General features: G+C 44.4%; 1 protein-coding gene across 2 annotated transcripts; it reads left to right on the plus strand.

Moving 5' to 3' along the window:
• The first annotated feature begins 30,151 nt into the window (after positions 1-30,151).
• Positions 30,152-95,540, plus strand: LOC128702514 (nucleolar transcription factor 1-B). Of its 2 annotated transcripts, none has more exons than XM_070079944.1 (14): positions 30,152-30,273; positions 39,074-39,166; positions 52,831-52,920; positions 55,530-55,750; positions 64,865-65,039; positions 66,088-66,283; positions 66,847-66,985; positions 68,835-68,965; positions 83,600-83,651; positions 88,252-88,392; positions 89,628-89,719; positions 91,076-91,253; positions 91,554-91,637; positions 94,398-95,540. In XM_070079944.1, exons 2-14 carry the CDS (start codon positions 39,100-39,102, stop codon positions 95,445-95,447), a joined length of 2,616 nt encoding a protein of 871 aa, XP_069936045.1. In that variant the 5' UTR covers positions 30,152-30,273; positions 39,074-39,099; the 3' UTR covers positions 95,448-95,540. The 2 variants fall into 2 exon arrangements, with proteins under 2 accessions (XP_069936045.1, XP_069936046.1); XM_070079945.1 differs by lacking the exon at positions 30,152-30,273 and adding an exon at positions 37,942-38,097.
• Positions 95,541-144,179: the final 48,639 nt, after the last annotated feature.

The following is a 144,179-nucleotide window of genomic DNA, read 5'->3' on the forward strand; positions in this document are numbered from 1 at the left end:
ATCAAGAAGATGTAGTTGAAGAAGAGATGTGTGTAGAGGGTAGCTCCCGCAAGAGATCAGCGGGGGCATCAGACATGGACGAGGTCCTCACACAAGCACAGAGGCCTGGGAAGAAGATTTGGGCAACTGTGGTGGAAACGGCGAGACCGGGAGGAGGGGGGGCAATGGGAAGACCGGAGGGAAGGGACAGGGAGGGGTTGGAGGGCAGGAACGAGGGATTGATAGAGATGGACCGAGACCTATGAAAGGAGGACCAAGTAAGCCTCAGCGGCATAGGGGTAAGCCGCCTTTCTAGTAAAATTCAGGTGTGTAACTTTCAATGTAAACGGTCTTAAAACCGAGGTCAAGAGGGTATGGTTAGAGTGGGTTTTAAGGAGATTTAGTATTGATGTGTGTTTTTTGCAGGAACATAACTATAGGTTAGGATGTGAGTTGTTGTTGAAAGGTTATAGGTTGTTTACAAGTGATGCTTTGAGGTTGAAAGGAGGTGTGGTTGTGGCGGTAAAGGAGACCAGTCCTTTGTGTATCCTGGGTTGGGAGGAGGGGGGGTGGGAGGGTTGTCAGGGTGGATGGGTTTTGGGGGGCCGGGAGGGTTTCTTTTGTAGGTGTGTACATGCCAGCAACTAGTAACTCTAGAGTGAAAGTGGATTTTGTACGCAATGTTTTGGTATATCACTTTAGAGGTTTACCTGCTTTTACAGTGATTGGTGGGGATTGGAATTGCATAATTAGGAATGGTGATGTGGTTCCAAGGGGGGCGGGTTGTGTTTTGGGGTTCTGAGAGATGTTTTGCGATATGTAGGAGTGGTAGATGTGGTGGGGAGTAGGGGATATGGAGTGGAGCACACTTTTATTCATAGGGGATATGAGGCACGGTTAGATAGGATTTATGTTAGGCAGGGAATAGGTGTGGAGAGGGTGAGGACTACAGATGTGGGTTTTTCTGATCTTCGCACTGTTATAGCAGATTTGAGGGTAGATGGTATAGTGAGAGTTCATGCGGGATACTGGAAATTGAATGTGAGGCTACTTAGGGACGAGGGTGACGCTACAGGATTTGAAGATTGGTGGAAATCCTTTTGGGAGACTAGGACTATGGAGATGGATTTGCTGGATTGGTGGAAAATGAGGGCTAAAGTTGGAATCGCGGGTTTTTTTAAAGTACGGGGTAAGGAGATGGCGAGGTGGACCTATGGTCTACAAAATTATCTTGAAGGTCAGTTAAATGACTGTTATGCAGAGGAACGAGTGGGGCGGAGTGAGAACATGGAATGTTTGCGAAATAGGTTGGCAGAAATTCACAATAAAAAGTTTGAGGCAATTAGAGTTAGGGCGGGGTTGGAGGATGTTTTAAGGGGGGATAGGCCATCGGGTTTTGTATTAAGGAAGTTTAAGGAATGGCAGGCGAAAACTACCATGGCGTATATTGAGGCAGGTACAGGGGGGGGTGGTTTTGAGGAGGGTCAAGGCCTATCCACCACGGAAAATATTAGTTTGTATGCCGATTTTTGGTTTAGGGAGAAATGGAGGAGGGTTGGCGGGGGAGTGGGTGGGGGACGTTTTGGGGATGAAGGGTTTAATAGGGTATTAAGTGAGCAGGACAGTGACAGACTCGAGAGTAGTATTAGTGTAGAGGAGGTGGAGGAGGCAGTTTTTGGGCTGTGTCAGGGTAAAACCCCAGGCATAGACGGCATACCAAATGATTTTTATAGGTGTCATTGGGGGAGTGTATGGCATTGTATGGTGGGGGTTTTAAATTGTATATTAAGTAGTGGGAGGATGGAGAAATCGCAAAGAATGGGTGTCACGGTTTTAGTGCCCAAAAAGAAGGAATGCCGGGTTTTGAATGATTATCGTGCGATTACGTTAATGTGCTCGGATTACAAGGTTTTTGCTATGATTTTGGGCAACAGAATGAGGAAAGTGTTGGGTTTAGTGTTACACAGGGGGCAGTTAGGAATTCCAAGGAGAAGGATGAGTGGTGGACATGGGTTTATTAGGGATTTTCTAGAGAGCTGTACGGGAGGGGGAATACTAGGTTTAGATTTGTAGAACGCATACGATCGAGTGGACAGAGATTTCTTAGGGGTTTGCTTAGAGAGGTTGGGGTTTCGGGAGGGGGTAGTGAGGTGGGTGAAAACTCTTATGCTGAGGCGGAGGTGAGAGTACAGGTCAATGGGAGGTTGGGTGAAACTGTAGCAATGGAGAGAGGTTTGAGGCAGGGCTGCCCGCTGTCGCAGCTGCTCTTTGCGTGTGTGCAGAATCCTTTTTATGAGTCTGTTGAGAGGGTGATGGACAAACAGGAGATGGAGGGGGGTGCAAAGGGGGCATCGTAGGGTATGTGGATGATACTACTGTTTTGCTACAGGGCAAGGAAGAGTTAAGGAGGGTGGGTAGAGTGATTCAGATGTTTGGGATGAATACGGGGATGCGGGTTAATACAGTGAAATCAAGGTTACTTGAGGTGGGTAATTGGATAGGGGGGGGCTTGGGGATGGGGTTAGGATGGACAGTGGTTGATAGAATCAGGGTATGTGGGATATGGTATATGGCGGAGGTGCAGGCATGCAGAAGGGTAAACTCGGAGTCTGTCACGGGTAAGGTTTTAGTTAAACTAGGAGGTTTAAGTGCGAGGGACCTAGCTTTACATCAGAGGGTAGTGGTGGTAAATTCACTTGTCTATAGCAAGGTATGGGGGGTGGCAGAGGTTTTTTCCTTAGAGGTACAGGACATTGTGGAAATGCAGAGGAGGGTACTAAAGGGTGGGTGGGGATTTGGGAGGGCATGGTTAAGTAAGGAGGTGGTTATGACGGATGTTCGAAGAGGGGGTTTAGGTTTGTTGCCTTTAGGACTGAGAGTAATGGCTATATATCAAGAGGAGGTTTATTAGGGACGGGGGTGTGAGGGGAGCTAAAGTAGGAAGAGTTATGGAGGAGGCACGTAAATGGTGGAGTGGGAAGGATTTGAGGTTTTGTGAAGATATGTTGAGATTTTTATTGACAGTGCGACAGGTGGATAGCATCAAGGTGAAAAGGTTGGTGAGGGTAGTGAGAGGTCAGGGAATTATGCAAGGGGAAGCCGTGTATCCAACGTATGATTGGGGGGTTATTTGGAAAGATTTTAGTAAGCTTAGGATACCGGCTAGAGTAAGAGAATTAGTATACCTTTTCATCAGGGGTTTTTTGGCCTCCAAGGAGGTGTTACGTTGTATGGGGTTTGTGGAAGAGGCTTTTTGTCAGTTTTGTGGTGATGTTGAAACGGTGTTTCATGTGGTCTTCTTTTGTACCTCCTTGGAGGGGGTAAGATCTTGGATAGGTGGGGTTGTCAGATTGTTGGGGGGGGGTCGTTTGCCTCTTTTAAGGGCTTTATTACTAGATGTAAAGGGAGTGCCTAGGAATGTGGGAAGGGCTATAATGTATATCATAGTTGATTATCTGGATATCTCATGGGGAATGAGGGGATTAAGGGGTGAAACGAGGATTAAAGCGTTGGTGGCTAGATTCTATAAGACGAAGCGTAGGAATATGCTGGTTTATGGGGCGTCCTGGGAAAAAAGTTTCCCGGAAGGTTATAGGAACCTCACTGTGGGTTCCCTTTGTCAGGGTCCCTGAGGATGGACAAAGGGGTGGTCTCCTTATGGGGGGATGTAAAGGGGAAGTGGGGACTTTTTTTGTTTCCCTATGGAGTTTGTGATGTGTAAGAGGAAGGTAGTAACAGTTAGGTATGGATGGTACGCTATGTTTCACGAGAATGTTTGTCATAGTGAGATATAAGTGTATTTTACAAGGTTAAAATTTTTTTAAGCCTGATGGTTATGTTCACTGTGATAAAAAAATTCCTTGATAGCCAGGATACCGAGCTCTTAGGATCTCGGTACAAGTATGTTCTTTTGGGACCGGCAAAATACAGCGGCCCTTATACTTACTAATTGTCTTGAACCATTTTTAACTTCTATTGTCTGCTGGAGGTTCTATGTGGTAAATTTTAAGTGTATGTATAGGTCTTGGTTCTATACCAAAAAAGTCTTGTGGACAAGATTTTCGGCTAACATACATATGTGGAGGTTTAATTTATGTGTAGGGTTTGTGTTTAAACCCTTTTGATGTGCCGAGGTTTTTGTTATAAAGCCTTTTTGGGTTATTTTATTATAGTATGTTACATGTATGTTGTTCTGTTTCTGTACCTGAATTATTGTAATTGAGGGTTTAACATATTAATAATATTTAAATACTGTTTCTCTATTGTTACAACTAACCACACGAGAGTGGATGTGATGTTAACTTGTTTATTGTTTAATTTTGATAATGTGTTTAATCACACGAGAGTGGCTATGATGTTAACTTGTTTATTGGTTAATTTTGATAATGTGTTTAACCACACGAGAGTGGCTATGATGTTAACTTGTTTATTGGTTAATATTGATAATGTGTTTAAGCACATGAGAGTGGCTATGATGTTAACTTGTTTATTGGTTAATATTGATAATGTGTTTAAGCACATGAGAGTGGCTATGATGTTAACTTGTTTATTGGTTAATATTGATAATGTGTTTAAGCACATGAGAGTGGCTATGATGTTAACTTGTTTATTGGTTAATATTGATAATGTGTTTAAGCACATGAGAGTGGCTATGATGTTAACTTGTTTTTTGTTTAATTTTGATAATGTGCTTAACCACAAGAGAGTGGCTATGATGTTAACTTGTTTATTGGTTAATATTGATAATGTGTTTAACCACATGAGAGTGGCTATGATGTTAACTTGTTTATTGGTTAATATTGATAATGTGTTTAACCACACATGAGAATGGCTATGATGTTAACTTGTTTACTGCATAATCTAGGTGAGGCCTTACTAATGATGTATAAAGCTGCAGTATGACCTCTGGACTTCTGTTGCTTACACTTCTTGATATAAATCCCAGTAATCTATTTGCCTTATTACGTACGCTTAGGCATTGCTGCCTTGGTTTAAGGTTGCTGCTTACCATAACCCCCAAGTCCTTTTCGCAATGTGCAAAGAAAGGTATAAAATACCGACAATATGAAAGTTAAGACACATGTGCAACATCTGGATATCTTTATTGTAGTAGACGTTTCGCCATCCAGTGGCTTTATCAATACAGATTCTAGGACATAATAGGAAGACAGTAGAACTATATACAAAAGATGAGGTAATCAGTCCCTCGGCCTTGGAGTTAGTGTTCACAGCATCGTGGTGGAGGAGAGTCTGGAGCAAAGGCAACAAGACTGGCGCTTTTTATAGGCGTCAGTGAATGGGACGGGCAGCAGACGAGGTCAGTCACTGGTAGGCGGGATTCCCCAGTGGAAGTAGGTCCTTCCCAAAGAGATGGGTTAGTTGCAGCAGCCGTGAAGAAGGTCTTGTAGATGTCCTCTGAACCAAGATTCCATGATGTTGCAGTGTCTGACAAGTTGTGCAAAGAAAGGTATAAAATACCGACAATATGAAAGTTAAGACACATGTGCAACATCTGGATATCTACAAGACCTTCTTCACGGCTGCTGCAACTAACCCATCTCTTTGGGAAGGACCTACTTCCACTGGGGAATCCCGCCTACCAGTGACTGACCTCGTCTGCTGCCCGTCCCATTCACTGACGCCTATAAAAAGCGCCAGTCTTCTTGCCTTTGCTCCAGACTCTCCTCCACCACGATGCTGTGAACACTAACTCCAAGGCCGAGGGACTGATTACCTCATCTTTTGTATATAGTTCTACTGTCTTCCTATTATGTCCTAGAATCTGTATTGATAAAGCCACTGGATGGCGAAACGTCTACTACAATAAAGATATCCAGATGTTGCACATGTGTCTTAACTTTCATATTGTCGGTATTTTATACCTTTCTTTGCACAACTTGTCAGACACTGCAACATCATGGAATCTTGGTTCAGAGGACATCTACAAGACCTTCTTCACGGCTGCTGCAACTAACCCATCTCTTTGGGAAGGACCTACTTCCACTGGGGAATCCCGCCTACCAGTGACTGACCTCGTCTGCTGCCCGTCCCATTCACTGACGCCTATAAAAAGCGCCAGTCTTCTTGCCTTTGCTCCAGACTCTCCTCCACCACGATGCTGTGAACACTAACTCCAAGGCCGAGGGACTGATTACCTCATCTTTTGTATATAGTTCTACTGTCTTCCTATTATGTCCTAGAATCTGTATTGATAAAGCCACTGGATGGCGAAACGTCTACTACAATAAAGATATCCAGATGTTGCACATGTGTCTTAACTTTCATTTCCTTTTCGCAATCTGTATGGCTAAGTTCTACATTATTTAACTTATAAGTGCTAGGGTTATGGACACTCCCGAGCTTCAGAACCTTGCATTTATCTACATTGAACTGCATCTGCCACTTTTCTGACCAAGAGTAGAGTTTGTCTAAATCCTCCTGAAGTTCCCTAACATCTACGTTTGAATCAATTATCCTACCTATCTTCGTGTCATCGGCGAATTTGCTCATATCACTAGTAATTCCTTCATCAAGATCATTGATATATATTATAAACAACAACGGGCCCAAGACTGATCCCTGTGGAACGCCACTTGTTACTGATCCCCACTCGGATTTAACCCCATTTATGGACACTCTCTGCTTCCTGTCTGTGAGCCATGATTCGATCCACGAGAGCACCCTTCCCCCAATGCCATGAGCTGCCACTTTCTTTAACAGTCTATGGTGCGGAACTCTATCAAAAGCCTTACTAAAATCTAAGTAAATAATATCAAATTCTTTATTGTGGTCAACAGCCTCAAAAGCTTTACTGAAGAAAGTTAATAAATTAGTTAGACAACACCGGCCTCTTGTGAATCCATGCTGAGTATCCTTAATCAAGCTATGCTTATCGAGATGGCTTCTTATAATCTCAGCTATAATTGACTCTAGTAATTTGCCTACAATTGAGGTCAGGCTTATTGGGCGGTAATTTGACGGTAACGACTTGTCCCCTGTTTTAAAAATAGGAATTACATTAGCCATCTTCCACATATCAGACACTACACCTGTTTGAAGAGATAAATTAAAAATATTAGTTAATGGTTCACAGACTTCCATTTTGCATTCCTTAAGAACCCTTGAAAAAACCTCATCAGGACCAGGTGACTTATTTTGCTTCAGTCGGTCTATCTGCTTCACAACCATTTCACTAGTGACTGTGATGTTACATAATGTATCTTCTTATGATGCACTATAAAAATTAATTACCAGAATATTATTAGTGTCTTCCTGTGTAAAAACCGAGAGAAAATAATTATTTAAAATCGAGCACATTTCATTCTCTTTGTCAGTAAGGTGCCCATAGTTATTTTTAAGGGGACCTATCTTATCTCTGACTTTTGTTCTATAGACCTGGAAAAAACTTTTTGGGTTAGTTTTAGAATCCCTAGCAACTTTAATTTCATAGTCCCTTTTAGCTTTTCTTATCCCCTTTTTAATGTCCCTCTTAATGTCAATATACTGATTCATAAGTTAATCTTAAGTTAATTTTAAGCCAGCCCGTAATGCTATGCATAGTATAAGTGGCTTTGGCATACTGCTCTTATCTGTATTTTTTTTGTACCTCTGTATGTGTGCACAAATTTATAATAAATAAATAAATAAATAAATAAATAAATAAGATGACCCTCGCCTCTTTTGATACGCCTATAAATTCCTTTCTTATGCCCTAGTAGATATTTCAGCCTATTATTCATCCATTTTGGGTCATTTCTATTTGATCTAATTTCCTTATAAGGGATAAACGTTCTTTGAGCAGCATGTATTGTGTTCAGAAAACTGTCATATTGATAGCTCTCTTCGTTACCCCAGTCAACAGATGATAAGTGTTCTCTAAGCCCATCGTAATCTGCTAAGCGAAAATCTGGGACTGTTACTGAGTTATCCCTACTATCATACTTCCATTCAATTCTAAATGTAATTGATTTGTGGTCGCTAGCACCCAGTTCCTCTGAAACTTCTAAATTATTAACAAGGGATTCATTGTTTGCCAGAACTAAGTCAAGCAGGTTATTACCCCTTGTAGGTTCTGTCACAAACTGCTTCAAAAAACAATCCTGAACTACTTCTAAGAAATCGTATGATTCTAAATTCCCAGTCAAGAAATTCCAATCAATATGACTAAAGTTAAAGTCTCCTAGAATTACTACATTATCGTGCCTTGTGGCCCTGACAATTTCCTCCCATAGTAGTCTCCCCTGGTCCCTATCTAAATTTGGGGGACGGTATATCACACCTAAAATTAATTTTTCATGCCCCTCTGAAAATTCTATCCAAACAGACTCTGTATGTGTTACTTCAGACTTAATACCCGTTTTTATGCAACAGTTCAAGCGATCTCGGACATACAATGCCACCCCACCCCCCTTCCCGACACTTCTATCTACTTGGAACAGTTTAAAACCCTGAATGTGACATTCTGCAGGCATGTCCCGACTTTTTGAATTAAACCACGTCTCAGTAATGGCAAATACATCTATGTTACCTGCACTAGCAACTAGTCTCAATTCGTCCATCTTATTCCTAGCACTGCGACTATTTGTATAATAAATATTTAATGACCCTCCTCTCTCTTTACCCTTCCTGCTCCTTTCTGTTATTCCACTAAACCTATTACTGTCCTTGTCAATTAGTGCCACTGGCTTTCCAATATCCACCTCATTTTGCCTATTACTAGTTCTCCTAGTACTCATGTTACTACCCTGCGACTTCACAGTTTTCCCGCAAAAACCCATACCACTAACTATTCCTAGTTTAAAGACCTAACAGCTCCCTCCACTGCAGTTGCCAGTGCTCCCACCCCAGACCTAGATAAGTGAACCCCATCCCTGGCATACATGTCATTTCTGCCATAGAAGAGGTCCCAGTTGTCAATGAATGTTACCGCATTTTCCTTACAGTATTTGTCCAGCCAGCAATTGACACCAATTGCTCTGGACAACCATTCATTTCCAACTCCTCTCCTTGGCAAAATGCCACATATGACAGGTTTCCCACCCTTCCTCCTAATTATCTCTATTGCTGACCTATACCTGCTAATCAGGTCCTCACTCCTACGTCTGCCAACATCGTTGCCTCCGGCACTGAGACAGATAATAGGATTGCTCCCATTACCTCTCATGATGTCATCCAGATGGCTAACAATATCCTTCATCCCAGCCCCAGGAAAACACACTCTCTGCCTCCTACTCCTATCCTTCAAGCAGAATGCCCTATCCATGTACCTAATCTGGCTATCCCCAACAACAACAATGTTTTTACCTTCCTTGGCGTCGTCCGTCGTGATGCTCCGAGTAGTTGACTCACATTCGCCAGGTAGCATTACACCACTTGTAGAATTCGTCAAGACGTTCTCGATGGTCTTCGTTAGGGTTTCTAGGGATGTCATACTCACGTCTGCCAATGCTTCTTTGGTGCTCGTTGTGGCATTCCCAGTAGAACACTCACATTCGTCAGGTAGCACCAAGAATGAGTTGGAAGTTTCCACGGTAGTCTTCTGGTTTCTCGTTGTTTCTGCCTCTCCAACCGTTTTCTTGATCTTCAGCTTGGTTCCATGTTGCCCGGCCACTGACCAAGCTCCCCTCTTAACCTGGGGACTCACAACTGAAGGATTACTACGAATCCTCTTGTTCTCCTCCGTTAATCGCCGTATCTCCATCTTAGCAACTCTGAGCTCTTCTCTCAGCTGCTGGTAAAGTTGCTCAAGAGAGGGCATCCTGGTACAGATTCACAGAGAGCACACAAACAGGTCTTCACGGAGTTAAGTACACGTCACCACTCAAGTACACGTCACCACTTTATTGGTTAATTTTGATAATATGTTTAACCACACGAGAGTGGCTATGATGTTAACTTGTTTATTGGTTAATATTGATAATATGTTCAAGCACATGAGAGTGGCTATAATATTAACTTGTTTAATGTTTAACATTGATAATGTGTTAAACAACATGAGATTGGCAAGGTGTTAACTTTTAATGTTACATATTGTTATCGTGTTTAACCACGTGAGAGTGACTAGGATTTTAACTTGTAGAGGGGCGGGGGGGTTGTGGAGGTGTTGGATGTAGAGGGGCGGGGGGGGGGTTGTGGAGGTGTTGGATGTAGAGGGGCGGGGGGGGTGTGCAGGTGTTGGATGTAGAGGGGCGGGGGGGTTGTGGAGGTGTTGGATGCAGAGGGGCGGGGGGGGTTGTGGAGGTATTGGATGTAGAGGGGCGGGGGGGGGTTGTGGAGGTGTTGGATGTAGAGGAGCGGGGGGGGTTGTGGAGGTGTTGTATGTAGAGGGGCGGGGGTGTTGTGGAGGTGTTGGATGTAGAGGGGCGGGGGGGGGGGTGTGCAGGTGTTGGATGTAGAGGGGCGGGGGGGTTGTGGAGGTGTTGGATGTAGAGGGGCGGGGGGGTTGTGGAGGTGTTGGATGTAGAGGGGCGGGGGGGTTGTGGTGGTGTTGGTTGCAGTGGGGCGGGGGGGGTTGTGGAGGTATTGGATGTAGAGTGGCGGGGGGGTTGTGGAGGTGTTGGATGTAGAGGGGCGGGGGGGGTTGTGGAGGTGTTGGATGTAGAGGGGCGGAGGGGGGTTGTGGAGGTGTTGGATGTAGAGGGGCGGGAGGGGGGGTTGTGGAGGTGTTGGATGTAGAGGGGCGGGGGGTTGTGGAGGTGTTGGATGTAGAGGGGAGGGGGGGTTGTGGAGGTGTTGCATGTAGAGGGGCGGGAGGGGGGGTTGTGGAGGTGTTGGATGTAGAGGGGCGGGGGGTTGTGAAGGTGTTGGATGTAGAGGGGCGGGGGGTTGTGGGGGTGTTAGATGTAGAGGGGCGGGGGGGATTGTGGAGGTGTTGGATGTAGAGGGGCGGGGGGTTGTTTAGGTGTTGGATGTAGAGGGGCGAGGGGGTTGTGGAGGTGTTGGATGTAGAGGGGCGAGGGGGGGTTGTGGTGGTGTTGGATGTAGAGGGGCGAGGGGGGGTTGTGGAGGTGTTGGATGTAGAGGGGCGGGGGGTTGTGGAGGTGTTGGATGTAGAGGGGCGGGGGGGTTGTAAAGGTGTTGGATGTAGAGGGGCGGGGGGGGTTGTGGAGGTGTTGGATGTAGAGGGGCGGGGGGGGTTGTGGAGGTGTTGGATGTAGAGGGGCGAGGGGGGGTTGTGGTGGTGTTGGATGTAGAGGGGCGAGGGGGGGTTGTGGAGGTGTTGGTTGTAGCGGGGCGGGGGGTTGTGGAGGTGTTGGATGTAGAGGGGTGGGGGGGTTGTGGAGGTGTTGGATGTAGAGGGGCAGGAGGGGGAGTTGTGGAGGTGTTGGATATAGAGGGGCGGGAGGGGGGGTTGTGAAGGTGTTGGATGTAGAGGGGCCGCGGGGGGGTTGTGGAGGTGTTGGATGTAGAGGGGCGGGGGGGTTGTGGAGGTGTTGGATGTAGAGGGGCGGGGGAGTTGTGGAGGTGTTGGATGTAGAGGGGCGGGGGGTTGTGGAGGTGCGGGAGGGGGGTAGTGGAGGTGTTGGATGTAGAGGGGCGGGGGGGTTGTGGAGGTGTTGGATGTAGAGGGGCGGGGGTGGTTGTGGAGGTGTTGGATGTAGAGGGGCGGGGGGGTTGTGGAGGTGTTGGATGTAGAGGGGCGGGAGGGGGGTTGTGGAGGTGTTGGATGTAGAGGGGCGGGGGGGCTGTGGAGGTGTGGGATGTAGAGGGGCAGGGGGGGAGGTTTGGAGGTGTTGGATGTAGAGGGGCGGGGGGGGGCTGTGGAGGTGTTGGATGTAGAGGGGCGGGGGGGCTGTGGAGGTGTTGGATGTAGAGGGGCGGGGGTGGTTGTGGAAGTGTTGGATGTAGAGGGGCGGGGGTGGTTGTGGAGGTGTTGGATGTAGAGGGGCGGGGGTGGTTGTGGAAGTGTTGGATGTAGAGGGGCGGGGGTGGTTGTGGAGGTGTTGGATGTAGAGGGGCGGGGGTGGTTGTGGAAGTGTTGGATGTAGAGGGGCGGGGGTGGTTGTGGAGGTGTTGGATGTAGAGGGGCGGGGGTGGTTGTGGAGGTGTTGGATGTAGAGGGGCGGGGGTGGTTGTGGAGGTGTTGGATGTAGAGGGGCGGGGGGGTTGTGGAGGTGTTGGATGTAGAGGGGCGGGAGGGGGGTTGTGGAGGTGTTGGATGTAGAGGGGCGGGGGGGCTGTGGAGGTGTGGGATGTAGAGGGGCAGGGGGGGAGGTTTGGAGGTGTTGGATGTAGAGGGGCGGGGGGGGGCTGTGGAGGTGTTGGATGTAGAGGGGCGGGGGGGCTGTGGAGGTGTTGGATGTAGAGGGGCGGGGGGGTTGTGGAGGTGTTGGATGTAGAGGGGCGGGGGGGCTGTGGAGGTGTTGGATGTAGAGGGGCGGGGGGGTTGTGGAGGTGTTGGATGTAGAGGGGCGGGGGGGGGGTTGTGGAGGTGTTGGATGTAGAGGGGCGGGAGGGGGGGTTGTGGAGGTGTTGGATGTAGAGGGGCGGGGGGCTGTGGAGGTGTTGGATGTAGAGGGGCGGGGGGGGTTTGGAGGTGTTGGATGTAGAGGGGCGGGGGGGGTTGTGGAGGTGTTGCATGTAGAGGGGCGGGGGGGCTGTGGAGGTGTTGGATGTAGAGGGGCGAGGGGGCTGTGCAGGTGTTGGATGTAGAGGGGCGGTGGGGTTGTGGAGGTGTTGGATGTAGAGGGGCGGGGGGGCTGTGCAGGTGTTGGATGTAGAGGGGCGGGGGGGGGTTGTGGAGGTGTTGGATGCAGAGAGGCGGGGGGGGTTGTGGAGGTGTTGGATGTAGAGGGGCGGGAGGGGGGGTGGTGGAGGTGTTGGATGTAGAGGGGCGGGGGGGCTGTGGAGGTGTTGGATGTAGAGGGGCGGGGGGGTTGTGGAGATGTGGGATGTAGAGGGGCGGGGGGTTGTGGAGGTGTTGGATGTAGAGGGGCAGGGGGGGTTGTGAAGGTGTTGGATGTAGAGGGGCCGCGGGGGGGATTGTGGAGGTGTTGGATGTAGAGGGGCGGGGGGTTGTGGAGGTGCGGGAGGAAGGGTTGTGGAGGTGTTGGATGTAGAGGGGCCGCGGGGTGGGTTGTGGAGGTGTTGGATGCAGAGGGGCGGGGGGTTGTGGAGGTGCGGGAGGAAGGGTTGTGGAGGTGTTGGATGCAGAGGGGCGGGGGGGGTTGTGGAGGTGCGGGGGGGTGGTTGTGGAGGTGTTGGATGTAGAGGGGCGGGGGTTGTGGAGGTGCGGATGGGGGGTTGCGGAGGTGTTGGATGTAGAGGGGCGGAGGGGTTGTGGAGGTGTTGGATGTAGAGGGGCGGGATGGGGGGGTTGTGGAGGTATTGGATGTAGAGGGGCGGGGGAGTTGTGGAGGTGTTGGATGTAGAGGGGCGGGGGGTTGTGGAGGTGCGGGAGGGGGGTAGTGGAGGTGTTGGATGTAGAGGGGCGGGGGGGTTGTGGAGGTGTTGGATGTAGAGGGGCGGGGGGGTTGTGGAGGTGTTGGATGTAGAGGGGCGGGGGGGGTGTGCAGGTGTTGGATGTAATGGGGCGGGGGGGGTTGTGGAGGTGTTGGATGTAGAGGGGCGGGGGGGATTGTGGAGGTGTTGGATGTAGAGGGGCGGGGGGGTTGTGGAGGTGTTGGATGTAGAGGGGCGGGAGGGGGGGTTGTGGTGGTGTTGGATGTAGAGGGGCGGGGGGGTTGTGGAGGTGTTGGATGTAGAGGGGCGGGGGGGTTAGAACATAAGAACGAAGGAACACTGCAGAAGGCCTACTGGCCCATGCGAGGCAGGTCCAAGTCTCATACCGGCTTAAGCCAATGCACCCAACCTAGTCTTTAAGGGTGATGGACTGATTACATCGTCTTCACATCTCTACTGTTCCTGCCTACTTTCTGTATTCGACTGAAGAAGCCTACTGTGTAGGCGAAACGTTTCGGAATAAAGTTGTCTAACTGTTGCATATGTGGCTTACCTAACAACCTGTCGGTATTGTATATCATTTTGATGTTCATCTAGTCAGGTCAGGTCACATTGACTTAAGGGAGGAACACGGCAACCGACCTGGTAGCACAAGCTATCAGATCCAACTCACACCCATCCACATCCACTCATGTATTTATCCAACCTATTTTTAAAGCTACACAACGTTCTGGCCTCTATAACTGTACTCGGGAGTTTGTTCCACTCATCCACAACTCTATTACCAAACCAGTACTTTCCTATATCCTTCCTGAATCTGAATTTTTCCAACTTAAAACCATTGCTGCGAATTCCTGTCTAGGCTAGATATTTTCAGCACACTATTTACATCCCCTTTATTTATTCCTGTCTTCCATTTATACACCTCAATCATATCCCCCCTAATTCAACTTTGTCATCCTTTGTCATTCGGAAGTGTCCATAACCCTAGCACTTATAGGTTAGATAATGTAGAACTTAGCCATACAGATTGCGAAAAGGACTTGGGGGTTATGGTAAGCAGCAACCTTAAACCAAGGCAGCAATGCCTAAGCGTACGTAATAAGGCAAATAGATTACTGGGATTTATATCAAGAAGTGTAAGCAACAGAAGTCCAGAGGTCATACTGCAGCTTTATACATCATTAGTAAGGCCTCACCTAGATTATGCAGCTCAGTTCTGGTCTCCATATTACAGAATGGACATAAATTCGTTAGAAAACATTCAGCGTAGGATGACTAAATTAATACATAGCATTAGAAATCTTCCTTATGAAGAAAGATTGAAGACTCTTAAGTTACATTCACTTGTTAGACGAAGAATGAGGGGAGACCTGATCGAAGTGTATAAGTGGAAGATAGGTATTAATAAAGGGGATATTAACAAGGTCTTGAGGATGTCTCTCCAAGAGAGAACCCGCAGTAATGGATTTAAATTAGATAAGTTTAGATTTAGAAAGGACATAGAAAAGTATTGGTTTGGAAATAGGGTAGTTGATGAGTGGAACAGTCTACCTAGTTGGGTTATTGAGGCTAGGACTTTGGGTAGTTTCAAATTTAGGTTGGATAAGTACATGAGTGGGAGGGGTTGGATTTGAGTGGGACTTGCACATTGGAGCTTGTTTCTTGGGTGGCATTGAAAATTGGGTTGGTCAAATGTTTTGTTAGTGGGATGAATTGTAAAGGACCTGCCTAGTATGGGCCAACAGGCCTGCTGCAGTGTTCCTCCCTTCTTATGTTCTTATGTTCTTATGTTCCTTTGTACATTTTCCAGAGAATATGTATCCATTCTGTAATACGGTGACCAAAACTGTGCAGCATAATCTAAATGAGCCCTAACCAAGGATGTATAGAGCTGAAGAACAACCTGAGGACTCCTATTATTTATGCTTCTTGATATGAAGCCAAGGATTCTATTAGCTTTATTGCGAACACTTATGCACTGTTGTCTTTTGAGGGTTGTGGAGGTGTTGGATGTAGAGGGGCGGGGGTGGTTGTGGAAGTGTTGGATGTAGAGGGGCGGGGGTGGTTGTGGAGGTGTTGGATGTAGAGGGGCGGGGGTGGTTGTGGAAGTGTTGGATGTAGAGGGGCGGGGGTGGTTGTGGAGGTGTTGGATGTAGAGGGGCGGGGGTGGTTGTGGAGGTGTTGGATGTAGAGGGGCGGGGGTGGTTGTGGATGTGTTGGATGTAGAGGGGCGGGGGGTTGTGGAGGTGTTGGATGTAGAGGGGCGGGAGGGGGGTTGTGGAGGTGTTGGATGTAGAGGGGCGGGGGGGCTGTGGAGGTGTGGGATGTAGAGGGGCAGGGGGGGAGGTTTGGAGGTGTTGGATGTAGAGGGGCGGGGGGGGCTGTGGAGGTGTTGGATGTAGAGGGGCGGGGGGGCTGTGGAGGTGTTGGATGTAGAGGGGCGGGGGGGTTGTGGAGGTGTTGGATGTAGAGGGGCGGGGGGGCTGTGGAGGTGTTGGATGTAGAGGGGCGGGGGGGTTGTGGAGGTGTTGGATGTAGAGGGGCGGGGGGGGGTTGTGGAGGTGTTGGATGTAGAGGGGCGGGAGGGGGGGTTGTGGAGGTGTTGGATGTAGAGGGGCGGGGGCTGTGGAGGTGTTGGATGTAGAGGGGCGGGGGGGGTTGGAGGTGTTGGATGTAGAGGGGCGGGGGGGGGTTGTGGAGGTGTTGCATGTAGAGGGGCGGGGGGGCTGTGGAGGTGTTGGATGTAGAGGGGCGAGGGGGCTGTGCAGGTGTTGGATGTAGAGGGGCGGGGGGGTTGTGGAGGTGTTGGATGTAGAGGGGCGGGGGGGCTGTGCAGGTGTTGGATGTAGAGGGGCGGGGGGGGGTTGTGGAGGTGTTGGATGCAGAGAGGCGGGGGGGGTTGTGGAGGTGTTGGATGTAGAGGGGCGGGAGGGGGGGTGGTGGAGGTGTTGGATGTAGAGGGGCGGGGGGGCTGTGGAGGTGTTGGATGTAGAGGGGCGGGGGGGTTGTGGAGATGTGGGATGTAGAGGGGCGGGGGGTTGTGGAGGTGTTGGATGTAGAGGGGCAGGGGGGGTTGTGAAGGTGTTGGATGTAGAGGGGCGGGAGGGGGGGTTGTGGAGGTGTTGGATGTAGAGGGGCGGGGGGTTGTGGAGGTGCTGGATGTAGAGGGGCGGGGGGTTGTGGAGGTGTTGGATGTAGAGGGGCGGGGAGGTTGTGGAGGTGTTGGATGTAGAGGGGCAGGGGGTTGTGGAGGTGTTGGATGTAGAGGGGCGGGGGGAGTTGTGGAGGTGTTGGATGTAGAGGGGCGGGGGGGCTGTGGAGGTGTTGGATGTAGAGGGGCGGGAGGGTTGTGGAGGTGTTGGATGTAGAGGGGCAGGGGGGGTTGTGAAGGTGTTGGATGTAGAGGGGCGGGAGGGGGGTTGTGGTGGTGTTGGTTGTAGAGGGGCGGGGGGCTGTGGAGGAGTTGGATGTAGAGGGGCGGGGGGGGGTTGTGGAGGTGTTGGATGTAAAGGGGCGGGGGTTGTGGAGGTGTTGGATGTAGAGGGGCGGGGGGGTTGTGAAGGTGTTGGATGTAGAGGGGCGGGGGGGTTGTGGAGGTGTTGGATGTAGAGGGGCGGGGGGGTTGTGGAGGTGTTGGATGTAGAGGGGCGGGGGGTTGTGGAGGTGTTGGATGTAGAAAGGCGGGGGGGTTGTGGAGGTGTTGGATGTAGAGGGGCGGGGGGTTGTGGAGGTGTTGGATGTAGAAAGGCGGGGGGGTTGTGGAGGTGTTGGATGTAGAGGGGCGGGGGGTTGTGGAGGTGCTGGATGTAGAGGGGCGGGGGGGTTGTGGAGGTGTTGGATGTAGAGGGGCGGGGAGGTTGTGGAGGTGTTGGATGTAGAGGGGCGGGGGGGGTTGTGGAGGTGTTGGATGTAGAGGGGCGGGGGGGTTGTGGAGGTGTTGGATGTAGAGGGGCGGGGGGGTTGTGGAGGTGTTGGATGTAGAGGGGCCGGGGGGGTTGTGGAGGTGTTGGATGTAGAGGGGCGAGGGGGGGTTGTGGAGGTGTTGGATGTAGAGGAACGGGAGGGGGGTTCTGGAGGTGTTGGATGTAGAGGGGCGGGAGGGGGGTTGTGGTGGTGTTGGTTGTAGTGGGGTGGGGGGGTTGTGGAGGTGTTGGATATAGAGGGGCGGGAGGGGGGGTTGTGAAGGTGTTGGATGTAGAGGGGCCGCGGGGGGGATTGTGGAGGTGTTGGATGTAGAGGGGCGGGGGGTTGTGGAGGTGCGGGAGGAAGGGTTGTGGAGGTGTTGGATGTAGAGGGGCCGCGGGGTGGGTTGTGGAGGTGTTGGATGCAGAGGGGCGGGGGGTTGTGGAGGTGCGGGAGGAAGGGTTGTGGAGGTGTTGGATGCAGAGGGGCGGGGGGGGTTGTGGAGGTGCGGGGGGGTGGTTGTGGAGGTGTTGGATGTAGAGGGGCGGGGGTTGTGGAGGTGCGGAAGGGGGGTTGCGGAGGTGTTGGATGTAGAGGGGCGGAGGGGTTGTGGAGGTGTTGGATGTAGAGGGGCGGGATGGGGGGGTTGTGGAGGTATTGGATGTAGAGGGGCGGGGGGGTTGTGGAGGTGTTGGATGTAGAGGGGCGGGAGGGGGGGTTGTGGGGTTGTTGGATGTAGAGAGCCGGGAGGGGTTGTGGAGGTGTTGGATGTAGAGGGGCGGAGGGGGGGTTGTGGAGGTGCGGGAGGGGGGTTGTTGAGGTGTTGGATGTAGAGGGGCAGGGGGGTTGTGGAGGTGTTGGATGTAGAGGGGCGGGAGGGGGGTTGTGGAGGTGTTGGATGTAGAGGGGCGGGAGGGGTTGTGGAGGTGTTGGATGTAGAGGGGCGGAGGGGGGGTTGTGGAGGTGCTGGAGGGGGGTTGTGGAGGTGTTGGATGTAGAGGGGCAGGGGGGTTGTGGAGGTGTTGGATGTAGAGGGGCGGGAGGGGGGTTGTGGAGGTGTTAGATGTAGAGGGGAGGGAGGGGGGTTGTGGAGGTGTTGGATGTAGAGGGGCGGGAGGGGTTGTGGAGGTGTTGGATGTAGAGGGGCGGAGGGGGGGTTGTGGAGGTGCGGGAGGGGGGTTGTGGAGGTGTTGGATGTAGAGGGGCAGGGGGGTTGTGGAGGTGTTGGATGTAGAGGGGCGGGAGGGGGGTTGTGGAGGTGTTAGATGTAGAGGGGAGGGAGGGGGGTTGTGGAGGTGTTGGATGTAGAGGGGCGTGGGGGCTGTGGAGGTATTGGATGAAGAGGGGCGGGGGGGTTGTGGGGGTGTTGGATGTAGAGGGGCGGGAGGGGGGGTTGTGGAGGTGTTGGATGTAGAGGGGCGGGAGGGGGGGTTGTGAAGGTGTTGGATGTAGAGGGCCGCGGGGGGGGTTGTGGAGGTGCTGGGTGTAGAGGGGCGGGGGGGTTGTGGAGATGTTGGATGTAGAGGGGCGGGGTGGTTGTGGAGGTGCGGGAAGGGGGTTGTGGAGGTGTTGGATGTAGAGGGGCGGGGGGGTTGTGGAGGTGCGGGGGGGTTGTGGAGGTGTTGGATGTAGAGGGGCGGGGGGGTTGCGGAGGTGCGGGAAGGGGGTTGCGGAGGTGTTGGATGTAGAGGGGCGGGAGGGGGGGTTGTGGAGGTGTTGGATGTAGAGGGGCGTGGGGTTATGGAGGTGTTGGATGTAGAGGGGCGGGAGGGGGGGTTGTGGAGGTGTTGGATGTAGAGGGGCGGGAGGGGGGGTTGTGGAGGTGTTGGATGTAGAGGGGCGGGAGGGGGGGTTGTGGAGGTGTTGGATGTAGAAGGGCGGGGGGGGTTGTGGAGGTGTTGGATGTAGAGGGGCGGGAGGGGGGGTTGTGGAGGTGTTGGATGTAGAGGGGCGGGAGGGGGGGTTGTGGAGGTGTTGGATGTCGAGGGGCGGGAGGGGGGGTTGTGGAGGTGTTGGATGTAGAGGGGCGGGAGGGGGGGTTGTGGAGGTGTTGGATGTCAGTGTTAGCCTCAGTGTATTATGAAGATCTTGTGATTATGTAACACTGTGTTTCTGGGTAGGTTGTGTTGTGTTTCTGGGTAGGCTGTGTTGTGTTTCTGGGTAGGTTGTGTTGTGTTTCTGGGGAGGCTGTGTTGTGTTTCTGGGTAGGTTGTGTTGTGTTTCTGGGTAGGTTGTGTTGTGTTTCTGGGTAGGCTGTGTTGTGTTTCTGGGTAGGCTGTGTTGTGTTTCTGGGTAGGCTGTGTTGTGTTTCTGGGTAGGTTGTGTTGTGTTTCTGGGTAGGCTGTGTTGTTTTTCTGGGTAGGTTGTCTTGTGTTTCTGGGTAGGTTGTGTTGTGTTTCTGGGTAGGTTGTGTTGTGTTTCTGGGTAGGCTGTGTTGTGTTTCTGGGTAGGTTGTGTTGTGTTTCTGGGTAGGCTGTGTTGTGTTTCTGGGTAGGTTGTGTTGTGTTTCTGGGTAGGCTGTGTTGTTTTTCTGGGTAGGCTGTGTTGTGTTTCTGGGTAGGTTGTGTTGTGTTTCTGGGTAGGTTGTGTTGTGTTTCTGGGTAGGCTGTGTTGTGTTTCTGGGTAGGTTGTGTTGTGTTTCTGGGGAGGCTGTGTTGTGTTTCTGGGTAGGTTGTGTTGTGTTTCTGGGTAGGTTGTGTTGTTTTTCTGGGTAGGTTGTGTTGTGTTTCTGGGTAGGCTGTGTTGTGTTTCTGGGTAGGTTGTGTTGTGTTTCTGGGTAGGTTGTGTTGTGTTTCTGGGTAGGTTGTGTTGTGTTTCTGGGTAGGTTGTGTTGTTTTTCTGGGTAGGTTGTGTTGTGTTTCTGGGTAGGCTGTGTTGTGTTTCTGGGTAGGCTGTGTTGTGTTTCTGGGTAGGTTGTGTTGTGTTTCTGGGTAGGTTGTGTTGTGTTTCTGGGTAGGCTGTGTTGTGTTTCTGGGTAGGCTGTGTTGTGTTTCTGGGTAGGTTGTGTTGTGTTTCTGGGTAGGCTGTGTTGTGTTTCTGGGTAGGTTGTGTTGTGTTTCTGGGTAGGCTGTGTTGTGTTTCTGGGTAGGTTGTGTTGTGTTTCTGGGGAGGCTGTGTTGTGTTTCTGGGTAGGTTGTGTTGTGTTTCTGGGTAGGCTGTGTTGTTTTTCTGGGTAGGTTGTGTTGTGTTTCTGGGTAGGCTGTGTTGTGTTTCTGGGTAGGTTGTGTTGTGTTTCTGGGTAGGTTGTGTTGTGTTTCTGGGTAGGTTGTGTTGTGTTTCTGGGTAGGTTGTGTTGTGTTTCTGGGTAGGTTGTGTTGTGTTTCTGGGTAGGTTGTGTTGTGTTTCTGGGTAGGTTGTGTTGTGTTTCTGGGTAGGCTGTGTTGTGTTTCTGGGTAGGTTGTGTTGTGTTTCTGGGTAGGCTGTGTTGTGTTTCTGGGTAGGTTGTGTTGTGTTTCTGGGTAGGTTGTGTTGTGTTTCTGGGTAGGTTGTGTTGTGTTTCTGGGTAGGCTGTGTTGTGTTTCTGGGTAGGTTGTGTTGTGTTTCTTGGTAGGCTGTGTTGTGTTTCTGGGTAGGCTGTGTTGTGTTTCTGGGTAGGCTGTGTTGTGTTTCTGGGTAGGCTGTGTTGTGTTTCTGGGTAGGCTGTGTTGTGTTTCTGGGTAGGCTGTGTTGTGTTTCTGAGTAGGCTGTGTTGTGTTTCTGGGTAGGCTGTGTTGTGTTTCTGGGTAGGCTGTGTTGTGTTTCTGGGTAGGCTGTGTTGTGTTTCTGGGTAGGCTGTGTTGTGTTTCTGGGTAGGCTGTGTTGTGTTTCTGGGTAGGCTGTGTTGTGTTTCTGGGTAGGCTGTGTTGTGTTTCTGGGTAGGCTGTGTTGTGTTTCTGGGTAGGCTGTGTTGTGTTTCTGGGTAGGCTGTGTTGTGTTTCTGGGTAATCTGTGTTGTGTTTCTGGGTAGGCTGTGTTGTGTTTCTGGGTAGGCTGTGTTGTGTTTCTGGGTAGGCTGTGTTGTGTTTCTGGGAAGGCTGTGTTGTGTTTCTGGGTAGGCTGTGTTGTGTTTCTTGGTAGGCTGTGTTGTGTTTCTGGGTAGGCTGTGTTGTGTTTCTGGGTAGGCTGTGTTTTGTTTCTGGGTAGGCTGTGTTGTGTTTCTGGGTAGGCTGTGTTGTGTTTCTGGGTAGGCTGTGTTGTGTTTCTGGGTAGGCTGTGTTGTGTTTCTGGGTAGGTTGTGTTGTGTTTCTGGGTAGGCTGTGTTGTGTTTCTGGGTAGGCTGTGTTGTGTTTCTGGGTAGGCTGTGTTGTGTTTCTGGGTAGGCTGTGTTGTGTTTTTGGGTAGGCTGTGTTGTGTTTCTGGGTAGGCTGTGTTGTGTTTCTGGGTAGGCTGTGTTGTGTTTCTGGGTAGGCTGTGTTGTGTTTCTGGGTAGGCTGTGTTGTGTTTCTGGGTAGGCTGTGTTGTGTTTCTGGGTAGGCTGTGTTGTGTTTCTGGGTAGATTGTGTTGTGTTTCTGGGTAGGCTGTGTTGTGTTTCTGGGTAGGTTGTGTTGTGTTTCTGGGTAGATTGTGTTGTGTTTCTGGGTAGGCTGTGTTGTCTTTCTGGGTAGGTTGTTTTGTGTTTCTGGGTAGGCTGTGTTGTGTTTCTGGGTAGGCTGTGTTGTGTTTCTGGGTAGGCTGTGTTGTGTTTCTGGGTAGATTGTGTTGTGTTTCTGGGTAGGCTGTGTTGTGTTTCTGGGTAGGTTGTGTTGTGTTTCTGGGTAGGTTGTGTTGTGTTTCTGGGTAGGTTGTGTTGTGTTTCTGGGTAGACTGTGTTGTGTTTCTGGGTAGGCTGTGTTGTGTTTCTGGGTAGGTTGTGTTGTGTTTCTGGGTAGGCTGTGTTGTGTTTCTGGGTAGGCTGTGTTGTGTTTCTGGGTAGATTGTGTTGTGTTTCTGGGTAGGCTGTGTTGTGTTTCTGGGTAGATTGTGTTGTGTTTCCGGGTAGGCTGTGTTGTGTTCTGGGTAGATTGTGTTTTGTTTCTGGGTAGGTTGTGTTGTGTTTCTGGGTAGGCTGTGTTGTGTTTCTGGGTAGATTGTGTTGTGTTTCTGGGTAGGTTGTGTTGTGTTTCTGGGTAGGCTGTGTTGTGTTTCTGGGTAGGCTGTGTTGTGTTTCTGGGTAGGCTGTGTTGTGTTTCTGGGTAGGCTGTGTTGTGTTTCTGGGTAGGCTGTGTTGTGTTTCTGGGTAGATTGTGTTGTGTTTCTGGGTAGGCTGTGTTGTGTTTCTGGGTAGGTTGTGTTGTGTTTCTGGGTAGGTTGTGTTGTGTTTCTGGGTAGGTTGTGTTGTGTTTCTGGGTAGACTGTGTTGTGTTTCTGGGTAGGCTGTGTTGTGTTTCTGGGTAGGTTGTGTTGTGTTTCTGGGTAGGCTGTGTTGTGTTTCTGGGTAGGCTGTGTTGTGTTTCTGGGTAGATTGTGTTGTGTTTCTGGGTAGGCTGTGTTGTGTTTCTGGGTAGATTGTGTTGTGTTTCCGGGTAGGCTGTGTTGTGTTTCTGGGTAGATTGTGTTGTGTTTCTGGGTAGGTTGTGTTGTGTTTCTGGGTAGGCTGTGTTGTGTTTCTGGGTAGATTGTGTTGTGTTTCTGGGTAGGTTGTGTTGTGTTTCTGGGTAGGCTGTGTTGTGTTTCTGGGTAGGCTGTGTTGTGTTTCTGGGTAGGCTGTGTTGTGTTTCTGGGTAGGCTGTGTTGTGTTTCTGGGTAGGCTGTGTTGTGTTTCTGGGTAGATTGTGTTGTGTTTCTGGGTAGGTTGTGTTGTGTTTCTGGGTAGGCTGTGTTGTGTTTCTGGGTAGGCTGTGTTGTGTTTCTGGGTAGGCTGTGTTGTGTTTCTGGGTAGGCTGTGTTGTATTTCTGGGTAGATTGTGTTGTGTTTCTGGGTAGGCTGTGTTGTGTTTCTGGGTAGATTGTGTTGTGTTTCTGGGTAGGCTGTGTTGTGTTTCTGGGTAGGCTGTGTTGTGTTTCTGGGTAGATTGTGTTGTGTTTCCGGGTAGGCTGTGTTGTGTTTCTTTGTAGATTGTGTTGTGTTTCTGGGTAGGTTGTGTTGTGTTTCTGGGTAGGCTGTGTTGTGTTTCTGGGTAGATTGTGTTGTGTTTCTGGGTAGGTTGTGTTGTGTTTCTGGGTAGGCTGTGTTGTGTTTCTGGGTAGGCTGTGTTGTGTTTCTGGGTAGGCTGTGTTGTGTTTCTGGGTAGGCTGTGCTGTGTTTCTGGGTAGGCTGTGTTGTGTTTCTGGGTAGGTTGTGTTGTGTTTCTGGGTAGGTTGTGTTGTGTTTCTGGGTAGGCTGTGTTGTGTTTCTGGGTAGGCTGTGTTGTGTTTCTGGGTAGGCTGTGTTGTGTTTCTGGGTAGGTTGTGTTGTGTTTCTGGGTAGGCTGTGTTGTGTTTCTGGGTAGGTTGTGTTGTGTTTCTGGGTAGGCTGTGTTGTGTTTCTGGGTAGGCTGTGTTGTGTTTCTGGGTAGATTGTGTTGTGTTTCCGGGTAGGCTGTGTTGTGTTTCTGGGTAGATTGTGTTGTGTTTCTGGGTAGGTTGTGTTGTGTTTCTGGGTAGGCTGTGTTGTGTTTCTGGGTAGGTTGTGTTGTGTTTCTGGGTAGGTTGTGTTGTGTTTCTGGGTAGGCTGTGTTGTGTTTCTGGGTAGGCTGTGTTGTGTTTCTGGGTAGGCTGTGTTGTGTTTCTGGGTAGGTTGTGTTGTGTTTCTGGGTAGGTTGTGTTGTGTTTCTGGGTAGGCTGTGTTGTGTTTCTGGGTAGGCTGTGTTGTGTTTCTGGGTAGGCTGTGTTGTGTTTCTGGGTAGGTTGTGTTGTGTTTCTGGGTAGATTGTGTTGTGTTTCCGGGTAGGCTGTGTTGTGTTTCTGGGTAGATTGTGTTGTGTTTCTGGGTAGGTTGTGTTGTGTTTCTGGGTAGGCTGTGTTGTGTTTCTGGGTAGGTTGTGTTGTGTTTCTGGGTAGGTTGTGTTGTGTTTCTGGGTAGGCTGTGTTGTGTTTCTGGGTAGGCTGTGTTGTGTTTCTGGGTAGGCTGTGTTGTGTTTCTGGGTAGGTTGTGTTGTGTTTCTGGGTAGGTTGTGTTGTGTTTCTGGGTAGGCTGTGTTGTGTTTCTGGGTAGGCTGTGTTGTGTTTCTGGGTAGGCTGTGTTGTGTTTCTGGGTAGGTTTTGTTGTGTTTCTGGGTAGGTTGTGTTGTGTTTCTGGGTAGGTTGTGTTGTGTTTCTGGGTAGGCTGTGTTGTGTTTCTGGGTAGGCTGTGTTGTGTTTCTGGGTAGGTTGTGTTGTGTTTCTGGGTAGGTTGTGTTGTGTTTCTGGGTAGGCTGTGTTGTGTTTCTGGGTAGGCTGTGTTGTGTTTCTGGGTAGGCTGTGTTGTGTTTCTGGGTAGGCTGTGTTGTGTTTCTGGGTAGGCTGTGTTGTGTTTCTGGGTAGGCTGTGTTGTGTTTCTGGGTAGGCTGTGTTGTGTTTCTGGGTAGGCTGTGTTGTGTTTCTGGGTAGGCTGTGTTGTGTTTCTGGGTAGGCTGTGTTGTGTTTCTGGGTAGGCTGTGTTGTGTTTCTGGGTAGGCTGTGTTGTGTTTCTGGGTAGGCTGTGTTGTGTTTCTGGGTAGGCTGTGTTGTGTTTCTGGGTAGGCTGTGTTGTGTTTCTGGGTAGGCTGTGTTGTGTTTCTGGGTAGGTTGTGTTGTGTTTCTGGGTAGGTTGTGTTGTGTTTCTGGGTAGGTTGTGTTGTGTTTCTGGGTAGGCTGTGTTGTGTTTCAGGGTAGGCTGTGTTGTGTTTCTGGGTAGGCTGTGTTGTGTTAAGGTAACTTTGTTCACTCAGTGGACCGTTGTAGTACGAGTGTTAAATCTTCTCTCATAACATGTACCATCATGGTATCTTTATATTGCATCTTGTAATACAGTTTTAAATAAAATATAAAAAAAAATGTGACCTGACCTGACTAGGTTGGGGCATTGCCTTAAGCCGGTAGGAGACTTGGACTTGCCTCGCATGGGCCAGTAGGCCTGCTGCAGTGTTCCTTCGTTCTTATGTTCTTCTTCTTATGTTCTTATCCAATACTTTCTTATATCCTCCCTAAATCTGAATTTTTCCAACATAAATCATTACAGTGACTAGATTTTAGATCAGATTTTGCCACCGAAGTTGCTAGTTTATTGTGCCGCCCATATCCATCCTGTGGACGGTAGTTGCTAGTTTATTGTGCCGCCCATATCCATCCTGTGGACGGTAGTTGCTAGTTTATTGTGCCGCCCATATCCATCCTGTGGACGGTAGTTGCTAGTTTATTGTGCCGCCCATATCCATCCTGTGGACGGTAGTTGCTAGTTTATTGTGCACCCCATATCCATCCTGTGGACGATAGCGCGAGAGTATATCCATCCTGTGGACGGTAGTTGCTAGTTTATTGTGCACCCCATATCCATCCTGTGGACGATAGCGCGAGAGTATATCCATCCTGTGGACGGTAGTTGCTAGTTTATTGTGCACCCCATATCCATCCTGTGGACGATAGCGCGAGAGTATATCCATCCTGTGGACGGTAGTTGCTAGTTTATTGTGCACCCCATATCCATCCTGTGGACGGTAGTTGCTAGTTTATTGTGCACCCCATATCCATCCTGTGGACGGTAGTTGCTAGTTTATTGTGCACCCGATATCCATCCTGTGGAGGGTAGCGCCAGAGTATATCCATCCTGTGGACGGTAGCGCCAGAGCATATCCATCCTGTGGACGGTAGTTGCTAGTTTATTGTGCACCCCATATCCATCCTGTGGACGGTAGTGGCTAGTTTATTGTGCACCCCATATCCATCCTGTGGACGGTAGCGCCAGAGCATATCCATCCTGTGAACGGTAGTTGCTAGTTTATTGTGCACCCCATATTCATCATGTGGACGGTAGTTGCTAGTTTATTGTGCACCCCATATTCATCCTGTGGACGGTAGTTGCTAGTTTATTGTGCACCGAATATCCATCCTGTGGACGGTAGTTGCTAGTTTATTGTGCACCCGATATCCATCCTGTGGAGGGTAGCGCCAGAGTATATCCATCCTGTGGACGGTAGCGCCAGAGCATATCCATCCTGTGGACGGTAGTTGCTAGTTTATTGTGCACCCCATATCCATCCTGTGGACGGTAGTGGCTAGTTTATTGTGCACCCCATATCCATCCTGTGGACGGTAGCGCCAGAGTATATCCATCCTGTGGAGGGTAGCGCCAGAGTATATCCATCCTGTGGACGGTAGCGCCAGAGCATATCCATTCTGTGGACGGTAGCGCCAGAGCATATCCATCCTGTGGACGGTAGCGCCAGAGCATATCCATCCTGTGGACGGTAGTTGCTAGTTTATTGTGCACCCCATATTCATCCTGTGGACGGTAGTTGCTAGTTTATTGTGCACCCCATATCCATCCTGTGGACGGTAGTTGCTAGTTTACTGTGCACCCCATATCCATCCTGTGGACGGTAGTTGCTAGTTTATTGTGCACCCCATATCCATCCTGTGGACGGTAGTTGCTAGTTTATTGTGCACCCCATATCCATCCTGTGGACGGTAGTGGCTAGTTTATTGTGCACCCCATATCCATCCTGTGGACGGTAGTTGCTAGTTTATTGTGCACCCCATATCCATCCTGTGGACGGTAGCGCCAGAGCATATCCATCCTGTGGACGGTAGTGCGAGAGCATATCCATCCTGTGGACGGTAGTGGCTAGTTTATTGTGCACCGCATATCCATCCTGTGGACGGTAGCGCAAGAGCATATCCATCCTGTGGACGGTAGTGGCTAGTTTATTGTGCACCCCATATTCATCCTGTGGACGGTAGCGCCAGAGCATATCCATCCTGTGGACGGTAGCGCCAGAGCATATCCATCCTGTGGACGGTAGCGCCAGAGCATATCCATCCTGTGGACGGTAGCGCCAGAGCATATCCATCCTGTGGACGGTAGTTGCTAGTTTATTGTGCACCCCATATTCATCCTGTGGACGGTAGTTGCTAGTTTATTGTGCACCCCATATTCATCCTGTGGACGGTAGTTGCTAGTTTATTGTGCACCCCATATCCATCCTGTGGACCGTAGTTGCTAGTTTACTGTGCACCCCATATCCATCCTGTGGACGGTAGTTGCTAGTTTATTGTGCACCCCATATCCATCCTGTGGACGGTAGTTGCTAGTTTATTGTGCACCCCATATCCATCCTGTGGACGGTAGTGGCTAGTTTATTGTGCACCCCATATCCATCCTGTGGACGGTAGTTGCTAGTTTATTGTGCACCGCATATCCATCCTGTGGACGGTAGCGCAAGAGCATATCCATCCTGTGGACGGTAGCGCCAGAGCATATCCATCCTGTGGACGGTAGCGCCAGAGTATATCCATCCTGTGGACGGTAGCACCAGAGCATATCCATCCTGTGGACGGTAGCACAAGAGCATATCCATCCTGTGGACGGTAGCGCCAGAGTATATCCATCCTGTGGACGGTAGCGCCAGAGCATATCCATCCTGTGGACGGTAGCGCCAGAGCATATCCATCCTGTGGACGGTAGCGCCAGAGCATATCCATCCTGTGGACGGTAGCGCCAGAGCATATCCATCCTGTGGACGGTAGCGCCAGAGCATATCCATCCTGTGGACGGTAGCGCCAGAGCATATCCATCCTGTGGACGGTAGCGCCAGAGCATATCCATCCTGTGGACGGTAGCGCCAGAGCATATCCATCCTGTGGACGGTAGTGCGAGAGCATATCCATCCTGTGGACGGTAGTGCGAGAGCATATCCATCCTGTGGACGGTAGCGCCAGAGCATATCCATCCTGTGGACGGTAGCGCCAGAGTATATCCATCCTGTGGACGGTAGCACCAGAGCATATCCATCCTGTGGACGGTAGCGCCAGAGCATATCCATCCTGTGGACGGTAGCGCCAGAGTATATCCATCCTGTGGACGGTAGCGCCAGAGCATATCCATCCTGTGGACGGTAGCGCCAGGGCATATCCATCCTGTGGACGGTAGCGCCAGAGTATATCCATCCTGTGGACGGTAGCACCAGAGCATATCCATCCTGTGGACGGTAGCGCCAGAGCATATCCATCCTGTGGACGGTAGCGCCAGAGCATATCCATCCTGTGGACGGTAGCACGAGAGCATATGGATACACAAAAGGCCTAGGAACTAGGCCCCAAAGGGTTAACAGGAATACATATGGATTTATATCTACATATCTATAGTTCACTTATCTGTTACAAGCAAATTTAGGAAATTTGCTTAGTATATCTGGTATCTTATTTTCATTAATAAGATATCTTGACATGTCACATAGGTTATTATACTGTCTGTCTCTGTATTCCTCAATAAGTGGACAATTAAGCACATAGTGTTCAAGAGAGTGACCATATGCCTGATCACATAATTTACATTTAGTTTGACCATCATCTGTGTGTCTCCCAAACTGCCAGAAGTACTTGTAACCAAGCCTAAGCCAGGCCACAACATCAATCAGTATGTGTAACCAAGCTTAAGCCAGGCCATTACAACATCAGTCAGTACTTATAACCAAGCCTAAGCCAGGCCACTACAGCATCAGTCAGTACTTGTAACCAAGCCTAAGCCAGGCCACTACAACATCAGTCAGTACTTATAACCAAGCCTAAGCCAGGCCACTACAACATCAGTCAGTACTTATAACCAAGCCTAAGCCAGGCCACTACAGCATCAGTCAGTACTTGTAACCAAGCCTAAGCCAGGCCACTACAACATCAGTCAGTACTTATAACCAAGCCTAAGCCAGGCCACTACAGCATCAGTCAGTACTTATAACCAAGCTTAAGCCAGGCCACTACAGCATCAGTCAGTACTTGTAACCAAGCCTAAGCCAGGCCACTACAGCATCAGTCAGTACTTGTAACCAAGCCTAAGCCAGGCCACTACAACATCAGTCAGTACTTATAACCAAGCCTAAGCCAGGCCACTACAGCATCAGTCAGTACTTATAACCAAGCTTAAGCCAGGCCACTACAGCATCAGTCAGTACTTGTAACCAAGCCTAAGCCAGGCCACTACAACATCAGTCAGTACTTGTAACCAAGCCTAAGCCAGGCCACTACAACATCAGTCAGTACTTGTAACCAAGCCTAAGCCAGGCCACTACAACATCAGTCAGTACTTGTAACCAAGCCTAAGCCATATTATCAGTGGGTTATAGGTCTACTCAGGCTCATCTCCCAGAATTAACAACAAAAATATATATTAACGCCAACATCAACTTGAAAATTGACAAATTTTATAAGATTATTTTATAACTAAAATGATCTTAATTTTATTATGTATAATGTGCTAAAATATAACATTATAAGTTATTTAACTACTTGTTAATTACTGCTAAACCACTACTACCTCTGTTAATATATATAAAAAACAAAGTTTAGAACCAACAATGATATATAAGTCAAGTATTAAGTAGTCACCATCATAATGACTTTTTTCGTACTTACCAAATTAATATTGTAATTACACATTGTAAAATAAACAAGGAAATAAACTCCTTAATTCTTAATTAAGGTCCTTGTAATATCTTCGTAAATTTGGCGGTGAATATATAGAATATATGTAAAATATTGCAAAGTTTTTTATTTTTATTCATATTTTTAAGTTAGTTTATTTTGTTTATTAGTTTTTTTCAAATAATTTAAGTAATACGAGTTGTAAATATTTATAGTTATGGTCGCTCCAGTTCTGCCAACCACGTGGTATGTAGGAACTAATTATGGAAAATATTTCTTGTATTTCCTTTAAATGGATAATTTAAAATAATTTCGGACTTAAAGAAGCAGTATATGGCAGCAAAAATATTTATTATTACTTATTATTGGTTAAATATATTGAATGATAGGTAGTGGAACGATGTATATTGGGTGAGCATGTTGGTAATGATCCGCCGGGCGGGTTGGAAGGGTTGGTAACACTGTTGTGTTGCTTGTGTTAGAGAGAGAGACGTTGTTGACGTTAATTTATGAAGTTGGTAAGTTACTTTATGAAGTTCAGAAGTTGGTAAGTTACTTTATGAAGTTCAGAAGTTGGTAAGTTACTTTATGAAGTTCAGAAGTTGGTAAGTTACTTTATGAAGTTCAGAAGTTGGTAAGTTACTTTATGAAGTTAGGATAGGATTTCGTTCGGATTTTTACCCCCGGAGGGTTAGCCACCCAGGATAACCCAAGAAAGTCTGCGTCATCGAGGACTGTCTAACTTATTTCCATTGTGGTGCTTAATATTGTCCCCCAGGATGCCACCCACACCAGTCCACTAACACCCAGGATGCCACCAACACCTGTCCACTAACACCCAGGATGCCACCCACACCATTCCACTAACACCCAGGATGCCACCAACACCTGTCCACTAACACCCAGGATGCCACCCACACCTGTCCACTAACACCCAGGATGCCACCCACACCAGTCCACTAACACCCAGGATGCCACCCACACCAGTCCACTAACACCCAGGATGCCACCAACACCTGTCCACTAACACCCAGGATGCCACCCACACCAGTCCACTAACACCCAGGATGCCACCCACACCAGTCCACTAACACCCAGGATGCCACCCACACCAGTCCACTAACACCCAGGATGCCACCCACACCAGTCCACTAACACCCAGGATGCCACCCACACCAGTCCACTAACACCCAGGATGCCACCCACACCAGTCCACTAACACCCAGGATGCCACCCACACCTGTCCACTAACACCCAGGATGCCACCCACACCAGTCCACTAACACCCAGGATGCCACCCACACTAGTCCACTAACACCCAGGATGCCACCCACACCAGTCCACTAACACCCAGGATGCCACCCACACCAGTCCACTAACACCCAGGATGCCACCCACACCAGTCCACTAACACCCAGGATGCCACCCACACCAGTCCACTAACACCCAGGATGCCACCCACACCAGTCCACTAACACCCAGGATGCCACCCACACCAGTCCACTAACACCCAGGATGCCACCCACACCAGTCCACTAACACCCAGGATGCCACCCACACCAGTCCACTAACACCCAGGATGCCACCCACACCAGTCCACTAACACCCAGGATGCCACCCACACCAGTCCACCAACACCCAGGATGCCACCCACACCAGTCCACTAACACCCAGGATGCCACCCACACCAGTCCACTAACACCCAGGATGCCACCCACACCAGTCCACTAACACCCAGGATGCCACCCACACCAGTCCACTAACACCCAGGATGCCACCCACACCAGTCCACTAACACCCAGGATGCCACCCACACCAGTCCACTAACACCCAGGATGCCACCCACACCAGTCCACTAACACCCAGGATGCCACCCACACCAGTCCACTAACACCCAGGATGCCACCCACACCAGTCCACTAACACCCAGGATGCCACCCACACCAGTCCACTAACACCCAGGATGCCACCCACACCAGTCCACTAACACCCAGGATGCCACCCACACCAGTCCACTAACACCCAGGATGCCACCCACACCAGTCCACTAACACCCAGGTACCTTCTTAAGAACATAAGAACGAAGGAACACTGCAGAAGGCCTATTGGCCCATGCGAGGCAGGTCCAAGTTTCCTACCGGCTTAAGCCAATGCACCCAACCTAGTCAGGTCAGGTCACATTGACTTAAGGGAGGAACACAGCAACCGACCTGCTAGCACAAGCTATCAGGTCCAACTCACACCCACCCACATCCACTCATGTATTTATCCAACCTATTTATAAAGCTACACAACGTTCTGGCCTCTATAACTGTACTCGGGAGTTTGTTCCACTCATCCACAACTCTATTACCAAACCAGTACTTTCCTATATCCTTCCTGAATCTGAATTTTTCCAACTTAAAACCATTGCTGCGAGTCCTGTCTAGGCTAGACATTTTCAGCACACTATTTACATCCCCTTTATTTATTCCTGTCTTCCATTTATGCACCTCAATCATATCCCCCCTAATTCTACGTCTTTCTAGAGAGTGCAGATTCAGGGCCCTTAGTCTATCCTCATAGGGAAGGTTTCTGATACATGGGATCAACTTTGTCATCCTCCTTTGTACATTTTCCAGAGAATTTATATCCATTCTGTAATACAGTGACCAAAACTGTGCAGCATAATCTAAATGAGGCCTAACCAAGGATGTATAGAGCTGAAGAACAGCCTGAGGACTCCTATTATTTATGCTTCTTGATATGAAGCCAAGGATTCTATTAGCTATATTGCGAACACTTATGCACTGTTGTCTTGGTTTCAGATTACTGCTAACCAGAACTCCTAAATCTTTTTCGCAATCCGTAATATTAAGATCTACATTATTTAGTTTATATGTGGCATGATTATTGTCCTGTCCAACATTTAGAACTTTGCATTTGTCTATATTAAACTGCATCTGCCACTTCTCCGACCACTGCTTCAGTCTATTCAAATCTTCCTGGAGTGCTCGAATGTCCTCGTCAGAATGAATTCGACGGCCTATTTTGGTGTCATCGGCAAACTTGCCGATGTCGCTCTTTATGCCCTCATCTATGTCGTTTATGTAGATTGTGAACAGCAGGGGGCCCAACACTGACCCCTGTGGAACACCGCTCGTGATGCTTCCCCACTCTGATTTCTCCCCATTTATGCAAACTCTCTGCTGCCTATTTGTCAACCATGCCTCTATCCAGGAAAAAATTTCTCCTCCTATTCCATGTGCTTTAATTTTCCTCAATAGTCTCTGATGTGGGACCCTGTCAAAAGCCTTACTGAAGTCCATATACACAATATCATATTCATTACCATGATCTACCTCCTCAAATACCTTAGTGAAAAAAGTTTATAAATTCATAAGGCAGGAACGCCCCTTTGTAAAACCATGCTGAGATTCGTTGATTAATTTATGCTTTTCAAGGTGGCTACGAACTGCCTCGGCAATTATTGATTCCATAAATTTTCCCACTATGGAGGTTAGGCTTATTGGTCTATAGTTCGAAGCTAAGGACCTGTCACCTGTTTTGAAAATAGGTATCACATTTGCCATTTTCCACTTATCTGGCACCATGCCAGTTTGTAGTGATATGTTGAAAAGATTAGCCAAAGGTGTGCTAAGCTCCTCTTTACATTCCTTTAGAACCCTTGCATACAGTTCATCAGGGCCTGGGGATTTGTTAGGTTTTAATTTATCTATTTGCCTAAGGACCATGTCACTTGTGACCCTAATCGTGCACAGTTTATTATCGTCCTGTTCTACATAATTTATCATTACTGGAATATCGCTGGTATCCTCCTGTGTAAAAACTGAAAGGAAGTATGTGTTAAAAATTCTACACATTTCCTTATCACTGTCAGTGAGCTGACCCGAAATGCCTAGCCATGCTAAGCGTTCTAGTGGTACACTCTGTAATCACTATTTTACTACATGTAAACCACACAATAACCAAATTTCTGTAAAATCAACATTGTAATCCTTATAGAGAATAAACTTTGAATTTGAATTGAATTTGAATTTGAGTGGGCCTATCTTGTCCCTGATCTTACTTCTGTATACCTGAAAGAATCCTTTTGGGTTAGTCTTCGATTCTCTTGCAACTTTAACCTCATAATCTCTTTTTGCTTTTCTAATTCCCTTTTTTATTTCTCTCTTTAACTGAATATATCGATTTCTTAATTGCCCCTCTCCTCTTTTGATTTGCCTATATATGCCTCTCTTTTGACCAGTCAGATATTTTAATCTATTGTTCATCCATTCAGAAGTTGGTAAGTTACTTTATGAACTTCAGAAGTTGGTAAGTTACTTTATGAAGTTCAGAAGTTGGTAAGTTACTTTATGAACTTCAGAAGTTGGTAAGTTACTTTATGAAGTTCAGAAGTTGGTAAGTTACTTTATGAACTTCAGAAGTTGGTAAGTTACTTTATGAAGTTCTAACAGTAATGTTAAATTAGTTTGTCAACATTATTAGTCTTCCTCTTAACTGACTTCTTATTTAAACTTTATGTAATAACTAAGAATAATTTACCTTCCTCAGCTTCCTCGGATCAAACTTCACTTTTAGACTCCATGGCGATGTAAGTTTTATTCAGCTACAAATATACATAAATTATCACATGTATGTAGCTTAACTAGGCTAAATCACTAGCAAAAAAGCCACAGTGAATTAAGGTCCCATTGTAGTTGCTAGTGGCCTGGTGGCCCAGTGGCCTGGTGGCCCAGTGGCCTGGTGGCCTGGTGGCCCAGTGGCCATGTGGCGCGGTGGCCCGGTGGCTAAAGCTCCAGCTTCACACACGCAGGACCCGGGTTCGATTCCCGGCGGGTGGAAACATTTCGACACGTTTCCTTACACCTGTTGTCCTGTTCACCTAGCAGCAAGTAGGTACCTGGGTGTTAGTGGACTGGTGTGGGTGGCATCCTGGGTGTTAGTGGACTGGTGTGGGTGGCATCCTGGGTGTTAGTGGACTGGTGTGGGTGGCATCCTGTGTGTTAGTGGACTGGTGTGGGTGGCATCCTGTGTGTTAGTGGACTGGTGTGGGTGGCATCCTGTGTGTTAGTGGACTGGTGTGGGTGGCATCCTGGGTGTTAGTGGACTGGTGTGGGTGGCATCCTGTGTTAGTGGACTGGTGTGGGTGGCATCCTGGGTGTTAGTGGACTGGTGTGGGTGGCATCCTGTGTGTTAGTGGACTGGTGTGGGTGGCATCCTGGGTGTTAGTGGACTGGTGTGGGTGGCATCCTGGATGTTAGTGGACTGGTGTGGGTGGCATCCTGGGTGTTAGTGGACTGGTGTGGGTGGCATCCTGGGTGTTAGTGGACTGGTGTGGGTGGCATCCTGGGTGTTAGTGGACTGGTGTGGGTGGCATCCTGTGTGTTAGTGGACTGGTGTGGGTGGCATCCTGTGTGTTAGTGGACTGGTGTGGGTGGCATCCTGGGTGTTAGTGGACTGGTGTGGGTGGCATCCTGTGTGTTAGTGGACTGGTGTGGGTGGCATCCTGGGTGTTAGTGGACTGGTGTGGGTGGCATCCTGTGTGTTAGTGGACTGGTGTGGGTGGCATCCTGGGTGTTAGTGGACTGGTGTGGGTGGCATCCTGGGTGTTAGTGGACTGGTGTGGGTGGCATCCTGGGTATTAGTGGACTGGTGTGGGTGGCATCCTGGGTGTTAGTGAACTGGTGTGGGTGGCATCCTGTGTGTTAGTGGACTGGTGTGGGTGGCATCCTGGGTGTTAGTGGACTGGTGTGGGTGGCATCCTGGGTGTTAGTGGACTGGTGTGGGTGGCATCCTGGGTGTTAGTGGACTGGTGTGGGTGGCATCCTGGGTGTTAGTGGACTGGTGTGGGTGGCATCCTGGGTGTTAGTGGACTGGTGTGGGTGGCATCCTGGGTGTTAGTGGACTGGTGTGGGTGGCATCCTGGGTGTTAGTGGACTGGTGTGGGTGGCATCCTGGGTGTTAGTGGACTGGTGTGGGTGGCATCCTGGGTGTTAGTGGACTGGTGTGGGTGGCATCCTGGGTGTTAGTGGACTGGTGTGGGTGGCATCCTGGGTGTTAGTGGACTGGTGTGGGTGGCATCCTGGGTGTTAGTGGACTGGTGTGGGTGGCATCCTGGGTGTTAGTGGACTGGTGTGGGTGGCATCCTGGGTGTTAGTGGACTGGTGTGGGTGGCATCCTGGGTGTTAGTGGACTGGTGTGGGTGGCATCCTGTGTGTTAGTGGACTGGTGTGGGTGGCATCCTGGGTGTTAGTGGACTGGTGTGGGTGGCATCCTGGGTGTTAGTGGACTGGTGTGGGTGGCATCCTGGGTGTTAGTGGACTGGTGTGGGTGGCATCCTGGGTGTTAGTGAACTGGTGTGGGTGGCATCCTGTGTGTTAGTGGACTGGTGTGGGTGGCATCCTGGGTGTTAGTGGACTGGTGTGGGTGGCATCCTGGGTGTTAGTGGACTGGTGTGGGTGGCATCCTGGGTGTTAGTGGACTGGTGTGGGTGGCATCCTGGGTGTTAGTGGACTGGTGTGGGTGGCATCCTGGGTGTTAGTGGACTGGTGTGGGTGGCATCCTGGGTGTTAGTGGACTGGTGTGGGTGGCATCCTGGGTGTTAGTGGACTGGTGTGGGTGGCATCCTGGGTGTTAGTGGACTGGTGTGGGTGGATCCTGGGTGTTAGTGGACTGGTGTGGGTGGCATCCTGGGTGTTAGTGGACTGGTGTGGGTGGCATCCTGGGTGTTAGTGGACTGGTGTGGGTGGCATCCTGGGTGTTAGTGGACTGGTGTGGGTGGCATCCTGGGTGTTAGTGGACTGGTGTGGGTGGCATCCTGGGTGTTAGTGGACTGGTGTGGGTGGCATCCTGGGTGTTAGTGGACTGGTGTGGGTGGCATCCTGGGTGTTAGTGGACTGGTGTGGGTGGCATCCTGGGTGTTAGTGGACTGGTGTGGGTGGCATCCCAGTGTTAGTGGACTGGTGTGGGTGGCATCCTGGGTGTTAGTGGACTGGTGTGGGTGGCATCCTGGGTGTTAGTGGACTGGTGTGGGTGGCATCCTGGGTGTTAGTGGACTGGTGTGGGTGGCATCCTGGGTGTTAGTGGACTGGTGTGGGTGGCATCCCAGTGTTAGTGGACTGGTGTGGGTGGCATCCTGGGTGTTAGTGGACTGGTGTGGGTGGCATCCTGGGTGTTAGTGGACTGGTGTGGGTGGCATCCCAGTGTTAGTGGACTGGTGTGGGTGGCATCCCAGTGTTAGTCGACTGGTGTGGGTGGCATCCCAGTGTTAGTGGACTGGTGTGGGTGGCATCCTGGGGGACAAGATTAAGGACCACAATGGAAATAAGTTAGACAGTCCTCGATGACGCACTGACTTTCTTGGGTTATCCTGGGTGGCTAACCCTCCGGGGTTAAAAATCCCAACGAAATCTTATCTTATCTTCATAAGTGCAGTAAGAGGAAGGTGGATGTTGTAGGTGAAACAAATTAACTTAACATTTAGTTGGGATTTTTAACCCTGGAGGGTTAGCCACCAGGCCGCTTACTCTCATACACCAAGGAAATACATCAGCTAGTGTCTTAATGCCAATTTAAAGAATTTTAGACTTGCCATTGTTTGCTTTGCAAAACTTATTATACTTCTATTATACTTATAGTAACTACATAGAAATACTATGTTTTATTTAGGTGAGAAGTGCATTGTCTGAAGGTTTATGTTGCAGTTTGCAGTTGTTTCAACTATATCTGTCCTGGGTACCAGTGAAGGAGTCCTGGGTACCAGTGAAGGAGTCCTGGGTACCAGTGAAGGAGTCCTGGGTACCAGTGAAGGAGTCCTGGGTACCAGTGAAGGAGTCCTGGGTACCAGTGAAGGAGTCCTGGGTACCAGTGAAGGAGTCCTGGGTACCAGTGAAGGAGTCCTGGGTACCAGTGAAGGAGTCCTGGGTACCAGTGAAGGAGTCCTGGGTACCAGTGAAGGAGTCCTGGGTACCAGTGAAGGAGTCCTGGGTACCAGTGAAGGAGTCCTGGGTACCAGTGAAGGAGTCCTGGGTACCAGTGAAGGAGTCCTGGGTACCAGTGAAGGAGTCCTGGGTACCAGTGAAGGAGTCCTGGGTACCAGTGAAGGAGTCCTGGGTACCAGTGAAGGAGTCCTGGGTACCAGTGAAGGAGTCCTGGGTACCAGTGAAGGAGTCCTGGGTACCAGTGAAGGAGTCCTGGGTACCAGTGAAGGAGTCCTGGGTACCAGTGAAGGAGTCCTGGGTACCAGTGAAGGAGTCCTGGGTACCAGTGAAGGAGTCCTGGGTACCAGTGAAGGAGTCCTGGGTACCAGTGAAGGAGTCCTGGGTACCAGTGAAGGAGTCCTGGGTACCAGGTCTCACTACCTTGTTGAGTCTTAAATAATTTAACTTTTAACAGTAGTTTTTTCTAGTACATTTTGTAGAAATTAACCTAGGATAACCTAGGATAACCTAGGATAACCTGTTAAAGTACTTAAGATGATGTTTATTAACTACCCTAGGATAACCTGTTAAAGTACTTAAGATAATGTTTATTAACCTAGGATAACCTGTTGAAGTACTTAAGATAATGTTTATTAACTACCCTAGGATAACCTGTTGAAGTACTTAAGATAATGTTTATTAACCTAGGATAACCTGTTGAAGTACTTAAGATAATGTTTATTAACTACCCTAGGATAACCTGTTAAAGTACTTAAGATAATGTTTATTAACTACCCTAGGATAACCTGTTAAAGTACTTAAGATGATGTTTATTAACTACCCTAGGATAACCTGTTAAAGTACTTAAGATGATGTTTATTAACTACCCTAGGATAACCTGTTGAAGTACTTAAGATAATGTTTATTAACTACCCTAGGATAACCTGTTGAAGTACTTAAGATGATGTTTATTAACTACCCTAGGATAACCTGTTAAAGTACTTAAGATGATGTTTATTAACTACCCTAGGATAACCTGTTGAAGTACTTAAGATGATGTTTATTAACTACCCTAGGATAACCTGTTGAAGTACTTAAGATAATGTTTATTAACTACCCTAGGATAACCTGTTAAAGTACTTAAGATAATGTTTATTAACTACCCTAGGATAACCTGTTGAAGTACTTAAGATAATGTTTATTAACTACCCTAGGATAACCTGTTAAAGTACTTAAGATAATGTTTATTAACCTAGGATAACCTGTTGAAGTACTTAAGATAATGTTTATTAACTACCCTAGGATAACCTGTTGAAGTACTTAAGATAATGTTTATTAACTACCCTAGGATAACCTGTTGAAGTACTTAAGATAATGTTTATTAACTTTACAGAACTGAAATAGATTGAAGCCAGTATAATGGGCAAGTTTCTTTCTCAAGTGGACAGTGAGGCTTCAGTAACTCCCATGTTAGACATTTTGAAAGGTAAGTTTATCCATCAGAGGAATACCATGCACTCTTAACATAATATAATAGTGGTACCCCGACTTTCATACATAATTCGTACCAGAACAGTTTTAAAGTGCCATTACCAAACTAATTTGTTCCCATAAGGAATGTAAATTACATTAGTCCACTTCAGACCCCCAAAAAGTACTTGCAAAAGCACTTACAATAATACACTTGCATAATTGTTAGAGCAGTATGAAACTTGGGGTACCAATGTAATCCTTCATTGTATTGTCAATAAAGGATTCCATTAATACATTTATCTTGCCATATAGTCAATATTTTATTCCATTTCCCTCCTGCTTTCTGATATTGTTTCAAGACTTCTCCAGGTTGGCCTACAGTAATATTTAGGTACTGCAGTTAAGGAGTCCGGTCATTCTGGGAATCATTTTCTTACTGCTGAAAGATTATGCAATAATGAATAGGCAGTATTACTCCAAACTGGAATCTGAAGGAATATGCAGAAGAGCTGTCTGCTCAAAATTATTTTGAAGGCATATTAAGATATTCAAGCAGACAAATATACTGGCAGATGTTTGACAGATTTCACCCTTAACCCTCATGGTGTTAAATGTGAGCAAGGTAACATTTATAAAGGGATTCAGGGAAACTAGCAGGCTGGACTCCAGTCCTGGAGACTGGAAGTACAGTACAGTGTTTGCACTCAGGAGGGATGTTAATGTTGCAGTTTTATAACTGTAGTGTAAGCACACCTCTGGCAAGACAGTGATGGAGTGAATGATGAAAGCTTTTCTTTTTTGGGCCACAATACCTTGGTGGGAGACGGCCAATATGTTAAAAAAAAAAAAAAAAAAAAAAACCAGAGTTCAAAATGCCATTTTTGTGGAAATTGGTGTCACGCCCCTTGTGCAGATATCCAAGAACTAGCTACAAGCAGTATTAAAACAGGGAAATGTTTTTGGGTATGCCCAAATGAGATAAATCTATGGACTAAAATCACAATGGTATTAAAAGAGGATAACATCAAAGCTGCTTTCATTGAAAACCTGGAAGCTTTCTACAACAGATGGGAACATAAAAAGTCTGGGCTGAATGGTACTGCCCTTGATGCTGGTCATGTAGTCAGAAACTGTAATGCTGGAGGTGATGTCCTGGTAGTCAGTAAATGTGGGGCTGATAGTGCTGTCCTGGTAGACAGTAATGGTGAAGCTGGAGGTGCTGTCCTGGGAGACAGTAATGGTGAAGCTGGAGGTGCTGTCCTGGGAGACAGTAATGGTGAAGCTGGAGGTGCTGTCCTGGGAGACAGTAATGGTGAAGCTGGAGGTGCTGTCCTGGGAGACAGTAATGGTGAAGCTGGAGGTGCTGTCCTGGGAGACAGTAATGGTGAAGCTGGAGGTGCTGTCCTGGGAGACAGTAATGGTGAAGCTGGAAGTACTGTCCTGGGAGACAGTAATGGTGAAGCTGGAGGTGCTGTCCTGGGAGACAGTAATGGTGAAGCTGGAGGTGTTGTCCTGGGAGACAGTAATGATGAAGCTGGAGGTGCTGTCCTGGGAGACAGTAATGGTGAAGCTGGAGGTGCTGTCCTGGGAGACAGTAATGAAGCTGGAGGTGCTGTCCTGGGAGACAGTAATGGTGAAGCTGGAGGTGTTGTCCTGGGAGACAGTAATGGTGAAGCTGGAGGTGCTGTCCTGGGAGACAGTAATGGTGAAGCTGGAGGTGCTGTCCTGGGAGACAGTAATGGTGAAGCTGGAGGTGCTGTCCTGGGAGACAGTAATGGTGAAGCTGGAGGTGCTGTCCTGGGAGACAGTAATGGTGAAGCTGGAGGTGCTGTCCTGGGAGACAGTAATGGTGAAGCTGGAGGTGCTGTCCTGGGAGACAGTAATGGTGAAGCTGGAGGTGCTGTCCTGGGAGACAGTAATGGTGAAGCTGGAGGTGCTGTCCTGGGAGACAGTAATGGTGAAGCTGGAAGTGCCATCCTGGGAGACGGTAATGGTGAAGCTGGAGGTGCCGTCCTGGGAGACGGTAATGGTGAAGCTGGAGGTGCCGTCCTGGGAGACGGTAATGGTGAAGCTGGAGGTGCCGTCCCGGGAGACGGTAATGGTGAAGCTGGAGGTGCCGTCCCGGGAGACGGTAATGGTGAAGCTGGAGGTGCCGTCCCGGGAGACGGTAATGGTGAAGCTGGAGGTGCCGTCCCGGGAGACGGTAATGGTGAAGCTGGAGGTGCTGTCCCGGGAGACGGTAATGGTGAAGCTGGAGGTGCTGTCCTGGGAGACGGTAATGGTGAAGCTGGAGGTGCTGTCCTGGGAGACGGTAATGGTGAAGCTGGAGGTGCTGTCCTGGGAGACGGTAATGGTGAAGCTGGAGGTGCTGTCCTGGGAGACGGTAATGGTGAAGCTGGAGGTGCTGTCCTGGGAGACGGTAATGGTGAAGCTGGAGGTGCTGTCCTGGGAGACGGTAATGGTGAAGCTGGAGGTGCTGTCCTGGGAGACGGTAATGGTGAAGCTGGAGGTGCTGTCCTGGGAGACGGTAATGGTGAAGCTGGAGGTGCTGTCCTGGGAGACGGTAATGGTGAAGCTGGAGGTGCTGTCCTGGGAGACGGTAATGGTGAAGCTGGAGGTGCTGTCCTGGGAGACGGTAATGGTGAAGCTGGAGGTGCTGTCCTGGGAGACGGTAATGGTGAAGCTGGAGATTTTGTCCAGGTAGTCGGGAATTATACGCAGGAAGGAATGCATATAAATGACCTCATGGGAGACAGGAGCCATAGTGGGGAAACAAGTGTAGTCAAAGATAAGATAAAACCAATATTGCAAACTAGAAATACCACAGGAAATAGCAAACAAGAGGACTGCACTAGCAATAGTGAGGATATATTACCAAAAACAACTTGTGGGAGCTCCATTGTTGGTGCTAGGGAGGATAGGAATAAGACAGGTAAACATGCACCAACAGGGAATACAGTCACAGAAACCCAAGGCAAACGGAAACCAAACCTGTGCACATACTATGCACTTGGTATCTGCAGACATGGGAAATCTGGAAAAACAGATGGGACGTGCAACTATGACCACCCTAGAAAATGCCGTGCTCATATGACAACAGGAAAATGCAAACTCCCTTCCTGTAAGCTTTTTCACCCTGAAATGTGTATCCTCTTCAGTACAGGAAAGACTGTGCTATAACTTAAATTGCCAGGCACACCATCTAAAGGGGACAAAGATACAAAACATCCAGGCCATGGGAAAACCTGGGTAGCCACAGCCACTCAAGAGGGAGAGGTTTCTTAGTGCCAGGAAGGAAAAAAAAAAAACTGGCAGGAAATGGCAGAAAACGTTCACCAAATCCAGTCATTCCTGGAGTGGAACCACAGTCGATGGCCTCCACTCCAAACAAACAGATACAGATACTAATGCCGGAAAGAAATTCCCCCCCCCCCAGTACCAACAATACCACCAGTCCGATGACATTCTTCTTTGCAAATATACAGGGTCTAAAGCCAGCAACAAACAACAAAATACCTTTCATCCGTGGACTGCTTGCAGAGGCAAAGGCAATGTTCACGGCGTTCACTGAGACCCACATAAAGGATCACTTGGACAACGAAATATGGATCCCAGGTTACAACCTATGCAGATGTGACAGAGTGAACAGGCAAAAGGGGGGGGGGGGTTGGCCTGTACATTGCAGAGTCACTTGTTTGCACAGAACTGCTTAATGCCTCAAATGTAGTGAAAGTTTTAGCAGTAAAGATCGAAAACCAAAACCTAGTCATTGTGGTAGTCTACAAGCCTCCAGATGCAACATCCCAGCAATTCCAGGAACAGCTGTTAAAAATTGACCACTGTCTGGAAAATCTTCCAGCTCCTGCACCCAACATCTTGCTCCTGGGGGATTTCAACTTAAGGCACCTAAAATGGAGGAAAATAGCAAATAATATTGTTGCAGTAATAACACCAGGAGGCATCTCTGATGAAAACTCACACTCACACGAGCTTTTAAATCTCTGCACAAAATTCAATTTAAACCAGCAAATAATAGAGCCTACTAGACTGGAGAATACACTAGACCTCATCTTCACTAACAGTGATGATCTGATACGAAATGTCACCATATCAAAAACAATATACTCAGATCACAACATAATTGAGGTTCAGACATGTATGCGCGGAGCCCCAGACCGACATAATGAGATTAGTCACGAGGGAGCATTCACCAAATTCAACTTCAGTAACAAAAACAAAGCGGGACCAAGTAAACCAAGTCCTAACCGATGTAAGCTGGGAAGATATACTAAGCAACACAGACCCCAACTTATGCCTAGAACAGATTAACTTGGTGGCACTCAATGTATACACAAGGCTTATTCCTCTAAGGAAAAGGAGGAGTAGATGTAAAATAGAAAGAGACAGGCGCTCCCTTTACAGGCAATGGAAAAGAATAACAGAGCGGCTAAAAGAGGTCAATATATCTGAAATGAGTAGGGAGACACTGGTCAGAGAAATAGCAAGCATCAAACTTAAGCTAAAGGAATCTTATAGGAGTCAGGAATCGTGGGAAGAACTAAAAGCCATCAATGAAATCGAAAGAAACCCAAAGTATTTCTTCTCCTATGCCAAATCAAAGTCGAGAACAACGTCCAGTATTGGGCCCCTACTTAAATAAGATGGGTCCTACACAGATGACAGCAAGGAAATGAGTGAGCTACTCAAGTCCCAATATGACTCAGTTTTTAGCAAGCCGCTAACCAGACTGAGAGTCAAAGATCAAAATGAATTTTTTATGAGAGAGCCACAGAATTTGGTTAACACAAGCCTATCTGATGTTATCCTGACGCGAAATGGCTTCGAACAGGTGATAAATGACATGCCCATGCACTCTGCCCCAGGGCCAGACTCACGGAACTCCGTGTTCATCAAGAACTGCAAGAAGCCCCTATCATGAGCCTTTACCATCCTATGGAGAGGGAGCATGGACACGGGGGTCGTCCCACAGTTACTAAAAACAACAGACATAGCCCCACTCCACAAAGGGGGGCAGTAAAGCAACGGCAAAGAACTACAGACCGAAAGCACTAACATCCCATATCATAAAAATCTTTGAAAGGGTCCTCAGAAGCAAGCTCACCACCCATCTAGAAACTCATCAGTTACACAACCCAGGGCAACATGGATTTAGAACAGGTCGCTCCTGTCTGTCTCAACTATTGGATCACTACGACAAGGTCCTAGATGCACTAGAAGACAAAAAGAATGCAGATGTAATACAGTGGACCCCCGCATAACGTTGGCATCGCATAGTGTTAAATCCACATAGCGATACATTTTATCGCTAAAATTTTGCCTCGCATAGTGCTAAAAATTCGCTCAACGCGATTCATCCGAGACTCGTCCATGCGGCCTGAGCCAGCCTCACTTGTTCTGCCAGTGGCATTGTTTACAAGTCAGCCTCCGTGGTAACATTCAAGCATACAATCGGAACATTTCGTATTATTACAGCCTTTTTATAGTGATTTCACCTGAAAAATAATTGACCATGGGCCCCAAGAAAGCTTCTAGTGCCATCCCTACAGGAATAAGGGTGAGAATTACTATGGAGATGAAGAAAGAGATCATTTGTTAAGTATGAAAGTGGAGTGCGTGTCTCCGAGCCGGCCAGGTTGTATAGTAAAACCCCAATCAACCATCGCTTTTATTGTGTCCAAGAGAATGGCAATCAAGGAAGCTGTTCTTGCCAAAGGTTTAACTGTGCTTTCGAAACAGAGATCGCAAGTGATAGAAGATGTTGAGAGACTGTTATTGGTGTGGATAAATGAAAAACAGATAGCAGGCTATAGCATCTATCAAGCGATCATAAGTGAAAAGGCTAGGAAGTTGCACGAGGATTTAATTGGAAAAATGCCTGCAACTAGTGGTGATGCGAGTGAATTTAAGGCCAGCAAAGGTTGGTTTGAGAGATTTAAGAGGCGTAGTGGCATACATAGTGTGATAAGGCATGGTGAGGCTGCCAGTTTGGACCAAAAAGCAGCTGAAAAATATGTGCATGAATTCAAGGAGTACATAGACAGTGAAGGACTGAAACCTGAACAAGTGTTTAATTGTGACGAAACAGTCCTGTTTTGGAAGAAAATGCCAAGCAGGACCTACATTACTGAGGAGGAAAAGGCACTCCCAGGACATAAACCTATGAAAGACAGGCTTACTCTTCTCATGTGTGCCAATGCTAGTGGTGATTGCAAAGTGAAGCCTTTATTAGTGCATCACTCTGAAACTCCCAGAGCGTTCAGGCAAAAGAATATCCTCAAGGCTAATTTGTGTGTGCTGTGGAGGGCAAACAATAAGGCATGGGTCACTAGGGACTTTTTCTATGACTGGTTACACCAAGCATTTGCCCCCACTATGAAAAATTACCTAACCGAAAAGAAATTAGACCTGGTGTTAGACAATGCCCCTGGTCATCATACAGACTTGGCAGAGCGACTTTGTGGGGACATGAGCTTCATTAAGGTGAAGTTTTTGCCTCCTAATACCACTCCTCTCCTGCAGCCCATGGACCAGCAGGTTATTGCAAACTTCAAAAAACTGTACGCAAAAGCTCTGTTTGAAAGGTGCTTTGTAGTGACCTCAGAAACTCAATTGACTCTAATAGGTAAGGCTTGGGAGAGAGTGACTAAGAGGACCTTGAACTCTGCTTGGAAGAAACTGTGGCCAGAATGTGTAGACCAAAGGGATTTTGAAGGATTTGAGGCTAACCCTGAGAATCCTATGCCAGTTGAGGAATCAGTTGTGGCATTGGGGAAGTCCTTGGGGTTGGAGGTTAGTGGGGAGGATGTGGAAGAGTTGGTGGAGGAGGACAATGAAGAACTAACCACTGATGAGCTGCTAGATCAACTTCAACAGCAAGAGGCCACACCTGAGGAAATTGCTTTGGAGGAGGGGAGAGAGAAATTGAAGAAGTTGCCTACTTCAAAGATTAAGGAAATCTGTGCAAAGTGGCTTGAAGTGCAAACCTTCATGGATGAAAATCACCCTCACACAGCTATTGCAAGCCGTGCTGGTGATTATTACACTGACAATGTTGTGAAACACTTTAGGAAAGTCATAAAGGAAAGAGAGGTTCATGCCACTATGGACAGATATGTTGTGTGACAGAAGTCCAGTGACTCTGAAGCTGGTCCTAGTGGCATTAAAAGAAGAATGGAAGCAACCCCGGAAAAGGACTTGACACCTCAAGTCCTAATGGAAGGGGATTCCCCTTCTAAACACTAAAACCATCCAGTCTCCCCTCCTCCCATCCCATCAATCATCACCACATCTTCAATAAACGTAAGTGTCATGTAACTGTGCATGTTTTCTTAAGTTTGTGTGTATTAAAATTAATATTTCATGTGGTAAAAAATTTTTTTTTTCATACTTTTGGGTGTCTTGCATGGATTAATTTGATTTCCATTATTTCTTATGGGGAAAATTAATTCGCATAACGATAATTTCGCATAACATTGAGCTCTCAGGAACGAATTAATAGCATTATGCGGGGGTCCACTATATATACAGACTTTGCAAAAGCCTTCGACACGTGTGACCATGGCGTAATAGCGCACAAAATGCGTGGTAAAGGAATAACAGGAAAAGTCGGTCGATGGATCTATAATTTCCTCACTAACAGAACACAGAGAGTAGTAGTCAACAGAGTAAAGTCCGAGGCAGCTACGGTGAAAAGCTCTGTTCCACAAGGCACAGTGCTCGCTCCCATCTTGTTCCTCATCCTCATATCTGACATAGACAAGAATGTCAGCCACAGCACCGTGTGTTCCTTTGCAGATGACATCCGAATCTGCATGACAGTGTCTTCCATTGCAGACACTGCAAGGCTCCAGGCGGACATCAACCGAATCTTTCAGTGGGCTGCAGAAAACAATATGAAGTTCAACGATGAGAAATTTCTATTACTCAGATATGGTAAACACGAGGAAATTAAATCTTCATCAGAGTACAAAACAAATTCTGGCCACAAAATAGAGCGAAACACCAACGTCGAAGACCTGGGAGTGATCATGTCGGAGGATCTCACCTTCAAGGACCATAACATTGTATCAATCGCATCTGCTAGAAAAATGACAGGATGGATAATGAGAACCTTCAAAACTAGGGAGGCCAAGCCCATGATGACACTCTTCAGGTCACTTGTTCTATCTAGGCTGGAATATTGCTGCACACTAGCAGCACCTTTCAAGGCAGGTGAAATTGCTGTCCTAGAAAATATACAGAGAACTTTCACGGCGCGCATAACGGAGATAAAACACCTCAATTACTGGGAGCGCTTGAGGTTCCTAAACCTGTATTCCCTGGAACGCAGGAGGGAGAGATACATGATTATATACACCTGGAAAATCCTAGAGGGACTAGTACCGAACTTGCACACGAAAATCACTCACTACGAAAGCAAAAGACTTGGCAGACGATGCACCATCCCCCCAATGAAAAGCAGGGGTGTCACTAGCACGTTAAGAGACCATTCAATAAGTGTCAGGGGCCCGAGACTGTTCAACTGCCTCCCAGCACACATAAGGGGGATTACCAACAGACCCCTGGCAGTCTTCAAGCTGGCACTGGACAAGCACCTAAAGTCAGTTCCTGATCAGCCGGGCTGTGGCTCGTACGTTGGTTTGCGTGCAGCCAGCAGCAACAGCCTGGTTGATCAGGCGCTGATCCACCAGGAGGCCTGGTCACAGACCGGGCCACGGGGGCGTTGACCCCTGGAACTCACTCCAGGTAAACTCCAGGTATCGTGAGACTAATATGAGTACAGTAGGGCCCCACTTATACGGCTGGTTAGGTTCCAGGCTACCGCCGTAAAGCGGAAACTGCCATAAAGTGGAACACCCTTTTATTTTCCTTGTAAATGCATATAAATGCTAGATAATGTATTTACACTGACATATATTAAATTAGCAATAGAACTAAGCATTAAAAAAAATGAAAAGTAAAATTACACACAGTACATTTATTACATACCTTTAATTACTTAATATGAATGTGTGAGAGGTGAGTGGCAGTGTAGTTATTGAATTATGAGATGGCAGACCATCATCCTAGCTAGCTGTTGATGTTGAAGGCTGTTGAAGGCTAGCTGTTGATGTTGAAGGCTGCTGAAGGCTAGCTGTTGATGTTGAAGGCTGGCTGTTGATGTTGAAGGCTGTTGAAGGCTAGCTGTTGATGTTGAAGGCTGCTGAAGGCTAGCTGTTGATGTTGAAGGCTGCTGAAGGCTAGCTGTTGATGTTGAAGGCTGCTGAAGGCTAGCTGTTGATGTTGAAGGCTGCTGAAGGCTAGCTGTTGATGTTGAAGGCTGCTGAAGGTTAGCTGTTGATGTTGAAGGCTGCTGAAGGCTAGCTGTTGATGTTGAAGGCTGCTGAAGGCTAGCTGTTGATGTTGAAGGCTGCTGAAGGCTAGCTGTTGATGTTGAAGGCTGGCTGTTGATGTTGAAGGCTGTTGAAGGCTAGCTGTTGATGTTGAAGGCTGCTGAAGGCTAGCTGTTGATGTTGAAGGCTGCTGAAGGCTAGCTGTTGATGTTGAAGGCTGCTGAAGGCTAGCTGTTGATGTTGAAGGCTGCTGAAGGCTAGCTGTTGATGTTGAAGGCTGCTGAAGGCTAGCTGTTGATGTTGAAGGCTGCTGAAGGCTAGCTGTTGATGTTGAAGGCTGCTGAAGGCTAGCTGTTGATGTTGAAGGCTGCTGAAGGCTAGCTGTTGATGTTGAAGGCTGCTAAAGGCTAGCTGTTGATGTTGAAGGCTGCTGAAGGCTGGCTGTTGATGTTGAAGGCTGCTGAAGGCTAGCTGTTGATGTTGAAGGCTGCTAAAGGCTAGCTGTTGATGTTGAAGGCTGCTGAAGGCTGGCTGTTGATGATGTTGAAGGCTGCTGAAGGCTAGCTGTTGATGTTGAAGGCTGCTGAAGGCTAGCTGTTGATGTTGAAGGCTGCTAAAGGCTAGCTGTTGATGTTGAAGGCTGCTGAAGGCTAGCTGTTGATGTTGAAGGCTGCTGAAGGCTAGCTGTTGATGTTGAAGGCTGCTGAAGGCTAGCTGTTGATGTTGAAGGCTGCTGAAGGCTAGCTGTTGATGTTGAAGGCTGCTGAAGGTTAGCTGTTGATGTTGAAGGCTGCTGAAGGCTAGCTGTTGATGTTGAAGGCTGGCTGTTGATGTTGAAGGCTGGCTGTTGATGTTGAAGGCTGGCTGTTGATGTTGAAGGCTGGCTGTTGATGTTGAAGGCTGGCTGTTGATGTTGAAGGCTGGCTGTTGATGTTGAAAGCTGTTGAAGGCTGGCTGTTGATGTTGAAGGTTGCTGAAGGCTAGCTGTTGATGTTGAAGGTTGCTGAAGGCTGGCTGTTGATGTTGAAGGCTGCTGAAGGCTGGCTGTTGATGTTGAAGGCTGGCTGTTGATGTTGAAGGCTGTTGAAGGCTAGCTGTTGATGTTGAAGGCTGCTGAAGGCTAGCTGTTGATGTTGAAGGCTGGCTGTTGATGTTGAAGGCTGCTGAAGGCTAGCTGTTGATGTTGAAGGCTAGCTGTTGATGTTGAAGGCTGGCTGTTGATGTTGAAGGTTGCTGAAGGCTAGCTGTTGATGTTGAAGGCTAGCTGTTGATGTTGAAGGCTGGCTGTTGATGTTGAAGGCTAGCTGTTGATGTTGAAGGCTGGCTGTTGATGTTGAAGGCTAGCTGTTGATGTTGAAGGCTGCTGAAGGCTGGCTGTTGATGTTGAAGGCTAGCTGTTGATGTTGAAGGCTGTTGAAGGCTGGCTGTTGATGTTGAAGGTTGCCATGATATTTTCTTAAAGTAGGAAAGCATTGAACTTTGCCTCATGGATTTTTTTTTCCTTTCCCTTAAAATTTCTTTATAGCATGTAACATCATGGGAAAGGGTTGCATTCACTGTTGAACTTCGTTCAAAATTTGGATCAATCTTCTCAAAAATTGCCATTGCTATTTCTATATGGTTGATAGCTTCTTCCAAATCCTGGGTTTTCATTTCTTTAATGGTAACAGGACTATCATCAGGATGGATCTCCTCTTCTTGAAATTTCTTTCTTTGCTCTTCAATCAAAAGAAGGTCTTGGTCTGTCAGAGCCTCATCATGAGAGAGAAGCAATTCTTCCACATCCTCAGGCTCCACTTCCAGTTCTAATTCCCTTGCCATATCAACAACATTTACACACACTTCCCCCCACTGGATTCTCAAAACCTTCAAAATCATCCATAAGTTCAGGAATCAGATTCTTCCAAACACCTTTGAGTGTAGTTTCATTAACTTCATTCCATGCATCTCTAATATTTTTAATGCCATCCAAAATTGTGAAACCTTTCCAAAAGGTTTTTAATTTATTTTGTTTAGGCCCAGGCATTTTATCACTGTCTAGGAAATTTACAGCCTTAATGAAAGTTGTGTTTGCAGGTATAAAAGCAACATTTATCTCCCTGTACATACCATGTAGAGCTGTAGGGTGGGCAGGGCATTGTCTAAAACAAGTAAAACATTAAAAGGAATTTTCTTTTCCTTGCAGTAAGCCTCAACTGTAGGCTTAAAATAGTCCGTGAACCAACTTATGAAAAGATTGGCAGTCATCCAAGCTTTCGAATTAGATTTATAATAAACTGGGAGGTTGCCTTTTGCATAGTTCTTTAGGACCCTAGGATTCTCTGAGTGATAAATCATCATAGGTTTTAACTTGCAGTCACCAGCTGCATTAGCTCCTAGCAAGAGTGTTAGCCTGTCTTTTGCAGCTTTGAAGTCAGGCATTGACTTCTCTTCCTTAGCAATAAATGTCCTAGATGGCATCTTCTTCCAAAATAATGCAGTCTCATCCACATTAAAAATCTGTTGCTTGGTATATCCACCACATTCTATTATCTCGGCTAGTTCACGTGGATAATTTTCTGCAGCTAAATTGTCAGCGCTTGCAGCTTCACCCTGCACTCTGATGTTGTGAAGTTGACTTCTTTCCTTAAACCTATTAAACCAGCCTCTGCTAGCTGAGAATTTATCTTCAACAGCTTCCTCCCCTCTCTCAGCCTTCATAGAATTGAAGAGACTTAGGGCTTTGGACTGGATAATGGCTCTGCTTAAAGGCACATTGTGACTAGTCTGATCATCAATCCACACCATTAAAAGTTTTTCCATGTCAGCAATAAGGTTATCACGTCTTCTTATAACTTTAGTGGTCACTGGTGTAGCACTTTTAACTTCCTGCAACACTTTCTCCTTATTGTTCACAACTGTACTAACTGTTTGACGAGCCAAACCAAGCTTACGTGCTATCTCAGCCATTGACATACCTTGTTCACTAAGTTTAATCATTTCTAACTTGGCACTTAAAGTAAGAGGCTTACGACTCTTCTTTTTATCACAACTAAGCTTAAATGCCATCGTCAACGAGAGCCAATTAGTTAACGAAGAGCAAACGAGAGAGAACGAGATACACCGAGCTCAGACAGCGTAAAAAAACAAACTGAACAGGTTGTGGACGATCACTCAGTCAGGCGAAATAGACGGTATTAATACGTGTCCAGTTTAATTCATTCATGTACATTTGTAAGAGTTTGTGAAACTTTTACCTTATAATATTTTTATTATTATTATAATTAAATCACGAAACAAATACTCTTACACTGTGTACAAGTTAGTACAGAATTATAAACAGCAACACTCCTATTCTCATGCAACACACCATTTTTAGAGTGAATGATGATATTATTATTATTATAATCATAATAAAAAAGAAGTGCTAGACCCACAAGGGTCGTGAATAGCTATAAAGTGAAGGTATACGAAAGGAATATTTTTCTACAGTTATCCCTAGTAACAGGTGACGGGCTAGAGAAAACGTAATTCTTCCGACACTTCTACAAACCATTTGGTAAACATCTCATATTTGTATAAATTTTTATACTGTGGGTGCATGTATCATGTTTGTGTGTTACATATTGTTTCTTATATAATTTTGAAAAAAATATCATAGATAGAATAAGGGAAATGTCTATATTAACGTAATATGCGACATTAATGCACCCAAGAGATTATTATTATTATTATTATTATTATTGCATCAAGAGTAGAGAGACTCTTAGTGATTTTAATGTGTACCTACATGCTAGCACAGTGTGTAAGTTTATTTAGGTACAGGTGTACACAAGTTTAATTATCAAGTACAATACATATAAAATATACAATAACTTTAAAACACTTGAAATTTTGGGAAGTTTCCAGACATAATGAGATGTGCTCAGGGAGAATGTAAACAAACTCGGTGGGCCGCTGTGACCGTATTAGAAAGACAGGTGGGGGGAGCCATATAGCAAGTTTTGGTCATAATTTGAAATGTCCTTATTAGCGGAACGCTGTAAAGCGAAACGCCGTAAAGCGGGGCCCTGCTGTATATGCTAAACAACTACTGTCAATGAATAAGTAAATAAATAATTACTGTAACTAAATACTTTATTGAAAGTAAATGAATAAGTTACAAACTTGCTCCCTTCGTGCTGGGTAACTATCTTGTGCTTCATCTCCAAAGTAATTAATTGCTTTTGCACCATCATAAAGCCAAAGTATCACAAGTCAAACCAACGCGAGTCGAGGAGCACCTGTATGTTAGTTGTTAAACGTTATAATCGGCTGCAATGAAGATTTCCTACATTTATTTCAGAAAAGAAGAAAAAGAAGAAAAAGGTGAAGGAAGTTGAAGAATCAGAATACACAACCTATGAAAACCTTCAGCCTGAAGAACCTGAGGAGTGTAAGTAGATTTTATTTAGAAGCAGCAAAAAATATTGTATGTGTATTTTGAAGTCTATAACATGAGGCCTCACTAGTGAAGTATAGAGCTGTAAAATAACTTTTGGACTTCTGTTACTAGTACTTCTTGAGATTAATCAAAGTAATGTTAGCCTAAAGTTGGATAAATTTAGATTTAGAAAGGACATACGTAATTTCTGGTTCTCTAACAGTTGTGGATGCGTGGAGCAATCTTCCCAGTAGGGTGATACAGGCTAGGCCCTTGGGTAGCTTTAACCCTTAAACGCTCGAAACGGATCAAAATTCAAATTCGTAGTGCTACAAAAGTAGATCTACTTTTTTTACATACTTCCAAATACAGTGGACCCCCGGTTAACGAACTTTTTTCATTCCAGTAGTATGTTCAGGTGCCAGTACTGACCGAATTTGTTCCCATAAGGAATATTGTGAAGTAGATTAGTCCATTTCAGACCCCCAAACATACACGTACAAACGCACTTACATAAATACACTAACATAATTGGTCGCATTTGGAGGTGATCGTTAAGCGGGGGTCCACTGTATAACAAAAATGTAGATTAAAACTTTTTACACGTAAAACAAAAAAATCTACATTTTTTACATGCTTTTAGATGTTGAAAAAACGTATATAAGTTTCGACCGTTTAAGGGTTAAAAAGATTGGACAAATATGAGTGAGAGGGGCTGGGTTTGACTGGTGTGATTGGTTATGGGAGTTAATTCTTGGGTAGCTTTGGGTAGAGGATGTTTTGATAAGGACCTGCCTTGCATGGGCCAGTAGGCCTTCTGCAGTGTTCCTCCATTCTTGTTTTGATACGGTACTGTTAAATATAAAGGTTTGATAAAAAAAAACATCATACTGGTTTATAGATGGTTGGCATTGCCAATTACAGTGGACCCCCGATTAACGATCTTCTTTCATTCCAGAAGTATGTTCAGGTACCAGTACTGACCGAATTTGTTCCCATAAGGAATATTGTGAAGTAGATTAGTCCATTTCAGACCCCTAAACATACACGTACAAACACACTTACATAAATACACTTACATAATCGGTCGCATTGGGAGGTGGTCGTTAAGCGGGGGTCCACTATAGTCTGCTGTAAAAATTTTAATTAGTTCCTAAATGCCCACTTTGTAAGTGCAGATCACTTAAAGAGGGTAGTGTCTTGATACCAGTCAAACACTCTTGATTCAAGAAATTAAGATACCCTCCCTTTCTTGGAATCTAATGTCTCCCCTCACCAAGGTGCTGTGTGACCCTTAATATGGTGGTCGTGCATAAGAGAAGTCGGGCAAAATGATTCTTTTTTAACCCTTTCAGAGGTCAGGAGCTCTGTGCTCAAACTTGCTCTCGTGGTTGGAAAAATTTAAGAAAAAATACTTTCTTGTGAAATGGTGAATTGTTTTCTGAAGATAATAAAACGGTGCTAAATTTGATGGAAAACTGACGAAATTATGCCTTTTGCAAATTTTGCTGTTTCGGCGACACTTGCACAGTGGCAGTTTTGCTCACCAGAGTCCATTTTTGTGCCAATTACACTATTCCAGTCTATCAGATTCTTAACTGTTTTGCTAGAATCCCTTCCATTCTATCAACTGTAAAAGAAACCACCCATTCAACTATTTAAACTATGCAATAGTCACTTGGCAAATTTCACACAAAATTCAAGAAATACCAGTTTTAAAAAGGGGTCCAGAATAAACAGTGCAAACATTCCTAGCACTAAAATAACATTTCCTCTTCATTAGTTAGGTCCCCAGAGGCCTCTCTGATAATACACGTGAACTCCCGTGAACTCCATTTAGAATTTTTATTCACACAAAATAGAAAATTTACAGTTAGATTAGTGCATTATTGTAATAACTGTATAAGTAATGTCAGTGCAATCCTAAAAGCATATTAGACTGGACAGATGGACACAGTGGACAAGTGATGTCATTTGTGTACTCTGGAACATCAGCAAAAATAGAACATTCTGCTATTTTGAGCTCAATTTAAAGCTTCCTTTCGTCTTGAAACTGATCAGAATCATGTTTCTGTAATTTCTTCCAATCTATCAAATGAGACCAAGAAACTGAGAATACAACCATAAAAAACACATAAAAATATATTGCAAAATCACTGTTTTAAACCAAAATTTTTTTCCCTATAGTGCACTGCTTGCTGCAGGATTATTTTTATATAGTGCACACTTATTACATAGACCCATTCTCTCGTACCTAGGCCCAAATTTACTACTCGCAGCTTATGAGTGAGCTAAACTCATGGCGTAGAACTACGGGACCAACCTGGACTTCAGTGCCATAGAACACTGGGACCCACCCTCAAAGGAGTTAAAAATGAAGTTTTTCTGAATAACTCTTAATTTCACAATGCTGTTGAAAATAAATGATAGCAAATTATTTAACAAAGCATCAGTATCATTACCCCCCCATGTTGCATAGCCTTTTCAGGGATTAAAATTTTTTATCCAAATAGTTCTTTTTATAATCTCGTAATAGTGGTTCTGTTGTGTAGCAATTTTGAGAATTTACTTTTAAGAAGCAATGCACAATTTCTAAACTTTCATGCAAATTTTATTTTCAGTATTGCCAAAAAAGAAGAAAAAGAAGAAAAGGAAGCATGAAGAAAGCTGGGAGACTACTAACTTAAGCATGGACAACCAAGAGGATGTTGAAGCAGAGAACCAGATAATGGAAACAGCGGTAAAAGAAAAGACGAAGAAAAAGAAGAAACACAGGTTAGAAAATAAGGTGCAAGAAGAAAATGCTGGATTTATAAAACCTGAAGAATGTGAAGAAAAGATGGTGAGTACTGCCAGTTTATAATACTCGATTACAGATTAACCCTTTCAGGGTCCGTCCCGTAGATCTACGGCTTTATGTTCAGGGTCCAAACCGTAGATCTACGCCATGAGCTCAGCTCACTCTGATAAACTGTGAGTGGTACATTTGGGCCTAGATATGAGAGAATACATCTATGTGGTATGTGTGCACCACATAAAACAGATCCTGCAGCACACTGTGCATAATGAGAGAAAAAAAATGAAATCATGATTTTTCGATTAAAACAGCAACTTTGCAGTGTTTTTTCGTATGTTTTTTATAGTTGTATTTGCGATTTCTTGGTCTCATTTGATAGAATGGAAGACATATTACAGAAATAGTGATGATTTTGATTGGTTTTAGCATTGGAAATGGCTTGAAACTGAGCTCAAAGTAGCGGAAATGTTAAATTTTTGCCGATATTCAAGAGTAAACAAACGACCTCACACGTCTAATACACATCAGCTGGTGGGTCTAATATACATTCACAAATATGGTGATGATATTTATACAATTATTACAGTATTGCATAACAGTAAATCTTCTATTTTTTGGTGTGAATAAAAATTCATTATGTGAATAAAAAATCAAAATGGAATTTATTTGTAAAGCCTCAAAACATAACTAATGAACAGAGGAAATGTTAGTTTAGTGCCAGGAATGCCTACATTGTTCATTCTGGACCCTATTTTGAAATTGGAATATTTTGAACTTTGTGTTAAATTGGCCAAATTAACAATTTCCGATCACTTTATTTTGTAGTTGAAACAGTTGACTTGGCGATTTATTGTGCTCAATCGATAGAATAGAAGTAATACTAGTGAAATAGCTAAGAATTTGGTTGATTGGAATAATGTAATTGGCCTAAAATGGGAGTCAAAGTCGGCAAAATCGCCGATTCGTAAATATCGCTGACACATCAAAATTCGCGAGAGCATAATTTCGTCAATTTTCCACCAATTTTCGTACTTTTTGTTTTATTACCTTCACGAAAAGATTCTCTACGATTTCATAAGAAAAAATAACAAATTTTTTTTTTTAAATATCTTGGACACTGGTGCGTGACTCCAGATTTGGGCCTTGGACCCTGAAAGGGTTAAGAAAAAAGTCTCGGCTATAACATTTGTGTAGCCCATTACAGAAGGGCCTTGCTTATACAGCAGGTTTAGATTCCAGGCTACTGCTGTAAAGTGAAACACCTTTTTTTTTCCCTCTCAAATGCATGTAAAAGCCTGAGAACATGTTTACACTGAGCAGTAGTTAGGCCTAAAAAATGCATATACAGTATACACGTTACTGTTTTTTTTTTTTTTTTTTTTTTTTTTTTTAACAAGTCGGCCGTCTCCCACCAAGGCAGGGTGTCCCAAAAAGAAAATCGCCAAAAAGAAAATACTTTCATTATTCAACACTTTCACCTCACTCACACTTAATCACTGTTTTTGCAGAGGTGCTCAGAATACAACAGTTTAAAGTATATACATACAAAGATGCACAACACATCCCTCCAAACTGCCATATCCCAAACCCCCTCCTTTAAATTGCAGACATTGTACTTCCCATTTCCAGGACTAGTCTGGCTATATAAAATAACCGGTTTCCCCAAATCCCTTCACTAAATATTACTCTGCTCACACTCCGACAGCTCATCAGGTCCCAAATACCATTCGTCTCCATTCACTCCTATCTAACACGCTCAAGCACGCTTGCTGGAAGTCCAAGTCCCTCACCCACAAAACCTCCTTTACCCCCTCCCTCCAACCTTTCCGAGGACAACCCCCTACCCCACCTTCCTTCCCCTACAGATTTATACGCTTTCAAAGTTATTCTACTTTCATCCATTCTCTCTAAATGACCAGACCACCTCAACCCCTCTTCAGCCCTCTGACTAATACTTTTAACTCCACACCTTCTCCTAATTTCCACACTCCGAATTTTCTGCATATTTACACCACACATTGCCCTTAGACAGGACATCTCCACTGCCTCCAACCGCCTCCTCGCTGCAGCATTTGCAACCCAAGCTTCACACCCATATAAGAGTTGTACAAGAATGGTATACAATACCGACAAGATGAAATTAAGACACATGCAACATCTGGGCATCTTTATTGTAGAAGTTTTGCCATCCAGTGACTTAATCAAAATCCAGGACACCACTTGAAGACAATAGGACTCTATACAGAAGATGAGGTAATTAGTCCCTCAGCCTTGGAGTAGGTGCGAAGAGCACAGTAGTCGTGGAGATTCTGAAGCAGAAGCAAGGAGCCTGGCGCTTGTATACTAACGTCAGGTGGAAATGGGACGTGTAGCAGATGAGGGCATAGTCATTGGTAGGCAGGATTCCCCAGTGGAAGTAGGTCCTACCCAAAGAGATGGGTTAGTTGTGATAGTAGTCGGTCATGAAGGTTATGTACATGTCCTCAGAATCAAGATTCCATGATGCTGCAGTGTGAAAAGTTGTACAAGAATGGTATACAATACCGACAAGATGAAATTAAGACATGTGCAACATCTGGGTATCTTCATTGTAGACTTTTTGCCATCCAGTGGCTTTATCAATACAAATTCCAGGACATAACTAGAAGACAGTAGGACTATATACAGAAGATGAGGTAATCAGTCCCTTAACCTTGACGTTAGTACAGTGGACCCCCGCATAACGATGGCATCACATAGCGATTAATCCGCATACCGCTTGCTTTAATCGCAAAAATTTTGCCGCGCATACCGATTAAAAACCCGCTCACCGATTTTCGTCCGAGACGCGTCCAATGTGCGCCCTCAGCCAGCCTCACATGTGCCGCCCGTGCCATTGTTTACCAGCCAGCCTCCGCGGTAACATCCAAGCATACACTCGGAATATTTCGTATTATTACAGTGTTTTCGGTGCTGTTTCTGGAAAATAAGTGACCATGGGCCCCAAGAAAGCTTCTAGTGCCAACCGTACACCAATAAGGGTGAGAATTCCAATAGAAATGAAGAAAGAGATCATTGATAAGTATGAAAGTGGAGTGCGTATCGCCGACCTAGTCAAGTTGTACAAGAAACCCCAATCAACCATCGCTACTATTGTGGGCACCAGAAAGACAATCAAGGAAGCTGTTCTTGCCAAAGGTTTAACTGTGTTTTCGAAACAAAGATCGCAAGTGATGGAAGATGTTGAGAGACTCTTATTGGTGTGGATAAATGAAAAACAGCTAGCAGGAGATAGCGTCTCTCAAGCGATCATATGTGAAAAGGCTAGGAAGTTGCATGAGGATTTAATTAAAAAAATGCCTGCAACTAGTGATGATGTGAGTGAATTTAAGGCCAGCAAAGGTTGGTTTGAGAGATTTAAGAAGCGTAGTGGCATCCATAGTGTGATAAGGCATGGTGAGGCTGCCAGTTCGGACCACAAAGCGGCTGAAAAATATGTGCAGGAATTCAAGGAGTACATAGACAGTGAAGGACTGAAACCTGAACAAGTGTTTAATTGTGATGAAACAGGCCTGTTCTGGAAGAAAATGCCAAGCAGGACCTACATTACTCAGGAGGAAAAGGCACTCCCAGGACATAAGCCTATGAAAGACAGGCTTACTTTGTTGATGTGTTCCAATGCTAGTGGTGATTGCAAAGTGAAGCCTTTATTAGTGTATCACTCTGAAACTCCCAGAGCGTTCAGGCAAAAGAATGTCCTCAAGGATAATTTGTGTGTGCTGTGGAGGGCAAATAGTAAGGCATGGGTCACTAGGGACTTTTTCTATAACTGGTTACACCATGCATTTGCCCCCAATGTGAAAGATTACCTAACTGAAAAGAAATTAGACCTTAAGTGCCTCCTGGTGTTAGACAATGCCCCTGGTCATCCTACAGACGTGGCAGAGCGACTTTATGGGGACATGAAATTCATTAACATCAAGTTTTTGCCTCCTAATACCACTCCTCTCCTGCAGCCCATGGACCAGCAGGTTATTGCAAACTTCAAAAAACTGTACACAAAAGCTCTGTTTGAAAGGTGCTTTGTAGTGACCTCAGAAACTCAACTGACTCTAAGAGAGTTTTGGAGAGAGCACTTTAATATCCTCAATTGTGTAAACCTTATAGGTAAGGCTTGGGAGGGAGTGACTAAGAAGACCTTGAACTCTGCTTGGAAGAAACTGTGGCCAGAATGTGTAGACAAAAGGGATTTTGAAGGGTTTGAGGCTAACCCTGAGAGGATTATGCCACTTGAGGAATCCATTGTGGCATTGGGAAAGTCCTTGGGGTTGGAGGTTAGTGGGGAGGATGTGGAAGAGTTGGTGGAGGAGGACAATGAAGAACTAACCACTGATGAGCTGATAGATCAACTTCAACAGCAAGAGGCCAGACCTGAGGAAACTGGTTCAGAGGAGGGGAGAGAGAAATTGAAGAAGTTGCCTACTACAAAGATTAAGGAAATCTGTGCAAAGTGGCTTGAAGTGCAAACCTTCATGGATGAAAATCACCCTCACACAGCTATTGCAAGCCGTGCTGGTGATTATTACACTGACAATGTTGTGAAACACTTTAGGGAAGTCATAAAGGAACGAGAGGTACAGGCCACTATGGACAGATATGTTGTGCGAAAGAAGTCCAGTGACTCTGAAGCTGGTCCTAGTGGCATTAAAAGAAGAAGGGAAGTAACCCCAGAAAAGGACTTGCCACCTCAAGTCTTAATGGAAGGGGATTCCCCTTCTAAACACTAACACTCTCTCTCCCCTCCTCCCATCCCATCAATCATCACCAGATCTTCAATAAAAGTAAGTGTCATGTAAGTGTGCATGCCTTTTTCAGTTTGTGTGTATTAAAATTAACATTTCATGTGGTAAAAAAAATTTTTTTTCATACTTTTGGGTGTCTTGCACGGATTAATTTTATTTCCATTATTTCTTATGGGGAAAATTCATTCACATACCGATTATTTCGCATAACAATTACCCCTCTTGCACGGATTAAAATCGTTATGCGGGGGTCCACTGTATATAAGCGCCAGGCTCCTTGCTTCTGCTTCAGAATCTCCACGACTACGGTGCTCTTCACACCTACTCCAAGGTTGAGGGACAGATTACCTCATCTGTAAATAGTCCTATTGTCTTCTAGTTATGTCCTGGAATTTGTATTGATAAAGCCACTGGATGGCGAAATGTCTACAATAAAGATACCCAGATGTTGCACATGTCTTAATTTCACCATATAAGAGTGTTGGTACCACTCTACTTTCATACATTCCCTTCTTTGCCTCCATAACATTTTGTCTCCACATATACCTCAATGCACCACTCACCTTGTTTCCTTCATAAATTCTATGATTTAACCTAATCTTTCATAAATCCATCCACTGACACGTCAACTCCCAAATATCTGAAAACATTCACTTCCATGCTCCTCCCCAGATTGATATCCAATTTTTCTTTAAATCATTTATTACCCTCATCACCCTACTCTTTTCTATGTTCACTTTCAACTTTCTACCTTTACACACCCAAATTTGTCCACTAACCTTTGCAATTTTTCTTTAGAATCTCCCAAAAGCACAGCATCATCAGCAAAGTAACTGTCACTTCCCATTTTTTATTGATTCCCCATAATTTAATTCCACCCCTCTCCCGAACACCCTATCATTTACTTTTACAACCCCATCTATAAATATATTAAACAACCATGGTGACATTACACATCCCTACCTAAGACCTCTCTTCTACACACCCTAACCTGAGCCTCGCTATCCTCATAAAAACTTTACAGCATTTAGTAACTTACCACCTATTCCATATACTTGCAACATCTGCCACATTGCTCCCCTATCCACTATCATGCTGCAGGATTATTTTTATATAGTGCACACTTATTACATAGACCCATTCTCTCGTACCTAGGCCCAAATTTACTACTCGCAATCAAAACTTCCCTACCTTTATCTACTGTTCACATATATGCTTCAATGTAAACACTTGATCTACACATCCCCTACCCACTCTAAAACCTCTTTGCTCATCCGCAATTCTACATTCTGTCTTGCCGCTAATTCTTTCAATAGTTAGTTAGTTTAATATGTTTATTATGCACCCCATACCCATCCTGTGGGCGGTAGTCAAAAGATTACAGAGGTACATAATTGGTCCAGGGACTGGACTCCAAAGTTTTGATAGCTGAGCAAGTTACAAAGGTAATGAGCTCCAGGTAGAGCTGGTCACACTCATGAATAATTGCAAAGGTAATGAATCAAACACATTAATCATGAGAATTTACAAAGGTAATGAGCTCCAGGTAGAGCTGGTCACAATCATGACAAGTTTCAAAGGTAATGAATGATAAACACATTATCACATGATTACAATCATAGACAAATTACAGAGTAACGAGCAGTTAACAAACATAGTAGGGAATTCATCCAATGCTCCAACAACAGATGTTGCTAGGTGCCTGTCTCTCCTCGGCAGACAGCCATTGCAAACAGCAGCATGTTGCCACGGGATCTGCTGCTTGCACGAGCACCATCGACCCTCCCCAAGAGATCCAAGAAGCCAGTGACTCCGTTAGCAGCCCAATGGAGAGCTGCCCTAGGGACATGTCAGCGTCCTGGTGGACGCCAAGTTGATTGAAGATCCCAGGCCCTCGTGTGCACGGATGTTGAAGCTTGAGGAACTTAGTACACACTGCCTGTGGCACACCTGACAACTGCCTCGCAGTCGAACTCCACGATGCTGTCCCTGTAGTAGAAGTTCCTGTGAGCCCGGCACTCCCTGCAGTGCCATCGCTGACATCGTGGGTTAGGAGAGAAGTACCCTCTATAGATGGGGTGGCGCTGGGAGTTGGGTGGGTGAGGCGGGGGAGACGCGCAGGGGTGAGGCGTTATGAGAGGGTCACTGTTTACTACACACACCATCCCCCTCCCCCCCAGCAGAGAGGGGGGGAGGCGCTGACTGGTCCTGACTCAACAACACCAAACCCTCTAAAACTGCACAACACTTCAACTATTTACGCTGAAACGATGTACTGGGATGTCCGTTCGCTGCACTGGTATCTTCTCAAAGCATTCACACTGAGTTCTGTTAAGTAGGGACCTGGTCAGCCTCTTTGACCAGAAGCTATCCTTGATACCTACCCGCTACACAACCTGCCGCGTCGGCCATGATGCTCCCGAGGATTCTTTCAGTAATAACCCTACCGTATACTTTTCCTGGTATATCCAGTAAACTTATTCCTCTATAATTTTTACAATCTCTTTTTTCCCCCTCCCTTTATATAAAGGGACTATACATGCTCTCTGCCAATCCCTAGGTACCTTCCCCTCTTTCAACAATACCAACCACTCCAACACAAAATCCTTCCCCCCATGCTTTTAACATTTGTCATGATCCTGTCAGCTCCAGCTGCTTTACCCCCTTTCATTCTGTGTAATGCCTCGTGCACCTCCCCCACACTCACGTCCTACTCTTCTTCACTCCTAAATGATGGTATACCTCCTTGGCCAGTGCATGAAATTACTGCCGCCCTTTCTTCATAGACATTTAAAAGTTCCTCAAAATATTCTCGCCATCTACCCAATACCTCCATCTCCCCATCTACTAACTCCCCTACTGTTTTTAAGTGACAAATCCATTCATTCCCTAGGCTTTCTTAGCTTAACTCGCCCCAAAATTTTTTCTTATTCTCATTAAAATTTCTTGAGTGTCTCCCACTCTATCATCCGCTCTCCTTTTGCACTCGCCACAGCAACCACCCAGGGAGGTACTAGTCCTGCCAAGTGAATGTAAAACAAAAGCCTGTAATTGTTTTAAATGATGGTAGGATTGCTGGTGTCTTTTGTCTGTCTCATAAATATGCAAGATTACAGGTATGTCTTGCTACTTCTACTTACACTTAGGTCACACTTCACATACATGTACATGTTTATTTATACACATTCATCTGAGTTTTCTTTGATTTTATCTTAATAGTTTTTTTCTTATTACTTTTCTTTTTATATCCATGGGTAAGTGGAATAAGAATCCTTCCTCCGTAAGCCATGCGTGTTGTAAAAGTCGACTAAAATGCCGGGAACAATGGGCTAGTAGCCCCTTTTCCTGTAATTACTAAAAAGAATAAGTGAAACACATTACTTGCCTTAAAATATTTTCGTCCTCAGTTTATCGTGAGTGGCGAATATATTATAGGAAGTCTGAATAAATAATTTTATTTTTTTTATTATCACACCGGCCGATTCCCACCAAGGCAGGGTGGCCCGAAAAAAGAAAAACTTTCACCATCATTCACTCCATCACTGTCTTGCCAGAAGGGTGCTTTATACTACAGTTTTTAAACTGCAACATTAACACCCCTCCTTCAGAGTGCAGGCACTGTACTTCCCATCTCCAGGACTCAAGTCCGGCCTGCCGGTTTCCCTGAATCCCTTCATAAATGTTACTTTGCTCACACTCCAACAGCACGTCAAGTATTAAAAACCATTTGTCTCCATTCACTCCTATCAAACACGCTCACGCATGCCTGCTGGAAGTCCAAGCCCCTCGCACACAAAACCTCCTTTACCCCCTCCCTCCAACCTTTCCTAGGCCGACCCCTACCCCACCTTCCTTCCTCTACAGACTGATACACTCTTGAAGTCATTCTGTTTCGCTCCATTCTCTCTACATGTCTGAACCACCTCAAAATGGGTATAATTAAAAACTGCTGCATTGGCAAAACATGAGACATTTTATTGTCGCCATTTTGTTCTCCATGAGTTTTGTCCGGCTAATAGGCTTGATAATGCTCCTGGAGAGTGGAATGTAGCCATCATGAAATGTTCTAACCTATCATAATGTTGGTAATTTTCTAACATTATAATAACTGGCTAGAATGAGATTCAGTAGGACTGACAATATAACAAACTAAATGCTGAAGGTAGGCCACACACAGCATAGTTTGGTTTTAATAATCTTTCATGGGAGGTCCCTTGCTCTTGATTCAAGAAATTGGAGCCACACTTTCCTTACATTACACGTGGTTGCTTCCTAGGCACTGTAATCCCAGCAGGTAGTCTAGTGCTTCCTCAAGAATATAATGATAATCTGTTAAAGTGGTTAATGGCCAATTACTTACACAGTATTTGTTTTGCAGCAATCGGAAGTTTCTCTGCCCCAGACCCCAGTGACAACTCGTATCACAACCCCAAAAAAGCGTCCACTTGACCAAGAAAGTACATCAAAAAAGAAGAAACACAGAAGTCTTGATTTATCAAACGAGGAAATGAACATAGAGCCTGACGAGGATGCTGGGAAGGATGAGATTTTAGGTATGTCCATAAAGAAATCTTAAATGCAGACCTGTGCAGACCTCGGTGGGAGACGGCCGACTTGTTGAAAAAAAAAAAAAAAAAAAAAATATATATATATATATATATATATATATAATTTTTTTTTTTACACATCGGCAGTGTCCCATCACGGCAGGGAGACCCAAAAAAAGAAAAAAAATATGCTCTCGTCATTCAACACTCGCCATCACTCGTACACAATCGCTGTCTTTGCAGAGCCAATCAGAAAAGTTTAGAAGTTCCTCCAAACTGCCAATATCCCAAACCCCTCCTTTAAAGTTCAGCCATTTTACTTCCCATTTCCAGGGCTCGAGTCCAGCTAACCAGTTTCCTTGAATCCCTTCACAAAATATTACCCTGCTCACACTCCAACAGCTCATAAAGTCCCAAAAATCATTAGTCTCCATTCACTCTTAATACACTCACACACACTTGCCGAAAGTCCAAGCCTCTCGCCCACGTGTATATATTCAGCCCAGACTCTTAATTAACCATGGCTAAAGTATGTTGGCAAAGGAATGTTGACAAATTTTCATTTGATTTATTTGACAGTATTTTGTATTCCACTCAATGGGGTTTCTTTTGTTCACGTTAAACCACTTTGTCTTTGTATTGAATTATTCCATTTACTTTTTTTAACATGCATACATAGGAACTATACATGCTCTTTGCCAATCCCTAGGTACCTTCCCCTTTTTCATACATTTATTGAACAGAAGTACCAGCCACATCCCATCAGTTTCATCTGCTTCACCCCCTTTCATTTTACCAGCTGCCTCATACACCTATCCCACTCTCGCATCTGGCTCTTCCTCACTCGTAAAGGGATGTTATAATTCCCTGGCCAGTGCTTGAAATCACTGCTTTGCTTTCAACATCATTTGACAGCTTCTCGAGATATTTCTGCCATCTTCCTATCTGTATCTAATTCCCCAGATATTGTTTGACCTCAGAGTTTAGCCTTTTCCCATGCATTTATATAGTGTAGAGGGTCAGTAGGTGTAAATGTGTACTTTATATATTTCAGAGTCTCAAAGTTGGATGAAAGATGACGAGTTACGGCTTTTAAATAACATGAAGGCACAATTACCCCGGAAGGATAAAATGAGTTACCGCAGAAGACTCAAAGACATCGATTGGGAAAAAGCGGCATTTGGGAATTTTACAGCTGGTGACTGTAGAAGTCATTTTGAAGAAATTTTAACAGGGATTAAATCAGTGAAGTGAGTGAGATGTTCAACTGAATATTGTAAATACTTTTTTTTTAAGCCTTCATAACATAGCAAATAAGCCACAATTTGGAAAAGAAACTTCATGTTTCACTCTGCCCTAGCTGCTGTCCACTACTGGCGGAAATGTTGCTTTAAGGTTTCCTTTCCACATTAGGGGTTGTTTGCAGTTTAGTTTACAAACACAGTACTTAGTGCTCTGACTAGGGCATGCTACCTAGAATGATTGTTCAATGATTGCTTCAATGTTCAATGATTGCTTCAATGTTCAATGATTGCTTCAATGTTCAATGATTGCTTCAATGTTCAATGATTGCTTCAATGTTCAATGATTGCTTCAATGTTCAATGAGAGCAGTTTTGTATTCATGAAGTCCATGATGAGTGGTACTTTGATACTGTTGAAGGGATCTTGATTTCAAGAATTTGGGATACCCTACATTGAAATTGCTTCCCTCACCCCAGGCATTGTAACCCCTTACAGGTTTAGTGCTTTCCCATGACTATAATATCCTTTGCTGCTCAGTTCCTGTCAAATGCTTATTTATCTTTTGTTAGGACACTCGCCATGGTTCTGGATGAGGTTACAGAAAACCTGCCAGAACTCCTCTTAAAGAAGAGGAAAATCTTGTTACCTATTCATCGTTTCATGAGAGACACTTCGGATAGAAGTCATAAGAAGCAATTCACCAATGGGGTAAGTTTTCTCAAGACCTGAGTTCATTATTTCTGTAAACATATTTGATTTACAAGGGGGGAATTTAAGGTCTGTCTGCTTAGTTAACTGACATTGGAAATGGCCGTCCTATCAACTTTTAAACATGTATATGGAGTCGGCTACCATTTTATCATTGTCCAAATTATTTTGCTGCTTTATCGTTAGCACTTTTTTATTATAATAATTCTTTATTTGTTTAAAAAATGATAGATGGTGGTGTAAGAGACAATTGAAGGTCACTTTAAGTAAAGAGAGCTCTTATTTTGTTTTGCCCACGGTGAGGCTTCATCAAGTTAAGTAAAACGTTAACCTAACACATTTAAGATTGAACCCCTACATTGTCAGAAGCACCGAAATTGAAGAGCTCGGTGTCGGCATTTTCCAAGTTTTTTTTTCTCCTGCAATGGTATATACCTTTGAAGAGTTTAGTGTTTCATTATCGGAGCCCAGCCATGGGTGGGGCTCGTCTCGTGCTTGCCTGGTCAACCAGGCTGTTGCTGCTGGAGGCCTGCTGCCCCACTTATCGATCACAACCTGGTTGCTCTGGCACCTAGAATCTCTTGAACATAATGACTCCAAAAACACGAAATTTGATGGAAAACTTTTGGAAGTATCCTGGTGAAGAGTTAGCAGTCTGGGTGGAATTTATGCATTGTGATTTTTTGCCCACTTTGAGTTCTGTTTTAAGCTAGTGTTATTGCTTACTTTGACCCCTTTCTTCCGTTCTATCGACTGAGCACAAGAACCCACTCATTCAACTATTAGAACCAATCTATAAAATGCACAGAAGTCAGTAAATCAGCCAATTTTGCACAAAATTAAAAAATTCCAATTTAACCCTTTCACTGTGTTGCATATATATGTTATCGATGCCAGAGTTGCTTACTTTGGTCTGTGGTTTGAGTTCAGCTCACATAAGCTTTGAATGGTAAAGTTGAACCTATACATAAGGAAATGAATCTGCAGTGAGTGCACAGTATAAAAAAAAAAAATCCTGCCCCATGCAGTGCATGATGGGGAAAGTCTTTGATCATATTTCCAGCATCCCAATAGTATTTGAATCGGACTGGGAAGGTGTAAAGGGGCCTTACCTGTCATCAGGAGAATCATCAAAAATCTAATTTCTCCTACTTTGAGCCTGATTTCAAGCTACTTCCTGTCCTGAAACACCAAAATCGTCTTTCTGTAGTAATATCTTCCAAGAATCGGGCCAATTAAACCACAAAAACCATCCTATAAAGGTGCTGTTTTAAACTGAACACAAAGTTGAGTTGCTTTGCCCATCATGCACTGCATGGGGCAGGAATTTTATTTTTACAACATTGTCAGTGGTTCAAGTCTGAGTGAGTTAGGAGTGAATGGAGACTAATTGTTTGTGGGACCTGATGCACTGTTGGTGTGCGAGCAGGATAACATTTTGTGAAGGGATTCAGGTAAACCGGTTAGCCAGACTTGAATCCTGGAGGTGGGAAGTACAATGCTTGCACTTTAAAGGAGGGGTTTGGGATATTGGCTGTTTGGAATGACATCTAAACTGTTGTATCAGAGTGCCTCTGCAATGAGTGATTGTGAATAATGGTGAAAGTATTGAATGTTGGTGATTTTTTTTTTTTTTTCTTGTCTTGTCACCCTACCTCGGTGAGAAATGACTGAGGCCTAGTCATGGACTGGGCTGTGGGGGTATTGACCCCTGGAAAACCCTCCAGGTATACTCTACCTTGGAATGGACCATTATTTAAAAAAAAAAAAATTATTGTAGCTGCTATTTGTATAATAGCTTTCTCTGATTTATTGCTTACTCATTATTAATTCAGATATTTTTTTATAGGGTAATGGTTTTGTAAATCTGGCTAAAGCTTGGAAAAATTTGCCTGAGGAAGAAAAAGAAGTGTATAGAAAGCCATATCAAGAGGAGCTTGCGGAGGAGCGTATAAGGTTACCTTCGAAATCTTCACATAGGTATGTATCATAATGTTAATACACACACGACTTAAGAAATCGTAATGACACGATTGCAAATAAACCATACCCCCGGCCGGGATTGAACCCGCGGTCATAGAGTCTCAAAACTCCAGCCCGTCGCGTTAGCCACTAGACCAGCTAGCCACAATAAGATTCATCCAACTAGGTATATTTCTACACCATAGGAAAGTTAGCACAGGCACCTCTGTGACCACAAATGCAAGTTTTTACAGACGAATCTCCAGCTAGCGTGGCCGTGACGAACTCTAGCTCAAGTCCCTTCACTGCCGTCAACATGACTTAAGAAATCGTAATGACACGATTGCAAATAAACCATACCCCCATACGCGACGGGCTGGAGTTTTGAGACTCTATGACCGCGGGTTCAATCCCGGCCGGGGGTATGGTTTATTTGCAATCGTGTCATTACGATTTCTTAAGTCATGTTGACGGCAGTGAAGGGACTTGAGCTAGAGTTCGTCACGGCCACGCTAGCTGGAGATTCGTCTGTAAAAACTTGCATTTGTGGTCACAGAGGTGCCTGTGCTAACTTTCCTATGGTGTAGAAATATACCTAGTTGGATGAATCTTATTGTGGCTAGCTGGTCTAGTGGCTAACGCGACGGGCTGGAGTTTTGAGACTCTATGACCGCGGGTTCAATCCCGGCCGGGGGTATGGTTTTAATACACACACATTCTAGCGGCTTCAAATCGAGAAAGCTGGTAGGCCCACATGTGAGAGAATGGGTCTCTGTGGTCAGTGTGCACCACAAAAAAAATCTTCCAGCACTCGGTGCATAATGAGAAAAATAAACTTTTTTTTTTATTAAAACACCGACTTTGAGGTGTATTTTCGTATGGTATTTATCGTTGTATTCTCACTTTCATGGTCTCGTGTGATAAAATGAAAAACATATTTCAGAAATAGAGATGATGTTGATTAGTTTTGATGAAAACAACCTTGAAATTGAGCTCAAAGTAGCGGAAGTGTTCGATTTTTTTTACCAATGTTCGGGAGTAAGCAAATCACACCACATGTCCAATACACATCAACTGGGAAGTCTAATATTCTTTCACTAGTGCACATCAACTGGGAAGTCTAATATTCTTTCACTAGTGCACATCAACTGGGAAGTCTAATATTCTTTCACTAGTGCACATCAACTGGGAAGTCTAATATTCTTTCACTAGTGCACATCATATTATTTATAACATTTTTACAAAAATGTATTAGACTGCATAACAGTAATTTTTTTTTTTAATAAAAAATCAAAATATAAAAAATAGTAATATAAGAGGGTCGTACAAATGTGACTAATGATATGTTATTTTAGTGCAAGAATATCTACATTGTTTATTCTGCACTATTTTGAAATGGGAGTCTTTTTTTTAATTTGCATGAAATTGGCCAAATTGCCAATTTCTGATCACTTTATTGGGTAGTTCAAATCAGTAAATGGGCAGTTTACTGTATTCAACTGATAGAAAAAATGGAGTTCTAAAGAAATAGCTATGACCTTGGTCAACTGGAACAACAGAATTGGCCAAAAACAGGGCTCAGTCGGTAAAATCGCCGATGTGTATATATCACTGAGACCGCTAACTTTGTGGGAGCGTAATTCTGAGTTTTTGACCAAATTTCGTACTTTTGGGGTCATTACCATCAGGAAAAGATTCTCTATCATTTCTTAAGAAAATTATTTTTTTCCCAAAAATTTTGCGACATAGTTTCAGAAAGAGGCTTGCGACAGTCAGAGGATTAAAGAAAGGGGTTTGGGATATTTACTGTTTAGTGACATTTAAACTATCATATCTGCATGCCTCTAGCAAGACAGTGATAATGTGAATGATGGCAAGTTTCTTTTTTGGGTCACCCTGCCTCGGTGGGAGACAGCCAGCATGTTAAAAAAGTGTGGCACGAATATTTTCCAGACTATGGAGTCTAAGAATTTAGAAGATAGTTTAGTGGTTTGAAATACAGTGGACCCCCGCATAACGATCCCCTCCCAATGCGACCAATTATGTAAGTGTATTTATGTAAGTGCGTTTGTACGTGTATGTTTGGGGGTCTGAAATGGACTAATCTACTTCACAATATTCCTTATGGGAACAAATTCGGTCAGTACTGGCACCTGAACATACTTCTGGAATGAAAAAATATCGTTAACCGGGGGTCCACTGTATAAAATTTAGAGAGCTATGGAGAAGTTGAAATAGTTTAATCGTTTAGAAACAGTGGAGAAAGTTAAGTTGATAAAGAATTACTAAATTTAAAGAAACTTTTGTTTTTCTTTTTAGGTCAGCCTGCCTCAGTGCAACATAGCCAGTGTGTTAGGTCAGCCTGCCTCAGTGCAACATAGCCAGTGTGTTAGGTCAGCCTGCCTCAGTGCAACATAGCCAGTGTGTTAGGTCAGCCTGCCTCAGTGCAACATAGCCAGTGTGTTAGGTCAGCCTGCCTCAGTGCAACATAGCCAGTGTGTTAGGTCAGTCTGCCTCAGTGCAACATAGCCAGTGTGTTAGGTCAGCCTGCCTCAGTGCAACATAGCCAGTGTGTTAGGTCAGCTTGCCTCAGTGCAACATAGCCAGTGTGTTAGGTCAGCCTGCCTCAGTGCAACATAGCCAGTGTGTTAGGTCAGCCTGCCTCAGTGCAACATAGCCAGTGTGTTAGGTCAGCCTGCCTCAGTGCAACATAGCCAGTGTGTTAGGTCAGCCTGCCTCAGTGCAACATAGCCAGTGTGTTAGGTCAGTCTGCCTCAGTGCAACATAGCCAGTGTGTTAGGTCAGCCTGCCTCAGTGCAACATAGCCAGTGTGTTAGGTCAGCTTGCCTCAGTGCAACATAGCCAGTGTGTTAGGTCAGCCTGCCTCAGTGCAACATAGCCAGTGTGTTAGGTCAGCCTGCCTCAGTGCAACATAGCCAGTGTGTTAGGTCAGCCTGCCTCAGTGCAACATAGCCAGTGTGTTAGGTCAGCCTGCCTCAGTGCAACATAGCCAGTGTGTTAGGTCAGCCTGCCTCAGTGCAACATAGCCAGTGTGTTAGGTCAGCCTGCCTCAGTGCAACATAGCCAGTGTGTTAGGTCAGCCTGCCTCAGTGCAACATAGCCAGTGTGTTAGGTCAGCGTGCCTCAGTGCAACATAGCCAGTGTGTTAGGTCAGCTTGCCTCAGTGCAACATAGCCAGTGTGTTAGGTCAGCCTGCCTCAGTGCAACATAGCCAGTGTGTTAGGTCAGCCTGCCTCAGTGCAACATAGCCAGTGTGTTAGGTCAGCTTGCCTCAGTGCAACATAGCCAGTGTGTTAGGTCAGCTTGCCTCAGTGCAACATAGCCAGTGTGTTAGGTCAGCCTGCCTCAGTGCAACATAGCCAGTGTGTTAGGTCAGCCTGCCTCAGTGCAGCATAGCCAGTGTGTTAGGTCAGCCTGCCTCAGTGCAACATAGCCAGTGTGTTAGGTCAGCTTGCCTCAGTGCAACATAGCCAGTGTGTTAGGTCAGCCTGCCTCAGTGCAACATAGCCAGTGTGTTAGGTCAGCCTGCCTCAGTGCAACATAGCCAGTGTGTTAGGTCAGCCTGCCTCAGTGCAACATAGCCAGTGTGTTAGGTCAGCCTGCCTCAGTGCAACATAGCCAGTGTGTTAGGTCAGCCTGCCTCAGTGCAACATAGCCAGTTAGGTCAGCCTGCCTCAGTGCAACATAGCCAGTGTGTTAGGTCAGCCTGCCTCAGTGCAACATAGCCAGTGTGTTAGGTCAGCCTGCCTCAGTGCAACATAGCCAGTGTGTTAGGTCAGCCTGCCTCAGTGCAACATAGCCAGTGTGTTAGGTCAGCCTGCCTCAGTGCAACATAGCCAGTGTGTTAGGTCAGCCTGCCTCAGTGCAACATAGCCAGTGTGTTAGGTCAGCCTGCCTCAGTGCAACATAGCCAGTGTGTTAGGTCAGCCTGCCTCAGTGCAACATAGCCAGTGTGTTAGGTCAGCCTGCCTCAGTGCAACATAGCCAGTGTGTTAGGTCAGCTTGCCTCAGTGCAACATAGCCAGTGTGTTAGGTCAGCCTGCCTCAGTGCAACATAGCCAGTGTGTTAGGTCAGCCTGCCTCAGTGCAACATAGCCAGTGTGTTAGGTCAGCCTGCCTCAGTGCAACATAGCCAGTGTGTTAGGTCAGCCTGCCTCAGTGCAACATAGCCAGTGTGTTAGGTCAGCTTGCCTCAGTGCAACATAGCCAGTGTGTTAGGTCAGCCTGCCTCAGTGCAACATAGCCAGTGTGTTGAAAGAAAAAAAAAATGATAGAGGGTATACAAATCTGGCTGTATTAAAGATTGTGTAGAGGACATACTAGCAAAGTTTTCAGGAATAGTATGAAAAGTTTTAAGATGTAGGGGTATGATATCTGTGAGCATGTAAGATCAAAGGGAATGGATGGAGACAGAAGCACGATTCAATTCAATTCAAAGTTTATTCTCTATAAGTATTACAATGCTGAGTTTACAGAATTTGGTTATTGTGTGGTTTACATGTAGTAAAATAATAATTACAGAGTGTACCACTAGAACACCTAGCATGGCTAGGCATTTCGGGCAGACTTATATTAAATCTTAAGTTTAAAATATTACAAAATTATGAGGTAAGTTGGTATTATGGCTAAGTGACTAAATACTAGTTGTGAGTTTAGCAATGTGAATGCTTTTGTTTTGGCACTATACATAGTTTCAGTATTGGAGTATCACAGGCCAACTTATGACTAGTTAAGATTCATTATTTTGAGATTGAGATTGATATTTCTGTTTATGGTCAAATGGGTGAGTGTAAGTGTGAACCACCAGGTGGTATTCATGTAATTAGTTGACAGGGTGTATCAGGGAGATAAGATGTTTTCTGATGGTAGTTTTGAAGGTGATGAATGTGTCTGCAGTTTTGGAATTTTCAGGTAGGGTGTTCCAGATTTTAGGGCCTTTGACATACATTGAATTTTTGTAAAGGTTTAGTCGGACATGGGGAATGTCATAGAGATGTTTGTGTCTGGTGTTGTGCCTGTGGGTTCTGTCACAACTATCAAGAAAATATTTTAGGTCAAGGTTAATATTGGAATTTAAGGTCCTGTAGATGTAGACTGCACAGTAGTAAGTGTGGATGTACTGAACAGGGAGTAAGTTTAGATCTATGAAGAGTGGGGGGGTGTGTTGCCAGGGATGGGATTTAGTGATTATTCTTACTGCGGCTTTTTGTTGGGTTATTATTGGCTTTAGGTATGTTGCTGCAGTTGAACCCCAAGCACAGATAGTATAGGTGAGGTATGGATACATAAGTGAATGGTGTAGTGTGAAAAGGGCAGTTTGCGGCACGTAGTATCGTATCTTGGAGAGGATCCCAACCGTTTTGGATACTTTTTTGGTTATGTGTTGGATATGGGTGCTGAAGTTCAGGTTGTTGTCGAGGTATAGGCCTAGGAATTTGCCCTCATTATGCCTGGCAATTAGAGTGTTGTCGATCTTAATGTTAATTTGCGCATCTCCTGCTCTGCTACCAAACATAATGTAGTAGGTTTTGTCAACGTTAAGCATAAGTTTATTGGCTGTCATCCAAGTCGATATTTTGATCAGCTCCTCATTAACAATGATGTTGAGGGTGGCAAGATTAGGGTGAGAGATGACATAAGTTGTGTCGTCAGCAAAGAGAATGGGGGTTCAGGTGTCGAGATACGTTTGGAAGATCATTGATGTATATGAGGAAGAGCAGGGGACCAAGGACACTTCCCTGCAGAACTCCAGTATCAAGTGGCTGTGTTGTTGATGCTGTGTCTTTAATGGTGACATACTGATACCTATTAGTAAGGTAAGATTTGAAATATGCAAGCGCATGGCCTCTTATACCATAATCGTCAAGTTTGTGGATTAGGATGCCGTGGTCTACTGTGTCAAAAGCTTTTCTTAGGTCAATAAAAATTCCTAGTGGATATTCCTTATTTTCCAATGCTGTGTAAAGCAGATCTAGCATTTTTATGATTGCATCATTAGTGCTTTTATTTTTCCTGAATCCAAATTGGCAGGGGTTGAGTATGTTTTGTGACGTTATAAATGAATACAGTCTCCTGTGCACGAGTTTCTCAAAGATTTTGGATAGCAATGGTAAGTTTGATATTGGCCTATAGTTGTTTAAATCTGTAGGGTTACCACCTTTATGTATTGGTGTAACCCTTGCCGTCTTGAGTAATTTCGGGAAGGTGCTAGTTTCTAGTGACTTGTTAAAAAGTAATGAGATAATATGCGAGAGGACATGGGCCACTCTCTTGTACAATAATGGTGGGACATGAGACAGATTCCCTGAGTTATTTTTAAGTGACTTTATAATCTCAGTGACTTCTGTGGGCTCAGTTGGAGCAAGATAGAAGGAATTTGGGAAATTCCCATCTAGGTAGTCCCCGGCATGGGCATTGGTACGTGGGATTTTATTGGCGAGATTAGAACCTATGGTTGAGAAGAAGTCGTTTATCTTGTTAGCTGTGTCAGTGGGTTGCAGTGGTGTTTCATTAGGTTTAGTTAGGACAATATTCTTGTTTTTTTTCAGTTTGTGGGTCCCTAGAATCTGAGAGAGAGTTTTCCAGGTCTTTTTTATATCTCCTCTTGTGTCAGTGAATCTACTGGAGTAGTATAGTTGTTTGGCTTTCTTTATTACTTTGGTGAGGACTGATGAATAGTGTTTAAGAATATCTTTGTGTATTAAGCCCTGTCTATATTGCTTTTCATGTTGGTGTTTCTTATCAATGGATTTCAGAATGGTGCTGGTTAGCCATGGGCAACCAAGCCGTTTGTTTGTGATCTGTTTCGTTTTTATAGGACAACGTTTGTTGTATAGTCTAAGTAGTTTGTTAAGAAAAATGTCTGTCCAGTCATCAATACCATTGGCCTTGGAGAATTCTGTAGGCCAGTCAACAGTCTCTAGGTCAGCTGTGAACTTCCTTATTGAGGCCTCATCATGTAGTCTAAATGAGACTTTGTTGTATTCAAGTGGTGGTTTACTAATGTTTGTCAGGAGGAAGGTAGGGTAGTGGTCTGTAGTGCTATCTGTGATTATCCCTGATTTAAGGGGGTCTAGTATATTGGTCCATATGTGGTCTATTATTGTTGCACTTGTTTCAGTGAGCCTGGTTGGTTTAGTTATTGTTGGTATGAGAAGTGTGTTGTTCATATTGTTGATGAAATCAGTTACAGGCTGATCATCTAGTAGGCCAAGGTTGATGTTGAAGTCTCCAGCTAAGAGAAGGTGGTGCTTGTTCATTTGTCTGTTTGTTATTAGTGCCTTTAATTTCTCACTGAAGTTTGGGATGTTTGTGTGGGGTATCCGGTAAATGGCATCGATTGTTAAAGGCATCTTAAGGTTTTTTACAGTAAAATTAGCAAAAATGTATTCTCCATATTCATCACTAAAGCAATTGGTGCTAATACAAGATAATTGGTTAGAGTAATAGATTGCAATACCACCCCCCAACTTGGTTTGGTCTGCAGTTGTGGATTGCTGTGTATCCTGGTAGAGGGTAGATATCTATTGTGTCCTGTTTAAGCCAGGTCTCAGTAAGAATAATGCAGGAGAAGGGTGTCTTTAGTGATTCAAGGAGTGCCAGGAGGTCATCATAGTGTTTGCTTAAGGACCTGATGTTGTAGTTAAGTACTGATAGACTTTTATCATTGTTTAGGATAGTGCTGGCTTGTGATGCTGTGTAGTAAAGGCAGTTACTTTCCAATAGGTTTTGATTGTGTGTCAGATTATGTAGGTTTAGATCAGGGTCAACGTGATCAATCATCTTCTAGGTTTAAATTATGGTTATTTATATCCTGAGCAAATGAGAGAGTGGGTGAGATGTTATCAACAAATTTTGTTGAAAATAAGAAAAAGTTTTGGAGTGAGATTAACAAGTTAAGAAAGCCTAGAGAACAAATGGATTTGTCAGTTAAAAATAGGAGAGGAGAGTTATTAAATGGAGAGTTAGAGGTATTGGGAAGATGGAGGGAATATTTTGAGGAATTGTTAAATGTTGATGAAGATAGGGAAGCTGTGATTTCGTGTATAGGGCAAGGAGGAATAACATCTTGTAGGAGTGAAGAAGAGCCAGTTGTGAGTGTGGGGGAAGTTTGTGAGGCAGTAGGTAAAATGAAAGGGGGTAAGGCAGCCGGGGTTGATGGGATAAAGATAGAAATGTTAAAAGCAGGTGGGGATATAGTTTTGGAGTGGTTGGTGCAATTATTTAATAAATGTATGGAAGAGGGTAAGGTACTTAGGGATTGGCAGAGAGCATGCATAGTTCCTTTGTATAAAGGCAAAGGGGATAAAAGAGAGTGCAAAAATTATAGGGGGATAAGTCTGTTGAGTATACCTGGCAAAGTGTATGATAGAGTTATTATTGAAAGAATTAAGAGTAAGACGGAGAATAGGATAGCAGATGAACAAGGAGGCTTTAGGAAAGGTAGGGGGTGTGTAGACCAGGTGTTTACAGTGAAACATATAAGTGAACAGTATTTAGATATAACAAAAAGATTAGGTGATGAAAGATTGGATACCAGATTGGAGGGAGAGAGTATGGAGGAGGTGAACGTATTCAGATGTTTGGGAGTGGACGTGTCAGCGGATGGGTCTATGAAAGATGAGGTGAATCATAGAATTGATGAGGCAAAAGGAGTGAGTGGTGCACTTAGGAGTCTGTGGAGACAAAGAACTTTGTCCTTGGAGGCAAAGAGGGGAATGTATGAGAGTATAGTTTTACCAACGCTCTTATATGGGTGTGAAGCGTGGGTGATGAATGTTGCAGCGAGGAGAAGGCTGGAGGCAGTGGAGATGTCATGTCTGAGGGCAATGTGTAGTATGAATATAATGCAGAGAATTCGTAGTTTGGAAGTTAGGAGGAGGTGCGGGATTACCAAAACTGTTGTCCAGAGGGCTGAGGAAGGGTTGTTGAGGTGGTTCGGACATGTGGAGAGAATGGAGCGAAACAGAATAACTTCAAGAGTGTATCAGTCTGTAGTGGAAGGAAGGCGGGGTAGGGGTCGGCCTAGGAAAGGTTGGAGGGAGGGGGTAAAGGAGGTTTTGTGTGCGAGGGGCTTGGACTTCCAGCAGGCATGCATGAGCGTGTTTGATAGGAGTGAATGGAGACAAATGGTTTTTAATACTTGACGTGCTGTTGGAGTGTGAGCAAAGTAACATTTATGAAGGGGTTCAGGGAAACCGGCAGGCCGGACTTGAGTCCTGGAGATGGGAAGTACAGTGCCTGCACTCTGAAGGAGGGGTGTTAATGTTGCAGTTTAAAAACTGTTGTGTAAAGCACCCTTCTGGCAAGACAGTGATGGAGTGAATGATGGTGAAAGTTTTTCTTTTTTGGGCCACCCTGCCTTGGTGGGAATCGGCCAGTGTGATAATAAAAAAAAAAATAATTATATCCTGAGTTGTGTGTTGAGTTTTAGTACTGATATCTGTAGTGGTGGGAAGTTTGGATAAGTATATAGCTATAGCATTTTGGTCATGTAGAGTATAGTCACTAATACACATAATGAAGTTGGTGTTGTCTATGTGTTGTGCTGGAATGAGCTAAAGTACAACTAGGAACAAGAAACTGTCAAGGATATGGCAAGAAACTACAAATATTTGCACATACAAAATTCTAGTTAAAAACTACCAGTAGAATTGAACCATTAATCACAGAAGGTTCATCACTGGCAGTGAATAAAATATGAAAAAAATTTTTGAGACCAATATGATTGTTTTACTGGATTGCTGAACACAGTGAAAAATGCAAAAAAATTATAGGTCTCTCAAAGGTCTGAAGAATGCAACCCTATTTTTTTCCAGAATTCTTTCAGTCTATAAGTCATGGAAATCATTATTAGCAGTTTTCATAAATGTAAAGTGTGTGAATTATGGTCGTCTGCTGTACTGTATGCGTGAAAGCACCTCAGTAGAAGACATGGAAGAATTTCAAGAAATAATCAGTCATTCACTGGACAATGGAAAATAACTTTCAGTGGTGTGAAGTTCCAAATGCTTAGATAAGGAAAACCTGAATTAAGAAAAGGAGCACTGTTTAAAACACAAGATCACCAGTTAGAATGAAAGGAACTTGTGAAGGATCCAGGTGTAACGTCAGCCGACCTTACCTTCAAGAACACAAAAAGGCAAATTTCAAGATAATCAGGAAAATGACACTGTATAATGAGGACTGAGGAAAATAAGTATGACTTGCAGGGTGTATCAATCTATAGTGGAGGGAAGGTAGGGGTAGGGGTCATCCTATAAGAAGTTGGAGGTTGAGGATAAAGGAAGTTTTGTATGCAAGGAGCTTGCACATCCACCAGGGCATATATATATGTGTGTGTGTGTGTGTGTTAGGAGTGAGTCGAGGCAAATGGTTTTTATGTGATGTGTTGGTGTGTGAGCAAGGTAACATTTATGAGGGAATTTAAAAAAAACCTATTAGCCAGACTTGAATCCTGGAGGTGGGAAGTAGAGCCTGCACTCTGAAGGAGAGGTGGGGATGTTGCAGTTTGGAAGGGCATCTGAACTGTAATGTTGGTGCATCTCTGGCAAGAATGTGATTGAGTGCTAGTGAAGGTGTTTTTTCCTAAAGTGGCCTCCTACTACTGTGGGGGGACAGCTGGTGTTAAGTGATTCAAAGAATAAAAATTAATAGTAGTAGGAAGCAGATTAATATAGAGGAAACATCTGGGTTCTGATACTAAAGTAAAATTAAACCTGTAGCAGTAAGGTACTACTGTTTTGACTTGAATGTGAATTGTAAAGCACATTAAATACTTTTGCGCCCGGCACGATTTATTTTTTCTCTTTATCGTATAAGATGGCAGGTAAATGTTAACTTCAGCTTTGACTTATTTCCTATATAAAACTTAATAGTTCTTGTTCCTGTGATATTCACTTAACCCCTTCAGGGTCCAAGGCCCAAATCTGAAGTGGTGCCCCAGTGTCCAAGAATTTTCAAAAAAAAAAATTTGTTATTTTTTCTTATGAAATGGTAGAGAATCTTTTTGTGAAGGTAATAAAACAAAAAGTACGAAATTTGATGGAAAATTGACGAAATTATGCTCTCGCGAATTTTGATGTGTCAGCGATATTTACGAATCAGCGATTTTGCCGACTTTGACTCCCATTTTAGGCCAATTACATTATTCCAGTCAACCAAATTCTTAGCTATTTCACTAGTATTACTTCTATTCTATCGATTGAGCACAAGAAATCGCCAAGTCAACTGTTTCAACTACAAATTAAAGTGATCGGAAATTGTTAATTTGGCCAATTTAACACAAAGTTCAAAATATTCCAATTTCAAAATAGGGTCCAGAATAAACAATGTAGGTATTCCTGGAACTAAACTAACATTTCCTCTGTTCATTAGTTATGTTTTGAGGCTTTACAAATAAATTCCATTTTGATTTTTTATTCACGTAATGAATTTTTATTCACACCAAAAAATAGAAGATTTACTGTTATGCAATACTGTAATAATTGTATAAATATCATCACCATATTTGTGAATGCATATTAGACCCACCAGCTGGCGTGTATTAGACGTGTGAGGTCGTTTGTTTACTCTTGAATATCGGCAAAAAATTAACATTTCTGCTACTTTGAGCTCAGTTTCAAGCCATTTCCAGTGCTAAAACCAATCAAAATCATCTCTATTTCTGTAATATGTCTTCCATTCTATCAAATGAGACCAAGAAATCGCAAATAGAACTATAAAAAACATACGGAAAAACACTGCAAAGTCGCTGTTTTAATCGAAAAATCATGATTTCAGTTTTTTTCTCTCATTATACACAGCGTGCTGCAGGATCTGTTTTATGTGGTGCACACATACCACATAGATGTATTCTCTCGTATCTAGGCCCAAATGTACCAGTCACAGTTTATCAGAGTGAGCTGAGCTCATGACGTAGATCTATGGTTTGGACCCTGAACGTAAAGTCGTAGATCTACGGGACGGACCCTCAAAGGGTTAAGTGCAAAAATTATAGGGAATGAGTCTGTTGAGTATACCTGGTAAAGCGTATGGTAGTTATTGAAAGAATTAAGAGTAAGACAGAGTAGGATGGCAAATGAACAAGGAGGCTTTACGAAAAGTAGGGGGCATGTAGACCAAGTGTTTACATTGAAACATAGGTGAACAGTATTTAGATGATGCTAAAGAGGTTTTTGTTGCATTTATGGATTTGGAAAAGGCATATGACAGGGTGGATAGGGAAGCAATTCGGCAGGTGTATGGTATAGGAGGTAGTTTACTGAAAACGGTGAAGTTTTTACGAGGATAGTGAGGCTCAGGTTAGAGTATGTAGGAGAGGGAGTTTCCCAGTAAAAGTAGGGCTTAGACAAGGATGTGTGATGTCACTGTGGCTGTTCAACATATTTATAGATGGGGTTGTAAGAAGTGACTGCGAGGGCCTTGGCAGGTGTGGAGTTAAAAGATAAAGAATCAAACACTAAGTGGGAGTTGTCAAAGTTGCTCTTTGCAGATGACACTGCTTTTGGGAGATTCTGAAGAGTTGCAGAGGTTGGTGGATGAATTTGGTAGGGTATGTAAAAAGAAAATTAACCCTTTGACTGTCGCGGCCGTATATATACGTCTTACGAGGTACCATGTTTGATGTACAGTATATATACTCATAAATTCTAGCGGCTTCAAATCAAGCAGGAGAAAGCTGGTAGGCCCAGTTGTGAGAGAATGGGTCTGTGTGGTCAGTATGCACCATATAAAAAAAATCCTGGAGCACGCAGTGCATAATGAGAAAAAAAAACTTTGTCCGTTTTTTTTTAATTAAAATGCCGACTTTGTGGTCTATTTTCGTATAATATCTATGGTTGTATTCTCGTTTTCCTGGTCTCATTTGATAAAATGGAAAACTTATTATAGAAATAGAGGTGATTTTGATTGATTTTACTATAAAAAGAACCTGGAAATCGAGCTCAAAGTAGGGGAAATGTTTGATTTTTGCCAATGTTCAAAAGTAAACAAATGATGTCATTGTCCAATAAATGTCCAACTAGCCATTCTAATATGCAGTCATGAATGGGTTGATGTTATTTATACAATTATTACAATATTGCAGTAGTCTGCATAATAGTAAGTCTTCTATTTTTTGTTTGAATAAAAATTCAAAATAGAAAACAAGAGTAATATCAGAGGGGCCTTGAGACATGACTGATGAGCAAAGAAAATGTTATTTTAGAGCCAGGAATGTCTGCATTGTTCATTCTGGACCTTATTTTGAAATTGTCATATTTTTTAGTTTTTGTGAAATTGGCCAAATTGCAAATTTCTGACCACATTATTGGGTAGTTGAAATCGGTAAATGGGCAGTTTCTTACACTCAATCGATAGAAAAAATGGAGTTCTAAAGAAATCGCTATGAGTTTGGTCGACTGGAACACCGGAATTAGCCGAAAATAGGGCTCAAAGTGGGCGAAATCACCGCTTTGTAAATATCGCCGAGGTCGCTAACTTCGCGAGAGCATAATTCCGCCAGTTTTCCATCAAATTTAGTTTTTTTGGTGTCATTACAATCGGGAAAAGATTCTCTTATCATTTCATGAGAATTTTTTTTTTTTTTTTGAAATTTTGCGACACCAGGAGACACCTCAGGATTGGGGGTTGCGACAGTCAAGGGGTTAAGTGAATATAGGAAAGAGTAAGGTGATGAGGATAACAATGATTGGGTGACAAAAGACTAGATATCAGATTGGAGGGAGAGAGTATGGAGGAGGTGAAGGTATTCAGATAATTAGGAGTGGACTTGTCAGCAGATGGGTCTATGAAGGATGAGGTGAATCATAGAATTGATGAGGGGGAAAAAGGGCGAGTGGTGCACTTAGGAGTCTGTGGAGACAAAAATCTGTCGGTGGAAGCAAAGAGGGGAATGCAAGCGAGAATAGTTATACCAACACTGTGGGTGTGAAGCATGGGTAATGAATGTTGCAACAAGGAGAAGGCTGGAGGCAGTGGAGATGTCATGTCTTTGCTATGTGTAGTGTGAATATAGTGCAGAGAATTCGTAGCTTGGAAATTGGGAGGTGTGGGATTACCAAAACTATTATCCAGAGGGTTGAGGTGGTTTGGACATGTAGAGAGAATGGAACAAAACAGAATGACTTAGTGTATAAATCTGTAGTGGAGGGAAGGCGGGGTAGGGATCGGCCTAGAAAAGATTGGAGGGAGGGGGTTAAGGTTTTGTGTACAAGGGGCTTGGACTTCCAGCAAGCATGCATGAGTGTATTTGATAGGAGTGAGTGGAGGCAAATTTTTTTAATACTTGACATGCTGTTGGAGTGTGAAGAAAGTAACATTTATGAAGGGATTCAGGGAAACCGGCAGGTCGGACTTGAGTCCTGGAGATGGGAAGTACAGTGTCTACACTCTGAAGGAGGGGTGTTAATGTTGCAGTTTTATAACTGAAGTGTAAAGCACCCCTCTGGCTTGAGTGATGGAGTGAATGATGAAAGTTTGTTTTTCGGGCCGCCCCGCCTTCGTGGGAATCGGTTGATGTGTTAATAAAAAAATAAAATTCACTTTAGGCATTTGTTAAAGATTTTTTATGCCTTGCTGCTTTTATATCATTAATGTTGTTATAATATTTAAACATTTTTTTACCTTCAGAAATAAAATGAGAAAGATGTGTCCATTTGACCTTCCTAGATCACCACTTGAGGTAAGATAGTTGTTTGTAGTTAATAGTACATAGTCACATATTGTCAACAGTGTTATGGTGGGCATAATTTGTCAGCTACATTAGTATATGTGAAGTAAGCTGAACTTCACTAAGGTCAGGTCAAGTGAGCTGTTGTGGGATCACCTAGGACCTGTCTCCTGAACTCACCTCAGGTGTTCACCTCGCCTGACCTCGCATTTTCACCTCGCCTGATCCCACAACAGTTAAACATAGCAGTTCAATTTGTCACATGTACTTTTACCTCTATAAAATTATTTCTGATGCATCGTGTATATTTGGAGGGAACAAGGTTCCAGGACAATTTTTTTTATATACAATTGTTAATACAGGTATTATTTTATTGGGCATTTGTTACTTACTTCTTTTACTGGTTAGTCTTTACAAATTGCTGTACTATAAATTATTATATTCACTGGAAAGCTCTCGATCGCAAAGTACCTGTAAAATAGGAAATAATCAGGATGGGAGGAATAGCTTCAATTTTTTCCTTGCTGGATTACCCATTTTTGCTTGACCAACACAGGTCATGTTGCTCCTAGAGCAGTAAATTTTATAAATTTTATTTTTATAACTGTAGCACTAATCTTTTACAACATTTCACCCAAACAAAGTTGTTTAAAGTCCTTTAATCTTTTCCTGTGTAATTGTTCATGCATCAGATAGATTAATTAGCTCTTGTTCCGTCACCAAGGTGCATTGTTCTCTGATTAATACACCTGACAGTTTAGTTTGTCAGCGGAAAGTCTTTCAGCTTCACCATAGCTAGGGTTAAATGTAAGTATAAAAAAAAAAATCGCATTGAATCAATTTATCGCCACCAACTTCAGTGTAAATAATGAGTGCACACTGTCATCTGTAGCTGCCCAATTAATAGTTTAATGTGTACCCCATACCCATCCTGTGGGCAGTGTAAACTAGTCTGGTTGTTAACCCTTTCAGGGTCCACAGGCCCTCTCAGACTTGTTCTCAGGGTCCCCCAAATTTCAAAAAAAAAAATTATTTTTTCTTATGAAAAGATAGAGAAACTTTTCCCGATCATAATGACACCAAAAGTATGAAATTTGATCGAAAACTTACGGAATTATGCTCTCGCAAAGTTAGCGGTCTCAACGATGTTTATGCATCGGCGATTTTGCCTACTTTGAGCCCTATTTTCAGCCAATTCCAATGTACTAGTCGACAAAAATCATAACTATTTCGCTAGAACTCCATTTTGTTCTATTGAATGAGTACAAGAAACCACCAATTTACCGATTTCAACTATCCAATACAGTGAAAATAAATAGTATAAAATACCGACACAATGGAAACATAAACACACATGCAGTTTAATGTGATTTTTTTTTTTTTTTTTTTTTTTTTTATTATCACACTGGCCGATTCCCACCAAGGCAGGGTGGCCCGAAAAAGAAAAACTTTCACCATCATTCACTCCATCACTGTCTTGCCAGAAGGGTGCGTTACACTACAGTTTTTAAACTGCAACATTAACACCCCTCCTTCAGAGTGCAAGCACTGTACTTCCCATCTCCAGGACTCAAGTCCGGCCTGCCGGTTTCCCTGAACCCCTTCATAAATGTTACCTTGCTCACACTCCAACAGCACGTCAAATATTAAAAACCATTCGTCTCCATTCACTCCTATCAAACACGCTCACGCACGCCTGCTGGAAGTCCAAGCCCCTCGCACACAAAACCTCCTTTACCCCCTCCCTCCAACCTTTCCTAGGCCGACCCCTACCCCACCTTCCTTCCACTACAGACTGATACACTCTTGAAGTCATTCTGTTTCGCTCCATTCTCTCTACATGTCCGAACCACCTCAACAACCCTTCTTCAGCCCTCTGGACAACAGTTTTGGTAATCCCGCACCTCCTCCTAACTTCCAAACTATGAATTCTTTGCATTATATTCACACCACACATTGCCCTCAGACATGACATCTCCACTGCCTCCAGCCTTCTCCTCACTGCAACATTCATCACCCATGCTTCACACCCATATAAGAGTGTTGGTAAAACTATACTCTCATACATTCCCCTCTTTGCCTCCAAGGACAAAGTTCTTTGTCTCCACAGACTCCTAAGTGCACCACTCACACTTTTCCCCTCATCAATTCTATGATTCACCTCATCCTTCATAGACCCATCCGCTGACACGTCCACTCCCAAATATCTGAATACATTCACCTCCTCCATACTCTCTCTCTCCAATCTGATATCCAATCTTTCATCACCTAATATTTTTGTTATCCTCATAACCTTACTCTTTCCTGTATTCACTTTCAATTTTCTTCTTTTGCACACCCTACCAAATTCATCCACCAATCTCTGCAACTTCTCTTCAGAATCTCCCAAGAGCACAGTGTCATCAGCAAAGAGCAACTGTGACAACTCCCACTTTATGTGTGATTCCTTATCTTTTAACTCCACGCCTCTTGTCAAGACCCTCGCATTTACTTCTCTTACAACCCATCTATAAAAATATTAAACAACCACGGTGACATCACACATCCCTGTCTAAGGCCTACTTTTCTTCTTCTTTCTTTCAACACACCGGCCGTATCCCACCGAGGCGGGGTGGCCCAAAAGGAAAAACGAAAGTTTCTCCTTTTACATTTAGTAATATATACAGGAGAAGAGGTTACTAGCCCCTTGCTCCCGGCATTTTAGTTGCCTCTTACAACACGCATGGCTTACGGAGGAAGAATTCTGTTCCACTTCCCCATGGAGATAAGAGGAAATAAACAAGAATAAGAACTAGAAAGAAAATAGAAGAAAACCCAGAGGGGTGTGTATATATGTGCTTGTACATGTATGTGTAGTGTGACCTAAGTGTAAGTAGAAGTAGCAAGACGTACCTGAAATCTTGCATGTTCATGAGACAGAAAAAAGGACACCAGCAATCCTACCATCATGCAAAACAATTACAGGCTTTCGTTTTACACACTTGGCAGGACGGTAGTACCTCCCTGGGCGGTTGCTGTCTACCAACCTACTACCTACAAGGCCTACTTTTACTGGGAAATAATTTCCCTCTTTCCTATGTACTCTAACGTGAGCCTCACTATCCTCGTAAAATCTCTTCACTGCTTTCAGTAACCTACCTCCTACACCATACACCTGCAACATCTGCCACATTTCCCCCTTATCCACCCTGTCATACGCCTTTTCCAAATCCATAAATGCCACAAAGACCTCTATAGCCTTATCTAAATACTGTTCACTTATATGTTTCACTGTAAACACCTGTGATCTTTTATTGACAACATTTCACCCACACAGTGGGCTTTTTAAAGTCACAAACAGATCTAGACTTATCGCCACAGAAGACAACACTCAATACCGAAGAATCCTGGAATCATCGCTTATCTCTATAACCAACAATTTCAACCAGAACAATGGCTTCTATAACATAGCTGAACCACTTGCCAAGAAACTTCTTCATCGCTATCCCACATAAGAACATAGAACACTGCAGAAGGTCTGCTCACAACTTGTCCAATACCCCTGCCAAGCTACCCAAGATTTTAGACTCTATAACCCCACCTGGTAGATCATCAGATGCAACATTCTCCACCTGACATCAACATTTTGAACCTGACTATAAATACTCATGTACCTTCCACCCCAGGTAGATCTGTTTGTGACTTGAAAAAGCCCACTGTGTGAGCGAAACATTGTCAATAAACATTAAACTGCATGTGTTTGTTTCTATCCAATACAGTGGTCAGAATTAAGCAATTTTGCCAATATCACACAAATTTCAAAAGATGCCAATTTCCAAATAGGGTCCAGAATAAACAAGACATTCCTGGCACTAAAATAATGTTTCCTCTGTTCATTAGTCACGTCCCCAGGCCCCTCTTACATTTCTTTTGCTTTCCACTTTGAATTTTTTTTTCTCACACAAAAAAATAAGATTTACTGTTATGCAGACTACTGCGTTAGTGTAGAAATGGTATAAATAATATCAGCGCACTTGTGAAAGAATATTACTCGCCAGTTGACGTGTATTGGACGCTTAGCATGATTTGTTTACTTTTGAACTTTGGTAAAAATCGAACATTTCTGCTACTTTGAGCTCAATTTCAAGGTACTTGTCATTGTAAAACCAGTCAAAATCATCTCGATTTCTGTAATGTCTCTCATTCTATACAATGAGACCAGGAAAACTAGAATACAACAACAAATACCATATGAAAATATAGTGCAAAGTAGTTTTAATCCAAAAACACAGTCAAAGTTTTTTCTCATTATGCACTGTGTGCTGCAGGATTTTTTGTACTGTGCACACTGACCACATAGACCCATTCTTTCATATGTAGGCCTACCAGCTTTCTCCCACTAGATTTGAAGGCGCTAGAATTTATGCGTACTAGTGCATCATGGACACTGGCACGTAAGCCATACTAGTACGGCCAAAACCCTGAAAGGGTTAAGGGATTTTAGTGCATTCGTAATTTGGTCCTGACCAGAAGGTGCCAAACCATCATCTCCCAGAAAATTGTTGTACCCATATTAGTAGTAGTAGTATTATGATAATCGTAAGGAAAACTAACTCAGCCAATTTCTCAACAGATCTGGATTGCTGAGGAAAAGAAACTGCCAAACAAAGAAGCTGTGACATATAAAGAATGGAAACAGAAGTTTCAGAATCTTGAGAAAGAAGACAAATTGAAGCATATCATTACTTCACTCAGAGAGTTCTATGAGTATAAGGCAAGTGCTTTTGTAGCTGCTAAAATCTGAAGGGCTATTGCTCACTATAATACATATAATTTACAAAAAAGCTGCACTTTTGAGAGAAAACTAGACATTTTCTTCCATCCCAGACCATTATTTAGTCTAAACTGGATGGTTTTTATCATCACTGGACATATCATTCAACTTTTTTCTTTTTTCTTTCTCTTGCATCTTGGTTTTCATACTTTTGTGACTTGCTAATAGTTGTCCAGAAAGCAGTGAAACACTTGATAATTTCCTCTAGACACTGTGGAATTTTTGTGAATTGCTTCAGCCACAGCTGTTTTCAGGATCAGCTGAAGCTTCAGGACCCCTAAACCCACAGGGGCCCCAGAAGCAACTTTAGTCCACATTGCTTAAAATTTTTGGGTCTACTGTAATTTAATTAGTGTAATTAAATACAAAAAGATAGTTTTGCTGGTTGTGAAGGATCCCCATAACAGTTTCAGGGCCCCAAAAATGCAGGTCCAAAATGCAGGTCCACTGCTGATTATAAATGATGAACACATTACACTATTTCCACACTTCTCATCCCACCTACTGCACACATTTAAATTTTTATAAAAAATTACAGATTTTTGGAAAAGGGCACGTACTTTGAGTGGCAGGTGACCAAACTTTTTTTATTCTTAAGAAAATTAATCCATATTTATTTTCCACCAAGGTAGTGAATGTAGATGAATAGTTTTTGGGACTTGATGAACAGTTGGAGTGTAAACAGGGTAATATTTTGTGAAGGGATTCAGAGAAACTGGTTAGCCAGACTTGAGTCCTGGAGGTGGGGAAGTACAATGCCTGCATTTTAAAGAGAGGTTTGGGATATTTGCGGTTTAGTGACGTCTGAACTGTCAATCTGAGTGCCTCTGCAGGATAGGGATTGTGTGAATGTTGAAAGTTTCTCTTGCTTTGGGTTGCACTGCCTTGATGGCAGACTGCCAACTAAGTGTACATTCTCTTGATTTTTGTTCATGCCTCAATTTTGGCTGCAGAAGAAAGTTTGTGGTTGTGCACAGTTTGGATTAAAAGTAATAAACTGTATAAAACAAAAAGATTGCATTTAATGTTGATATTAATCTGTTAATGTTTAAATTAATGTTCCACCATAGTTGAAATTTGTTTTATACATTACTGTATTACTATCAATCAGCATTTTTTCCTTGTTGTGTATTTGCCTTGTGAATTACCCTAATTGCTTTTATTTTGCTTCACAGAAAAGTGCAGATGAATATGTGGAGAAAAATCCTGATTTTGTATTTCCCATCATTCAGGGTCCTAGCAAAAGTGATGTACAGCTCTTCCTTGAGTGAGTAATATTGTTCCATTTTGTGTATATTCTGATTATATACATGGGTACCTTGAGTTGCAGTATTATATACATGGGTACCTTGAGTTGCAGTATTATATACATGGGTACCTTGAGTTGCAGTATTATATACATGGGTACCTTGAGTTGCAGTATTATATACATGGGTACCTTGAGTTGCAGTATTATATACATGGGTACCTTGAGTTGCAGTATTATATACATGGGTACCTTGAGTTGCAGTATTATATACATGGGTACCTTGAGTTGCAGTATTAATCTGTTCCAGATGTATCGTAACCCAAGACTATTATATACATGGGTACCTTGAGTTGCAGTGTTATATACATGGGTACCTTGAGTTGCAGTATTAATCTGTTCCAGATGTATCCTAACCCAAGACTATTATATACATGGGTACCTTGAGTTGCAGTATTAATCTGTTCCAGATGTATCCTAACCCAAGACTATTATATACATGGGTACCTTGAGTTGCAGTATTAATCTGTTCCAGATGTATCGTAACCCAAGACTATCGACTCAAAACCACAAAATAAGATTCTATGGTAATTCATCCCAAAACCCTGTAAGGGCAACTTTTACTGCAGCCTGCACTTTGCATGCTCAGATGTATTATTTTTATAATCAGAACTAAGTGCTGAATCTACAAGGGCTGGCTTAAATATAACATGCAGGCATTGTCCTCCATCTGCTTCTCTCTTATCTACAGTAATAAGTCTTTCCATCTGTGTGATAATTTCTGCCTTATTTTCATTAGCTTGGATTCATCGGCCAGTAAAATATCCTGTCATTGCTTAATAAGAGATGGTTGATGGTGGAAAGCCATACTCGGACACCAATGCCCTTCTAACTCCTGCATCTTGTTTTTTAACCCTTTTTTGAGCTTCGTAGATATCCTGGTCGTTGCACACTTTAGGGGCCATGATATGATAACACAGATAGCATAATTAAAGAGCAAATGCATATCATATATCCAATTTTTCACCACAACTCAAAACTAAACTTCTTTGAGGGGCAAATTATAACTCAGAACTATGGTAACTCCCTCTCATTGTAACACAAGAGACTACTGTACTGAGACATGTGTAACTTTTATCAGATGAGCCATTCCTTATCCATCCTTCAGAATGCTTTCTACTCTGGTAGCATTGCTGTTTTTTTTTGTTCTTGGTAAATCTTGTATACTTATTTGGTAGCTTCCCTTCTCATTAATGAGGCATATGAGATTGTGCCCTATTCACAGATAGGGCATTCTTTAATTACATTTATTGATAGTGTAACTTTTTATCCCCCATATTATTCAAGGTATTATAAGAAATGTTCCTATATTTTCAGATACAGGAGAATGCCAATGCTGCCTCCCACCAGACCTACCATGATGTATTATCATGAACTCCAGAAGGCTGGAGAGTTGGACCAGTTTTCAGGTTCAGAGAAGCTCGTGGTGGCAATGGAGAGGTACAAAAACCTGCCCTCTTCAAGAAAACTACACTACAAATCTTTACTAGATAAGGTAAAGTGATCAGAACTGTTCACAAGAAATTTGAATATGTAGTGAATTGATAACGGCAGAAATTAATAATGATGAAAGCAAATTAATAATGGTGCTAGTGCCTTGTGTTAAACTGTGAATGCTACACCTCACTCTTAGATTATTGTATTTACAATGAAACATTGAACTTTTGCTTGGCCTCACTACCTAGGGAATGAGACATAGCCAGGTATGGTTTTAGGAATGGTAGGGCAGCTCCAATTCAAAATTTCAGGGTTACTAAAAATTTAGCATAATGGCAGAAATTCATTTGTTTTCCAGAAAATGGAGAAGTACAGAATGCAGATGGATGCCTGGGAAGAGAATCAAGACGAGTTAACATTGTTTATGAGAGCGAGACTACTTGTGAGTACTGTATAACATTACTGTTCCTCTTGAGCAAAAGAGATAGAGCTAGATAGATACAGTGGTCCCTTGATAGTAGTCGAGCTCGATAGTTGTCCTTTTCGGAAATTGTCGCGTTATTTTAGTCCAAACATTGGCTCACAAATGGTCAGTTGACTCGCTAATAGTCGTTCGTCCTGGACGCGTACTCACGGCTCTGAGCCACCTCGGCCTCCCTTCCCAGCCAGTGTGCCATTGTTTACCAGTGAGCGATGGTCCCCTCACATGTTCATACGAAATTTCATAATATTCGATTCATTTTAGTGCTTGCAAGTGCTAAATAAGCTACCATGGCTCCAAAGAAAGCTCCTAGTGCCAAGCCTTTGGTAAAGGTGAGAAATATGATTGAATTTAAGAAAAACATCATTGAACAATATGAAAGTGGCGTATGTGTGGCCGAACTGGCCCATCGTGGCCAAGAAAAAGGAAATCAAGGATGCTGTTGTTGCAAAGGGGGTAAATATACTGACAAAAATGAGATCACCAGTACTCGAAGATGTTGAAAAGTTATTATTGGTGTGGATAAACAACAAACAATTAACAGGAGATAGTCCTATGACATACATTATTTGTGAAAAAGCTAGGCAGTTGCATGACGATCTAGTAAAGAAATTGCCTGCAAAGAGTACTGATATTTGTGAATTTAAGGCCAGCCAAGGTTGATCTGAGAGGTTTAAGAACCATAGTGGCATACAGTGTAATGAGGCATGGCGAGGCTGCCAGTTCAGACAAAATTGCAGCTACAAAATTTGTAAGTGAATTCAAGGAGTACATAGAGGCTGAAGGACTGAAACCTGAACAAGTGTTCAGTTGTGACGAAACAGGCCTCTTTTGGAAGAAAATGCCAAAGAGGACCTACATTACTCAGGAGGAAAAGGAACTGCCAGGACACAAGCCTATGAAAGACCGGCTGCTGCTCATGTTCTGTGCTAATGCTAGTGGGGATTTCAAAGTGAAGCTGTTACTAGTGTACCATTCTGAAAATCCCAGAGCGTTAAAAAAAAACAATGTTATAAATTGTGTGTTTTGGAGATCTAATAATAAGGCTTGGGGTCACGAGGGAAATTTTCATGGAGTGGTTCAATGAAGTGTTTGGCCCTAGTGTGAAGAATTACCTCCTGGAAAAGAAATTGGATCTCAAGTGCCTCCTGCTAATGGACAATGCACCTGCTCATCCTCCAAACTTGGATGACCTAATTCTGCAGGAGTTTGGGTTCATCACAGTAAAGTTCTTGCCCCTGAATACCACTCCTCTCCTCCAGCCCATGGACCAGCAGGTCATTTCAAACTTTAAAAAAACTATACATGAAAGCAATGTTTCAAAGGTGCTTTAATGTGACCTTAGACACTCACTCGACCCTAAGAGTTTTGGAAAGAATACTTTAGTATCCTCCATTGCATAAGCCTTATAGGTAAGGCTTGGGAGGGAGTGACTACCAGGACTTGGAACTCTGCTTGGAAAAAATTGTGGCCAGATTGTGTCCACAAGAGGGATTTTGAAGGGTTTGTGGCTGACCCTGATGAGCCTGTGTCAGTTGTGAACTCTATTGTGGCACTGGGGAGTTCCATGGGGTTGGATGTGAGTTTGGAGGATGTGAAAGAGTTGGTGGAGGACCACAATGAAGAGCTAACCACAGAGGAGCTGCAAGAGCTTCAGCAGGAAGAGCAACAGATCGCAGCTCAGAATCTTGCTGCAGAGGAGGAAGAGATATGGAAGAAGGTGCCTTCTTCAGAAATTAAGGGGATTTTCGAAATGTGGGGTAGGATGGAAAGATTTATGGAGAAACATCACCCTGAGAAGGATGTTGCAAGCCATATTGGCAACTTGTACAATTGACAGTCTTGGCCCATTTTAGGGACGCCAGAAACAGAGCTCTGGACACTTTTTGTTTTTTTTTGCGAGACAGGACTCCAGTGACTCTCAAGCTGGTCCTAGTGGCATTAAGAAACAAAGAAGTAACCCCAGAAAAGGACTTGGTACCTAAGGTGTTGATGGAAGGGGATTCCCCTTTTAAACGGTAAATAATCCAATCTCTCTCCTCCTCCAGTCTTCCATACACTAAGAAGAATCGCCAATGAAGGTAAGTGTTATGCTGTTAATGTTTCATTCATCATATGCCATTGTATTGTTTATGTACTACATCTATATTTCATGTAAAAAAAATTGTTTTAATACTTCTGGGTGTCAGGAATGGATTAATTGTATTTACATTATTTCTTATGGGGAAAATTGATTCAAATTGATTTTGACAATCGTCACACTTCTAGGAACGGATTAACGACAATAAACGAGGGACCACTATTTATTTGCATATTTTCAACACGCTGGCAGTCTCCCACTGAGGCAGGGTGACCCAAAAAACAAACCCTTTCACAACTCCACCTAGGAACCAATTAAGTTAAATTCTTATACAAGAAATACAAGGAGAAACCAGGGCAGTAGAGATGTAGTCAGTGTCTAGGTGATGGAGACATTGGGGTTAGTGACTGCATTGTGTAAAATGTTTGGGTGTCTATCTAGGTAAAGGAGTGGTAACAGCTAGTAAGAGAAAAGTGAAAAGTCATTTTCAATTCAGCAGATATATTTTTGGTTGCTATCTGGTTAATTATTTTAAAACTGTAGCAACTTGTGTAGTTTAATAACAGCTTAAGAAAATAATGTTTATTTCTTATTAATCTTATCAAAATATATAAAACTTATTTAACTAATGTTTTTCACAGGGACGTAAAATTAAGAAAACGGAAAATCCTAAGAAAACCGCCCCATCTGCAAGTACCCGTCGTCAACTGTTAAAACCATCCGAAGCATTTGAAAATACGATTAAATTTGAAATGTCCATCCCAAAGTTTCTTGATGAACCATGCAAACCTCCTAAGAACCCTTTTATGCTCTTCCGTATGAAGTTAAAACATTTGGTCCAAGATAAATGTGAATCACAGTCCCAAGTTAGTAATGTGTGTTTAAAAGAATGGAAAAACCTGTCAAAGGATGAGAAGCAAAGATATACTGAACGTTGTGAAGAACTTAAGGAAAAATATGCAGAACAAGTGTTACAGTATGTGAAAAACATGAACAAAAATTTGCGTAGATTGTACGTTGGCGTTCATCGCAAGACATTGTTTACATTCTTTCAACGTGATATATTTGAAGAAGTGTATCCTAATAAGAAGTATCCTGTTTATTTGTTAAGCCCACGGAAGCAGAAGACGGTGAGAAAAACCACCGAGGATAACTTCTCCGGAGAAGTGAGCGATGACGACTTTACTGCCGATTCTTTCTCTGGCAAGAACAATAATAAAAATGTCGAGTTTAAAAAGAATGAGAACAAAAGTGATTGTTTACAGTCTAAAGATAAGTTATCCAGTGATGGTTATGTGAAGTCCAAGGCAGTGGAAGGTACAAGTCATAGTGACGCTGCAAAATCAAAGTTAAAAAAAGGCAAAGAAATATCTGCACCAACTGTTTCTATGTTTGAAACCAAAGTAAAATACTTAGGAACTAAAACTCTTGATTCATTCTCTAGTGATGACGATCAGAGAATACAAGATGCAAATGTAAAAACATTTGAGGAAGAAAGTACAAAAACTGAGAGTGACTCAGAATGTGACATTGAACGCAGCCAGTCACCTTACAAAGGCTCAGCTGAAGCCTCATTGACCACCATACCAAATAAACTTGAATCTGATGACTGCAGCAGCAGTGATGGTTACTCACATACACATGTTATGCCAGCCAGAAAGACTACAAAATCTATCAGAAAGAAAGTATGAAAGTAAGTTTGATTATTGTCTTGGTACACAATAAATATTTGATAGTCCACAACAATGGTTCTTTCCTTTGGTTAAAATAAAAATTCCATGTGATCAATGTTTTTTATTGTCTTACAAGTAAGTTAACTTAATTGTTAATATTTTGTTAACCAAACTACATGTAAAACTTGCTTAACCTGTGACTGTCACAAGTCCCTCTCTAAAACCACATGTAAAACTTGCTTAACCTGTGACTGTCACAAGCCCCTCTCTAAAACTACATGTAAAACTTGCTTAACCTGTGACTGTCACAAGCCCCTCTCTAAAACCACATGTAAAACTTGCTTAACCTGTGACTGTCACAAGTCCCTCTCTAAAACCACATGTAAAACTTGCTTAACCTGTGACTGTCACAAGCCCCTCTCTAAAACCACATGTAAAACTTGCTTAACCTGTGACTGTCACAAGCCCCTCTCTAAAACCACATGTAAAACTTGCTTAACCTGTGACTGTCACAAGACCCTCTCTAAAACTACATGTAAAACTTGCTTAACCTGTGACTGTCACAAGACTCTCTCTAAAACCACATGTAAAACTTGCTTAACCTGTGACTGTCACAAGCCCCTCTCTAAAACCACATGTAAAACTTGCTTAACCTGTGACTGTCACAAGCCCCTCTCTAAAACCACATGTAAAACTTGCTTAACCTGTGACTGTCACAAGCCCCTCTCTAAAACCACATGTAAAACTTGCTTAACCTGTGACTGTCACAAGCCCCTCTCTAAAACCACATGTAAAACTTGCTTAACCTGTGACTGTCACAAGCCCCTCTCTAAAACCACATGTAAAACTTGCTTAACCTGTGACTGTCACAAGACCCTCTCTAAAACTACATGTAAAACTTGCTTAACCTGTGACTGTCACAAGACTCTCTCTTAAACCACATGTAAAACTTGCTTAACCTGTGACTGTCACAAGACCCTCTCTAAAACCACATGTAAAACTTGCTTAACCTGTGACTGTCACAAGCCCCTCTCTAAAACCACATGTAAAACTTGCTTAACCTGTGACTGTCACAAGCCCCTCTCTAAAATTGTCATTCTATGTCGCAAAATTTTTTAATTTTTTTTATGAAATGATAGAGAATCTTTTCCCGATGGTAATGACACCAAGAGTACGAAATTTGGTGAAAAACTCAAGGAATTACGCTCCTGTGTGTCTTCATGGGGGGCTCCTTGGTGTGGTGAAGAGGCTCTTGGTCTGAGGAATTAGAGCTGTCGGTCTCCTTCCTCAGACCAAACCTAATTACCCCCCTAATCCCCCATTCCCTCTCCCATCCTCCCCTTTTTCCTTTCCTCCTCCCCACCCCTCCCTTTTGCCCTTCCTTTTTGGCGTTTGGGATTTTTTCCCACAGGCGCGCTAGCTCCTAGGTAGGGGAAAGGGTGTCAGGGTCCATCCCATTCCCATTCCATGGGGAGGTAATTAAGTGCTTGGGGAGGTTATTAGGTGCTAGGGGATATTAGGGGCCTGGGGAGGATATACAGGGCCTGGGGAGGTTATTAGGGGCCTGGGGAGATTATTAGGGGCCTGGGGAGGTTATTAGGGGCCTAGGTAGGTTATTAGGATCCTGGGGAGGTTATTAGGGGCCTGGGAGGTTATTAAGGGTATGGGGAGGTTATACGGGACCTGGGGAGGTTATACATGGCATGGGGAGGTTATTAGTTGGTTGGGGAGGTTATTAGCGGCTAGGGGATGTTATTACGGGCCTAGGGAGGTTATTAGGGGCCTGGGGAGGTTATTAGTTGGTTGGGAGGTTATTAGGGGCTAGGGGATGTTATTACGGGCCTAGGGAGGTTATTAGGGGACTGGGGAGGTTATTAGGGGCGTGGGGAGGTTATTATTGGCCTAGGTAGGTTATTCGGATCCTGGGGAGCTTATTAGGGGCCTGGGGAGGTTAAGGGTATGGGGAGGATATACGGGACCTGGTGAGGTTATACTGGCCTGGGGAAGTTACACGCGGCGTAGGAAGGTTATTAGGGGCCTGGGGAGGTTATTGGGGGCCTCAGGACGTTATACTGGGCCTAAGGAGGTTGAGGGACCTGGGGAGGTTATTAGGGGGCTGGGGAGGTTATTAGGGGCTGGGTAAGATATATTCTGCCTGGTGAGGTTCTATTGGGTCTTAGCAGGTTATTAAGGGCCTGGGGAGGTTATACAGGGCCTGCAGAGGATATACTGGGCCTAAGGAGGCGATTAGGGGCTTGGGGAGGTTATTAGGGGGCTGGGGAGGTTATTAGGGGCCTAGGGAGATCATACATGGCCTGGGGAGGTTATTCGAGGCCTGGGGAGCTTATTAGGGGCCTGGGAGGTTATACACTGCCTGGGGAGGTTATATGGGGCCGGGGAGGTTATTGGGGTCTGAAAAGGTTATTAGGGGCATAGGGAGGTTATTAGGTGCCTGGGGAGGTTATACAGGGCCTAGGGAGGTTATATGGGGCCTGGGGAGGTTGTATGGGGGCCTAGGGAGGTTAAACAGGGCCTCAGGTTGTTATAAGGGGCCTTGTTTACCTGGAGAGAGTTCTGGGGGTCAACGCCCCTGCGGCCCGGTCTGTGACCAGGCCTCCTGGTGGATCAGAGCCTGATCAACCAGGCTGTTACTGCTGGCTGCACGCAAACCAACGTACAAGCCGCAGCCCGGTTGTTCAGGTACCGACTTTAGGTGCTTGTCCAGTGCCAGCTTGAAGACTGCCAGGGGTCTATTGGTAATCCCCCTTATGTATACTGGGAGGCAGTTGAACAGTCTCGGGCCCCTGACACTTAATGTATGGTCTCTTAACGTGCTAGTGACATCCCTGCTTTTCATTGGCATCGTCTGCCAAGTCTTTTGCTTTCGTTGTGAGCGATTCTCTTGTGTAAGTTCGGCACTAGTCCCTCTAGGATTTTCCAGGTGTATATAATCATGTATCTCTCCCGCCTGTGTTCCAGGGAATACAGGTTTAGGAACCTCAAGCGCTCCCAGTAATTGAGGTGTTTTATCTCCGCTATGCGTGCCGTGAAAGTTCTCTGTACATTTTCTAGGTCAGCAATTTCACCTGCCTTGAAAGGTGCTGTTAGTGTGCAGCAATATTCCAGCCTAGATAGAACAAGTGACCTGAAGAGTGTCATCATGGGCTTGGCATCCCTAGTTTTGAAGGTTCTCATTATCCATCCTGTCATTTTTCTAGCAGATGCGATTGATACAATGTTATGGTCCTTGAAGGTGAGATCCTCCGACATGATCACTCCCAGGTCTTTGACATTGGTGTTTCACTTTATTTTGTGGCCGGAATTTGTTTTGTACTCTGATGAAGATTTAATTTCCTCGTGTTTACCATATCCGAGTAACTGAACTTCATATTGTTGAACTTCATATTGTTTTCTGCAGCCCATTGAAAGATTTTGTTGATGTCCGCCTGGAGCCTTGCAGTGTCTGCAATGGAAGACACTGTCATGCAGATTCGGGTGTCATCTGCAAAGGAAGACACGGTGCTGTGGCTGACATCCTTGTCTGTCAGATATGAGGATGAGAAACAAGATGGGAGCGAGTACTGTGCCTTGTGGAACAGAGCTTTTCACCGTAGCTGCCTCGGACTTTACTCTGTTGACTACTACTCTGTGTTCTGTTTGTGAGGAAATTATAGATCCCTCTACCAACTTTTCCTGTTATTCCTTTAGCACGCATTTTGTCCTAATGGTCATGTGCTAATGCGCCATGGTCAAACTTGTCAAAGGTTTTACAACGCCTGCGGAGGCTATACGGGGCCTGGGCAGGTTATCAGGGGCTTTGGGAGGTTATTAGGGGCCTGAGAAGGTTATTAGGGGCCTGGGAAGGTTACACGTGGCCTGGGGAGGTTATTAGGGGCCTAGGGACGTTATTAGGGGACTGGGAAGGTTACACGTGGCCTGGGGAGGCTATTAGGGGCCTAGGGACGTTATTAGGGGCCTGGGGAGGTCATACGTGGCCTGGGGAGGTTATTAGAGGACTGGGGAGCTTATTAGGGGCCTGGGGAGGTTATACAGGGCCTGGGGAGATTATACGGGGCCGGGGGAGGTTATTGGGCTGGGGAGGTTATTAGAGGCCTAGGGAGGTTATTAGGGGCCTGGGGAGGTTATAAGTGGCCTTGAGAGGTTATTAGAGGCCTGAGGAGGTTATTAAGGGCATGGTGAGGTTATATGGGGGCCTAGGGAGGTTATTAGGGGCCTGGGAGGTTATTAGAGGCCTGGGGAGCTTATTAGGGGCCTGGGGAGGTTATACGGGGCCTGGTTAGGTTATACGGGGCTGTGGGAGGTTATTGGGGCCTGGGGAAGTTATTAGGGGCCTAGGGAGGTTATTAGGTGTCTGCGGAGGTTGTAAGTGGCCTGGGGAGGTTATTAGAGGCCTGTGGAGGTTTTTAGGGGCCTGGGGAGGTTAAACGGAGCCTGGGTTGTTATAAGGGGCCTGGTGAGGTTATACAACGCCTGCGGAGGTTATACGGGGCCTGAGCAGGTTATCAGGGGTCTGGGGAGGTTATACTGGGCGTGCGGAGGATATACAGGGCCAGGGAGCTTATTAGGGGCTTGGTGAGGTTATACTGTGCATGGGGAGGTTATTAGGGGCCTGGGGAAGTTATTAGGATCCTGGGGAGCTTATTAGGGGCCTCTGGAGGTTAAGGGGCTGGGGAGGGTATACGGGACCTGGGGAGGTTATACGGGGCCTGGGAAGGTTATTAGGGGCCTGTGGAGGTTATTAAGGGCCTGGGGACGTTATACTGGGCCTAGGGAGGTTATAAGGGGCCTGGGGAGGTTATTAGGGGCCTGGGTAAGATATACTGTGCCTGGGGAGGTTGTATTGGGTCTGAGCAAGTTATTAGGGGCCTGGGGAGGTTATTCAGGGCCTGCAGAGGATATACGGGGCCTAAAGATGTTATTAGGGGTTTGGGGAGGTTATTAGGGGCCTGGGTAGGTTATTAGGGGTCTAGGGAGGGTATTAGGGGCCAGGGGAGGTTATTAGGGGCCTAGGGAGTTTATTAGGGGCCTGGGATGTCATAGGTGGCCTGTGGAGGTTATACGGGGCATGGGGAAGTTATATAGGGCCGGGTGAGGTTATTGGGGCCTGGGGAGGTTATTAGGGTCCTAGGGTGGTTATTAAGTGCCTGGGGAGGTTGTAAGTGGCCTGGGGACGTTATTAGAGGCCTGTGGATGTTATTAGGGGCTGGGGAGGCTATACTGGGCCAGGGAAGTTATACGGGGCCTGCGCAGGTTATATGGGGCCTGGGGAGGTTATACATGGCCTGGGGAGGTTATACATGGCCTGGGGAGGTTATACATGGCATGGGGAGGGTATTAGGGGCCTGGGGAGGTTATTAGCTTCGGGAGGTTATTAGGGGCCTGGGGAGGTTATTAGAAGCCTGTGGAGGTTATTAGAAGCCTGTGGAGGTTATTAGAAGCCTGTGGAGGTTATTAGAAGCCTGTGGAGGTTATTAGAAGCCTGTGGAGGTTATTAGGGGTCTGAGGAGATTATTAGGGGCCTGAGGAGGTTGTAGGGGCCTAGGGAGGTTATTAGGAGCTTGGACTTTATACGTGGCCTGGAGAGGTTATTAGAGGCCTTGGAGGTTATTAGGGTCTGGGGAGGTTATACGGGTCCTGGGGAGGTTACATGGGGCCTGAGGAGGTTATTAGGGGCCTAAGGTGGTTATTAGGGGCCTGGGAGGTTATTAGGGGCCTGGGGAGGTTATTAGGGGCCTGGGGAGGCTATTTTGGGCCTGAGGAGGTTATACGGGGCTGGGGAGGTTATACATGGCCTGGGAAGGTTATTAGAGGCATGCGGAAGTTATTAGGGGCCTGGGTAGGTTATTAGGGGCATGGGGAAGATGTACGGGGCCTGGGGAGGTTATACGATGCATGGGGAGGTTATTAGGGGCCTGTGGAGGTTATACAGAGCATGGGGAGGATATACAGCGCCTGGGGAGATTATTAGGGACCTGGGGAGGTTATTATGGGCCTGGGGAGGCTTTTAGGGGCATGGGGAGGTTATTAGGATCCTGGGCAGGTGTATTAGGGGACTGGGGAGGTTATCAGGGGCCTGGGAGGTTATTAGGGGCCTGGGGAGGTTATTATAGGCCTAGGGACGTTATACAGGACCTGGGGAGGTTATTAGGGGCCTGGGGAGGTTATAAGTGGCTTAGGGAGGTTATTAGAGGCCTGTGGAGGTTATAAGTGGCCTATACAGGCCTGTTGAGGTTATTAGGGATATTGGGAGGTTATTAGGGGCCTGGGGAGGTTATTAGGGGCCAGGGGAGGTTAGGGGCCTGGGGAGGTTATTAGAGGCCTGGGGAGATTATTAGGGTCCTGTGGAGATTAGGATTCTGGGGAGCTTATTAGGGGCCTGGGGAGGTTAAGGGCCTGGGGAGGTTATACGGGGCCTGGCGAGGTTATAGGAGGCCTAGGGAGGTTACTAGGGGCCTGTGGAGGTTATTAGGGACCTGGTGAGGTTATAAGTGGTCTGGGGAGGTTATCACGGGCCTCGGGAAGATATACTTAGCCTGGGGAGGTTATATGGGACCTGGGGAAGTTATAGGGGCCTGGGTAGGTTATACAGGGCCTGGGTAGGTTATACAGGGCCTGGATAGGTTATACAGGGCCTGGGGAGGTTATAATGGGCCTGGGGAGGTTATTAGGGGCCTGGGAAGGTTATAAGTGGCTTAGGGAGGTTATTAGAGGCCTGTGGAGGTTATAAGTGGCCTATACAGGCCTGTGGAGGTTATTAGGGATCTTGGGAGGTTATTAGGGGCCTGGGGAGGTTATTAGGGGCCTGGGGAGGTTATTAGGCGCCTGGGGAGGTTATACATGGCCTGGAAAGGTTATTAGAGGCAGGTCATGTTATTAGGGGCCTGGAGAGATTATACAGTGCCTGGAGAGGTTATTAGGGGCCTGGGGAGCTTATCCTTCACCTGGGGAGCTTATCCGGGGCTTGTGGAGCTTATCCGGGGCCTGTGGAGCTTATCCGGGGCCTTGGGACGTTACCTGGGGCCTGGGGACGTTATGAATATCCTAGCCTATCGGACACTTTCCTTGGCTATCCCAGCCTATCCTGCAATATCCTAGGTAATCCTATCCTATCCCACAATATCCTAGTCTATTCTAGACTATCCTACCCTATCACAACACTATCCTAGGCTATCACAGCATATGCTAGACTATTTCACACTATCCTTGACTATCGTAGAGTATTCTAGCCTATCTGACAATCCCCAAGTTTCCTTGATAATCTCCCTGTTTCCCTGCTAATCTCCGTTTCCTTGATAATCTCCCTGTTTCCCTGCTAATCTCAGTTTCCTTGATAATGTCCCTAAATTCCCGCTAATCTCTTAGATTCCCTACTAATATCCCTGATTTCTGCTAATCTCTGATTCTCTGCTAAGTTCTTTGATTTCCTGCTAATCTCTCAAAATTCCTGATAATTTCCCTGATTCCCCGCTAATCTCCATGATTTCCTGCTATCCTGACATCAAGGAACATGTAGAGGATCCTGAGGATCAAGGTGGTCCATGTGGAGGCATCATGACATCAAGGTATATGCAGAAGAACCTCATGATCAAGGTAATACTGACATCAAGGAACACAAAGAATCCTGAGGATCAAGGTGGTCCATGTGAAAATATCATGACATCAAGGTAGAGGATCCTCATGATCAAGGTAATACTGACATCAATGAACATATAGAGGATCCTGAGGATCAAGGTGGTCCATGTGGAGGTGGAGGTATCTTGATGCTGAGGTATCCCCAGGATCAAGGTATTCCTGGGGATGAATGTACTCTTGATATCAAGGTACATGTCCATCAAGGTGCATGTACAGGATCCTGGGAATGAAGAAAGTCCAACAGAAAAAACCCAATTTTAAAAGTAGAAGAGAAATAATTTTCTTGATTCAAAAAGTACTCAAGGAAGGTTCCTTGATGTTGGTGAGGGGCTCTTGATTTAGGGCCCCTCAAGGAAGGTTCCTTGATGTTGGTGAGGAGCTCTTGATTTAGGACCCCTCAAGGAAGGTTCCTTGATGTTGGTGAGGGGCTCTTGATTTAGGACCCCTCAAGGAAGGTTCCTTGATGTTGGTGAGGGGCTCTTGATTTAGGGCCCCTCAAGGAAGGTTCCTTGATGTTGGTGAGGGGCTCTTGATTTAGGACCCCTCAAGGAAGGTTCCTTGATGTTGGCGAGGAGCTCTTGATTTAGGGCCCCTCAAGGAAGGTTCCTTGATGTTGGTGAGGGGCTCTTGATTTAGGACCCCTCAAGGAAGGTTCCTTGATGTTGGTGAGGGGCTCTTGATTTAGGGCCCCTCAAGGAAGGTTCCTTGATGTTGGTGAGGGGCTCTTGATTTAGGGCCCCTCAAGGAAGGTTCCTTGATGTTGGTGAGGGGCTCTTGATTTAGGGCCCCTCAATGAAGGTTCCTTGATGTTGGTGAGGGGCTCTTGATTTAGGGCCCCTCAAGGAAGGTCCCTTGATGTTGGTGAGGGGCTCTTGATTTAGGGCCCCTCAAGGAAGGTTCCTTGATGTTGGTGAGGGGCTCTTGATTTAGGGCCCCTCAAGGAAGGTTCCTTGATGTTGGTGAGAGGCTCTTGATTTAGGGCCCCTCAAGAAAGGTTCCTTGATGTTGGTGAGGGGCTCTTGATTTAGGGCCCCTCAAGGAAGGTTCCTTGATGTTGGTGAGGGGCTCTTGATTTAGGACCCCTCAAGGAAGGTTCCTTGATGTTGGTGAGGGGCTCTTGATTTAGGACCCCTCAAGGAAGGTTCCTTGATGTTGGTGAGGGGCTCTTGATTTAGGACCCCTCAAGGAAGGTTCCTTGATGTTGGTGAGGGGCTCTTGATTTAGGACCCCTCAAGGAAGGTTCCTTGATGTTGGTGAGAGGCTCTTGATTTAGGGCCCCTCAAGGAAGGTTCCTTGATGTTGGTGAGGGGCTCTTGATTTAGGGCCCCTCAAGGAAGGTTCCTTGATGTTGGTGAGGGGCTCTTGATTTAGGGCCCCTCAAGGAAGGTTCCTTGATGTTGGTGAGGGGCTCTTGATTTAGGACCCCTCAATGAAGGTTCCTTGATGTTGGTGAGGGGCTCTTGATTTAGGGCCCCTCAAGGAAGGTTCCTTGATGTTGGTGAGGGGCTCTTGATTTAGGGCCCCTCAAGGAAGGTTCCTTGATGTTGGTGAGGGGCTCTTGATTTAGGGCCCCTCAAGGAAGGTTCCTTGATGTTGGTGAGGGGCTCTTGATTTAGGGCCCCTCAAGGAAGGTTCCTTGATGTTGGTGAGGGGCTCTTGATTTAGGGCCCCTCAAGGAAGGTTCCTTGATGTTGGTGAGGGGCTCTTGATTTAGGGCCCCTCAAGGAAGGTTCCTTGATGTTGGTGAGGGGCTCTTGATTTAGGGCCCCTCAAGGAAGGTTCCTTGATGTTGGTGAGGGGCTCTTGATTTAGGGCCCCTCAAGGAAGGTTCCTTGATGTTTGTGAGGGGCTCTTGATTTAGGGCCCCTCAAGGAAGGTTCCTTGATGTTGGTGAGGGGCTCTTGATTTAGGGCCCCTTGATTTAGGGCCCCTCAAGGAAGGTTCCTTGATGTTGGTGAGGGGCTCTTGATTTAGGGCCCCTCAAGGAAGGTTCCTTGATGTTGGTGAGGGGCTCTTGATTTAGGGAATTGGATCTGTGCTCCAGTTCCCCAAATTAAGCCTGAATGCCTTCCACATCCCCCCCCCCCCCCAGGCGCTGTGTAATCCTCCGGGTTTAGCGCTTCCCCCTTGATTGTAATAATAATAATCAGGCAGCCAAGACATTATTATTATAATCAAGGGGGAAGCGCTAAACCCAGAGGAGTATACAGCGCCTTGGGGAGGATGTGTTTTGTTAATTAATATTTACTACCTGCCCATTATTTCATTTTATAAACTTGTAAAAACTGTGACGTTCTGATTATTATTATTATTATTATAATCAAGAGCCCCTCACCAACATCAAGGAACCGTCCTTGAGGGGAGTGACGTTCTGAGGCCTGACAAATAACTATTTATCAAGGGAAATGTTTTTTGAGAATAAAAGAAGAGAAATATTTTCCTATTGTCTTGATTCAAAAATGTACTTAGAAGCAGCCAGTACATGTGTGCCACCCTCTGCAGCAGCCAGTACATGTGTGCCACCCTCTGCAGCAGCCAGTACATGTGTGCCACCCTCTGCAGCAGCCAGTACATGTGTGCCACCCTCTGCAGCAGCCAGTACATGTGTGCCACCCTCTGCAGCAGCCAGTACATGTGTGCCACCCTCTGCAGCAGCCAGTACATGTGTGCCACCCTCTGCAGCAGCCAGTACATGTGTGCCACCCTCTGCAGCAGCCAGTACATGTGTGCCACCCTCTGCAGCAGCCAGTACATATGTGCCACCCTCTGCAGCAGCATCAGGTGCTCCTGGCACTCAAATGTGTCTGTGTATCTAAGGTTGACACTAATTGTAACTGATTCTGTCATCCATAAATGCTCTCAACTCGTTAAGTATAAATTGTGTCATGCTTGTGTCAGAAGCCAGACACAGGTATGGTAGGATTGTAGACAGTGGAGTCCGAGTGCACATGCTGTGTCAGAAGCCAGACACAGGTATGGTAAGATTGTGGACAGTGGAGTCAGAGTGCACATGCTGTGTCAGAAGCCAGACACAGATATGGTAAGATTGTAGACAGTGGAGTCCGAGTGCACATGCTGTGTCAGAAGCCAGACACAGGTATGGTAAGATTGTGGACAGTGGAGTCAGAGTGCACATGCTGTGTCAGAAGCTAGACACAGGTATGGTAAGATTGTGGACAGTGGAGTCAGAGTGCACATGCTGTGTCAGAAGCTAGACACAGGTATGGTAAGATTGTGGACAGTGGAGTCAGAGTGCACATGCTGTGTCAGAAGCTAGACACAGGTATGGTAAGATTGTGGACAGTGGAGTCAGAGTGCACATGCTGTGTCAGAAGCCAGACACAGGTATGGTAAGATTGTGGACAGTGGAGTCAGAGTGCACATGCTGTGTCAGAAGCTAGACACAGGTATGGTAGGATTGTGGACAGTGGAGTCAGAGTGCACATGCTGTGTCAGAAGCTAGACACAGGTATGGTAGGATTGTGGACAGTGGAGTCCGAGTGCACATGCTGTGTCAGAAGCCAGACACAGGTATGGTAGGATTGTGGACAGTGGAGTCCGAGTGCACATGCTGTGTCAGAGTGCACATGCTGTGTCCGAGTGCACATGCTGTGGATTCCATCTCACATTGGTCTTCAGATACATGATAGAACTGATAAATTGGCTAAGTTGTTATGCTTTCAAAGAGGGAGGCGCTGAATGAGAGTTTTAATGTCATTGACTGTGATGGGGTTGAATCAAGTTGTATGTACCTGTCAGGTGACGTTAGGTGTGTGTGTGTGTGTGTGTGTGTGTGTGTGTGTGTGTGTGTGTGTGTGTGTGTGTGTGTGTGTGTGTGTGTGTGTGTGTGTGGCAGAATGTTTGGTTGTGGGGGGTGTGGGTGGAAAATATTCTCCCATATATTCTTAAATATGTTTGTGGGTCGGTGATGTGTTCGAATTTGCTGTTGTTGGCGTTACCTCGGATTCTGTTAATGAAGTTCCAGAAAGTTTTGGGGTTTTATGCGTTGCTCATTTGCCTGATGAATGAGCCCAGCCCAGTGAGTGTTGTGACCCAGCTCTTGGCTCTGAAGTATGTTGTTCCTGAGGTATGTGAGGTCCTGTCTTAATTGGTTGAATCTGTGTTGAGGCGGAAGAGGTTGTGGTAGCATGTTGAGGAGTCTCTGTTGTTCTGATTGAGGGTTTGAGTATCTTCTGGTGTGTGTTCTTCTGGTGTGTGTTCTTCTGGTGTCTGTTCTTCTGGTGTGTGTTCTTCTGGTGTGTGTTCTTCTGGTATCTGTACTTCTGGTGTGTGTTCTTCTGGTGTGTGTTCTTCTGGTGTCTGTTCTTCTGGTGTGTGTTCTTCTGGTGTCTGTTCTTCTGGCGTGTGTTCTTCTGGTGTGTGTTCTTCTGGTATCTGTACTTCTGGTGTCTGTTCTTCTGGTGTGTGTTCTTCTGGTGTCTGTTCTTCTGGTGTGTGTTCTTCTGGTGTCTGTTCTTCTGGTGTCTGTTCTTCTGGTGTGTGTTCTTCTGGTGTGTGTTCTTCTGGTGTCTGTTCTTCTGGTGTGTGTTCTTCTGGTGTCTGTTCTTCTGGTGTCTGTTCTTGTGGGTATTGCAGTATTAGTTGCTCGTGTTATTGTCTGAAGGATGAGGTCGAGTTGTCGATATCTGTAGTTGGTTTGGTGTTGTAGTTGAGGTTGGTGTTGGCAATGGTGTTTTTGAGACTCCCAATCAGCCTTCTTGTATGCTAGTGTTGGTGTTGTAGGAATACATATTGCGTTTGTCGAGATATGTAGGATAATGGGTCAGATCCAGTGATGGGGCCAGTTATACCCCACCGTCAAACTACGATAGTTTATAGTATGAATTAGTCTGCCCGAAATACCTAGGCCTGATAGTGGCCTAATTTGTAATTAAAATTTTATAATATGCAAACCACACATTGTAATCTTTAGAGAAATAAACATTTCAGTCTGAGCCTGGATAATGTGGACTCCTGGATAATGTGGACTCCTGGATAATGTGGACTCCTGGATAATGTGGACTCCTGGATAATGTCAGTCAGTGTTGTGTCAAGCAGAGAAGCAGACGTTTCTACACACCTACTCTTTATAACCGTACACGTTACCAGTGGTGTAGTATATTTTACTTCACTGTGTGTACACATATATTGTAATTAGGTCATGATGGGTGATAGAGGCAGCAGTTGTGCCTCAATATGGAAATTTTTGTCCCGGACTTACTGTCAGAATTTTGTACAATCATGTATCATGTCAAAACAAACTTGTTATTATTCAGAGGAGGTGCCTTGATGTCGGCCAGGGGCTCTAGATCCAAGGAACTTGACTTGTGCTCCCCTTCCTTGGATCAAACCTGAATTCCTCCCATTAAGTTTAGGCACAGGTACACATAGGTACAATTATCATACATAGTGTAAATTGTGTTTAATATCATGAGTACAAGTATTACAAGCCAGGAGTCCAAATGGCCTGTTATCCTGGGTGTAAAGGAAGCAAAATAAACAAAGGTTTTGACTTGTATTATCCTTCACCAATTTAGAACGGCAATATGTACACTATATACAGTGATAGGTATCAGTGCACTCCACGGTAAGCAAGGCAAAATAGAAGCCACAAGAGAGCAGACCGTGCTTCAACCAGCTCTGGAATGGGAATGACAAGGGCAGACAGGAGAGTGGTACCCACATAACCTCTGCTATTGCCAAAACCATCTTATTGGCTGGAACCTAGGTACTAGTTGAACGACGGGGCCCCATCATCAACTTAGTCACCTGGTTCGCTGGTTGGGGGAGATAGCCTGTAAATGAGGATGTGTACATGCGCCGAATAAAGGTTACGTACTCTTTGCATGCCACAGCAAGTGAGGTCTTCTCCATTTGTTGGTTATAAGGTGGTATGTTGAAGAGGGGGGAGTCTTAAATGTCTGCTTCACACGCAATTTTTTAAATAAAATATAAAAGAAAAGTGTAAATTACCCAGGATAACGAAAAAAAGGTCACTTGTTTCCATTAGGGTCCTTGTGTTGTGGGATTCCTATACCTGGAGTTTACCTGGAGAGAGTTCCGGGGGTTGAGGATCCCTAGCTTTATTGACAAGCTATTTACAGGTTAAGGATTCCTAATTTTATTGACGAGCTAAGAGCTGTTACCTACATCAGCTCATTTGAAAGCATTTTTATTGTTATGAGACATACAAGTACGGAACAGGATGAAGTTGGAGCCATCTGTGTGCCAGCATTTTCATTTGCTCAACTGACTTTATCTCGTTGACATCATTATGCTGTACGAATGTGTTCCATACGCGAGTATATATGATATATATATATGGGTATATATGATCTCAGATGGAGTGATGTTCTGGAGAAGGGTACAGCCAAAGTGAAGTTGCTGCTTTCTGCCCGTCATGTGGCATAAAAGCTTGTTTCACGCTGTCCTCGAAGTGGATCCAAGTGTGGTACTTTGACAATATAGGCCTTGTACATAACAGTAAGGCCACCCACATCCCTCCTATGTTGAAGGCTCTGCTGAAATGACAGATCTATCCAGGATGGGTCCAGGCAAGAGATGAGACGTCTTGCTCTGTTCTCTACTCTGTCAAGCAGTCGCAGATGAGAGGGGAAGGGGCAGGCAAACCAAGAAAGTGGAGCATACTCAAGGTGTGAGCGTACTAGTGCCTCGTACAGAATCTTGCAACCCCTACTGTCAAGCAGATGCGAGATACGGCGAAGTGCTGTAAGCTTCCTGGCTGCCCTGTTTGCAAGATTTACAACATGGTTCTTCATGGTTAGTTTGGAGTCAAATTTCACCCCAAGATAAGATTTCGTTCGGATTTTTAACCCCGGAGGGTTAGCCACCCAGGATAACCCAAGAAAGTCGGTGCGTCATCGAGGACTGTCTAACTTATTTCCATTGGGGTCCTTAATCTTGTCCCCCAGGATGCGCCCCACACCAGTCGACTAACACCCAGGTACCTATTTGCTGCTAGGTGAACAGGACAACAGGTGTAAGGAAACGTGTCGAATGTTTCCACCCGCCGGGAATCGAACCCGGGCCCTCCGTGTGTGAAGCGGGAGCTTTAGCCACCAGGCCACCGGGCCACCCAAGGATATCAACTTTTTCTCCAGGTGCCAACACCCTCCCATTCATCCTTACTACTGCACCAGCATTACCATCATGGTGCCTAGAGACCATCATTTGCGTTTTCTCAGGTGCAAATGTTACTTGCCATCTATTTCTCCAAGCTGATATAGCTCTCAGCTGGTGATTGATGTAGCTTAGAACAGCTGGCATTTCTTCTCTTGGATAAGTGAATGTCAGTGTACAGTCGTCTGCATATGTACGTGATTCTGGGATGAGAAGAAGAAGGTTGTTGAAGTAGACATTCCATAACAATGGTCCCAGCACACTTCCTTGTGGAACACTTGCACCAGTAGGATGTCTTGCTGACTTCTCTTCATCTTTTTAAAAAGACTGATTTCTTCTTCCTTCACCAACGATGATTTGGGATGAAATGTACCTTGATGTCAGGAGTACCTTATTTATGAGGATCTTCTTCCTGTACCTTGTTCTCATGGTTACCTTGATCCTCAGGATCCTCTGTATGCACCTTTAAGTCAGGGTTACCTTGATCTTGAGGATCCTTTACATGTACTTTCATGTCCAAAACCCTCAAAATGCACCTTGATCCTCAGGATGTCAGGATTACTGTCATCCTGAGGATGTCAGGATTACTGTCATCCTCAGGATCACCTGCAACTCTCTTCATTTCAAGACACCTTAATATGACCTACATGAAATTAGGACCTTGATTCCGAGAATCATCTACGTGTACCTTGATATCTGTTTAACACCAGTGTTAAACACGCGTTAAACATCAGCGTTAAACACCAGCGTTAAACACCAGCGTTAAACACCAGCGTTAAACACCAGCGTTAAACACCAGCGTTAAACACCAGCGTTAAACACCAGCGTTAAACACCAGGGTTAAACACCAGCGTTAAACACCAGCGTTAAACACCAGCGTTAAACACCAGCGTTAAACACCAGCGTTAAACACTAGCGTTAAACACCAGCGTTAAACACCAGCGTTAAACACCAGCGTTAAACACCAGCGTTAAACACCAGCAATAAACACCAGCGTTAAACACCAGGGTTAAACACCAGCGTTAAACACCAGCGTTAAACACCAGCGTTAAACACCAGCGTTAAACACCAGCGTTAAACACCAGCGTTAAACACCAGCGTTAAACACCAGCGTTAAACGCCAGCGTTAAACGCCAACGTTAAACACCAGCGTTAAACACCAGCGTTAAACACCAACCTTAAACACCAGCGTTAAACACCAGTGTTAAACACCAGCGTTAAACACCAGCGTTAAACGCCAGCGTTAAACGCCAACGTTAAACACCAGCATTAAACACCAGCGTTAAACACCAACCTTAAACACCAGCGTTAAACACCAGTGTTAAACACCAGCGTTAAACGCCAGCGTTAAACACCAGCGTTAAACACCAGGGTTAAACACCAGGGTTAAACACCAGGGTTAAACACCAGCGTTAAACACCAGCGTTAAACACCAGCGTTAAACGCCAGCGTTAAACGCCAGCGTTAAACACCAGCTTTAAACACCAGCGTTAAACACCAACCTTAAACACCAGCGTTAAACAACAGCGTTAAACAACAGCGATAAACACCAGCGTTAAACACCAACCTTAAAAACAAGCGTTAAACGCCAGCGTTAAACACCAGCGTTAAACACCAGGGTTAAACACCAGGGTTAAACTCCAGGGTTAAACACCAGCGTTAAACACCAGCGTTAAACACCAGCGTTAAACACCAGCGTTAAACACTAGCGTTAAACACCAGCGATAAACACCAGCGATAAACACCAGAGATAAACACCAGCGTTAAACACCAGCGTTAAACAGCAACCTTAAACACCAGCGTTAAACACCAGCGTTAAACAACAGCGATAAACACCAGCGTTAAACACCAACCTTAAAAACAAGCGATAAACACCAGCGTTAAACACCAGCGTTAAACACCAACCTTAAACACAAGTGTTAAACACCAGCGTTAAACACCAGCGTTAAACACCAACCTTAAACACCAGCGTTAAATACCATCGTTAAACACAAGTGTTAAACACCAGCGTTAAACACCAGCGTTAAACACAAGTGTTAAACACCAGCATTAAACACAAGTGTTAAACACCAGCGTTAAACACCAGCGTTAAACACAAGTGTTAAACACAAGTGTTAAACACCAGCGTTAAACACAAGTGTTAAACACCAGCGTTAAACACAAGTGTTAAACACCAGCGTTAAACACCAGTGTTAAAAACCAGTGCTAAACACCAGCGTTAAACACCAGCGTTAAGCACCAGTGTTAAACACCATCCTTAAACACCAGCGTTAAACACCAGCGTTAAACACCAACCTTAAACACCAGCGTTAAACACCAGCGTTAAACACCAACCTTAAACACCAGCGTTAAACACCAGCGTTAATCACCAGCGTTAATCACCAGCGTTAAACACCAGCGTTAAACACCAGCGTTAAACACCAGCGTTAACACCAGCGTTAAAAACCAACCTTAAACACCAGGGTCAAACAGCAGCGTTAAACACCAGCCTTAAACACCAGCGTTAAACACCAACCTTAAACACCAGAGTTAAATACCAGCGTTAAACACAAACCTTAAACACCAGCGTTAAACACCTGCGTTAATACCAGCGTTAAACACCAACCTTAAACACTAACCTTAAACACCAGCGTTAAACACCAGCGTTAAACACCAGCGTTAAACACTAACCTTAAACACCAGCGTTAAACACCAGCCTTAAACACCAACCTTAAACACCAGCGTTAAACACAAGCCTTAAACACCAACCTTAAACACCAGCGTTAAACACCAGTGTTAAACACCAACCTTAAACACCAGCTTTAAACACCAGCGTTAAACACGAGCATTAAACACCAGCGTTAAACACCAGCGTTAAACACCAATGTTAAACACCAGCATTAAACACCAGCATTAAACACCAGCGTTAAACACCAGCCTTAAACACAAGAGTTAAACACAAGAGTTAAACACAAGAGTTTAACACAAGAGTTAAACACAAGAGTTAAACACCAGCGTTAAACAACAGCGTTAAACACCAGCGTTAAACACAAGTTTTAAACACCAGCGTTAAACACCAGCGTTAAACACCAGCGTTAAACACCAGCGTTAAACACCAGCGTTAAACACCAGCGTTAAACACCAGCGATAAACACTAGCGTTAAACACCAGCGTTAAACACCAACCTTAAACACCCGCGATAAACACCAGCGCTAAACATCAGCGTTAAACACCAGCGTTAAACACCAGCGATAAACACCAGCGTTAAGCACCAGCGTTAAACACCAACCTTAAACACCCGCGTTAAACACCCGCGTTAAACACCAGCGCTACACACCAGCGTTAAACACCAGCGTTAAACACCAACCTTAAACACCAGCGATAAACACCAGCGTTAAACAACAGCGATAAACACCAGCGTTAAACACCAGTGTTAAACACCAGCGTTAAACACCAACCGTAAACACCAGCGTTAAACACCAGCGTTAACACCAGCGTTAAAAACCAACCTTAAACACCAGGGTCAAACACCAGCGTTAAACACCAGCGTTAAACACCAATTTTTAACACCAGCGTTAAACACCAGCGTTAAACACCAGCTTTAAAAACCAGCGATAAACACCAACCTTAAACACCAGAGTTAAACACCAGAGTTAAATACCAGCGTTAAACACAAACCTTAAACACCAGCGTTAAACAACAGCGATAAACACCAGCGTTAAACACCAGAGTTAAATACCGGCGTTAAACACAAACCTTAAACACCAGCGTTAAACACCAGCGTTAAACAAACCTTAAACACCAGCGTTAAACACCACCGTTAAACACCAGCGTTAAACACCAACCTTAAACACCAGCGTTAAACACCAGCGTTAAACACCAGCGTTAAATACCAGCGTTAAACACCAGCGTTAAATACCAGCGTTAAATACCAGTGTTAACCACCAGCGTTAAACACCAGTGTAAAACACCAACCTTAAACACCAGCGTTAAACACCAGCGTTAAACACCAGCGTTAAACACCAGCGTTAAACACCAGCGTTAAACACCAGCGTTAAACACCAACCTTAAACACCAGCGTTAAACACCAGCGTTAAACTCCAGCGTTAAACACCAGCGTTAAACACCAACCTTAAACACCAACCTTAAACACCAGCGTTAAACACCAGCGATAAACACCAGCGTTAAACACCAGCGTTAAACACCAACCTTAAACACCAACCTTAAACACCAACCTTAAACACCAGCGTTAAACACCAGCGTTAAACACCAGTGTAAAACACCAACCTTAAACACCAGCGTTAAACACCAGCGTTAAACACCAGCGTTAAACACCAACCTTAAACACCAGCGTTAAACACCAGCGTTAAACACCAGCGTTAAAAACCAGCGTTAAACACCAGCGTTAAAAAATATCCTTAAACACCAGCGTTAAACACCAACCATAAACACCAGCGTTAAACACCAGTGTAAAACACCAGTGTAAAACACCAGCGTTGAACACCATCATTAAACACAAGTGTAAAACACCAGCGTTAAACACCATCATTAAATACCAGCGTTAAACGCCAACCTTAAACAACAGCGTTAAATACCAGCGTTGAACACCAGGGTTAAACACCAGTGTTAAATGCCAGCGTTAAATACCAGCGTTAAACACCAGCGTTAAACACCAGCGTTAAACACCATCATTAAATACCAGCGTTAAACGCCAACCTTAAACAACAGCGTTAAATACCAGCGTTGAACACCAGGGTTAAACACCAGTGTTAAATGCCAGCGTTAAATAATAGCGTTAAACACCAGCGTTAAATACCAGCGTTAAACACGAGTTAAACACCAGCGTTAAACACCAGCGTTAAACACAAGTGTTAAACACAAGTGTAAAACACCAGCGTTAAACACCAGAGTTAAACACCAGCATTAAACACCAGCGTTAAACACCAGCGTTAAACACCAGCGTTAAACACCAGCGTTAAACACCAGCGTTAAACACTAACCTTAAACACCAGTGTTAAACACCAGCGTTATACACCAGCGTTAAACACCAGCGTTAAACACCAGTGCTAAACACCAACCTTAAACACCAGCGTTAAACACCGGCGTTAAACACCAACCTTAAACACCAGCGTTAAACACCAGCGTTAATCACCAGCGTTAAACACTAACCTTAAACACCAGCGTTAAACACCGGCGTTAAACACCAACCTTAAACACCAGCGTTAAACACCAGGGTCAAACACCAGCGTTAAACACCAATTTTTAACACCAGCGTTAAACACCAACCTTAAACACCAGAGTTAAATACCAGCGTTAAACACAAACCTTAAACACCAGCGTTAAACACCAGCGTTAAACACCAGCGTTAAACACCAACCTTAAACATCAGCGTTAAACACCAGCGTTAAACACAAACCTTAAACACCAGCGTTAAACACCAGCGTTAAACACCAGCGTTAAACACCAGCGTTAAACACCAGCGTTAAACACAAACCTTAAACACCAGCGTTAAACACCAGCGTTAAACACCAGCTTTAAACACAAGCGTTAAACACCAGCGTTAAACACCAGTGTTAAACACCAGCGTTAAACACCAGCGTTAAACACCAGCGTTAAACACCAGCGTTAAACACCAGCGTTAAACACCAGCGTTAAACACCAGCGTTAAACACCAGCGTTAAACACCAGCGTTAAACACCAGCGTTAAACACCAGCGTTAAACACCAGTGTTAAACACCAGCGTTAAACACCAGCGTTAAACACCAGCGTTAAACACCAGCGTTAAACACCAGCGTTAAACACCAGCGTTAAACACCAGCGTTAAACACCAGCGTTAAACACCAGCGTTAAACACCAGCGTTAAACACCAGCGTTAAACACCAACCTTAAACACCAGCGTTAAACACCAGCGTTAAACACCAGCGTTAAACACCAGCGTTAAACACCAGCGTTAAACACCAGCGTTAAACACCAGCGTTAAACACCAGCGTTAAACACCAGCGTTAAACACCAACGTTAAACACCAACGTTAAACACCAACGTTTAACACCAACGTTAAACACCAACGTTAAACACCAGCGTTAAACACCAGCGTTAAACACCAGCGTTAAACACCAGCGTTAAACACCAGCGTTAAACACCAGCCTCAAACACCAGCGTTAAACACCAGCGTTAAACACCAGCGTTAAACACCAGCGTTAAACACCAGCGTTAAACGCCAGCGTTAAACACCAGCGTTAAATACCAGCGTTAAACACCAACCTTAAACACCAGCGTTAAACACAAGCGTTAAATACCAGCGTTAAATACCAGTGTTAAACACCAACGTTAAACACCAGCGTTAAACACCAGCGTTAAACACCAGCGTTAAACACCAGCGTTAAACACCAGTGTTAAACACCAGCGTTAAACACCAACGTTAAACACCAGCGTTAAACACCAGCGTTAAACACCAACGTTAAACACCAGTGTTAAACACCAACCTTAAACACCAGTGTTAAACACCAGCGTTAAACACCAACGTTAAACACCAACATTTAACACCAGCGATAAACACAAGCGTTAAACACCAGCGTTAAACACCAGTCTTAAACACCAACCTTAAACACCAGCGTTAAACACCAGCGTTAAACACCAGCGTTAAACACCAGCGTTAAAAAATATCCTTAAACACCAGCGTTAAACACCAGCGTTAAACACCAACCTTAAACACCAGCGTTAAACACTAGCGTTAAACACCAACCATAAACACCAGCGTTAAACAGCAGCGTTAAACACCAGCGTTAACCACCAGCGTTAAACAACAGCGTCATACACCAACCTTAAACACCAGCGTTAAACACCAGCGTTAAACGCAAACCTTAAACACTAGCGTTAAACAACAGCGTTAAACAACAGCGTTAAACAACAGCGTTAAACACCAACCATAAACACCAGCGTTAAACACCAGCGTTAAACGCCAACCTTTAACAGCAGCGTTAAACACCAGCGTTAAACACCAGCGTTAAACACAAGTGTTAAACACAAGCGATAAACACCAGAGTTAAACACCAGTGTTAAACAACCAGCATTAAACACCAGCGTTAAACACCAGCGTTAAACACCAGCGTTAAACACTAACCTTAAACACCAGTGTTAAACACCAGCGTTATACACCAGCGTTAAACACCAGCGTTAAACACCAGTGCTAAACACCAACCTTAAACACCAGCGTTAAACACCAGCGTTAAACACTAGCGTTAAACACCAGCCTTAAACACCAGCGTTAAACACTAACCTTAAACACTAGCGTTAAACACCAGCGTTAAACACCAACCTTAAACACCAGCGTTAAACACCAGCGTTAAACACCAGCGTTAAACACCAGCGTTAAACACCAGCGTTTACACCAGCGTTAAACACCAACCTTAAATACCAGCGTTAAACAACAGCATTAAACACCAACATTAAACACCAGAGTTAAACACCAGCGTTAAACACCAGCGTTAAACACCAATCTTAAACACCAGCGTTTAACACCAGCGTTAAACACCAGCGTTAAACACCAGCGTTAAACACCAACCTTAAACATCAGCGTTAAACACCAGCTTTAAACACAAACCTTAAACACCAGCGTTAAACACTAGCGTTAAACACCAACCTTAAACATCAGCGTTAAACACCAGCGTTAAACATCAGCGTTAAACACCAACCTTAAACACCAGCGTTAAACACCGGCGTTAAACACCAGCGTTAAACAGAAGCTTTAAACACCAGCGTTAAACACCAACCTTAATCACCAGCGATAAACACCAGCGTTAAACACCAGCGTTAAACACCAACCTTAAACACCAACGATAAACACCAGCGTTAAACACCAGCGTTAAACACCAACCTTAAACACCAGTGTTAAACAGAAGCTTTAAACACCAACCTTAAACACCAGCGTTAAACACCAGCGTTAAACACCAGCGTTAAACACCAGCGTTAAACACCAGCGTTAAACACCAGCGTTAAACACCAGCGTTAAACACCAGCGTTAAACACAAACCTTAAACACCAGCGATAAACACCAGCGTTAAACACCAGCGTTAAACACCAACCTTAAACACCAACGATAAACACCAGCGTTAAACACCAGCGTTAAACACCAACCTTCAACACCAACCTTAAACACCAGCGTTAAACACCAGCGTTAAACTCCAGCGTTAAACACCAGCGTTAAACACCAGCGTTAAACACCAACCTTAAACATCAGCGTTAAACACCAGCTTTAAACACAAACCTTAAACACCAGCGTTAAACACTAGCGTTAAACACCAACCTTAAACATCAGCGTTAAACACCAGCGTTAAACACAAACCTTAAACACCAGCGTTAAACACCGGCGATAAACACCAACCTTAAACACCAGCGTTAAACACCAGCGTTAAACAGAAGCGTTAAACACCAATCTTAAACACCTCCGTTCAACACCAGCCTTAAACACCAGCGTTAAACACCAACATTTAACACCAGCGATAAACACAAGCGTTAAACACCAGCGTTAAACACCAGCGTTAAACACCAGCGTTAAACACCAGCCTTAAACACCAGCGTTAAACACCAACCTTAAACACCAGCGTTAAACACCAGTGTTAAACACCAACCTTAAACACCAGTGTTAAACACCAGCGTTAAACACCAACGTTAAACACCAGCGTTAAACACCAGCGTTAAACACCAACCTTAAACACCAGCGTTAAACACCGGCGTTAAACACCAGCGTTAAACACTAACCTTGATCACCAGCGTTAAACACCAGCATTAAACACCAACCTTAAACACCAGCGTTAAACACCAGCGTTAAACACAAACCTTAAACTCCAGCGATAAACACCAGCGTTAAACACCAGCGTTAAACACCAGCGTTAAACACCTGTGCTAAACACCAGCGTTAACCACAAGCGTTAAACACAAGCGTTAAACAACAGCGTTAAACACCAGCGTTAAACACCGACATTAAACACCAGCGTTAAACATCAGCGTTAAACACCAGCGTTAAACACCAGTGTTAAACACCAGAGTTAAACACCAGCGTTAAACACCAGCGTTAAACACCAGCGTTAAACACCAGCGTTAAACACCAACCTTAAACACTAACCTTAAACACTAGCGTTAAACACCAGCGTTAAACACCAACCTTAAACACCCGCGTTAAACACCAGCGTTAAGCACCAGCGTTAAACACCAGCGTTAAACACCAGCGTTAAACACCAGTGCTAAACACCAGCGTTAAACACAAGCGTTAAACACAAGCGTTGAATAACAGCGTTAAACACCAGCGTTAAACACCGACCTTGAACACCAGCGTTAAACACCAGCGTTAAACACCAGCGTTAAACACCAGCGTTAAACACCAGCGTTAAACACCAGCGTTAAACACCAGCATTAAACACTAACCTTAAACACTAGCGTTAAACACCAGCGTTAAACACCAACCTTAAACACCAGCGTTAAACACCAGCGTTAAAAACCAGCGTTAAACACCAACCTTAAACACCAGCGTTAAACACCAGCATTAAACACCAAGATTAAACACAAGCGTTAAACACCAGCGTTAAACACCAGCGTTAAACACCAACCATAAACACCAGCGTTAAACCCCAGCGTTAAACACCAGCGCTAAACACCAGCGTTAAACACCAACCTTAAACATCAGCGTTAAATACCAGCGTTAAACACAAACCTTAAACACCAGCGTTAAACACCAGCGTTAAACACCAGCGTTAAACACCAACCTTAAACACCATCCTTTAACACCAGCGTTAAACAATAGCGTTAAACACCAGCGTTAAACACCAGCGTTAAACATCAAGCTTGAACACCAGCGTTAAACACCAGCGTTAAACACCAACCTTAAACACCAGCGTTAAACACCGGCGTTAAACACCAACCTTAAACACCAGCGTTAAACACCGGCGATAAACACCAACCTTAAACACCAGCGTTAAACACCAGCGTTAAACAGAAGCGTTAAACACCAATCTTAAACACCACCGTTAAACACCAGCCTTAAACACCAGCGTTAAACACCAGCGTTAAACACCAACATTTAACACCAGCGATAAACACAAGCGTTAAACACCAGCGTTAAACACCAGCGTTAAACACCAGCGTTAAACACCAGCGTTAAACACCAGCGTTAAACACCAGCGTTAAACACCAACCTTAAACACCAGCGTTAAACACCAGCGTTAAACACCAACGTTAAACACCAGTGTTAAACACCAACCTTAAACACCAGTGTTAAACACCAGCGTTAAACACCAACGTTAAACACCAGCGTTAAACATCAGCGTTAAACACCAACCTTAAACACCAGCGTTAAACACCGGCGTTAAACACCAGCGTTAAACACGAACCTTGAACACCAGCGTTAAACACCAGCGTTAAACGCCAACCTTAAACACCAGCGTTAAACACCAGCGGTAAACACCAACCTTAAACACCAGCGATAAACACCAGCGTTAAACACCAGCGTTAAACACCAGCGTTAAACACCAGTGTTAAACACCAACCTTAAACACCAGCGTTAAACACCAGCGTTAAACACAAGAGTTAAACATCAGCGTTAAACACCAGCGTTAAACACCAGCGTTAAACACCAGTGCTAAACACCAGCGTTAAACACAAGCGTTAAACACAAGCGTTAAACAACAGCGTTAAACACCAGCGTTAAACACCGACCTTAAACACAAGCGTTAAACACCAGCGTTAAACACCAGCGTTAAACACTAGCGTTAAACACCAGCCTTAAACACCAGCGTTAAACACTAACCTTAAACACTAGCGTTAAACACCAGCGTTAAACACCAACCTTAAACACCAGCGTTAAACACCAGCGTTAAACACCAGCGTTAAACACCAGCGTTAAACACCAACCTTAAACACCAGCGTTAAACACCAGCATTAAACACCAACATTAAACACCAGCGTTAAACACCAGCGTTAAACACCAGCGTTAAACACCAACCATAAACACCAGCGTTAAACACCAGCGTTAAACACCAGCGTTAAACACCAGCGTTAAACACCAACCTTAAACACCAGCGTTAAACACCAGCGTTAAACATCAAGCTTGAACAACAGCGTTAAACACCAGCGTTAAACACCAACCTTAAACACCAGCGTTAAACACCGGCGTTAAACACCAACCTTAAACACCAGCGTTAAACACCGGCGATAAACACCAACCTAAAACACCAGCGTTAAACACCAGCGTTAAACACCGGCGATAAACACCAACCTTAAACACCAGCGTTAAACATTAGCGTTAAAAAGAAGCGTTAAACACCAATCTTAAACACCTCCGTTAAACACCAGCCTTAAACACCAGCTTTAAACACAAGCGTTAAACACCAACATTTAACACCAGCGATAAACACAAGCGTTAAACACCAGCGTTAAACACCAGCGTTAAACACCAGCGTTAAACACCAGCGTTAAACACCAGCGTTAAACACCAACCTTAAACACCAGCGTTAAACACCAGTGTTAAACACCAACCTTAAACACCAGAGTTAAACACCAGCGTTAAACACCAACGTTAAACACCAGCGTTAAACACCAGCGTTAAACACCAACCTTAAACACCAGCGTTAAACACCGGCGTTAAACACCAGCGTTAAACACTAACCTTGAACACCAGCGTTAAACACCAGTGTTAAACAGAAGCTTTAAACACCAACCTTAAACACCAGCGTTAAACACCAGCGTTAAACACCAGCGTTAAACACCAGCGTTAAACACCAGCGTTAAACACCAGCGTTAAACACCAGCGTTAAACACCAGCGTTAAACACGAGCGTTAAACACGAGCGTTAAACACCAACCTTAAACACCAGCGATAAACACCAGCGTTAAACACCAGCGTTAAACACCAGCGTTAAACACAAGAGTTAAACATCAGCGTTAAACACCAGCGTTAAACACCAGCGCTAAACACCAGCGTTAAACACAAGCGTTAAACACAAGCGTTAAACAACAGCGTTAAACACCAACCTTAAACACCAGTGCTAAACACCAGCGTTAAACACAAGCGTTAAACACAAGCGGTAAACAACAGCGTTAAACACCAGCGTTAAACACCGACCTTAAACACCAGCGTTAAACACCAGCGTTAAACACCAGCTTTAAACACCAGCGTTAAACACCAGCGTTAAACACAAACGTTAAACACCAGCGTTAAACACCAGCGTTAAACACCAGCGTTAAATACCAGCGTTAAACACTAACCTTAAACATCAGCGTTAAACACCAGCGTTAAACACTATCCTTAAACACCAGCGTTAAACACCAGCGTTAGACACCAGCGTTAAACACCAGCGTTAAACACTATCCTTAAACACCAGCGTTAAACACCAGCGTTAACACCAGCCCTAAACAAAAGCGTTAAACACCAGGGATAAACGCCAGCGTTAAACACCAGAGTTAAACACCAGCATAAAACACCAGCGTTAAACACCAACCTTAAACACCAGCGTTAAACACCAGCGTTAAACACATACCTTAAACACCAGCGTTAAACACTAGCGTTAAACACCAGCGTTAAGCACCAACCTTAAACACCAGCCTTAAACACCAGCGTTAAACACCAGCGTCTAACACCAGCGTTAAACACCAACCTTAAACACCAGCGTTAAACAACAGCGTTAAACAACAGCGTTAAATACCAGCGTTAAACACCAGCGTTAAACACCGACCTTTAACACGGACGTTAAACATCAGCGTTAAACACCAACCTTAAACACCAGCGTTAAACACCAGCATTAAACACCAGCGTTAAACACTAGCGTTAAACACCAGCGTTAAGCACCAACCTTAAACACCAGCCTTAAACACCAGCGTTAAACACCAGCGTCTAACACCAGCGCTAAACACCAGCGTTAAACACCAGCGTCTAACACCAGCGCTAAACACCAACCTTAAACACCAGCGTTAAACACCAGCGTTAAACAACAGCGTTAAACACCAGCGTTAAACACCAGCGTTAAACACCAGCGTTAAACACATGCGTTAAACACCAGCGTTAAACACCAGCGTTAAACACCAGCGTTAAACACCAGCGTTAAACACCAGGGTTAAACACCAGCGATAAACACCAGTGTTAAGCACCAGCGTTAAACACCAGCGTTAAACACCAGCGTTAAACACCAACGTTAAACACCAGCGTTAAACACCAGCGTTAAACACCAACCTTAAACACCAACGATAAACACCAGCGTTAAACACCAGCGTTAAACACCAACCTTAAACACCAACCTTAAACACCAGCGTTAAACACCAGCGTTAAACACCAGCGTTAAACACCAGCGTTAAACACCAGCGTTAAACACTAGCCTTAAACACCAGCGTTAAACACCAACGTTAAACACCAGTGTTAAACACCAGCGTTAAACATCAGCGTTAAACACCAGCGTTAAACACCAGCGTTAAACACCAGCGTTAAACACCAACCATAAACACCAGCGTTAAACACCAGAGTTAAACACCAACGTTAAACACCAGCGTTAAACACCAACCTTAAACACAAGCGTTAAACACCAGCGTTAAACACCAGCGTTAAACACCAGCGTTAAACACCAACCTTAAACATCAGCGTTAAACACCAGCGTTAAACACAATCTTAAACACCAGCGTTAAACACCATTGTTAAACACCAGCGTTAAACACCAGCGTTAAACACCAGCGTTAAACACCAACCTTAAACACCAGCGTTAAACACCAGCGTTAAACACCAGCGTTAAACACCAGCGTTAAACACCAACCTTAAACATCAGCGTTAAACACCAGCGTTAAACACCAACCTTAAACACCAGCGTTAAACACCAGCGTTAAACACCAACCTTAAACACCAGCGTTAAACACCAGCGTTAAACACCAGCGTTAAACACCGGCGATAAACACCAACCTTAAACACCAGCGTTAAACAGAAGCGTTAAACACCAATCTTAAACACCAGCGTTAAACACCAGCGCTAAACACCAGCGTTAAACACCAACCTTAAACACCAGCGTTAAACACCAGCGTTAAACACCAACGTTAAACACCAGCGTTAAACACCAGCGTTAAACACCAGCGTTAAACACCAGCGTTAAACACCAGCGTTAAACACCAGCGTTAAACACCAGCGTTAAACACCAGCGTTAAACACCAACCTTAAACACCAGCGTTAAACACCAGCGTTAAACACCAACGTTAAACACCAGCGTTAAACACCAGCGTTAAACACCAGCGTTAAACACCAGCGTTAAACACCAGCGTTAAACACCAGCGTTAAACACCAGCGTTAAACACCAACCTTAAACACCAGCGTTAAACACCAGCGTTAAACACCAGCGTTAAACACCAGCGTTAAACACCAGCGTTAAACACCAACCTTAAACACCAGCGTTAAACACCAGCGTTAAACACTAACCTTAAACACTAGCGTTAAACACCAGCGTTAAACACCAACCTTAAACACCAGCGTTAAACACCAGCGTTAAACACCAGCGTTAAACACCAGCGTTAAACACCAGCGTTAAACACCAACCTTAAATACCAGCGTTAAACAACAGCATTAAACACCAACATTAAACACCAGAGTTAAACACCAGCGTTAAACACCAGCGTTAAACACCAATCTTAAACACCAGCGTTAAACTCGAGCGTTAAACACAAGCTTAAAACACCAGTGTTAAACACCATCATTAAACACCAGTGTTAAACGCCAGTGTTTAACACCATCATTAAACACCAGTGTTAAACACCAGTGTTAAACTCCAGCGTTTAACACCAGCGTTAAACACCAGCTTTAAACACAAGCGTTAAACACCAGTGTTAAACACCAGCGTTAAACACCAGCGTTAAACACCAGCGTTAAACACCAGCGTTAAACACCAGCGTTAAACACCAGTGTTAAACACCAGCGTTAAACACCAGCGTTAAACACCAGCGTTAAACACCAGCGTTAAACACCAGCGTTAAACACCAGCGTTAAACACCAGCGTTAAACATCAGCGTTAAACACCAACCTTAAACACCAGCGTTAAACACCGGCGTTAAACACCAGCGTTAAACAGAAGCTTTAAACACCAGCGTTAAACACCAACCTTAATCACCAGCGATAAACACCAGCGTTAAACACCAGCGTTAAACACCAACCTTAAACACCAGCGTTAAACACCAGCGTTAAACACCAACCTTAAACACCAGCGTTAAACACCAGCGTTAAACACCAGCGTTAAACACCAACCTTAAACACCAGCGTTAAACACCAGCGTTAAACACCAGCGTTAAACACCAGCGTTAAACACCAACCTTAAACACCAGCGTTAAACACCAGCGTTAAACACCAGCGTTAAACACCAGCGTTAAACACCAGCGTTAAACACCAGCGTTAAACACCAGCGTTAAGCACCAGCCTTAAACACCAGCGTTAAATACCTGCGTTAAACACCAGCGTTAAATACCAGCGTTAAACACCAACCTTAAACACCAGCGTTAAACACCAGCCTTCAACACAAGCGTTAAACACCAGCGTTAAACACCAGCGTTAAACACCAGCCTTAAACACCAGCGTTAAACACCAGCGTTAAACACCAACCTTAAATACCAGCGTTAAACACCAGGGTTAAACACCAGCGTTAAACACCAACCTTAAACACCAGCGTTAAACACCAGCGTTAAACACCAGCGTTAAACACCAACCTTAAACACCATCCTTTAACACCAGCGTTAAACAATAGCGTTAAACACCAGCGTTAAACACCAACCTTAAACACCAGCGTTAAACACCAGCGTTAAACAACAGCGTTAAACACCAGCGTTAAACACCAGCGTTAAACACCAGCGTTAAACATCAAGCTTGAACACCAGCGTTAAACACCAGCGTTAAAAAACCTTAAACACCAGCGTTAAACAACAGCGTTAAACACCAGCGTTAAACACCAACCTTAAACACCAACCTTAAACACCAGCGTTAAACACCAGCGTTAAACACCAGCGTTAAACACCAACCTTAAACACCAGCGTTAAACACCAGCGTTAAACACCAGCGTTAAACACCAGCGTTAAACACCAGCGTTAAACACCAACCTTAAACACCAGCGTTAAACACCAGCGTTAAACGCCAACCTTTAACAGCAGCGTTAAACACCAGCGTTAAACACCTGCGTTAAACACCAACGTTAAACACCTACCTTAAACACAAACCTTAAACATCAGCGTTAAACACCAGGGTTAAACAACAGCGTTAGACAACAGTGTTTAACACCAGCGTTAGACACCAGCGTTAAACACCAGTGTAAAACACCAGCGTTAAACACCATCATTAAACACTAGTGTTAAACACCATTGATAAACACCGTCATTAAACACCAGCGTTAAACTCCAACCTTAAACACCAGCCTTAAACACCAGTGTTAAACAACAACCTTAAACACCAGTGTTAAACACCAGCGTTAAACAATAGCGTTAAACACCAGCGTTAAACACCAGCGTTAAACACCAGCGTTAAACACCAGCGTTAAACACCAGCGTTAAACACCAGCCTTAAACACCAGCGTTAAACACCAGCGTTAAACACCAGCGTTAAACACCAGTGTTAAACACCAGCGTTAAACACCAGCGTTAAACACCAGCGTTAAACACCAGCGTTAAACACCAGCGTTAAACACCAGCGTTAAACACCAACCTTAAACACCAGCGTTAAACACCAGCGTTAAACACCAACCTTAAACACCAGCGTTAAACACCAGTGTTAAACACCAACCTTAAACACCAGCGTTAAACATCAGCGTTAAACACAAGAGTTAAACACCAGCGTTAAACACAAGCGTTAAACACAAGCGTTAAACAACAGCGTTAAACACCAGCGTTAAACACCAGTGTTAAACACCAACCTTAAACACCAGCGTTAAACACCAGGGTCAAACACCAGCGTTAAACACCAATTTTTAACACCAGCGTTAAACACCAGCGTTAAACACCAACCTTAAACACCAGAGTTAAATACCAGCGTTAAACACAAACCTTAAACACCAGCGTTAAACACCAGCGTTAAACACCAGCGTTAAACACCAGCGTTAAACACCAGCGTTAAATACCAACCTTAAACACCAGTGTTAAACACCAGCGTTAAACACCAGCTTTAAACACCAGCGTTAAACACCAGCGTTAAACACCAGCGTTAAACACCAGCGTTAAACACCAGCGTTAAACACCAGCGTTAAACACCAGCGTTAAACACCAGCGTTAAACACCAGCGTTAAACACCAGCGTTAAACACCAGCGTTAAACACCAGCGTTAAACACCAACGTTAAACACCAACGTTAAACACCAACGTTAAACACCAACGTTAAACACCAACGTTAAACACCAACGTTAAACACCAGCGTTAAACACCAGCGTTAAACACCAGCGTTAAACACCAGCGTTAAACACCAGCGTTAAATACCAGCGTTAAATACCAGTGTTAAACACCAGCGTTAAACACCAGCGTTAAACACCAGCGTTAAACACCAGCGTTAAACGCCAGCGTTAAACACCAGCGTTAAACACCAGCGTTAAACACCAGCGTTAAACACCAGCGTTAAACACCAGCGTTAAACACCAGTGTTAAACACCAGCGTTAAACACCAGCGTTAAACACCAGCGTTAAACACCAGCGTTAAACACCAGCGTTAAACACCAGCGTTAAATACCAGCGTTAAACACAAGCGTTAAATACCAGCGTTAAACACCAGTGTTAAACACCAGCGTTAAACACCAGCGTTAAACACCAGCGTTAAACACCAGCGTTAAACACCAGCGTTAAACACCAGCGTTAAACACCAGCGTTAAACACCAGCGTTAAACACCAGCGTTAAACACCAGCGTTAAACACCAGCGTTAAACACCAACCTTAAACACCAGCGTTAAACACCAACCTTAAACACCAGCGTTAAACACCAGCGTTAAACACCAACCTTAAACACCAGCGTTAAACACCAGCGTTAAACACCAGCGTTAAACATCAGCGTTAAACACCAGAGTTAAACACCAACCTTAAACACCAGCGTTAAACACCAGCGTTAAACACCAGCGTTAAATACCATCGTTAAAAAATATCCTTAAACACCAGCGTTAAACACCAGCGTTAAACACCAACCTTAAACACCAGCGTTAAACACTAGCGTTAAACACCAACCATAAACACCAGCGTTAAACAGCAGCGTTAAACACCAGCGTTAAACACCAACCATAAACACCAGCGTTAAACACCAGCGTTAAACGCCAACCTTTAACAGCAGCGTTAAACACCAGCGTTAAACAACAGCGTTAGACAACAGTGTTGAACACCATCATTAAACACAAGTGTAAAACACCAGCGTTAAACACCAGAGTTAAACACCAGAGTTAAACACCATCATTAAATACCAGCGTTAAACGCCAACCTTAAACAACAGCGTTAAATACCAGCGTTGAACACCAGCGTTAAACACCATCATTAAACACCAACCTTAAATACCAGCGTTAAACATCAGCGTTAAACACCAGCGTTAAACTCCAGCGTTAAACACAAGTGTTAAACACAAGCGATAAACACCAGAGTTAAACACCAGTGTTAAACAACCAGCATTAAACACCAGCGTTAAACACCAGCGTTAAACACCAGCGTTAAACACTAACCTTAAACACCAGTGTTAAACACCAGCGTTATACACCAGCGTTAAACACCAGCGTTAAACACCAGTGCTAAACACCAACCTTAAACACCAGCGTTAAACACCAGTGTTAATCACCAGCGTTAAACACCAGCGTTAAACACTAACCTTAAACACCAGCGTTAAACACCGGCGTTAAACACCAACCTTAAACACCAGCGTTAAACACCAGCGTTAAACACCAGCGTTAAACACCAACCGTAAACACCAGCGTTAACACCAGCGTTAAAAACCAACCTTAAACACCATGGTCAAACACCAGCGTTAAACACCAGCGTTAAACACCAACCGTAAACACCAGCGTTAACACCAGCGTTAAAAACCAACCTTAAACACCAGGGTCAAACACCAGCGTTAAACACCAATTTTTAACACCAGCGTTAAACACCAACCTTAAACACCTGCGTTAAACACCAGCGTTAAACACCAACCTTAAACACCAGTGTTAAACACCAGCGTTAAACACCAACCTTAAACACTAACCGTAAACACCAGCGTTAAACACCAGCGTTAAACACCAGCGTTAAACACCAGCGTTAAATACCAACCTTAAACACCAGTGTTAAACACCAGCGTTAAACACCAGCTTTAAACACCAGCGTTAAAGACCAACCTTAAACGCCAGCAATAAACACCACCGTTAAACACCAATGTTAAACACCAGCGTTAAACACCAACCTTAAACACCAGCGTTAAACACCAGCGTTAAACACCAGCGTTAAACACCAGCGTTAAACATAAGTGCTAAACACCAACCTTAAACATCAGCGTTAAACACCAGCGTTAAACACCAGCGTTAAACACCAGCGTTAAACACCAGCGTTAAACACCTGCGTTAAACACCAGCGTTAAACACCTGCGTTAAACACCTGCGTTAAACACCTACCTTAAACACAAACCTTAAACATCAGTGCTAAACACCATCCTTAAACACCAGCGTTAAACACCAGCGTTAATGACCTGCGTTAAACACCAGCGTTAAACACCAACCTTAAACACCAGCGTTAAACACCAACGTTAAACACCAACCTTAAACACCAACCTTAAACACCAACCTTAAACACCAACCTTAAACACCAACCTTAAACACCAGCGTTAACACCAGCGTTAAAAACCAACCTTAAACACCAGGGTCAAACACCAGCGTTAAACAGCAGCGTTAAACACCAACCTTAAACACCAGCGTTAAACACCAACCTTAAACACCAGCGTTAATCACCAACCTTAAACACCAGCGTTAACCACCAGCGTTGAACACAAGCGTTAAGCACCAGCGTTAAACACCAGCGTTAAACACCAGCGTTAAACACCAGCGTTAAACGCCAAGCTTAAACACCAACCTTAAACACCAGCGTTAAACACCAGCGTTAAACACTAGCACAATACACAAATAACCCGCACATAAAAGAGAGAAGCTTACGACGACGTTTCGGTCCGACTTGGACCATTGACAAAGTCACACTAACAGAGGTGGAGCAGGACGGCTATATATAGGCAGGAAGAGGTGGAGGTAGTAGTAGTAGTAGTAGTAGTAGTAGTAGTAGTACAAGAATTGTATATAATACCGACAGGATGAAATGACACATGCACAACACCCGGGCATCCCCACCGTAGACGTTTCGCCATCCAGCCAGCCACTGGATGGCGAAACGTCCACAACAAAGACAACCAGACTCCGCACATGTGTCTTAATTTCATCAGTAGTTGTAGTAGAAGAAGAAGAGGTAGTAGTAGTGGTAGTGGTAGAAGTGGGAAATAAGGATAACGAGCCAGTCAAAAACAAAGGAAGGAGAGCACTGCAAGAGAGCTAGAAACCCACAGAGGGAGAGCAAGCGCACCGAGGTGCGTGAAAGGGGAATAAAATAAATGAAGAAGGAACAGAAACACGAGACAGGAGAGAGAAAGACAACCTAGAGGAGAAAGGGAGAGAGGAAAGGGGAAGAGGAAGAAAAAGAAGAAAATGAGGATTCAGGTTAAGTCACTGGTGTTCTGAAGTTTGGAGCATTTTACAATGTAGTGGGAGAGGAAGGCATCTACAGAGACGAAGCCAGGGCTAAGGTTCATACAAGGAAAGTTGTGTATAAGAGAGGATTCAACTAGACGGCGACTGTTCGAGTTGGAAGTAGGGAAGACAGTTTTAGCAGAAGACCAGTCAATAGGATGGCTATGATCTCTGACGTGACAGAAAAGAGCATTGTCAGTGTCGGCAAGCCTAACACTATTTTTGTGCTCCCTAAGTCTGTCAGAAAGAGATCGACCAGTTTCTCCGAAGTATTGAAGAGGACAGGAGGAGCAAGAAATAGAGTAGACACCAGGAACATCTGTAGAGGGAGGAGAGGTATGAACGAGATTAGTGCGAAGAGTGTTAGTCTGGCGGAAGGTAAGATTGATGTCTAAGGGACGGAGAGAATTGTTGAGACTAGAAAGACCGGAAATGTAGGGAAGGCAGAGGATAGAAGAGTTCCCATGAGTAGAGAGTTTGGGAGAGAAGAAATTGCGTTTAGCACGTGAGAGGGCAGAGTCTATGAAATGGGAAGGGTAGCCAAGACGGGAGAACGAATTATGAAGAGTGGAAATTTCTGCTGGAAGGAACTGAGGATCACAGATGCGGAGGGCACACACTTAACATTGTCTGACACACACTTAACATTGTGTGGCACACACTTAACATTGTGTGGCACATACTTAACATTTTCTGACACACACTTAACATTGTCTGGCACACACTTAACATTGTGAAAGTTAAGACACATGTGCAACATCTGGATATCTTTATTGTAGACGTTTCGCCATCCAGTGGCTTTATCAATACAGATTCTAGGACATAATAGGAAGACAGTAGAACTATATACAAAAGATGAGGTAATCAGTCCCTCGGCCTTGGAGTTAGTGTTCACAGCATCGTGGTGGAGGAGAATCTGGAGCAAAGGCAAGAAGACTGACGTTTATATAGGCGTCAGTGGAAGGGACGGGCAGCAGACGAGGGCAGTCACTGGTAGGCGGGATTCCCCAGTGGAAGTAGGTCCTTCCCAAAGAGATGGGTTAGTTGCAGCAGTCGTGAAGAAAGTCTTGTAGATGTCCTCTGATTCTCCTCCACCACGATGCTGTGAACACTAACTCCAAGGCCGAGGGACTGATTACCTCATCTTTTGTATATAGTTCTACTGTCTTCCTATTATGTCCTAGAATCTGTATTGATAAAGCCACTGGATGGCGAAACGTCTACAATAAAGATATCCAGATGTTGCACATGTGTCTTAACTTTCATATTGTCGGTATTTTATACCTTTCTTACACACACTTAACATTGTGTGGCACACACTTAACATTGTCTGGCACACACTTAACATTGTGTGGCACAAACTTAACATTGTGTGGCACACACTTAACATTGTGTGGCACAAACTTAACATTGTGTGGCACACACTTAACATTGTGTGGCACACACTTAACATTGTGTGGCACAAACTTAACATTGTGTGGCACACACTTAACATTGTGTGGCACACACTTAACATTGTGTGGCACACACTTAACATTGTCTGGCACAAAATTAACATTGTGTGGCACACACTTAACATTGTCTGGCACACACTTAACATTGTGTGGCACAAACTTAACATTGTGTGGCACACACTTAACATTGTGTGGCACACACTTAACATTGTGTGGCACACACTTAACATTGTGTGGCACACACTTAACATTGTGTGGCACACACTTAACATTGTCTGGCACACACTTAACATTGTGTGGCACACACTTAACATTGCCTGGCACACACTTAACATTGTGTGGCACACACTTAACATTGTGTGGCACACACTTAACATTGTGTGGCACACACTTAAAATTGTCTGACAAACACTTAACATTGTCTGGCACACACTTAACATTGTCTGGCACACACTTAACATTGTCTGGCACACACTTACCATTGTGTGGCACACACTTAACATTGTGTGGCACACACTTAACATTGTGTGGCACACACTTAACATTGTCTGGCACACACTTAACATTGTGTGGCACACACTTAACATTATCTGGCACACACTTAACATTGTGTGGCACACACACTTAACATTGTGTGGCACACACTTAACATTGTCTGGCACACACTTAACATTGTCTGGCACACACTTAACATTGTGTGGCACACACTTAACATTGTCTGGCACACACTTAACATTGTGTGGCACACACTTAACATTGTCTGGCACACACTTAACATTGTCTGGCACACACTTAACATTGTCTGGCACACACTTAGCATTGTCTGGCACACACTTAACATTGTCTGGCACACACTTAACATTGTGTGGCACACACTTAACATTGTCTGGCACACACTTAACATTTTGTGGCACACACTTAACATTGTGTGGTACACACTTAACATTGTGTGGCACACACTTAACATTGTGTGGCACACACTTAACATTGTGTGGCACACACTTAACATTGTCTGGTACACACTTAACATTGTCTGGCACACACTTAATGTTGTCTAGCACACACTTAACATTGTGTTGCACACACTTAACATTGTCTGGCACACACTTAACATTGTCTGGAACACACTTAACATTGCCTGGCACACACTTAACATTGTGTGGCACTCACTTAACATTGTGTGGCACACACTTAACATTGTGTGGCACACACTTAACATTGTGTGGCACACACTTAACATTGTCTGGCACACACTTAACATTGTCTGGCACACACTTAACATTGTCTGGCACACACTTAACATTGTGTGGCACACACTTAACATTGTGTGGCACACACTTAACATTGTGTGGCACACACTTAACATTGTGTGGCACACACTTAACATTGTGTGGCACACACCTAACATTGTCTGGCACACACTTAACATTGTGTGGCACACACTTAACATTGTCTGGCACACACTTAACATTTTGTGGCACACACTTAACATTGTGTGGCACACACTTAACATTGTCTGACACACACTTAACATTGTGTGGCACACACTTAACATTGTGTGGCACACACTTAACATTGTCTGACACACACTTAACATTGTCTGACACACACTTAACATTGTCTGGCACACACTTAACATTGTGTGGCACACACTTAACATTGTGTGGCACACACTTAACATTGTGTGGCACACACTTAACATTGTGTGGAACACACTTAACATTGTCTGGCACACACTTAACATTGTGTGGCACACACTTAACATTGTGTGGCACACACTTAACATTGTTTGGCACACACTTAACATTGTCTGGCACCCACTTAACATTGTCTGGCACACACTTAACATTGTGTGGCACACACTTAACATTGTCTGGCACACACTTAACATTGTGTGGCACACACTTAAAATTGTCTGGCACACACTTAACATTGTCTGGCACACACTTAACATTGTCTGGCACACACTTAACATTGTCTGGCACACACTTACCATTGTGTGGCACACACTTAACATTGTGTGGCACACACTTAACATTGTGTGGCACACAATTAACATTGTCTGGCACACACTTAACATTGTGTGGCACACACTTAACATTATCTGGCACACACTTAACATTGTGTGGCACACACACTTAACATTGTGTGGCACACACTTAACATTGTCTGGCACACACTTAACATTGTCTGGCACACACTTAACATTGTCTGGCACACACTTAACATTGTGTGGCACACACTTAACATTGTCTGGCACACACTTAACATTGTGTGGCACACACTTAACATTGTCTGGCACACACTTAACATTGTCTGGCACACACTTAACATTGTCTGGCACACACTTAGCATTGTCTGGCACACACTTAACATTGTCTGGCACACACTTAACATTGTGTAGCACACACTTAACATTGTCTGGCACACACTTAACATTTTGTGGCACACACTTAACATTGTGTGGTACACACTTAACATTGTCTGGCACACACTTAACATTGTGTGGCACACACTTAACATTGTGTGGCACACACTTAACATTGTCTGGTACACACTTAACATTGTCTGGCACACACTTAATATTGTCTGGCACACACTTAACATTGTGTTGCACACACTTAACATTGTCTGGCACACACTTAACATTGTCTGGCACACACTTAACATTGCCTGGCACACACTTAACATTGTGTGGCACTCACTTAACATTGTGTGGCACACACTTAACATTGTGTGGCACACACTTAACATTGTGTGGCACACACTTAACATTGTCTGGCACACACTTAACATTGTCTGGCACACACTTAACATTGTCTGGCACACACTTAACATTGTGTGGCACACACTTAACATTGTGTGGCACACACTTAACATTGTGGGGCACACACTTAACATTGTCTGGCACACACTTAACATTGTCTGGCACACACTTAACATTGTCTGGCACACACTTAACATTGTGTGGCACACACTTAACATTGTGTGGCACACACTTAACATTGTGTGGCACACACTTAACATTGTGTGGCACACACTTAACATTGTGTGGCACACACCTAACATTGTCTGGCACACACTTAACATTGTGTGGCACACACTTAACATTGTCTGGCACACACTTAACATTTTGTGGCACACACTTAACATTGTGTGGCACACACTTAACATTGTCTGACACACACTTAACATTGTGTGGCACACACTTAACATTGTGTGGCACACACTTAACATTGTCTGACACACACTTAACATTGTCTGACACACACTTAACATTGTCTGGCACACACTTAACATTGTGTGGCACACACTTAACATTGTGTGGCACACACTTAACATTGTGTGGCACACACTTAACATTGTGTGGCACACACTTAACATTGTGTGGCACACACTTAACATTGTGTGGCACACACTTAACATTGTGTGGCACACACTTAACATTGTTTGGCACACACTTAACATTGTCTGGCACCCACTTAACATTGTCTGGCACACACTTAACATTGTGTGGCACACACTTAACATTGTCTGGCACACACTTAACATTGTGTGGCACACACTTAAAATTGTCTGGCACACACTTAACATTGTCTGGCACACACTTAACATTGTCTGGCACACACTTAACATTGTCTGGCACACACTTAACATTGTCTGGCACACACTTACCATTGTGTGGCACACACTTAACATTGTGTGGCACACACTTAACATTGTGTGGCACACAATTAACATTGTCTGGCACACACTTAACATTGTGTGGCACACACTTAACATTATCTGGCACACACTTAACATTGTGTGGCACACACACTTAACATTGTGTGGCACACACTTAACATTGTCTGGCACACACTTAACATTGTCTGGCACACACTTAACATTGTCTGGCACACACTTAACATTGTGTGGCACACACTTAACATTGTCTGGCACACACTTAACATTGTGTGGCACACACTTAACATTGTCTGGCACACACTTAACATTGTCTGGCACACACTTAACATTGTCTGGCACACACTTAGCATTGTCTGGCACACACTTAACATTGTCTGGCACACACTTAACATTGTGTGGCACACACTTAACATTGTCTGGCACACACTTAACATTTTGTGGCACACACTTAACATTGTGTGGTACACACTTAACATTGTCTGGCACACACTTAACATTGTGTGGCACACACTTAACATTGTGTGGCGCACACTTAACATTGTCTGGTACACACTTAACATTGTCTGGCACACACTTAACATTGTCTGGCACACACTTAACATTGTGTGGCACACACTTAACATTGTCTGGCACACACTTAACATTGTCTGGCACACACTTAACATTGCCTGGCACACACTTAACATTGTGTGGCACTCACTTAACATTGTGTGGCACACACTTAACATTGTGTGGCACACACTTAACATTGTGTGGCACACACTTAACATTGTCTGGCACACACTTAACATTGTCTGGCACACACTTAACATTGTGTGGAACACACTTAACATTGTGTGGCACACACTTAACATTGTGTGGCACACACTTAACATTGTCTGGCACACACTTAACATTGTCTGGCACACACTTAACATTGTCTGGCACACACTTAACATTGTCTGGCACACACTTAACATTGTCTGGCACACACTTAACATTGTCTGGCACACACTTAACATTGTCTGGCACACACTTAACATTGTCTGGCACACACTTAACATTGTCTGGCACACACTTAACATTGTCTGGCACACACTTAACATTGTGTGGCACACACTTAACATTGTGTGGCACACACTTAACATTGTCTGGCACACACTTAACATTGTCTGGCACACACTTAACATTGTCTGGCACACACTTAACATTGTCTGGCACACACTTAACATTGTGTGGCACACACTTAACATTGTGTGGCACACACTTAACATTGTGTGGCACACACTTAACATTGTCTGGCTCACACTTAACATTGTGTGGCACACACTTAACATTGTCTGGCACACACTTAACATTGTGTGGCACACACTTAACATTGTGTGGCACACACTTAACATTGTGTGGCACACACTTAACATTGTGTGGCACACACTTAACATTGTCTGACACACACTTAACATTGTCTGGCACACACTTAACATTGTCTGGCACACACTTAACATTGTGTGGCACACACTTAACATTGTGTGGCACACACTTAACATTGTGTGGCACACACTTAACATTGTGTGGCACAGACTTAACATTGTCTGGCACACACTTAACATTGTCTGGCACACACTTAACATTGTCTGGCACACACTTAACATTGTCTGGCACACACTTAACATTGTCTGACACACACTTAACATTGTCTGGCACACACTTAACATTGTCTGGCACACACTTAACATTGTCTGGCACACACTTAACATTGTCTGGCACACACTTAACATTGTCTGGCACACACTTAACATTGTATAGCACACACTTAACATTGTCTGGCACACACTTAACGTTGTCTGGCACACACATAACGTTGTCTGGCACACACTTAACATTGTCTGGCACACACTTAACATTGTCTGGCACACACTTAACATTGTCTGACACACACTTAACATTGTCTGGCTCACACTTAGCATTGTCTGGCACACACTTAACATTGTGTGTCACACACTTAACATTGTCTGGCACACACTTAACATTGTGTGGCACACACTTAACATTGTCTGGGACACACTTAACATTGTCTGGCACACACTTAACATTGTCTGACACACACTTAACATTGTCTGGCACACACTTAGTATTGTCTGGCACACACTTAACATTGTGTGGGACACACTTAACATTGTCTGGCACACACTTAACATTGTGTGGCATACACTTAACATTGTCTGGCACACACTTAACATTGTCTGGTACACACTTAGCATTGTCTGGCACACACTTAACATTGTCTGGCACACACTTAACATTGTCTGGCACACACTTAACATTGTCTGGCACACACTTAGCATTGTCTGGCACACACTTAACATTGTGTGGCACACACTTAACATTGTGTGGCACACACTTAACATTGTTTGGCACACACTTAACATTGTCTGGCACCCACTTAACATTGTCTGGCACACACTTAACATTGTGTGGCACACACTTAACATTGTCTGGCACACACTTAACATTGTGTGGCACACACTTAAAATTGTCTGGCACACTTAACATTGTCTGGCACACACTTAACATTGTCTGGCACACACTTAACATTGTCTGGCACACACTTAACATTGTCTGGCACACACTTACCATTGTGTGGCACACACTTAACATTGTGTGGCACACACTTAACATTGTGTGGCACACACTTAACATTGCCTGGCACACACTTAACATTGTGTGGCACACACTTAACATTGCCTGGCACACACTTAACATTGTGTGGCACACACTTAACATTGTGTGGCACACACTTAACATTGTGTGGCACACACTTAAAATTGTCTGACAAACACTTAACATTGTCTGGCACACACTTAACATTGTCTGGCACACACTTAACAATGTCTGGCACACACTTACCATTGTGTGGCACACACTTAACATTGTGTGGCACACACTTAACATTGTGTGGCACACACTTAACATTGTCTGGCACACACTTAACATTGTCTGGCACACACTTAACATTATCTGGCACACACTTAACATTGTGTGGCACACACTTAACATTGTGTGGCACACACTTAACATTGTGTGGCACACACTTAACATTGTCTGGCACACACTTAACATTGTGTGGCACACACTTAACATTATCTGGCACACACTTAACATTGTGTGGCACACACACTTAACATTGTGTGGCACACACTTAACATTGTCTGGCACACACTTAACATTGTCTGGCACACACTTAACATTGTGTGGCACACACTTAACATTGTCTGGCACACACTTAACATTGTGTGGCACACACTTAACATTGTCTGGCACACACTTAACATTGTCTGGCACACACTTAACATTGTCTGGCACACACTTAGCATTGTCTGGCACACACTTAACATTGTCTGGCACACACTTAACATTGTGTGGCACACACTTAACATTGTCTGGCACACACTTAACATTTTGTGGCACACACTTAACATTGTGTGGTACACACTTAACATTGTCTGGCACACACTTAACATTGTGTGGCACACACTTAACATTGTGTGGCACACACTTAACATTGTCTGGTACACACTTAACATTGTCTGGCACACACTTAATATTGTCTGGCACACACTTAACATTGTGTTGCACACACTTAACATTGTCTGGCACACACTTAACATTGTCTGGCACACACTTAACATTGCCTGGCACACACTTAACATTGTGTGGCACTCACTTAACATTGTGTGGCACACACTTAACATTGTGTGGCACACACTTAACATTGTGTGGCACACACTTAACATTGTGTGGCACACACTTAACATTGTCTGGCACACACTTAACATTGTCTGGCACACACTTAACATTGTGTGGCACACACTTAACATTGTGTGGCACACACTTAACATTGTGTGGCACACACTTAACATTGTGGGGCACACACTTAACATTGTCTGGCACACACTTAACATTGTCTGGCACACACTTAACATTGTCTGGCACACACTTAACATTGTGTGGCACACACTTAACATTGTGTGGCACACACTTAACATTGTGTGGCACACACTTAACATTGTGTGGCACACACTTAACATTGTGTGGCACACACCTAACATTGTCTGGCACACACTTAACATTGTGTGGCACACACTTAACATTGTCTGGCACACACTTAACATTTTGTGGCACACACTTAACATTGTGTGGCACACACTTAACATTGTCTGACACACACTTAACATTGTGTGGCACACACTTAACATTGTGTGGCACACACTTAACATTGTCTGACACACACTTAACATTGTCTGACACACACTTAACATTGTCTGGCACACACTTAACATTGTGTGGCACACACTTAACATTGTGTGGCACACACTTAACATTGTGTGGCACACACTTAACATTGTGTGGAACACACTTAACATTGTCTGGCACACACTTAACATTGTGTGGCACACACTTAACATTGTGTGGCACACACTTAACATTGTTTGGCACACACTTAACATTGTCTGGCACCCACTTAACATTGTCTGGCACACACTTAACATTGTGTGGCACACACTTAACATTGTCTGGCACACACTTAACATTGTGTGGCACACACTTAAAATTGTCTGGCACACACTTAACATTGTCTGGCACACACTTAACATTGTCTGGCACACACTTAACATTGTCTGGCACACACTTACCATTGTGTGGCACACACTTAACATTGTGTGGCACACACTTAACATTGTGTGGCACACAATTAACATTGTCTGGCACACACTTAACATTGTGTGGCACACACTTAACATTATCTGGCACACACTTAACATTGTGTGGCACACACACTTAACATTGTGTGGCACACACTTAACATTGTCTGGCACACACTTAACATTGTCTGGCACACACTTAACATTGTCTGGCACACACTTAACATTGTGTGGCACACACTTAACATTGTCTGGCACACACTTAACATTGTGTGGCACACACTTAACATTGTCTGGCACACACTTAACATTGTCTGGCACACACTTAACATTGTCTGGCACACACTTAGCATTGTCTGGCACACACTTAACATTGTCTGGCACACACTTAACATTGTGTGGCACACACTTAACATTGTCTGGCACACACTTAACATTTTGTGGCACACACTTAACATTGTGTGGTACACACTTAACATTGTCTGGCACACACTTAACATTGTGTGGCACACACTTAACATTGTGTGGCACACACTTAACATTGTCTGGTACACACTTAACATTGTCTGGCACACACTTAATATTGTCTGGCACACACTTAACATTGTGTTGCACACACTTAACATTGTCTGGCACACACTTAACATTGTCTGGCACACACTTAACATTGCCTGGCACACACTTAACATTGTGTGGCACTCACTTAACATTGTGTGGCACACACTTAACATTGTGTGGCACACACTTAACATTGTGTGGCACACACTTAACATTGTCTGGCACACACTTAACATTGTCTGGCACACACTTAACATTGTCTGGCACACACTTAACATTGTGTGGCACACACTTAACATTGTGTGGCACACACTTAACATTGTGGGGCACACACTTAACATTGTCTGGCACACACTTAACATTGTCTGGCACACACTTAACATTGTCTGGCACACACTTAACATTGTGTGGCACACACTTAACATTGTGTGGCACACACTTAACATTGTGTGGCACACACTTAACATTGTGTGGCACACACTTAACATTGTGTGGCACACACCTAACATTGTCTGGCACACACTTAACATTGTGTGGCACACACTTAACATTGTCTGGCACACACTTAACATTTTGTGGCACACACTTAACATTGTGTGGCACACACTTAACATTGTCTGACACACACTTAACATTGTGTGGCACACACTTAACATTGTGTGGCACACACTTAACATTGTCTGACACACACTTAACATTGTCTGACACACACTTAACATTGTCTGGCACACACTTAACATTGTGTGGCACACACTTAACATTGTGTGGCACACACTTAACATTGTGTGGCACACACTTAACATTGTGTGGCACACACTTAACATTGTGTGGCACACACTTAACATTGTGTGGCACACACTTAACATTGTGTGGCACACACTTAACATTGTTTGGCACACACTTAACATTGTCTGGCACCCACTTAACATTGTCTGGCACACACTTAACATTGTGCGGCACACACTTAACATTGTCTGGCACACACTTAACATTGTGTGGCACACACTTAAAATTGTCTGGCACACACTTAACATTGTCTGGCACACACTTAACATTGTCTGGCACACACTTAACATTGTCTGGCACACACTTAACATTGTCTGGCACACACTTACCATTGTGTGGCACACACTTAACATTGTGTGGCACACACTTAACATTGTGTGGCACACAATTAACATTGTCTGGCACACACTTAACATTGTGTGGCACACACTTAACATTATCTGGCACACACTTAACATTGTGTGGCACACACACTTAACATTGTGTGGCACACACTTAACATTGTCTGGCACACACTTAACATTGTCTGGCACACACTTAACATTGTCTGGCACACACTTAACATTGTCTGGCACACACTTAACATTGTGTGGCACACACTTAACATTGTCTGGCACACACTTAACATTGTGTGGCACACACTTAACATTGTCTGGCACACACTTAACATTGTCTGGCACACACTTAACATTGTCTGGCACACACTTAGCATTGTCTGGCACACACTTAACATTGTCTGGCACACACTTAACATTGTGTGGCACACACTTAACATTGTCTGGCACACACTTAACTTTTTGTGGCACACACTTAACATTGTGTGGTACACACTTAACATTGTCTGGCACACACTTAACATTGTGTGGCACACACTTAACATTGTGTGGCGCACACTTAACATTGTCTGGTACACACTTAACATTGTCTGGCACACACTTAACATTGTCTGGCACACACTTAACATTGTGTGGCACACACTTAACATTGTCTGGCACACACTTAACATTGTCTGGCACACACTTAACATTGCCTGGCACACACTTAACATTGTGTGGCACTCACTTAACATTGTGTGGCACACACTTAACATTGTGTGGCACACACTTAACATTGTGTGGCACACACTTAACATTGTCTGGCACACACTTAACATTGTCTGGCACACACTTAACATTGTGTGGAACACACTTAACATTGTGTGGCACACACTTAACATTGTGTGGCACACACTTAACATTGTCTGGCACACACTTAACATTGTCTGGCACACACTTAACATTGTCTGGCACACACTTAACATTGTCTGGCACACACTTAACATTGTCTGGCACACACTTAACATTGTCTGGCACACACTTAACATTGTCTGGCACACACTTAACATTGTCTGGCACACACTTAACATTGTCTGGCACACACTTAACATTGTCTGGCACACACTTAACATTGTGTGGCACACACTTAACATTGTGTGGCACACACTTAACATTGTCTGGCACACACTTAACATTGTCTGGCACACACTTAACATTGTCTGGCACACACTTAACATTGTGTGGCACACACTTAACATTGTGTGGCACACACTTAACATTGTGTGGCACACACTTAACATTGTCTGGCTCACACTTAACATTGTGTGGCACACACTTAACATTGTCTGGCACACACTTAACATTGTCTGGCACACACTTAACATTGTCTGGCACACACTTACCATTGTGTGGCACACACTTAACATTGTGTGGCACACACTTAACATTGTCTGAGACACACTTAACATTGTCTGGCACACACTTAACATTGTCTGGCACACACTTAACATTGTGTGGCACACACTTAACATTGTGTGGCACACACTTAACATTGTGTGGCACACACTTAACATTGTGTGGCACAGACTTAACATTGTCTGGCACACACTTAACATTGTGTGGCACACACTTAACATTGTGTGACACACACTTAACATTGTCTGGCACACACTTAACATTGTGTGACACACACTTAACATTGTCTGGCACACACTTAACATTGTCTGGCACACACTTAACATTGTCTGGCACACACTTAACATTGTCTGGCACACACTTAACATTGTC

Source organism: Cherax quadricarinatus, unplaced genomic scaffold (genome assembly GCF_038502225.1).
Source record: "Cherax quadricarinatus isolate ZL_2023a unplaced genomic scaffold, ASM3850222v1 Contig53, whole genome shotgun sequence".
In the NCBI taxonomy this organism is placed as follows: Eukaryota; Metazoa; Arthropoda; class Malacostraca; order Decapoda; family Parastacidae; genus Cherax; species Cherax quadricarinatus.

Bases quoted from the DNA above. Each gene is read 5' to 3' on its own strand.
- LOC128702514 (XM_070079944.1), top strand. From the start codon at position 39,100: ATGGGCAAGTTTCTTTCTCAAGTGGACAGTGAGGCTTCAGTAACTCCC. The intron at 66,986-68,834 runs GTAAGTTTTCTC...ATTTTTTTATAG, and splicing joins AGAAGCAATTCACCAATGGG to GGTAATGGTTTTGTAAATCT. The intron at 68,966-83,599 runs GTATGTATCATA...TTTTACCTTCAG, and splicing joins CCTTCGAAATCTTCACATAG to AAATAAAATGAGAAAGATGT.